At 46.7% G+C, this 126,583-nt stretch overlaps 1 protein-coding gene across 1 annotated transcript; it reads right to left on the bottom strand.

The window, feature by feature from the left end:
* Positions 1 to 7,048: 7,048 nt before the first annotated feature.
* On the bottom strand, positions 7,049 to 121,839 carry LOC118388083 (NMDA receptor synaptonuclear signaling and neuronal migration factor-like). The gene is made up of 22 exons (XM_052524740.1): positions 121,541 to 121,839; positions 98,306 to 98,367; positions 97,268 to 98,062; positions 96,921 to 96,987; positions 93,904 to 93,972; positions 83,023 to 83,075; positions 81,964 to 82,053; positions 69,228 to 69,355; positions 66,724 to 66,807; positions 66,561 to 66,594; positions 65,418 to 65,488; positions 65,061 to 65,140; positions 64,718 to 64,820; positions 33,865 to 33,940; positions 13,571 to 14,103; positions 13,039 to 13,114; positions 12,659 to 13,000; positions 12,469 to 12,582; positions 12,013 to 12,316; positions 11,861 to 11,974; positions 11,709 to 11,784; positions 7,049 to 11,670 (listed from the first exon to the last, which is right to left on the bottom strand). Exons 1-15 carry the CDS (start codon positions 121,609 to 121,611, stop codon positions 14,006 to 14,008), a joined length of 1,881 nt encoding a protein of 626 aa, XP_052380700.1. The 5' UTR covers positions 121,612 to 121,839; the 3' UTR covers positions 7,049 to 11,670; positions 11,709 to 11,784; positions 11,861 to 11,974; positions 12,013 to 12,316; positions 12,469 to 12,582; positions 12,659 to 13,000; positions 13,039 to 13,114; positions 13,571 to 14,005.
* Positions 121,840 to 126,583: the final 4,744 nt, after the last annotated feature.

Below are 126,583 nucleotides of genomic sequence, written 5' to 3'. Positions count from 1 at the left end.
TAAAGTATTCAGATAAAGTAAATAAATTATTCAAGTGGGTCTTAAATGTAAGAGAAACTCTAGTGGTACTCTAGCATTACTGTCGGATGAAAAGACATCCATTACCTGAATATGTTTTGACTAGGGACATCAGAGATGCTGTGAATGTAAAATGTCTAATTCCATACATTATTGATTCCAATCCCCCAAAGTGCTCCACAATGAAGAGAACAATCACTCAGTTAGGCCTTGGTTGAAGAACAAAACAAACGATCAAGTCTTTGAACGTGCCAATCATGAACCAACACACACCAACGTGCACATGCACTCACTCACACACCCTTTAACCTCTATACAGAATACTCTAATTATAACGTGTTGCAACTCGCAGCTTCAGAGAAATGTTCAAAACGTATGTTCTGACAGCGATGGAAAAGTTAACAAACTCTTTCTGGAAATTCACACTGCTCTGATTATCAAAATGATACTGTATGTACTGTCAACTGCTGTCCTCAGCAGACGTCTCACGTGTTGGTTCATGAGCCCAACAAGCTCAAGCTCTAGTTCTTTCACTAACTACCAGACATCCCAGTACCTAGCCCTCCCCCTCCCTCCTGCACATCACATACTGTATCTCTGATATGCTCAGTAGCAGTGTGTGGATAAAATCACTTGGGAAGCCAAGACAGAAAAAAGCCATATTACAACCTATGTGTTGTGATCATTGCGTTGTTTGCTCTATGATCTGTTAGTTCATATGCCTTGACACAGTAATATATAGGCCTGAAGGCCGAGACAATAAGAAGACACAGTAGTAGAATAAATTCAACCACACCTTTGTTTCATCACAAAACCAGAGAGCAACCTTATCCGGTAAAGTCCACAAAGCATATTGCAGCTATTAAACAGTCACATGACCTACAGCATGGCCAATCAAGTTAATGTTTCCCATTTAGAACACTGGAGAGTTACTGCAAGTCGCAAAGAAAACAGGAGCTGCCTCCACTATTCCAGCAGCATTTCAACTTCAACATAATAAAATCACTTCTGTTTAGACTAATACAGTGACAACTAAAATATTCCCAAAACAATTTAGTCTAGTCAATGTGGCTGTGCATGGTAAGATTTCTCTGTTTGTGCATGTGTGTGTGTGTATGCATAAGTAGACTAAAATTCTTGCTCGCTAGCCTAACTCCCTTTCATGGCCAGCTAGTTAACATTAGCCTACTACATCTAGCTACATTTTGAACTTCCATCCTTTCAGGTCAGAGGCACAATGTATGAATATGGTTGGATCAGAATCACCGTTATAATCTTTGGCCAGTATGGAGAATTAAGTAAAAGTCCAAATCCCCATTTCCACCCATGGCTAATTTAGGAAAAAGGGCTCATTTTAGCTAGCTAGCCACCGGAGGACAACAACACAATAAGATGCAACAATTCAACTATCTTTTTCATGTCAATGAAGTTTGGCTTGATGTGATTGGTGCGAAACCAAATCCAAAATTGCTTCCCGTGACACTTTTTTTTGGTGTGGCAGGACCATTCACAGTTGAGCTCAGTCAGGTTAGTGGCTATTATTGTATTTTTTTTTTATCAAGGGAAGCCAAACGCTCGCTGACTTCCCTTGCATTCAGTGCTACGGGCGGCAACAATGTCATACTCTTTTTGACCAGACAGAATCAGACAGATATGCTACACAAACAGACACAGAGGGGCCCTGTGTCGCTCGCTCAGATGCTTTCTCCAGTGAGATACATTCAGCCTCTTGCGAATTGAAAGAAAATTATGAAACACAGAGACAAAATATAAACTATTTTATTATTATTTATTGGTGCATTTTGTTTGGGGGAAGCCTGGCTTCTCTTGGCATCTATGAATACACACCACTGGATATGCTCTGCTACTTGAGTTTGAGCTATAAATAAAGCCCTTGTTTTGGGTTCGAAGAAAATGTTGTCTTTCTACTGAAACAAATTGAAATGGAGTATTTTAGGAAAAGGGCCTTGTAGGTTACTATATCCTGGATCAAAATGTATGCTGTTTTTCTGCATGTGGGGAATTAGGCTAAAGGCCTAACTTGACATCCTACTCAATAACACAGACAGTGTAAGGCAGAAAGGGAGGAGCTGAATAATTGATAGACAAAGCAGAACAAACAGTAGGCAGCCATGGCTCCTCCATCCACAGAGACTGAGACCTTGACTGAACATTTGGTACATTAATTTGAGCTATTGCTCTGCCTTGTGGTTTCAGTAGAAAACCTATTTTTGCAACATCAATATGTGTGTAGTTGCTAAGCACACACACCTGAACACACTCTTGTTTCCTCTGTTCCAAATGGTGATAGATGGCATGTTTAGAGCATTAGGCGATGCTCTTTTTCTGAGTTCAAGCACAGTGAAGCGTCAAGTGGCGTGAGGGAGAGAGAGAGGGAGGCAAACCGGGTTAGTGAGAGAAGGAGATGAAAGAATGAAAGCTCAATTTCCCCTTATCTTCACCATCAATGATGGTCTAATGTGACATAAGTAGGCCTACTTATGAGAATCACAAGTGGCCAAGACTTACCAGAGAAAAATCCCTGATTGTTGCCATTATTGTCTGATTTAGGTTAGTCTTGTTTCATCCTGTGAGACACTTGTACTTAGAATCAACCTGGACATGTGAGAATTGACTAGAATATGTCTGCCTACATGTGCATGTTAACCAGCCACAGCCTGCTGTTTCCACTCAGCGCTGGATGGACCACTGAGGTGACATTGACCTTGACGCACACTAACAAAAGTCATTTGAGAACCATGTTCCAAAATTATTACCAACACATCGACTGTCTAACTCACAGAAATTCTACTTTTGACCACTGCTACACCCCTTTTCGACATGGGTATAAGGCCTTATCCTGTCCTCCTTTTGGAAAATCCAACCATGACTCCATCTGGCTTCTCCCTGCCTACAAACAAAGACTCGAGGGAAGTTCCGGTGTACAACGCTGTACAGACCTGACCAATCAGAAATCACGCTCCAAGACTGTTTTGATCACGTGGACTGTGTTCCAGGTTGCCTCTGGAGATAATGTCATTGAAAACGTCAACTTTGTCCATTATGTGATACCGATAGTATCTTTGAAAAGTGTAACCAAATCAAAAACCGTAGACTGATAGAAGCCTTGTAGGAAAACTGAAAGAGAGAGATGCTGCTTATGAACAGGGCAAGGTGACTGGAGACAATAATTTGGTTAAACAGTACAAATATGACTTACGCAGATCAATCAAGATGTCGAAACACAAGTATAGAGACAAAGTGGAGGAGCAATTCAGCCAGTCAGACAAAAGGCATGTGTGGCAGGGCTCCTAACGATCACGGATTACAAAAAGAAAGCCAGCCACATTACGGTCAACAACGCCACCCTACCAGACGAGCTAAACACCTTTTTCCTCAGGATTCAAGGACAATGACCCTGAGCTGTGGAGGAGAACCCCCGATGACAACCTGGGTCACACACTCACAGTCTCCACTGAGGACGTATGTATCAGATGGTATCTCTAGCCGTGCACTCAAAGCATCCTGTCGGGCTGTATCACCGCCTGGTATGGCAACTGCCCAATGATTTACTGGGTACAAACTACCCGCCCTCCAGGACACCTACAGCACCCGATGTCACAGGAAGGCCAAAAAGATCTTCAAGGACATTAACCACCCAAGACACTGCCTGTTCACCCCGCTATCATTCAGCTGCATCAAAGCTGGGATCGAGAGACTGAAAAACAGTTTCAGAAGTCACAAAATTAGTTCAATAAAGTCCACATGTGTGCAATCCAAGTGTCACATGATCTGTCACATGATCTCAGTACAGTACACCTGTTCTGAAAGGCCCCAGAGTCTGCAACACCACTAAGCAAGGGTCACCACCAAGCAAGCGGCACCATGAAGACCAAGGAGCTCTCCAAACAGGTTAGGGACAACGTTGTGGAGAAATACAGATCAAGGTTGGGTTATAAAAAAATATCAGAAACTTTGAACATCCCACAGAGCACCATTAAATCCATTGTAAAAAAATAGAAAGAATATGGCACCACAACAAACCTGCCAAGAGAGGGCTGCCCACCAAAACTCACGGACCAGGCAAGGAGGGCATTAATCAGAGAGGCAACAAAGAGACCAAAGATAACCCTGAAGGAGCTGCAAAGCTCCACAGCGGAGAGTGTGTATCTGTGAGTATCTGTCCATAGGATCACTTTAAGCCGTGTAGACTCCACAGAGCTGGACTTTACGGAAGAGTGGTCAGAAAAAAGCCATTGCTTCAAGAAAAAAATAAGCAAACACTTTTGGTGATCACCAAAAGGCATGTGGGAGACTCCCCAAACATATGGAAGAAGGTACTCTGGTCAGATGACACTAAAATGTAGCTTTTTGGCCATCAAAGAAAACGCTATGCCTGGCGCTAACTCCACCGCCACTCTTCAGATGGTGATAAATGTAGCTGAACGCACCATTGGGTGCACACTGCCTGCCCTACAGGACACCTACAACACAGGTGTCGCAGGAAGGCCAAGAAGCCATGCCCTGTTCTCCTCGCTTTAATCACTAATCACCTAGTCGTTCCCCCTCCCCCTGCGGCTCCCCCAATGGACTTTTTTGGTTACTACATGATTCCATATGTGTTATTTCATAGTTTTGATGTCTTCACTATTATTCTACATTGTAGAAAATAGTAAAAATAAAGAAAAACCTTGAATGAGTAGGTTTGTCCAAACTCTTGACTGGTGCTGTAAATACTGCTATTTCTATTTGTATTGTTGTTTTTTTATGACAATTTTCATTGTTTTATTTCACTTAGTGCTGCATATTGGAGCTCAAAGCCTGAGAGTTTTACTGTACCCTGCAATCACACCTGCAACCCCGTACATGTGACTTTTAAACACTCTGAATCCGACTCTTAGGACAGGCTGGAAAGCGATGTGTTCTCGACGCTCGCTGGCCAGGGCCATTGAGCCACGGAGAGATTGATCGCCTTGCTACGCCGTTCACTTTAACGAGCTGCTGATCCTCCACCACCTACAGGGAGGACAGGACAGTTTCCCACAGAACGGGACTGGAGCTCAGTTTCTGACATTTACATTTACATTAAAGTCATTTAGCAGACGCTCTTATCCAGAGCGACTTACAAATTGGTGCATTCACCTTATGACATCCAGTGGAACAGCCACTTTACAATAGTGCATCTAAATCTTTTAAGGGGGGTGAGAAGTCTTGAGTCTCCTTTTCATGTCTTTTCAACATTTGAGAGCTAGGTTGAGATTCTCTTCTGAACATTCTCCAGTGATTATTATTCTGTTATGACAAGGGGTTAAAATGGCAATTCGGAGGTGGATGGTGGTGGTGGGAGAATTAGGGTTGGAGCTGTAGTTAGGGTTGTGGTTGTGGCTATACGGTTAGGGTTGGAGCTGTAGTTAAGGTTGTGGTTGAGGCTATACGGTTAGGGTTGGAGCTGTAGTTAGGGTTGTGGTTGAGGCTATACGGTTAGGGTTGGAGCTGTAGTTAGGGTTGTGGTTGAGGCTATATGGTTAGGGTTGGAGCTGTAGTTAGGGTTAGGGTTGAGGCTATACGGTCAGGGTTGGAGCTGTAGTTAGGGTTAGGGTTGAGGCTATATGGTTAGAGTTGGAGCTGTAGTTAGGGTTAGGGTTGAGGCTATACGGTCAGGGTTGGAGCTGTAGTTAGGGTTAGGGTTGAGGCTATACGGTCAGGGTTGGAGCTGTAGTTAGGGTTAGGGTTGAGGCTATATGGTTAGAGTTGGAGCTGTAGTTAGGGTTAGGGTTGAGGCTATACGGTCAGGGTTGGAGCTGTAGTTAGGGTTAGGGTTGAGGCTATATGGTTAGAGTTGGAGCTGTAGTTAGGGTTAGGGTTAGGGTTAGGGTTAGGGTTGGAGCTGTAGTTAGGGTTGTGGTTGAGGCTATACGGTTAGGGTTGGAGCTGTAGTTAGGGTTAGGGTTGAGGCTATACGGTCAGGGTTGGAGCTGTAGTTAGGGTTAGGGTTGAGGCTATACGGTTAGGGTTGGAGCTGTAGTTAGGGTTAGGGTTGAGGCTATACGGTCAGGGTTGGAGCTGTAGTTAGGGTTAGGGTTGAGGCTATACGGTTAGGGTTGGAGCTGTAGTTAGGGTTAGGGTTGAGGCTATACGGTTAGGGTTGGAGCTGTAGTTAGGGTTAGGGTTGAGGCTATACGGTCAGGGTTGGAGCTGTAGTTAGGGTTCTAGCATCTAACGCAATTACGCAAGATTTTAATTCTGGGTTTCTGAGATTACCCCAACACTAACTCCAGATGATAGATGAACAGTGAGTATTGTGTAAAATTAAGGGACTGTAGATTCAAGATCAGATAGCATCTGACTGAATCATTCCATGCAGACCATTTTTTATCATACCCTTATCAGATAAGCCCCAAAAACTTTATCTGACCCCTCCTATACACTCTTTGAAAAAAAAGAAGGTGCTATCTAGTACCTAAAACGCGTGTAGGCTGTTCTCCAGAATTCCAACTTCTCCCCCTAGGCAAGTCTTGGCAAACATTCTTTAGATTAAAATCTGTGTATTTACCCTGTAACAGGCATAAAGGGAGAGCGAGAGAGAGGGATGGGTGTACATAGAATTGCTCACTCAAGGTGGAGGGGTGGAGATTACGGATAAATGTGCCAAAAACCAGGATAACTACTCACTCCATTGGAAGTGATGTAGACAATTACATTGATGGAAGCTACAATCTATCTGCAGTATTAAAGCTGATCTACCCCCCTCAAAAACATAAATAAATACATCTCGCTCGAACACTGCAACAATCCCTATCTGTTAAGCTACTGAAAATATACTCCAGGTTAGAGCTTGTTTTTGTCTGCCGTCTCTCCACCCCTCTTGTTCTATTTTAGTTCAGAAGAGGTCAAACAGAGTGTAAAGACATAACGTCAATGTTAGATAAAGGAGCACACATCCTCAGCCCAACAGATGAAACAATACTGTAAGGCATGATCAGTTTTCTCAGAGAATATCCAACGACAAAGATATTTTGTTGAAGAAATCCTTTACTCCTCAGTCTGAATCAATGCTTATCTCTGTACACTCCCATTGCTTTATAGAGTGCTCAGTCTGCATCGTGCGTGCTCAGTGCGGACTTTCTTTCCAAGTCATCACTCAATGATGTTAAATGGACCTGTTCACTGACCCTGCTAGGGATATGACACAGGGTCACTGGAATTCTTCATTTCTCCAATGGACTCATTAGGAGCGGAGTGTGAGGCAGAGCACATGGCCTTTCAGGGTGAAAGAACCCAGCTGTAGCACTCTGAAACACGGCTCTTCCAGCACAAAGCCGTTAATACTCGCTTTAATGAAATGACAAGACATCAATGAAAAAACGAGGCAAACTCTGGTCTCTATTTCCACAGGTTATTTTACTGGAAAATATGCTTCAAAAACCATTATGCATGCGATTGTGTGCCAATTGTGTACATGGTTTCTCTCAGTAGATTTAATGGATGCCCTTAACACAGCCCACTTTAATCCAAAATGTATTTTCTCCCTCTCAATAACATGATGGTAAAGTACAATGAAATGCTCACAACACTGATTTGCTTTCGAGGTTGGTCATTTCAAATGATAATTATCACCAGTAGAGATATACAGTGTGTATTTTATTGTTATCTATATTGATCTAAAAACACATTGAGAATTAGAGTGCTCCAAAATAAATGATCACATTGTTTCACACTCCCCTCATGTCTTAAATGATTCATAGATTATAATTCAGTGTGGACTACTTGCTATAGAATAAAACAGACATACAAAAGGCAGTGGATTTCTAAATGGCACTAAATATCAATCATGGGGCATTCATTGGTTAAAAATGGATCAACCAAAAATGCATCAACCAATGGTTGTGTGCCAGGTCATCGACTGCACAGTCAAGCATCACATTTCTGTATTATATGATTTGGTTTGATGATATGTGAAATCTGAAATACATGAGTCTTCAATGTAGACAGCCTGGAACACGGGCCACAATCCACCAAGTGGGCGGGCTGTATGCCTCTTCAGTGTGTCATCGATCAATCATCCTCTAACAAAGCCAATCATCTTCCAGCTGAGCCACCAGCCGTCTCTCAGTGGGCAGCCAAGAGAGGAGGAGAGACGTGGCTAAAGAGAAGATCTCCTCGGCGTTGTCCCAAATGCACCCTATTCCCTTTATAGTGCACTACTTTTGAGCAGGGCCTATAGGCAGACGTTAAAAACAGCATCATTCTCTGTCTGAGTTCCTATGAGACATGAACAAGTGTTTTTATTTTTCCTCAGTGCTCCAGAACTCTGACGGGTACAGTACAGTGAGTCGCTGCACATAAAGCCCTGTTAGCAAGAGAGAGTATCAAAAAGAGTGAGAAAGTCCATTTTCGGTCATTTTCAACTTTCTTACTTTCCTCCCATCTCTACCATGTAGCTGCTACAAACCACAGATCATGTCTGTGGATTCTCACTCGGTGCGCTATATACCATACCATACACAGTAACCTGGATAGAGGAAAGAAGCAATTAGTTCAAATAAGTACAGTTGAAGTCGGAAGTTTACATACACTTAGATTGGAGTCATTAAACCTTGTTTATCAACAACTCCACACGTCTTGTTAACAAACTATAGTTTTTGCAAGTCGGTTAGGTCATCTACTTTGTGCCTGACACAAGTAGTTTTTCCAACAATTGTTTACAGACAGATTATTTAACTTATAATTCACTGTATCACAATTCCAGTGGGTCAGAAGTTTACATACACTTAGTTGATTGTGTCTTTAATTTAACCAGCTTGGAAAATTCCAGAAAACGATGTCATGGCTTTAGATGCTTCTGATTGGCTAATTGACATCATTTGAGTCAATTGTTGATGTACCCGTGGATGTATTTCAAGGCCTACCTTCAAACTCAGTGCCTCTTTGCTTGACATCATGGGAAAATCAAAATAAATCAGCCATGAACCTCCACAAGTTTGGTTCATCCTTGGGAGCAATTTCCAAATGCCTGAAGGTACCATGTTCATCTGTAAAAACAATAGTACGCAAGTATAAACACCATGAGACCACGCAGCCGTCATACCGCTCAGGAAGGAGACGTGTTCTGTCTCCTAGAGATGAATGTACTTTGGTGCGAAAAGTGCAAATCAATCCCAGAACAACAGCAAAGGACCTTGTGAAGATGCTGGAGGAAACTGGTACAAAGTATCTATATCCACAGTAAAACAAGTCCTACATTGACATAACCTGAAAGGCCGCTCAGTAAGGAAGAAGCCACTGCTCCAAAACCACCATAAAAAGCCAGACTACGGTTTGCAACTGCACATGGGGACAAAGATCGCACTTTTTATGTCCTCTGGTCTGATTATACAAAAATAGAACTGTTTGGCCATAATGACCATCGTTATGTTTGGAGGAAAAAGGGGGAGGCTTGCAAGCCAAAGAACAACATCCTAACCATGAAGCACGGGGGTGGCAACATCATGTTGTGGGGTTGCTTTGCTGCAGGAGGGACTGGTGCACTTCACAAAATAGGTGGCATCATGAGGGAGGAAAATTATGTGGATATATTGAAGCAACATCTCAAGACATCAGTCAGGCAGTTAAAGTTTGGTAGCAAATGGGTCTTCCAAATGGACAATGACCCCAAGCATACTTCCAAAGTTGTGACAAAATGGCTTAAGGAAAACGAAGTCAAGGTATTGGAGTGGGCCATCACAAAGCCCTGACCTCAATTACATAGAACATTTGTGGGCAGAACTGAAAAAGCGTGTGCGAGCAAGGAGGCCAACAGACCTGACTCAGTTACGCCAGCTCTGTCAGGAGGAATGGGCCAAAATTCACCCAATTTATTGTGGGAAGCTTGTGGAAGGCTACCTGAAATGTTTGACCCAAGTTAAACAATTTAAAGGCCATGCTACCAAATACTAATTGAGTGTATGTGAACTTCTGACCCACTGGGAATGTGATGAAAGAAATACAAGCTGAAATAAAGCATTCTCTCTACTATTATTCTGACATTTCACATTCTTAAAATAAAGTGATAATCCTAATTGACCTAAACAGGGAATTTTTACTAGGATTAAATGTCAGGAATTGTGAAAAACTGAGTTTAAATGTATTTGGCGTATGTAGGTGTATGTAAACTTCCGAATTCAACTGTAGGTAAAACAAATCCTCATTTATTTTTGCTACATTTCTTTTCAATCCGCTCTTATGTTTTCCCTCACACTTTAAAAAAAAGATTTCAAAGGTAACAGTACAGTCATAGAGATTGATGTTCCATAAATGATCAGATATGGTGGACAGAGAGATACACAGTATGGGTGAGTGCATCTTCAGATGGAGCATCCAAGGCTTATATGAACTTTAGAGAAGAGAACGGAAGAGTACATATAGAACTGATTTAAGAGCTCTGGGTCTGTGTCTGGGTCTGTGTCTGGGTCTGTGTCTGGGTCTGTGTCTGGGTCTGTGTCTGTGTCTGGGTCTGTGTCTGGGTCTGTGTCTGGGTCTGTGTCTGGGTCTGTGTCTGGGTCTGTGTCTGTGTCTGGGTCTGTGTCTGGGTCTGTGTCTGGGTCTGTGTCTGTGTCTGTGTCTGGGTCTGGGTCTGGGTCTGGGTCTGGGTCTGGGTCTCCAACAGTTAGAGCTTTCGGAGGTGGGTCAAGGTCCCCATGTCAAAGTATTGTTCAAGTGCCAACACACCACCACATCTATTGCTACATCTGAGTGATGACATTGATATCTACCCCTCAACTCCTCACCCATTAGTTCCCCTCAGAAACAGAACATTTTTTAAGAGCATGACACAGGCCGACAGAACAGCCACACAAAGGAAGACAAATGTGTTTGTGTTGTGTTGTGTTGATTTGGCGCTTACAGAGAATACCTTGGCAGGGAATAATGCTGTGTGTGTAAGCAGGCTGGCTTTGACTAGTGTGGAGTTGTCTTTCTCTTTTCCAACAGTAAGCAGAGCAGCTGTTCCTTTTAGAAGTCCCCTGATCATTTCCTGTTACTGGGCAACACTAATAGGAGCTTTGCTTGAGCTGTTGGCGATGACACCAGACCTGACATCACAAGTCATCTGCTGGAAGTGTGTGTCAGTGACTTCACTCTGTGGTGAGAAATTGAATGGTTCAGCTTGGCTATATCACAGAGGGAAAACGGACACGCACACACACGGCCACGGACGCTGTATATGTGATCACATCATCCCTACACTTTGGGATCTGGAGCTGAATCAGTTGAAATAGATAGAAGATAAATGTCTCTGAGATATACATTCATCCCAAGCAATGGCAATGATGATAACAACATATGATAGAGTAGGGGATCAAACAAACAGAGATTGTTTCATGGCTAAAACCTGAGTTATTGAAAACAGTCCATAAGAAACACCCCAACGATGCACATCAAAAATATCATACTCTCATATATAGAGTATTTGCATGACTAGAGCTAGACTATATTCATGGGATGTATATACATTTATTTATGCTTCTCCCGAGGGAGAGAAAGAGAGAGCACCTCAGACACCTTCCCCGAGGGAGAGAAAGAGAGAGCACCTCAGACACCTTCCCCGAGGGAGAGAAAGAGAGAGCACCTCAGACACCTTCCCCGAGGGAGAGAAAGAGAGAGCACCTCAGACACCTTCCCCGAGGGAGAGAAAGAGAGAGCATGTCAGACACCTTCCCCGAGGGAGAGAAAGAGAGAGCATTTCAGACACCTTCCCCGAGGGAGAGAAAGAGAGAGCAACTCAGACACCTTCCCCGAGGGAGAGAAAGAGAGAGCATGTCAGACACCTTCCCCGAGGGAGGGAAAGAGAGAGCACCTCAGACACCTTCCCCGAGGGAGAGAAAGAGAGAGCATTTCAGACACCTTCCCCGAGGGAGAGAAAGAGAGAGCACCTCAGACACCTTCCCCGAGGGAGAGAAAGAGAGAGCAACTCAGACACCTTCCCTGAGGGAGAGAAAGAGAGAGCACCTCAGACACCTTCCCCGAGGGAGAGAAAGAGAGAGCAACTCAGACACCTTCCCCGAGGGAGAGAAAGAGAGAGCACCTCAGACACCTTCCCCGAGGGAGAGAAAGAGAGAGCAACTCAGACACCTTCCCCGAGGGAGAGAAAGAGAGAGCATTTCAGACACCTTCCCCGAGGGAGAGAAAGAGAGAGCACCTCAGACACCTTCCCCGAGGGAGAGAAAGAGAGAGCATTTCAGACACCTTCCCCGAGGGAGAGAAAGAGAGAGCACCTCAGACACCTTCCCCGAGGGAGAGAAAGAGAGAGCAACTCAGACACCTTCCCCGAGGAAGAGAAAGAGAGAGCATCTCAGACACCTTCCCCGAGGGAGAGAAAGAGAGAGCATCTCAGACACCTTCCCCGAGGGAGAGAAAGAGAGAGCACCTCAGACACATTACCCGAGGGAGAGAAAGAGAGAGCATTTCAGACACCTTCCCCGAGGGAGAGAAAGAGAGAGCAACTCAGACACCTTCCCCGAGGAAGAGAAAGAGAGAGCATCTCAGACACCTTCCCCGAGGGAGAGAAAGAGAGAGCATCTCAGACACCTTCCCTGAGGGAGAGAAAGAGAGAGCACCTCAGACACCTTCCCAGAGGGAGAGAAAGAGAGAGCATATCAGACACCTTCCCTGAGGGAGAGAAAGAGGGAGCAACTCAGACACCTTCCCCGAGGGAGAGAAAGAGAGAGCATTTCAGACACCTTCCCCGAGGGAGAGAAAGAGAGAGCATTTCAGACACCTTCCCCGAGGATGAGAAAGAGAGAGCACCTCAGACACCTTCCCCGAGGAAGAGAAAGAGAGAGCAACTCAGACACCTTCCCCGAGGAAGAGAAAGAGAGAGCATCTCAGACACCTTCCCCGAGGGAGAGAAAGAGAGAGCATCTCAGACACCTTCCCTGAGGGAGAGAAAGAGAGAGCACCTCAGACACCTTCCCCGAGGGAGAGAAAGAGAGAGCATATCAGACACCTTCCCCGAGGGAGAGAAAGAGGGAGCATATCAGACACCTTCCCCGAGGGAGAGAAAGAGGGAGCAACTCAGACACCTTCCCCGAGGGAGAGAAAGAGAGAGCAACTCAGACACCTTCCCCGAGGGAGAGAAAGAGAGAGCATCTCAGACACCTTCCCAGAGGGAGAGAAAGAGAGAGCATCTCAGACACCTTCCCTGAGGGAGAGAAAGAGAGAGCAACTCAGACACCTTCCCCGAGGGAGAGAAAGAGAGAGCATCTCAGACACCTTCCCCGAGGGAGAGAAAGAGAGAGCATCTCAGACACCTTCCCAGAGGGAGAGAAAGAGAGAGCAACTCAGACACCTTCCCCGAGGGAGAGAAAGAGAGAGCATCTCAGACACCTTCCCTGAGGGAGAGAAAGAGAGAGCAACTCAGATACTTTCCCCAAGGGAGAGAAAGAGAGAGCATCTCAGACACCTTCCCTGAGGGAGAGAAAGAGAGAGCAACTCAGACACCTTCCCCGAGGGAGAGAAAGAGAGAGCAACTCAGACATCTTCCCCGAGGGAGAGAAAGAAGGAGCAACTCAGACACCTTCCCCGAGGGATAGAAAGAAGGAGCACAGAAGATGCCTTCATCCCTCTGTCTCTCCATTTATACTCCATCACTCTTTATCTCCAATCTTCAGGTCTCCTTGTCCTTCTAGCATTCCTTTGGCTTGGTTTCTCTCTTTTTAACCCCTGACCTTTGTGGTTGCGTAGGAGGTGAAGAGGAGGGTTGAAATAAATAATGGGTTAGGCACACAGCGCCGTGAAATCTGCTATGTCACCCTTCATCCTCCTCCTCCTCCTCTTCATCCTCTCTATCACTCCTCTCCCTCTTCTCCTCTTCCACCTCTCCCAGCCCTCTCCTGGATGAAAGCAGGTATGATGGGTGTTACAGTTGTGTTGAGCAGTGGTGTTGAGTGGGTCCTCCTGCCCCAGTATAGACTGTATGTATGCTACAGGATTGACTTCACTTGGAGCCCCGTCACAAAAGATCTTCATAATCCAGGAGTTTGGAGTGCTGGCGGGTTTTCCACAGGCGGAAGAGACGGAAGTCAAAGTACATCTCAATAATCTCTTTTCCTAGATAAAAGAAGTAAACATTCAATGATGTGTTTCCCTACAGGGCACCTTATCTAGTTACAAATACAAGGACTGAGCTAGTTTAGATGTTCCCCTCAAGCGAGTCCACCTTAATATACTAGGTTGTGTTGCACCAACATGGATGAACTCTTAAACTGGTTGAAATCCAGGTTTGTCTATTAATCATGTTGCACAAAGCTTAGTTTAAAATGTATCCTCGTTAAATGTAATTATTCTTTAAACCAGAGTATGAAATGGAATCCTGTCGCTCCATTGACCAGGTGTTCATTGTAAAAACTGCCGCTGGAGGAGGTTAAACAAGCCAGTGTATCTGCTGTATTGTTGGTGCGATTAACAGTTATGTTACTTTGGTTTATCATGTTTGTAAAAGTAAACTAGCCAGCTAGCTAATTTGCCAAAAAGCACAGCCTCCCGGGTGGCGCAGCGGTTAAGGGCGCTGTACTGCAGCGTCGGTTGTGCCATCAGAGACTCTTGCTTCCCGCCAAGGCTCTGTTGTAAGCGCAATTAATTCTATAATTTAGTCTGCAGTGAAAACTCACGTTGCTTGCTAGCAATGACCAGTGATGGTCTGTTTACATAGAAATGGAATTAGAGCATCATTGTTTTGGTGAATCCATTATTACATCATCTAACCTTAATATTAAACCAGATTAATTGATCTAAGTGGTGCAACACATCTCTGATTCAATATAATCCTAGATTTATAAAATCTAGATTAGGTCGAATCTAAGATGAATTTAACCATGTTGGTGCAACCCACCCTAAATATACTGTGTGTGTTACACACAGATATTGAATATGATAATAATCTCTTTAACATTTGACTGGTTATTCTCAAAAATAATATAATTTGCAATGGATGGTTCAACTTTCTATCATTGTGTGTTGCCGCTATGGGAGACGTCATTCACTATTCAGGAAGCAGGCTGGTTTCACCCTCTCTCACAGTGAGTCACTGTCTGCCATTAACCTTCCTGACCTTATCTAACTCACAAAAAAAACATCACATAATCACCCAGTGTGTGTAATAGGGGGAGAGAGGGAGACAAGATGGTCTAGTTACAGTGAATGGACCCATAGGAGTGACAGAGGAAGAAATCAAAATGAGAGCAAATTGAGAAAGAGAGATAGCAGAGACAGAGAGCAGGAGCAGTGACAGAGAGCAGTACAGACAGAGAGCAGTAGAGACAGAACAGGAGCAGAGACAGAGAGCAGTAGAGACAGAGACCAGTAGAGACAGAGACCAGTAGAGACAGAGACCAGTAGAGACAGAACAGGAGCAGAGACAGAGAGCAGTAGAGACAGAGAGCAGGAGCAGAGAGGCAGAGCAGTAGAGACAGAGAGCAGTAGAGACAGAGAGCAGGAGCAGAGACAGAGAGCAGTCGAGACAGAGAGCAGTAGAGACGGAGAGCAGGAGCAGAGAGGCAGAGCAGGAGCAGAGACAGAGAGCAGTAGCAGAGATAGAGAGTAGGAGCAGAGACAGAGAGCAGTAGCAGAGACAGAGAGCAGTAGCAGAGACAGAGACCAGTGGAAACAGAGATCAGTAGAGACAGAGATCAGGAGCGTAGACATTTACATTTACATTTAAGTCATTTAGCAGACGCTCTTATCCAGAGCGACTTACAAATTGAGACAGAGAGCAGTAGAGACAGGGCAGGAGCAGAGAGAGAGAGCAGTAGAGACAGAACAGTAGCAGAGACAGAGAGCAGTAGAGACAGAACAGTAGCAGAGACAGAGAGCAGTAGCAGAGACAGAGAGCAGTAGAGACAGAACAGGAGCAGAGACAGAGAACAGAGAGACAGAGCAGGAGCAGAGACAGAGACCAGTAGAGACAGAACAGGAGCAGAGACAGAGAGCAGTAGAGACAGAACAGGAGCAGAGACAGATACCAGTAGAGACAGAGAGCAGTAGAGACAGAGATCAGGAGCAGAGAGACAGGGCAGGAGCAGAGAGAGAGAGAGAGAGAGAGAGCAGTAGCAGAGACAGAGAGCAGTAGAGACAGAACAGGAGCAGAGACAGAGACCAGTAGAGACAGAGAGCAGTAGAGACAGAGAGCAGTAGAGACAGAGAGCAGTAGAGACACAGAGCAGGAGCAGAGACAGAGAGCAGTCGAGACAGAGAGCAGTAGAGACGGAGAGCAGGAGCAGAGAGGCAGAGCAGGAGCAGAGACAGAGAGCAGTAGCAGAGATAGAGAGTAGGAGCAGAGACAGAGAGCAGTAGCAGAGACAGAGAGCAGTAGCAGAGACAGAGACCAGTGGAGACAGAGATCAGTAGAGACAGAGATCAGGAGCAGAGAGACAGGGCAGGGGTAGAGACAGAGAGCAGTAGAGACAGGGCAGGAGCAGAGAGAGAGAGCAGTAGAGACAGAACAGTAGCAGAGACAGAGAGCAGTAGAGACAGAACAGTAGCAGAGACAGAGAGCAGTAGCAGAGACAGAGAGCAGTAGAGACAGAACAGGAGCAGAGACAGAGACCAGTAGAGACAGAGAGCAGTAGAGACAGAGAGCAGTAGAGACACAGAGCAGGAGCAGAGACAGAGAGCAGTCGAGACAGAGAGCAGTAGAGACGGAGAGCAGGAGCAGAGAGGCAGAGCAGTAGAGACAGAGAGCAGTAGAGACAGAACAGGAGCAGAGACAGAGACCAGTAGAGACAGAGAGCAGTAGAGACAGAGAGCAGTCGAGACAGAGAGCAGTAGAGACAGAACAGGAGCAGAGACAGAGAACAGAGAGACAGAGCAGGAGCAGAGACAGAGACCAGTAGAGACAGAACAGGAGCAGAGACAGAGAGCAGTAGAGACAGAACAGGAGCAGAGACAGATACCAGTAGAGACAGAGAGCAGTAGAGACAGAGATCAGGAGCAGAGAGACAGGGCAGGAGCAGAGAGAGAGAGAGAGAGAGAGCAGTAGCAGAGACAGAGCGCAGTAGAGACAGAACAGGAGCAGAGACAGAGACCAGTAGAGACAGAGAGCAGTAGAGACAGAGATCAGGAGCAGAGAGACAGGGCAGGAGCAGAGAGAGAGAGCAGTAGAGACAGAGAGCAGTAGAGACAGAGATTAGGAGCAGAGGGACAGGGCAGGAGTAGAGACAGAGAGCAGTAGTTGAGACAGAGAGCAGGAGCAGAGACAGAGAGCAGTAGCAGAGACAGAGGGCAGTAGAGACAGAGAGCAGTAGCAGAGACAGAGAGCAGTAGCAGAGATAGAGAGTAGGAGCAGATACAGGGAGTAGTAGAGACAGAACAGTAGCAGAGACAGAGAGCAGTAGCAGAGACAGAGAGCAGAGAGACAGAGCAGGAACAGAGACAGACCAGTAGAGACAGAACAGGAGCAGAGACAGAGAGCAGTAGAGACAGAGAGCAGTAGAGTCAGAGAGCAGGAGCAGAGAGGCAGAGCAGTAGAGACAGATAGCAGTAGAGACAGAGAGCAGGAGCAGAGAGGCAGAGCAGTAGAGACAGAGAGCAGTAGAGACAGAGAGCAGTAGAGACAGAGAGCAGTAGCAGAGACAGAGAGCAGTAGAGACAGAACAGTAGCAGAGACAGAGAGCAGTAGAGACAGAACAGTAGCAGAGACAGAGAGCAGTAGCAGAGACAGAGAGCAGTAGAGACAGAACAGTAGCAGAGACAGAGAGCAGTAGTAGAGACAGAGAACAGTAGAGACAGAACAGTAGCAGAGACAGAGAGCAGTAGAGAAAGAACAGTAGCAGAGACAGAGAGCAGTAGTAGAGACAGAGAACAGTAGAGACAGAACAGTAGCAGAGACAGAGAGCAGTAGTAGAGACAGAGAACAGTAGAGACAGAACAGTAGCAGAGACAGAGAGCAGTAGTAGAGACAGAGAGCAGTAGAGACAGAGAGCAGGAGCAGAGACAGAGAGCAGTAGAGACAGAGACCAGTAGAGACAGAGAGCAGTAGAGACAGAGAGCAGTAGAGACAGAACAGGAGCAGAGACAGAGAGCAATAGCAGAGACAGACAGCAGACGAGACAGAGATCAGGAGCAGAGAGAGAGAGAGAGAGAGCAGTAGCAGAGACAGAGAGCAGGAGCAGAGACAGAGAGCAGTAGCAGAGACAGAGAGCAGTAGCAGAGACAGAGACCAGTGGAGACAGAGATCAGTAGAGACAGAGATCAGGAGCAGAGAGACAGGGCAGGAGTAGAGACAGAGAGCAGTAGAGACAGGGCAGGAGCAGAGAGAGAGAGCAGTAGAGACAGAACAGTAGCAGAGACAGAGAGCAGTAGAGACAGAACAGTAGCAGAGACAGAGAGCAGTAGCAGAGACAGAGAGCAGTAGAGACAGAACAGGAGCAGAGACAGAGAACAGAGAGACAGAGCAGGATCAGAGACAGAGACCAGTAGAGACAGAACAGGAGCAGAGACAGAGAGCAGTAGAGACAGAACAGGAGCAGAGACAGAGACCAGTAGAGACAGAGAGCAGTAGAGACAGAGATCAGGAGCAGAGAGACAGGGCAGGAGCAGAGAGAGAGAGAGAGAGAGAGAGAGAGAGAGAGAGAGAGAGAGAGAGAGAGCAGTAGCAGAGACAGAGAGCAGTAGAGACAGAACAGGAGCAGAGACAGAGAACAGATAGACAGAGCAGGAGCAGAGACAGAGACCAGTAGAGACAGAACAGGAGCAGAGACAGAGACCAGTAGAGACAGAGAGCAGTAGAGACAGAGATCAGGAGCAGAGAGACAGGGCAGGAGCAGAGAGAGAGAGCAGTAGAGACAGAGAGCAGTAGAGACAGAGAGCAGTAGAGACAGAGATTAGGAGCAGAGGGACAGGGCAGGAGTAGAGACAGTGAACAGTAGTTGAGACAGAGAGCAGGAGCAGAGACAGAGAGCAGTAGCAGAGACAGAGGGCAGTAGAGACAGAGAGCAGTAGCAGAGACAGAGAGCAGTAGCAGAGATAGAGAGTAGGAGCAGATACAGAGAGTAGTAGAGACAGAACAGTAGCAGAGACAGAGAGCGGTAGCAGAGACAGAGAGCAGAGAGACAGAGCAGGAGCAGAGACAGACCAGTAGAGACAGAACAGGAGCAGAGACAGAGAGCAGTAGAGACAGAGAGCAGTAGAGTCAGAGAGCAGGAGCAGAGAGGCAGAGCAGTAGAGACAAAGAGCAGTAGAGACAGAGAGCAGGAGCAGAGAGGTAGAGCAGTAGAGACAGAGAGCAGTAGAGACAGAGAGCAGTAGAGACAGAGAGCAGTAGAGACAGAGAGCAGGAGCAGAGACAGAGAGCAGTCGAGACAGAGAGCAGTAGAGACGGAGAGCAGGAGCAGAGAGGCAGAGCAGGAGCAGAGACAGAGAGCAGTAGCAGAGATAGAGAGTAGGAGCAGAGACAGAGAGCAGTAGCAGAGACAGAGAGCAGTAGCAGAGACAGAGACCAGTGGAGACAGAGATCAGTAGAGACAGAGATCAGGAGCAGAGAGACAGGGCAGGAGTAGAGACAGAGAGCAGTAGAGACAGGGCAGGAGCAGAGAGAGAGAGCAGTAGAGACAGAACAGTAGCAGAGACAGAGAGCAGTAGAGACAGAACAGTAGCAGAGACAGAGAGCAGTAGCAGAGACAGAGAGCAGTAGAGACAGAACAGGAGCAGAGACAGAGAACAGAGAGACAGAGCAGGATCAGAGACAGAGACCAGTAGAGACAGAACAGGAGCAGAGACAGAGAGCAGTAGAGACAGAACAGGAGCAGAGACAGAGACCAGTAGAGACAGAGAGCAGTAGAGACAGAGATCAGGAGCAGAGAGACAGGGCAGGAGCAGAGAGAGAGAGAGAGAGAGAGAGAGAGAGAGCTTTGGCAATGTTAACACATGTTTCCCATGCCAATAAAGCCCTTGAATTGAATTGAATTGAATTGAATTGAGAGAGAGAGAGAGAGCAGTAGCAGAGACAGAGAGCAGTAGAGACAGAACAGGAGCAGAGACAGAGAACAGATAGACAGAGCAGGAGCAGAGACAGAGACCAGTAGAGACAGAACAGGAGCAGAGACAGAGACCAGTAGAGACAGAGAGCAGTAGAGACAGAGATCAGGAGCAGAGAGACAGGGCAGGAGCAGAGAGAGAGAGAGCAGTAGAGACAGAGAGCAGTAGAGACAGAGATTAGGAGCAGAGGGACAGGGCAGGAGTAGAGACAGTGAGCAGTAGTTGAGACAGAGAGCAGGAGCAGAGACAGAGAGCAGTAGCAGAGACAGAGGGCAGTAGAGACAGAGAGCAGTAGCAGAGACAGAGAGCAGTAGCAGAGATAGAGAGTAGGAGCAGATACAGAGAGTAGTAGAGACAGAACAGTAGCAGAGACAGAGAGCAGTAGCAGAGATAGAGAGTAGGAGCAGATACAGAGAGTAGTAGAGACAGAGCAGGAGCAGAGACAGACCAGTAGAGACAGAACAGGAGCAGAGACAGAGAGCAGTAGAGACAGAGAGCAGGAGCAGAGAGGCAGAGCAGTAGAGACAAAGAGCAGTAGAGACAGAGAGCAGGAGCAGAGAGGTAGAGCAGTAGAGACAGAGAGCAGTAGAGACAGAGAGCAGTAGAGACAGAGAGCAGTAGAGACAGAGAGCAGGAGCAGAGACAGAGAGCAGTCGAGACAGAGAGCAGTAGAGACGGAGAGCAGGAGCAGAGAGGCAGAGCAGGAGCAGAGACAGAGAGCAGTAGCAGAGATAGAGAGTAGGAGCAGAGACAGAGAGCAGTAGAAGAGACAGAGAGCAGTAGAGACAGAACAGTAGCAGAGACTGAGAGCAATAGCAGAGACAGAGAGCAGTAGCAGAGATAGAGAGTAGGAGCAGAGACAGAGAGCAGTAGAAGAGACAGAGAGCAGTTGAGACAGAACAGTAGCAGAGACAGAGAGCAGTAGCAGAGACAGAGAGCAGTAGCAGAGACAGAGAGCAGTAGTAGAGACAGAGAACGGTAGAGACAGAACAGTAGCAGAGACAGAGAGCAGTAGCAGAGACAGAGAACAGTAGAGACAGAACAGTAGCAGAGACAGAGAGCAGTAGCAGAGACAGAGAGCAGTAGAGACAGAACAGGAGCAGAGACAGAGAACAGAGAGACAGAGCAGGAGCAGAGACAGAGACCAGTAGAGACAGAACAGGAGCAGAGACAGAGACCAGTAGAGACAGAGAGCAGTAGAGACAGAGATCAGGAGCAGAGAGACAGGGCAGGAGCAGAGAGAGAGAGCAGTAGAGACAGAGAGCAGTAGAGACAGAGAGCAGTAGAGACAGAGATTAGGAGCAGAGGGACAGGGCAGGAGTAGAGACAGTGAGCAGTAGTTGAGACAGAGAGCAGGAGCAGAGACAGAGAGCAGTAGCAGAGACAGAGGGCAGTAGAGACAGAGAGCAGTAGCAGAGACAGAGAGCAGTAGCAGAGATAGAGAGTAGGAGCAGATACAGAGAGTAGTAGAGACAGAACAGTAGCAGAGACAGAGAGCAGTAGCAGAGACAGAGAGCAGAGAGACAGAGCAGGAGCAGAGACAGACCAGTAGAGACAGAACAGGAGCAGAGACAGAGAGCAGTAGAGACAGAGAGCAGTAGAGTCAGAGAGCAGGAGCAGAGAGGCAGAGCAGTAGAGACAAAGAGCAGTAGAGACAGAGAGCAGGAGCAGAGAGGTAGAGCAGTAGAGACAGAGAGCAGTAGAGACAGAGAGCAGTAGAGACAGAGAGCAGTAGAGACAGAGAGCAGGAGCAGAGACAGAGAGCAGTCGAGACAGAGAGCAGTAGAGACGGAGAGCAGGAGCAGAGAGGCAGAGCAGGAGCAGAGACAGAGAGCAGTAGCAGAGATAGAGAGTAGGAGCAGAGACAGAGAGCAGTAGAAGAGACAGAGAGCAGTAGAGACAGAACAGTAGCAGAGACTGAGAGCAATAGCAGAGACAGAGAGCAGTAGCAGAGATAGAGAGTAGGAGCAGAGGCAGAGAGCAGTAGAAGAGACAGAGAGCAGTAGAGACAGAACAGTAGCAGAAACAGAGAGCAGTCGCAGAGACAGAGAGCAGTAGAGACAGAGAGCAGTAGAGACAAAGAGCAGTAGAGACAGAGAGCAGGAGCAGAGACAGAGAGCAGTAGAGACAGAGAGCAGGAGCAGAGAGACAGAGCAGGAGCAGAGACAGAGAGCAGTAGTAGAGACAGAGAGCAGTAGCAGAGATAGAGAGTAGGAGCAGAGACAGAGAGCAGTAGAAGAGACAGAGAGCAGTTGAGACAGAACAGTAGCAGAGACAGAGAGCAGTAGCAGAGACAGAGAGCAGTAGCAGAGACAGAGAGCAGTAGTAGAGACAGAGAACGGTAGAGACAGAACAGTAGCAGAGACAGAGAGCAGTAGCAGAGACAGAGAACAGTAGAGACAGAACAGTAGCAGAGACAGAGAGCAGTAGCAGAGACAGAGAGCAGTAGAGACAGAACAGTAGCAGAGACAGAGAGCAGTAGAGACAGAGAGCAGGAGCAGAGACAGAGAGCAGTAGAGACAGAGAGCAGGAGCAGAGAGACAGAGCAGGAGCAGAGACAGAGAGCAGTAGTAGAGACAGAGAGCAGTAGCAGAGACAGAGAGTAGGAGCAGAGACAGAGAGCAGTAGAAGAGACAGAGAGCAGTTGAGACAGAACAGTAGCAGAGACAGAGAGCAGTAGCAGAGACAGAGAGCAGTAGCAGAGACAGAGAGCAGTAGTAGAGACAGAGAACGGTAGAGACAGAACAGTAGCAGAGACAGAGAGCAGTAGCAGAGACAGAGAACAGTAGAGACAGAACAGTAGCAGAGACAGAGAGCAGTAGCAGAGACAGAGAGCAGTAGAGACAGAACAGTAGCAGAGACAGAGAGCAGTAGTAGAGACAGAGAACAGTAGCAGAGACAGAGAGCAGTAGAGACAGAACAGTAGCAGAGACAGAGAGCAGTAGTAGAGACAGAGAACAGTAGAGACAGAACAGTAGCAGAGACAGAGAGCAGTAGAGAAAGAACAGTAGCAGAGACAGAGAGCAGTAGTAGAGACAGAGAACAGTAGAGACAGAACAGTAGCAGAGACAGAGAGCAGTAGAGAAAGAACAGTAGCAGAGACAGAGAGCAGTAGTAGAGACAGAGAACAGTAGAGACAGAACAGTAGCAGAGACAGAGAGCAGTAGTAGAGACAGAGAGCAGTAGAGACAGAGAGCAGGAGCAGAGACAGAGAGCAGTAGAGACAGAGACCAGTAGAGACAGAGAGCAGTAGAGACAGAGAGCAGTAGAGACAGAACAGGAGCAGAGACAGAGAGCAATAGCAGAGACAGACAGCAGACGAGACCAGAGATCAGGAGCAGAGAGACAGGGTAGGAGCAGAGAGAGAGAGAGAGAGAGCAGTAGCAGAGACAGAGAGCAGGAGCAGAGACAGAGAGCAGTAGCAGAGACAGAGAGCAGTAGCAGAGAGACAGGGCAGGAGTAGAGACAGAGAGCAGTAGAGACAGGGCAGGAGCAGAGAGAGAGAGCAGTAGAGACAGAACAGTAGCAGAGACAGAGAGCAGTAGCAGAGACAGAGAGCAGTAGAGACAGAACAGGAGCAGAGACAGAGAGCAGTAGAGACAGAACAGGAGCAGAGACAGAGACCAGTAGAGACAGAACAGGAGCAGAGACAGAGACCAGTAGAGACAGAGAGCAGTAGAGACAGAGATCAGGAGCAGAGAGACAGGGCAGGAGCAGAGAGAGAGAGAGAGAGAGAGAGCAGTAGCAGAGACATAGAGCAGTAGAGACAGAACAGGAGCAGAGACAGAGAACAGAGAGACAGAGCAGGAGCAGAGACAGAGACCAGTAGAGACAGAACAGGAGCAGAGACAGAGACCAGTAGAGACAGAGAGCAGTAGAGACAGAGATCAGGAGCAGAGAGACAGGGCAGGAGCAGAGAGAGAGAGCAGTAGAGACAGAGAGCAGTAGAGACAGAGATTAGGAGCAGAGAGACAGGGCAGGAGTAGAGACAGAGAGCAGTAGTTGAGACAGAGAGCAGGAGCAGAGACAGAGAGCAGTAGCAGAGACAGAGGGCAGTAGAGACAGAGAGCAGTAGCAGAGACAGAGAGCAGTAGCAGAGATAGAGAGTAGGAGCAGATACAGAGAGTAGTAGAGACAGAACAGTAGCAGAGACAGAGAGCAGTAGAGACAGAGAGCAGTAGAGACAGAGAGCAGGAGCAGAGACAGAGAGCAGTAGAGACAGAGAGCAGGAGCAGAGAGGCAGAGCAGTAGAGACAGAGAGCAGTAGAGACAGAGAGCAGGAGCAGAGAGGCAGAGCAGTAGAGACAGAGAGCAGTAGAGACAGAGAGCAGTAGAGACAGAGAGCAGTAGAGACAGAGAGCAGTAGAGACAGAAAGCAGGAGCAGAGACAGAGAGCAGTCGAGACAGAGAGCAGTAGAGACGGAGAGCAGGAGCAGAGAGGCAGAGCAGTAGAGATAGAGAGCAGTAGAGACAGAGAGCAGTAGAGACAGAGAGCAGGAGCAGAGACAGAGAGCAGTCGAGACAGAGAGCAGTAGAGAAGGAGAGCAGGAGCAGAGAGGCAGAGCAGTAGAGACAGAGAGCAGTAGAGACAGAGAGCAGTAGAGACAGAGAGCAGTAGAGACAGAGAGCAGGAGCAGAGAGGCAGAGCAGTAGAGACAGAGAGCAGGAGCAGAGAGGTAGAGCAGTAGAGACAGAGAGCAGTAGAGACAGAGAGCAGTAGAGACAGAGAGCAGGAGCAGAGAGGTAGAGCAGTAGAGACAGAGAGCAGGAGCAGAGAGGCAGAGCAGTAGAGACAGAGAGCAGTAGAGACAGACAGCAGTAGAGACAGAGAGCAGTAGAGACAGAGAGCAGGAGCAGAGACAGAGAGCAGTCGAGACAGAGAGCAGTAGAGACGGAGAGCAGGAGCAGAGAGGCAGAGCAGGAGCAGAGACAGAGAGCAGTAGCAGAGACAGAGAGCAGTAGCAGAGATAGAGAGTAGGAGCAGAGACAGAGAGCAGTAGAAGAGACAGAGAGCAGTAGAGACAGAACAGTAGCAGAGACAGAGAGCAGTAGCAGAGACAGAGAGCAGTAGCAGAGATAGAGAGTAGGAGCAGAGACAGAGAGCAGTAGAAGAGACAGAGAGCAGTAGAGACAGAACAGTAGCAGAGACAGAGAGCAGTCGCAGAGACAGAGAGCAGTAGAGACAGAGAGCAGGAGCAGAGACAGAGAGCAGTAGAGACAGAGAGCAGGAGCAGAGAGACAGAGCAGGAGCAGAGACAGAGAGCAGTAGCAGAGACAGAGAGCAGTAGCAGAGATAGAGAGTAGGAGCAGAGACAGAGAGCAGTAGAAGAGACAGAGAGCAGTTGAGACAGAACAGTAGCAGAGACAGAGAGCAGTAGCAGAGACAGAGAGCAGTAGCAGAGACAGAGAGCAGTAGTAGAGTCAGAGAACAGTAGAGACAGAACAGTAGCAGAGACAGAGAGCAGTAGCAGAGACAGAGAGCAGTAGAGACAGAACAGTAGCAGAGACAGAGAGCAGTAGTAGAGACAGAGAACAGTAGAGACAGAACAGTAGCAGAGACAGAGAGCAGTAGTAGAGACAGAGAACAGTAGAGACAGAACAGTAGCAGAGACAGAGAGCAGTAGTAGAGACAGAGAGCAGTAGAGACAGAACAGTAGCAGAGACAGAGAGCAGTAGAGACAGAACAGTAGCAGAGACAGAGAGCAGTAGTAGAGACAGAGAACAGTAGAGACAGAACAGTAGCAGAGACAGAGAACAGTAGACAGAACAGTAGCAGAGACAGAGAGCAGCAGCAGAGACAGAGAGCAGTAGAGACAGAGAGCAGTAGAGACAGAGAGCAGGAGCAGAGAGGCAGAGCAGTAGAGACAGAGAGCAGTAGAGACAGAGAGCAGTAGAGACAGAGAGCAGGAGCAGAGAGGCAGAGCAGTAGAGACAGAGAGCAGTAGCAGAGAGGCAGAGCAGTAGAGACAGACAGCAGTAGAGACAGAGAGCAGGAGCAGAGAGGCAGAGCAGTAGAGACAGAGAGCAGTAGAGACAGAGAGCAGTAGAGACAGAGAGCAGGAGCAGAGACAGAGACAGTAGAGGCAGAGAGAGCAGAGAGACAGAGGCAGAGCAGAGACAGAGACAGTAGAGACAGAGCAGTAAGAGACAGAGATCAGCAGAGACAGAGAGCAGTAGACACATATTATGAGCAGAGACAGAGAGCAGTAGAGACAGAGAGCAGTAGAGACAGAGAGCAGGAGCAAAGACAGAGAGCAGTAGAGACAGAGAGCAGCAGAGACAGAACAGTAGCAGAGACAGAGAGCAGTAGCGGAGACAGAGAGCAGTAGAGACAGAGAGCAGGAGCAGAGACAGAGAGCAGTAGAGACAGAGAGCAGTAGAGACAGAGAGCAGGAGCAGAGAGGCAGAGCAGTAGAGACAGACAGCAGTAGAGACAGAGAGCAGGAGCAGAGAGGCAGAGCAGTAGAGACAGAGAGCAGTAGAGACAGAGAGCAGTAGAGACAGAGAGCAGGAGCAGAGACAGAGAGCAGTAGAGGCAGAGAGCAGGAGCAGAGAGGCAGAGCAGTAGAGACAGAGAGCAGTAGAGACAGAGAGCAGTAGCAGAGACAGAGAGCAGTAGAGACAGAGAGCAGTAGAGACAGAGAGCAGGAGCAGAGACAGAGAGCAGTAGAGACAGAGAGCAGTAGAGACAGAGAGCAGGAGCAAAGACAGAGAGCAGTAGAGACAGAGAGCAGTAGAGACAGAACAGTAGCAGAGACAGAGAGCAGTAGCGGAGACAGAGAGCAGTAGAGACAGAGAGCAGGAGAGACAGAGAGCAGTAGAGACAGAGAGCAGTAGAGACAGAGAGCAGGAGCAGAGACAGAGAGCAGTAGCAGAGACATAGAGCAGTAGCAGAGACAGAGAGCAGTAGCAGAGATAGAGAGCAGTAGCAGAGACAGAGAGCAGTAGAGACAGAACAGTAGCAGAGACAGAGAGCAATAGCAGAGACAGAGAGCAGTAGAGACAGAGAGCAGTAGAGACAGAACAGTAGCAGGGACAGAGAGCAGTAGCAGAGACAGAGACCAGTAGAGACAGAGAGCAGGAGCAGAGACAGAGAGCAGTAGAGACAGAGAGCAGTAGCAGAGACAGAGAGCAGTAGAGACAGAGAGCAGGAGCAGAGACAGAGAGCAGTAGAGACAGAGAGCAGTAGAGACAGAGAGCAGGAGCAGAGAGGCAGAGAGCAGTAGAGACAGAGAGCAGTAGCAGAGACAGAGAGCAGTAGAGACAGAGAGCAGGAGCAGAGACAGAGAGCAGTAGAGACAGAGAGCAGGAGCAGAGGCAGAGACCAGTAGAGACAGAGAGCAGGAGCAGAGACAGAGAGCAGTAGAGACAGAGAGCAGTAGCAGAGACAGAGAGCAGTAGAGACAGAGAGCAGGAGCAGAGACAGAGAGCAGTAGAGACAGAGAGCAGTAGAGACAGAGAGCAGGAGCCGAGACAGAGAGCAGTAGAGACAGGGAGCAGTAGCAGAGACAGAGAGCAGTAGAGACAGAACAGTAGCAGAGACAGAGCAGTAGCAGTAGAGACAGAGAGCAGTAGAGACAGAGAGCAGGAGCAGAGACAGAGAGCAGTAGAGACAGAGCAGTAGAGACAGAGAGCAGGAGCAAAGACAGAGAGCAGTAGAGACAGAGAGCAGTAGAGACAGAACAGTAGCAGAGACAGAGAGCAGTAGCAGTAGAGACAGAGAGCAGTAGAGACAGAGAGCAGGAGCAGAGACAGAGAGCAGTAGAGACAGAGAGCAGTAGAGACAGAGAGCAGGAGCAGAGACAGAGAGCAGTAGAGACAGAGACCAGTAGCAGAGACAGAGAGCAGTAGCAGAGAGAGAGAGAGAGAGAGCAGTAGCAGAGATAGAGAGTAGGATCAGATACAGAGAGCAGTAGAGACAGAACAGTAGCAGAGACAGAGAGCAATTGCAGAGACAGAGAGCAGTAGAGACAGAGAGCAGGAGCAAAGACAGAGAGCAGTAGAGACAGAGAGCAGTAGAGACAGAACAGTAGCAGAGACAGAGAGCAGTAGACAGAGACAGAGACCAGAGAGACAGAGAGCAGCAGCAGAGACAGACAGTAGAGCAGAGGACACATCACATATCGCAGAGACAGAGAGCAGCAGAGATCACATAGCAGAGACATCACAGAGACAGAGAGCAGTAGAGACAGAGAGCAGTAGAGACAGACAGAGAGCAGTAGAGACAGAGACAGAGACAGAGCAGCAGAGACAGAGAGCAGTAGAGACAGAGAGCAGTAGTGACAGAGAGCAGCAGAGACAGAGAGCAGTAGAGACAGAGAGCAGTAGAGACAGAGAGCAGTAGCAGAGACAGAGAGCAGTAGACAGAGAGCAGGACAGAGACAGAGACCAGTAGAGACAGAGAGCAGTAGCAGAGACAGAGAGCAGTAGAGACAGAGAGCAGGAGCAGAGACAGAGACCAGTAGAGACAGAGAGCAATAGAGACAGAGAGCAGGAGCAGAGACAGAGAGCAGTACAGACAGAGCAGGAGCAGAGAAACATAGCAGGAGCAGAGACAGAGAGCAGTAGACAGAGACCAGTAGCAGAGACAGAGACCAGTAGCAGAGACAGAGAGCAGTAGAGACAGAGAGCAGTAGCAGAGACAGAGACCAGTAGCAGAGACAGAGAGCAGTAGCAGACAGAAGCAGTAGAGACAGAGAGCAGGAGCAGAGACAGAGGGCAGTAGAGACAGACATAGCAGAGACAGAGAGCAGATAGAGACAGAGCAGCAGGGACAGAACAGTAGCAAGAGGGACAGAGAGCAGCAGCAGAGAGACAGTTAGAGACCAGAGACAGAGACAGAGAGCAGGAGAGACAGAACAGCAGCAGAGAGCAGTAGAGACAGAACATAGCAGAGACAGAGAGCAATAGAGACAGAGAGCAGTAGAGACAGAGAGCAGTAGAGACAGAGACATGAGCAGAGACAAAGATCAGAGACAGCAGGGAGCAGAGAGACAGAGCAGGAGCAGAGACAGAGAGCAGACAGAGACCAGTAGCAGAGACAGAGACCAGTAGCAGAGACAGAGACCAGTAGCAGAGGCAGAGACAGAGACCAGTAGAAGAGACAGAGACCAGTAGAGACAGAGAGCAGTAGAGACAGAGAGCAGGGAGAGACAGAGAGGAGCAGAGAGAGAGAGCAAAGAGAGAGAGAGCAGTAGGAGAGACAGAGAACAGTAGCAGAGAGAGAGAGGATCAGAGGCAGAGATCCAGTAGCAGAGACAGAGACAGAGAGCACATCACAGAGACAGAGACAGACAGAGCAGTAGGAGACAGAGAGCAGACAGATCAGCAGAGACAAAGATAGAGACATCATTTCAGAGAGACAGAGAGCAGAGCAGAGACAGCAGTAGCAGAGATAGAGAGTAGGACCAGATACAGAGAGCAGTAGAGACAGAACAGTAGCAGAGACAGAGAGCAATAGCAGAGACAGAGAGCAGTAGAGACAGAGAGCAGTAGAGACAGAGCAGTAGAGACAGAGACCAGTAGCAGAGACAGAGACCAGTAGCAGAGACAGAGACCAGTAGCAGAGACAGAGACCAGTAGCAGAGACAGAGACCAGTAGAGACAGAGAGCAGTAGAGACAGAGAGCAGGAGAGACAGAGAGGAGTACAGAGAGAGAGAGCAGTAGGAGAGACAGAGAACAGTAGCAGAGAGAGAGAGCAGGAACAGAGAGAGAGAGAGAGCAGTAGAGACAGAGCAGTAGCAGAGACAGAGACAGTAGAGACACAGTAGCAGAGACAGAGAGCAGTAGAGACAGCAGTAGCAGAGACAGAGAGCAGTAGAGACAGAACAGTAGAGACAGAGAGCAGGAGCAGAGACAGAGAGCAGTAGAGACAGAGCAGTAGAGACAGAGAGCAGGAGCAAAGACAGAGCAGTAGAGACAGAGAGCAGTAGAGACAGAACAGTAGCAGAGACAGCAGTAGCAGTAGAGACAGAGAGCAGTAGAGACAGAGAGCAGGGAGCAGAGACAGAGAGCAGTAGAGACAGAGAGCAGTAGAGACAGAGAGCAGGAGCAGAGACAGAGAGCAGTAGAGACAGAGACCAGTAGCAGAGACAGAGAGCAGTAGCAGAGAGAGAGAGAGAGAGCAGTAGCAGAGATAGAGAGTAGGATCAGATACAGAGAGCAGTAGAGACAGAACAGTAGCAGAGACAGAGAGCAATTGCAGAGACAGAGAGCAGTAGAGACAGAGAGCAGGAGCAAAGACAGAGAGCAGTAGAGACAGAGAGCAGTAGAGACAGAACAGTAGCAGAGACAGAGAGCAGTAGCAGAGACAGAGACCAGTAGAGACAGAGAGCAGGAGCAGAGACAGAGAGCAGTAGAGACAGAGAGCAGTAGCAGAGACAGAGAGCAGTAGAGACAGAGAGCAGGAGCAGAGACAGAGAGCAGTAGAGACAGAGAGCAGTAGCAGAGACAGAGAGCAGTAGAGACAGAGAGCAGTAGCAGAGACAGAGAGCAGTAGAGACAGAGAGCAGTAGCAGAGACAGAGAGCAGGAGCAGAGACAGAGAGCAGTAGAGACAGAGAGCAGTAGCAGAGACAGAGAGCAGTAGAGACAGAGAGCAGTAGCAGAGACAGAGAGCAGTAGAGACAGAGAGCAGTAGCAGAGACAGAGAGCAGTAGAGACAGAGAGCAGGAGCAGAGACAGAGACCAGTAGAGACAGAGAGCAGTAGCAGAGACAGAGAGCAGTAGAGACAGAGAGCAGGAGCAGAGACAGAGACCAGTAGAGACAGAGAGCAATAGAGACAGAGAGCAGGAGCAGAGACAGAGAGCAGTACAGACAGAGCAGGAGCAGAGAAACATAGCAGGAGCAGAGACAGAGAGCAGTAGCGACAGAGACCAGTAGCAGAGACAGAGACCAGTAGCAGAGACAGAGAGCAGTAGAGACAGCGAGCAGTAGCAGAGACAGAGACCAGTAGCAGAGACAGAGAGCAGTAGAGACAGAGAGCAGGAGCAGAGACAGAGGGCAGTAGAGACAGAGAGCAGTAGAGACAGAGAGCAGGAGCAGAGAGGCAGAGGGCAGTAGAGACAGAGAGCAGGAGCAGAGAGGCAGAGAGCAGTAGAGACAGAGAGCAGGAGCAGAGAGGCAGAGCAGGAGCAGAGACAGAGAGCAGTAGCAGAGACAGAGAGCAGTAGCAGAGACAGAGAGCAGTAGCAGAGATAGAGAGTAGGAGCAGAGACAGAGAGCAGTAGAGACAGAACAGTAGCAGAGACAGAGAGCAGTAGAGACAGAACAGTAGCAGAGACAGAGAGCAATAGCAGAGACAGAGAGCAGTAGAGACAGAGAGCAGTAGAGACAGAGAGCAGGAGCAGAGACAAAGATCAGTACAGACAGAGCAGGAGCAGAGAGACAGAGCAGGAGCAGAGACAGAGAGCAGTTGTGACAGAGACCAGTAGCAGAGACAGAGACCAGTAGCAGAGACAGAGACCAGTAGCAGAGGCAGAGACAGAGACCAGTAGAAGAGACAGAGACCAGTAGAGACAGAGAGCAGTAGAGACAGAGAGCAGTAGCAGAGACAGAGAGCAGTAGCAGACAGAGAGAGCAGAGAGAGAGAGCAGTAGAGAGACAGAGAACAGTAGCAGAGAGAGAGCAGTAGAGACAGGAGCCAGTAGCAGAGACAGAGAGCAGTAGCAGAGACAGAGAGCAGTAGAGACAGAGATTGCAGGAGCAGAGACAGAGAGCAGTAGAGACAGAGAGCAGTAGAGACAGAGAGCAGGAGCAGAGAGGCAGAGCAGGAGCAGGGACAGAGAGCAGTAGCAGAGACATAGAGCAGTAGCAGAGACAGAGAGCAGTAGCAGAGACAGAGAGCAGTAGCAGAGACAGAGAGCAGTAGCAGAGATAGAGAGTAGGATCAGATACAGAGAGCAGTAGAGACAGAACAGTAGCAGAGACAGAGAGCAATAGCAGAGACAGAGAGCAGTAGAGACAGAGAGCAGTAGAGACAGAGAGCAGTAGAGACAGAGACCAGTAGCAGAGACAGAGACCAGTAGCAGAGACAGAGACCAGTAGCAGAGACAGAGACCAGTAGCAGAGACAGAGACCAGTAGAGACAGAGAGCAGTAGAGACAGAGAGCAGGAGAGACAGAGAGGAGTAGCAGAGAGAGAGAGCAGTAGGAGAGACAGAGAACAGTAGCAGAGAGAGAGAGCAGGAACAGAGAGAGAGAGAGCAGTAGAGACAGGGAGCAGTAGCAGAGACAGAGAGCAGTAGCAGAGACAGAGAGCAGTAGCAGAGACAGAGAGCAGGAGCAGAGAGAGAGAGCAGTAGGAGAGACAGAGAACAGTAGCAGAGAGAGAGAGCAGGAGCAGAAAGAGAGAATAGGAGCAGAGAGAGAGAGCAGCTGCATAGACAGAGATCAGGAGCAGAGAGAGAGAGCAGTAGGAGAGACAGATAACAGTAGCAGAGAGAGAGCAGGAGCAGAGAGAGAGAATAGGAGCAGAGAGAGAGAGAGAGCAGTTGCATAGACAGAGATCAGGAGCAGAGAGAGAGAGCAGTTGCATAGACAGAGAATAGGAGCAGAGAGAGAGAGCAGGAGCAGAGAGAGCGAGAATAGGAGCAGAGAGATAGAGCAGTTGCATAGACAGAGATCAGGAGCAGAGAGAGAGAGCAGTTGCATAGACAGAGAATAGGAGCAGAGAGAGAGAGCAGGAGCAGAGAGAGATAACAGTTGCAGAGAGAGAGAGAGCAGTTGCATAGACAGAGATCAGGAGCAGAGAGAGAGAGAGCAGTTGCATAAATAGAGAATAGGAGCAGAGAGAGAGAGCAGGAGCAGAGAGAGAGAATAGGATCAGAGAGATAGAGCAGTTGCATAGACAGAGATCAGGAGCAGAGAGAGAGAGCAGTTGCATAGACAGAGAATAGGAGCAGAGAGAGAGAGCAGGAGCAGAGAGAGATAACAGTTGCAGAGAGAGAGAGCAGGAGCAGAGAGAGAGAATAGGAGCAGAGAGATAGAGCAGTTGCATAGACAGAGATCAGGAGCAGAGAGAGAGAGCAGGAGCAGAGAGAGATAACAGTTGCAGAGAGAGAGAGAGCAGTTGCATAGACAGAGAATAGGAGCAGAGACAGAGATCAGGAGCAGAGAGAGAGAGAGCAGTTGCAGAGAGAGAGAGCAGGAGCAGAGAGAGAGAGCAGGAGCAGAGAGAGAGAACAGTTGCAGAGAGAGAGCAGGAGCAGAGAGAGATAACAGTTGCAGAGAGAGAGAGCAGGAGCAGAGAGAGAGAGCAGGAGCAGAGAGAGATAACAGTTGCAGAGAGAGAGAATAGGAGCAGAGAGAGAGAGCAGGAGCAGAGAGAGATAACAGTTGCAGAGAGAGAGAGCAGGAGCAGAGAGAGATAACAGTTGCAGAGAGAGAGAGCAGGAGCAGAGAGAGAGAGCAGGAGCAGAGAGAGATAACAGTTGCAGAGAGAGAGAGCAGGAGCAGAGAGAGATAACAGTTGCAGAGAGAGAGAGCAGTAGAGACAGAGAGAGAGAGCAGGAGCAGAGAGAGATAACAGTTGCAGAGAGAGAGAATAGGAGCAGAAACATGACGAATGGGCAAACAGGGATAAATTAAAAATGTGAGGGACAATGTGAGTGAAAGAAGGAGAAATAATAACACTTTTAATGGAGGGAACAAGTCCGTCAATAAATGCTTACTTAAATTAAGTGTGTGTGTGTGTGTGTGTGTGTGTGTGTGTGTGTGTGTGTGTGTGTGCGTGCGCGTGCGCGGGCGTGTGCGTGTGTGTATGTGTGCGTGCGTGCGTGCGTGCGTGCGTGCGTGCGTGCGTGTGTGTGCGTGTGTGTGTGTGTAGCTGACAGTCCTCACCCTGTGCGGACAGCTCCAGTGGTGACTCAAATTGGATGGAGTAAGGCCTCATCAGGTTCTTTAGCTTCTGGAACAGCTGTTGGCCAACAATAAGAACAGACACCAATTAATCCTCCAGCCTGGCCTCCTGCCGAGGTCCTCCAGCCTGGACCTAGCACCCGCCACAGTGACCCTCCAGCTCCAAGCTTTACGGCTGTGGAAAACTGATGGGTGACAGGGAGGGCGAAAGAGAGAGAGAAAGAGAAAGAGAGAAAGTACGCGTGTGTAGAAGAAAATGTTTCGAAGGCACCCAGTGATTGACAGTCTATGTGTGTTCCTTTTTCTCTACTCTGTGATGACACTGCCTGCTCTGAGGAACACCTCTCCATACTCACCTCTGGAGACTTGCCCTCAAGGACAATCAAAGAATTAGCTCATCTGTAATTGAATGGATCTAGACATGCTGGCTGACAACTCTCATTCCAGGAGCCTTTGCTTGAGGGTTTTATTGAAGCTTTATTTCTCTTCAGGGAGCACAACTGTCTTCATTTAGCATGAAGCCCATCCAAGCTGTTCTTCTGATCTGACAACCTGTGTCCTCAAGTCAAGACACTGCACCAATACAAATGGAATGATAATTTGCTGGGTGTATTGAGTCAAGGCCAATACAAATAGAATGATAATGCGCTGGAGGAATTGAGTCAAGGCCAATACAAATAGAAGGATAATGTGCTGGGGGTATTGAGTCAAGGCCAATACAAATAGAATGATAATGTGCTGGGGGTATTGAGTCAAGGCCAATACAAATAGAATGATAATGTGCTGGGGGTGTTGAGTCAAGACCAATACAAATAGAATGATAATGCGCTGTGGGTATTGAGTCAAGGCCAATACAAATGGAATGATAATGCGCTGGAGGAATTGAGCCAAGGCCAATACAAATGGAATGATAATGTGCTGGGGGTATTGAGTCAAGGCCAATAAAAATAGAATGATAATGCGCTGGGGGAATTGAGCCAAGGCCAATACAAATGGAATGATAATGTGCTGGGGGTATTGAGTCAAGGCCAATACAAATAGAATGATAATGCGCTGGGGGTGTTGAGTCAGGACCAATACAAATAGAATGATAATGCACTGTGGGTATTGAGTCAAGGCCAATACAAATGGAATGATAATGCGCTGGAGGAATTGAGCCAAGGCCAATACAAATGGAATGATAATGTGCTGGGGGTATTGAGTCAAGGCCAATACAAATAGAATGATAATGCGCTGGAGGAATTGAGCCAAGGCCAATACAAATGGAATGATAATGTGCTGGGGGTATTGAGTCAAGGCCAATACAAATAGAATGATAATGCACTGTGGGTATTGAGTCAAGGCCAATACAAATGGAATGATAATGCGCTGGAGGAATTGAGCCAAGGCCAATACAAATGGAATGATAATGTGCTGGGGGTATTGAGTCAAGGCCAATACAAATAGAATGATAATGCGCTGGAGGAATTGAGCCAAGGCCAATACAAATGGAATGATAATGTGCTGGGGGTATTGAGTCAAGGCCAATACAAATAGAATGATAATGCGCTGGGGGTGTTGAGTCAAGACCAATACAAATAGAATGATAATGCGCTGTGGGTATTGAGTCAAGGCCAATACAAATGGAATGATAATGCGCTGGAGGAATTGAGCCAATGCCAATACAAATGGAATGATAATGTGCTGGGGGTATTGAGTCAAGGCCAATACAAATAGAATGATAATGCGCTGGAGGAATTGAGCCAAGGCCAATACAAATGGAATGATAATGTACTGGGTGTATTGAGTCAAAGACAATACAAATAGAATGATAATGTGCTGGGGGTATTGAGTCAAAGCCAATACAAATAGAATGATAATGTGCTGGGGGTATTGAGTCAAGGCCAATACAAATAGAATGATAATGTGCTGGGTGTATAGAGTCAAAGCCAATACAAATAGAATTATAATGTGCTGGGAGTATTGAGTCAAGGCCAATACAAATAGAATGATAATGTGCTGGGGTATTGAGTCAAGGCCAATAAAAATATAATGATAATGCGCTGGAGGAATTGAGCCAAGGCCAATACAAATGGAATGATAATGTGCTGGGGGTATTGAGTCAAGGCCAATACAAATATAATGATAATGCGCTGGAGGAATTGAGCCAAGGCCAATACAAATGGAATGATAATGTGCTGGGGGTATTGAGTCAAGGCCAATACAAATAGAATGATAATGTGCTGGGGGTATTGAGTCAAGGCCAATACAAATAGAATGATAATGTGCTGGGTGTATTGAGTCAAAGACAATACAAATAGAATGATAATGTGCTGGGGGTATTGAGTCAAAGCCAATACAAATAGAATGATAATGTGCTGGGGGTATTGAGTCAAGGCCAATAGAAATAGAATGATAATGTGCTGGGTGTATTGAGTCAAAGCCAATACAAATAGAATGATAATGTGCTGGGGGTATTGAGTCAAAGCCAAAGACAAACAGAATGATAATGCAATGGGGGTATTGAGTCAAGGACAATACAAATAGAATGATAACATGATACGCACTGTTGGGATATTGAGTCAAGGCCAATACAAATGGAATGATAATGTGCTGGGGGTATTGAGTCAAGGCCAATACAAATAGAATGATAATGCGCTGGAGGAATTGAGTCAAGGCCAATACAAATGGAATGATAATGTGCTGGGGGTATTGAGTCAAGGCCAATACAAATAGAATGATAAGTCAAAGCCGCTGGGGGGGTGTTGAGTCAAGACCAATACAAATAGAATGATAATGCGCTGTGGGTATTGAGTCAAGGCCAATACAAATGGAATGATAATGCGCTGGAGGAATTGAGCCAATGCCAATACAAATGGAATGATAATGTGCTGGGGGTATTGAGTCAAGGCCAATACAAATAGAATGATAATGCGCTGGAGGAATTGAGCCAAGGCCAATACAAATGGAATGATAATGCGCTGGGGTATTGAGTCAAAGCCAATACAAATAGAATGATAATGTGCTGGGGTATTGAGTCAAAGCCAATACAAATAGAATGATAATGTGCTGGGGGTATTGAGTCAAGGCCAATACAAATAGAATGATAATGTGCTGGGTGTATTGAGTCAAAGCCAATACAAATAGAATGATAATGTGCTGGGAGTATTGAGTCAAGGCCAATACAAATAGAATGATAATGTGCTGGGGTATTGAGTCAAGGCCAATAAAAATATAATGATAATGCGCTGGAGGAATTGAGCCAAGGCCAATACAAATGGAATGATAATGTCCTGGGGTATTGAGTCAAGGCCAATACAAATATAATGATAATGCGCTGGAGGAATTGAGCCAAGGCCAATACAAATAGAATGATAATGTGCTGGAGGTATTGAGTCAAGGCCAATACAAATAGAATGATAATGTGCTGGGGGTATTGAGTCAAGGCCAATACAAATAGAATGATAATGTGCTGGGTGTATTGAGTCAAAGACAATACAAATAGAATGATAATGTGCTGGGGGTATTGAGTCAAAGCCAATACAAATAGAATGATAATGTGCTGGGGGTATTGAGTCAAGGCCAATAGAAATAGAATGATAATGTGCTGGGTGTATTGAGTCAAAGCCAATACAAATAGAATGATAATGTGCTGGGGGTATTGAGTCAAAGCCAAAGACAAACAGAATGATAATGCAATGGGGGTATTGAGTCAAGGACAATACAATCGAATGATAACATGTTGGGGATATTGAGTCAAGGCCAATACAAATAGAATGATAATGTGCTGGGGGTATTGAACCAAGGACAATACAAATATAATGATAATGCACTGGGGGTATTGAGTCAAGGCCAATACAAATATAATAATAATGCGCTGGGGTATTGAGTCAAGGCCAATACAAATGGAATGATAATTTGCTGGGTGTATTGAGCCAAGGCCAATACAAATGGAATGATAATTTGCTGGGTGTATTGAGTCAAGGCCAATACAAATAGAATGATAATGCGCTGGAGGAATTGAGTCAAGGCCAATACAAATAGAATGATAATGTGCTGGGGGTATTGAGTCAAGGCCAATACAAATAGAATGATAATGCGCTGGAGGAATTGAGCCAAGGCCAATACAAATGGAATGATAATGTGCTGGGGGTATTGAGTCAAGGCCAATACAAATATAATGATAATGTGCTGGGGGTATTGAGTCAAGTCCAATACACATAGAATGATAATGCGCTGGGGTATTGAGTCAAGGCCAATACAAATAGAATGATAATGTGCTGGGGTATTGAGTCAAGGCCAATACAAATATAATGATAATGCGCTGGAGGAATTGAGCCAAGGCCAATACAAATGGAATGATAATGTGCTGGGGGTATTGAGTCAAGGCCAATACAAATAGAATGATAATGTGCTGGGGTATTGAGTCAAGGCCAATACAAATAGAATGATAATGTGCTGGGTGTATTGAGTCAAAGACAATACAAATAGAATGATAATGTGCTGGGGGTATTGAGTCAAAGCCAATACAAATAGAATGATAATGTGCTGGGGGTATTGAGTCAAGGCCAATACAAATAGAATGATAATGTGCTGGGTGTATTGAGTCAAAGCCAATACAAATAGAATGATAATGTGCTGGGAGTATTGAGTCAAGGCCAATACAAATAGAATGATAATGTGCTGGGGTATTGAGTCAAGGCCAATAAAAATATAATGATAATGCGCTGGAGGAATTGAGCCAAGGCCAATACAAATGGAATGATAATGTGCTGGGGGTATTGAGTCAAGGCCAATACAAATAGAATGATAATGCGCTGGAGGAATTGAGCCAAGGCCAATACAAATGGAATGATAATGTGCTGGGGGTATTGAGTCAAGGCCAATACAAATAGAATGATAATGCGCTGTGGGTATTGAGTCAAGGCCAATACAAATGGAATGATAATGCGCTGGAGGAATTGAGCCAAGGCCAATACAAATGGAATGATAATGTGCTGGGGGTATTGAGTCAAGGCCAATACAAATAGAATGATAATGCGCTGGAGGAATTGAGCCAAGGCCAATACAAATGGAATGATAATGCGCTGGGGGTATTGAGTCAAGGCCAATACAAATAGAATGATAATGCGCTGGGGGTGTTGAGTCAAGACCAATACAAATAGAATGATAATGTGCTGGGGTATTGAGTCAAGGCCAATACAAATAGAATGATAATGCGCTGGAGGAATTGAGCCAATGCCAATACAAATGGAATGATAATGTGCTGGGGGTATTGAGTCAAGGCCAATACAAATAGAATGATAATGCGCTGGGGGTATTGAGTCAATGCCAATACAAATGGAATGATAATGTGCTGGGGGTATTGAGTCAAGGCCAATACAAATAGAATGATAATGTGCTGGGGGTATTGAGTCAAAGCCAATACAAATAGAATGATAATGTGCTGGGGTATTGAGTATACAAATAGAATGATAATGTGCTGGGTGTATAGAGTCAAAGCCAATACAAATAGAATTATAATGTGCTGGGGTATTGAGTCAAGGCCAATAAAAATATAATGATAATGCGCTGGAGGAATTGAGCCAAGGCCAATACAAATGGAATGATAATGTGCTGGGGGTATTGAGTCAAGGCCAATACAAATAGAATGATAATGTGCTGGGGGTATTGAGTCAAGGCCAATACAAATAGAATGATAATGTGCTGGGTGTATTGAGTCAAAGACAATACAAATAGAATGATAATGTGCTGGGGGTATTGAGTCAAAGCCAATACAAATAGAATGATAATGTGCTGGGGGTATTGAGTCAAGGCCAATACAAATAGAATGATAATGTGCTGGGTGTATTGAGTCAAAGCCAATACAAATAGAATGATAATGTGCTGGGGGTATTGAGTCAAAGCCAAAGACAAACAGAATGATAATGCGACGGGGGTATTGAGTCAAGGACAATACAATCGAATGATAACATGTTGGGGATATTGAGTCAAGGCCAATACAAATAGAATGATAATGTGCTGGGAGTATTGAGCCAAGGACAATACAAATATAATGATAATGCACTGGGGGTATTGAGTCAAGGCCAATACAAATATAATAATAATGCGCTGGGGTATTGAGTCAAGGCCAATACAAATGGAATGATAATTTGCTGGGTGTATTGAGCCAAGGCCAATACAAATGGAATGATAATTTGCTGGGTGTATTGAGTCAAGGCCAATACAAATAGAATGATAATGCGCTGGAGGAATTGAGTCAAGGCCAATACAAATAGAATGATAATGTGCTGGGGGTATTGAGTCAAGGCCAATACAAATAGAATGATAATGCGCTGGAGGAATTGAGCCAAGGCCAATACAAATGGAATGATAATGTGCTGGGGGTATTGAGTCAAGGCCAATACAAATATAATGATAATGTGCTGGGGGTATTGAGTCAAGTCCAATACACATAGAATGATAATGCGCTGGGGTATTGAGTCAAGGCCAATACAAATAGAATGATAATGTGCTGGGGTATTGAGTCAAGGCCAATACAAATATAATGATAATGCGCTGGAGGAATTGAGCCAAGGCCAATACAAATGGAATGATAATGTGCTGGGGGTATTGAGTCAAGGCCAATACAAATAGAATGATAATGTGCTGGGGGTATTGAGTCAAGGCCAATACAAATAGAATGATAATGTGCTGGGTGTATTGAGTCAAAGACAATACAAATAGAATGATAATGTGCTGGGGGTATTGAGTCAAAGCCAATACAAATAGAATGATAATGTGCTGGGGGTATTGAGTCAAGGCCAATACAAATAGAATGATAATGTGCTGGGTGTATTGAGTCAAAGCCAATACAAATAGAATGATAATGTGCTGGGAGTATTGAGTCAAGGCCAATACAAATAGAATGATAATGTGCTGGGGTATTGAGTCAAGGCCAATAAAAATATAATGATAATGCGCTGGAGGAATTGAGCCAAGGCCAATACAAATGGAATGATAATGTGCTGGGGGTATTGAGTCAAGGCCAATACAAATAGAATGATAATGCGCTGTGGGTATTGAGTCAAGGCCAATACAAATGGAATGATAATGTGCTGGGGGTATTGAGTCAAGGCCAATACAAATAGAATGATAATGCGCTGGAGGAATTGAGCCAAGGCCAATACAAATGGAATGATAATGCGCTGGGGGTATTGAGTCAAGGCCAATACAAATAGAATGATAATGCGCTGGGGGTGTTGAGTCAAGACCAATACAAATAGAATGATAATGCGCTGTGGGTATTGAGTCAAGGCCAATACAAATGGAATGATAATGCGCTGGAGGAATTGAGCCAATGCCAATACAAATGGAATGATAATGTGCTGGGGGTATTGAGTCAAGGCCAATACAAATAGAATGATAATGCGCTGGAGGAATTGAGCCAATGCCAATACAAATGGAATGATAATGTGCTGGGGGTATTGAGTCAAGGCCAATACAAATAGAATGATAATGTGCTGGGGGTATTGAGTCAAAGCCAATACAAATAGAATGATAATGTGCTGGGGGTATTGAGTCAAGGCCAATACAAATAGAATGATAATGTGCTGGGTGTATAGAGTCAAAGCCAATACAAATAGAATTATAATGTGCTGGGAGTATTGAGTCAAGGCCAATACAAATAGAATGATAATGTGCTGGGGTATTGAGTCAAGGCCAATAAAAATATAATGATAATGCGCTGGAGGAATTGAGCCAAGGCCAATACAAATAGAATGATAATGTGCTGGGGGTATTGAGTCAAAGCCAATACAAATAGAATGATAATGTGCTGGGGGTATTGAGTCAAGGCCAATACAAATAGAATGATAATGTGCTGGGTGTATTGAGTCAAAGCCAATACAAATAGAATGATAATGTGCTGGGGGTATTGAGTCAAAGCCAAAGACAAATAGAATGATAATGTGCTGGGAGTATTGAGTCAAGGCCAATACAAATATAATGATAATGTGCTGGGTGTATTGAGTCAAAGCCAATACAAATAGAATGATAATGTGCTGGGGGTATTGAGTCAAAGCCAAAGACAAACAGAATGATAATGCGACGGGGTATTGAGTCAAGGACAATACAATCGAATGATAACATGTTGGGGGTATTGAGTCAAAGCCAAAGACAAACAGAATGATAATGCGACGGGGGTATTGAGTCAAGGACAATACAATCGAATGATAACATGTTGGGGATATTGAGTCAAGGCCAATACAAATATAATAATAATGCGCTGGGGTATTGAGTCAAGGCCAATACAAATGGAATGATAATTTGCTGGGTGTATTGAGCCAAGGCCAATACAAATGGAATGATAATTTGCTGGGTGTATTGAGTCAAGGCCAATACAAATAGAATGATAATGCGCTGGAGGAATTGAGTCAAGGCCAATACAAATAGAATGATAATGTGCTGGGGGTATTGAGCCAAGGCCAATACAAATATAATGATTATGCGCTGGGGTATTGAGCCAAGGCCAATACAAATGGAATGATAATGTGCTGGGGGTATTGAGTCAAGGCCAATACAAAAGAATGATAATGTGCTGGGTGTATTGAGTGATGTCTGGGGGTATTGAGTCAAGGCCAATACCAATTGACAAATACAAATAGAATGATAATGGCTGGGGTATTGAGTCAAGGCCAATACAAATAGAATGATAATGTGCCAATAAAAATGGGGCGTATTGAGTCAAGGCCAATACAAATAGAATGATAATGCGCTGGAGAGCCAAATTGAATGATAATGTGCTGGGGTATTGAGTACAAACACAAATAGAATGATAATGTGCTGGGGTATTGAGTCAAGGCCAATACAAATAGAATGATAATGCGCTGGGGTATTGAGTCAAGGCCAATACAAATGGAATGATAATGTGCTGGGCCAATAAAATAGAATGTATTGAGTCAAGGCCAATACAAATAGAATGATAATGTGCTGGGGGTATTGAGTCAAGGCCAATACAAATAGAATGATAATGTGCTGGGGGTATTGAGTCAAGGCCAAATACAAATAGAATGATAATGCGCTGGGGGTATTGAGTCAAGGCCAATACAAATGGAATGATAATGTGCTGGGGTATTGAGTCAAGGCCAATACAAATAGAATGATAATGTGCTGGGGGTATTGAGTCAAAGCCAATACAAATAGAATGATAATGTGCTGGGGGTATTGAGAAAAAGCCAAAGACAAACAGAATGATAATGCGATGGGGGTATTGAGTCAAGGACAATACAAATATGAATGATAACACAAATATAATGATAATGCACTGGGGGTATTGAGTCAAAGCCAATACAAATATAATGATAATGAATGCTGGGTGTATTGAGTCAAAGCCAATACAAATAGAATGATAATGCGCTGGGGTATTGAGTCAAGGCCAATACAAATAGAATGATAATGTGCTGGGGGTATTGAACCAAGGACAATACAAATATAATGATAATGCACTGGGGGTATTGAGTCAAGGCCAATACAAATATAATAATAATGCGCTGGGGGGTATTGAGTCAAGGCCAATACAAATGGAATGATAATTTGCTGGGTGTATTGAGCCAAGGCCAATACAAATGGAATGATAATTTGCTGGGTGTATTGAGTCAAGGCCAATACAAATAGAATGATAATGCGCTGGAGGAATTGAGTCAAGGCCAATACAAATAGAATGATAATGTGCTGGGGGTATTGAGTCAAGGCCAATACAAATAGAATGATAATGCGCTGTAGGAATTGAGCCAAGGCCAATACAAATGGAATGATAATGTGCTGGGGGTATTGAGTCAAGGCCAATACAAATATAATGATAATGTTCTGGGGGTATTGAGTCAAGGCCAATACAAATAGAATGATAATGCGCTGGGGTATTGAGTCAAGGCCAATACAAATGGAATGATAATTGGCTGGGTGTATTGAGTCAAGGCCAATACAAATAGAATGATAATGCGCTGGAGGAATTGAGTCAAGGCCAATACAAATAGAATGATAATGTGCTGGGGGTATTGAGTCAAGGCCAATACAAATAGAATGATAATGCGCTGGGGGAATTGAGCCAAGGCCAATACAAATGGAATGATAATGTGCTGGGGGTATTGAGTCAAGGCCAATACAAATAGAATGATAATGTGCTGGGGGTATTGAGTCGAAGCCAATACAAATAGAATGATAATGTGCTGGGGGTATTGAGAAAAATGCGCTGGAGGAAAGACAAACAGAATGATAATGTGATGGGGGTATTGAGTCAAGGCCAATACAAATAGAATGATAATGCGCTGGGGGAATGATAACACGTTGGGGGTATTGAGTCAAAGCCAATACAAATAGAATGATAATGTGCTGGTATTGTGTACAAATTGAGTCTGGGGTATTGAGAAAAAGCCAAAGACAAACAGAATGATAATGCGCTGGGGGTATTGAGTCAAAGCGTTGGGGGTATTGAGTCAAAGCCAATACAAATAGAATGATAATGCGCTGGGGGTATTGAGTCAAAGCCAAAGACAAATAGAATGATAATGTGCTGGGAGTATTGAGCCAAGGCCAATACAAATATAATGATTATGCGCTGGGGTACTGAGTCAAGGCCAATACAAATGGAATGATAATGCACTGGGGGTATTGGATCAAGGTCAAGAAGAATAATTCTAAGAGTCAGATCCCCAGATCCAGATTTCTGAGTATAGGAGGAGTACTTATTAAAACTGTAAATGATGACATATCACACAGTCAATATGTGATAAAACTCTACTGCTGAGCAGTAGCCTGCTCGCCTGCTGGCCTGCTCGCCTCCCTACCACTGAGGAAGTACAGTTCCCGCTCAGCCCAGTCAAAACTGTTCGCTGCTCTGGCCCGACAATGGTGGAACAAACTCCCTCACGACGCCAGGACAGCGGAGTCAATCACCACCTTCCGGAGACACCTGAAACCCCACCTCTTCAAGGAATACCTAGGATAGGGTAAGTAAGGGTAAGTAATCCTTCTCACCCCCTTCTCTCCCCCAAAAAAATTTAGATTTAGATGCAAGTGGCTGTTCCACTGGATGCCATAAGGTGTATGCACCAATTTGTAAGTCGCTCTGGATAAGAGCGTCTGCTAAATGACTTAAATGTAAATGTAAATGCAGTAGGAGGAGAGGAGAGGAGGAGTGGAGATGAGGAGAGAAGAGGAGGAGTGGAGAGGAGGAGAGGAGAAGAGGAGGAGTAGAGAGGAGGAGAGGAGAGGAGGAGTGGAGAGGAGGAGTGGAGTGGAGAGGAGGAGTGGAGATGAGGAGAGAAGAGGAGGAGTGGAGAGGAGGAGAGGAGAAGAGGAGGAGTGGAGATGAGGAGTGGAGAGGAGGAGAGGAGGAGTGGAGAGGAGGAGAGGAGGAGTGGAGAGGAGGAGTGGAGAGGAGAGGAGGAGTGGTGGAGAGGAGGAGTGGAGATGAGGAAAGAAGAGGAGGAGTGGAGAGGAGGAGAGGAGGAGTGGAAAGGAGGAGTGGAGAGGAGGAGAGGAGTGGAAATGAGGAGAGAAGAGGAGGAGTGGAAAGGTGGAGTGCAGAGGAGGAGAGGAGGAGTGGAAATGAGGAGAGAAGAGGAGGAGTGGAGAGGAGGAGTAGAGAGGAGGAGTGGAGAGGAGGAGAGGAGGAGTAGAGAGGAGGAGTGGAGAGGAGGAGAGGAGGAGTGGAGAGGAGGAGTGGAGAGGAGTGGACATTTGTCCTGCACTCACCACTCACCACCACTCACCACCACCACCACCACCACTCACCACCACCACTCACCACACCACACCACTCACTCTACATACTCCTCCTATGCACAAATTCATGCTCAAACCTTCAGATAGACACTGATGCATACGGTCTTTACCCCCATCATACATAAGATGTACACGATCACTTTCATAACCTGTGACATCAAATGTCTGTTTCCGTGGTCTCTAGATCCACAGTCAGACAAATAATGAGAGAGGAGACAGCCAAGAGGACGGCAGAGCAGAGCCTGGGGACCAGAGTGTTGTAAGGGTTGTTTATAGTGCTTAAGCAGACAGCTATCTTGGACTCTGCATTTTACTGTACTGTATACTCCCCTTAACAGCTTCACAACAGAGACGCCAGAGAGCCCTAACAACGCCAAGCACTTTAGCAGAGAGTGTGTCGTGTGTCTATGTGTGTGTACATACTCTGTTTATGTGTGTGTGTGTGTGTGTGTGTGTGTGTGTGTGTGTGTGTGTGTGTGTGTGTGTGTGTGTGTGTGTGTGTGTGTGTGTGTGTGTGTGTGTGTGTGTGTGTGTGTGTGTGTGTGTGTGTGTGTGTGTGTGTGTGTGTGTGTGTGTGTTTTAAGTGGAGAATGGTGAAGCAACCTCTCCCCTGTCACAGTCACTTGGTCCATGTGCCTCTCTGCTAAATCCAGAAACATGACTCAGGATGAGATAATGGGCTCTTACCTGTAAGAGGGAGAGAAGTAGAGAGAGAGGAAGGAGATAAGTAGAGAGAGAGGAAGTAGAGAAGTAGAGAGAGATGAGGGAGAGAATTAGAGAGAGAGAGAGAGAGAAGTAGAGAGAGGAGATAAGTTGAGAGAGGAGATAAGTAGAGAGAGGAGAGAAGTAGAGAGAGAGGAGGTAGAGAAGTAGAGAGAGGTGGGAGAGAATTAGAGAGAGAGGAAGGAGAGACGTAGAGAGAGAGGAAGGAGAGAAGTAGATAGAGAGAGGAGGGAGAGAAGTAGAGAGAGGAAGGAGAGAAGTATAGAGAGAGGAGGGAGAGAAGTAGAGAGAGAGGAGGGAGAGAAGTAGAGAGAGATGAGGGAGAGAAGTAGAGAGAGAGGAGGGAGAGAAGTAGAGAGAGGAGAGAAGGAGAGAGAGGGGACGGAGAGAAGTAGAGAGAGAGGAGGGAGAGAAGTAAAGAGAGGAGAGAAGTAGAGAGAGGGGAGGGAGAGAAGTAGAGAGGAGAGAAGTAGAGAGAGGAGAGAAGTAGAGAGAGGAGAGAAGTAGAGAGAGGAGAGAAGTAGAGAGAGAGGAGGTAGAGAAGTAGAGAGAGGTGGGAGAGAATTAGAGAGAGAGGAAGGTGAGAAGGAGAGAGAGGAAGGAGAGAAGTAGAGAGAGAGGAGGGAGAGAAGTAGAGAGAGAGGAGGGAGAGAAGTAGATAGAGGAGGGAGAGAATTAGAGAGAGAGGAAGGAGAGAAGTAGAGAGAGAGGAGGGACAGAAGTAGAGAGAGAGGAAGTAGAGAAGTAGAGAGAGATGAGGGAGAGAATTAGAGAGAGAGAGAGAAGTAGAGAGAGATGAGGGAGAGAATTAGAGAGAGAGAGAGAAGTAGAGAGAGGAGATAAGTTGAGAGAGGAGATAAGTAGAGAGAGGAGAGAAGTAGAGAGAGAGGAGGTAGAGAAGTAGAGAGAGGTGGGAGAGAATTAGAGAGAGAGGAAGGAGAGACGTAGAGAGAGAGGAAGGAGAGAAGTAGATAGAGAGAGAAGGAGAGAAGTTGAGAGAAGGAGATAAGTATAGAGAGAGAGAGAGAAGTAGAGAGAGAGGAGGAGAGAAGTAGAGAGAGATGAGGGAGAGAAGTAGAGAGAGAGGAGGGAGAGAAGAGTAGAGAGAGAGAAAGGAGAGGAAGTAGAGAATAGAGAGAGAAGGAGAGAAGTAGAGAGAGGCAGAAGTAGAGAGAGGGGAGGCAGAGAAGTAGAGAGAGGAGAGAAGTAGAGAGAGGAGAGAAGTAGAGAGAGAAGAGAAGTAGAGAGAGAGAGAGAGACAGAGAGAGTAGAGAGAGAGAGTAGAGAGAGAGAGAGAGAGGAAGTAGAGAGAGAGAAGAGAGAGAGAGTAGAGAGAGAGAGAGAGAGAGAGGTAGAGAGAGAGAGAGAGAGGAGAGAGAGAGAGAGCAAGAGAGAGAGAGAGGAGAGAGAGATAGAGAGAGAGAGAGGGAGAGAAGTAGAGAGAGAGAGAGAGAGAAGTAGAGAGAGAGGAGAGAGAGAGGGAGAGAGAGAGAGAGAGAGTAGAGAGTAGAGAGAGAGAGAGAGAGTAGAGAGAGAGAGAGAAGTAGAGAGAGAGAGATAGAGAGAGAGAAGTAGAGAGAGAGAGGAGAGAAGTGAGAGAGAGAGGAGGAGAGAGAGAGAGAGAGAGAGAGAGAATTAGAGAGAGAGAAGAGAGAGAAGTAGAGAGAGAGAGAGAGAGAGAGAAGAGAGAGAGAGAGAGAGAGAGAGAAGAGAGAGAGGAGAGAGAGAGAAGTAGAGATAGGAGAGAAGGAGAGATTAAACCGAGAGAAGTAGAGAGAGGAGGAGACAAGAGAGGAGAGAAGTTAGAGGGAGGAGAGAAGTAGAGAGAGGAGAGAATTTAGAGAGAGGAGAGATTTACACGAGAGGAGAGAAGTAGAGAGAGGAGAGAATAGAGAGAGGACATAGAGAAGTAGAGAGAGGTGGAGAATTAGAGAAGAGGAAGGTGAGAAGGAGAGAGAGGAAGGAGAGAAGTAGAGAGAGAGGATATTTACATGTTAGAGAGAGAGGAGGGAGAGAAGTAGATAGAGGAGGGAGAGATTTATTTTTAGAGGAAGGAGAGAAGTATTTAGAGGAGGGACAGAAGTAGAGAAGTAGAGAGATTTGAGGGAGAGAGAATTAGAGAGAGAGATTTAGAAGTAGAGAGAGATGAGGGAGAGAATTAGAGAGAGAGAGAGAAGTAGAGAGAGAGAAATTGAGAGAGAAGAGAGAGAGAGAAGAGAAGTAGAGAGAAGTAGAGAGAGAGAGTAAGAGAGAAGAAGAGAGAGAGAGGAAGGAGAGAGTAGAGAGAGAGGAAGGAGAGAAGTAGAGAGAGAGAGAGGAGAGAAGAGAAGAGGAGAGAAGTAAGAGAGAGCTAAGAGAGAGAAGTAGAGAGAGAGGAGGGAGAGAAGTAGAGAGAGGGGAAGAGAAGAGAGAGAGGAGGGAGAAAGTAGAGAGAGAGGAGGGAAGAAGTGAAGAGAGAGAGGAGAGAAGTAGAGAGAGGGGAAGGAGAAAGAGAGAGAGGAGAGAAGTAGAGAGAGAGGAGGGAGAGAAGTAGAGAGAGGAGAAAGTAGAGAGAGGGGATTGAGATAAGTAGAGAGAGAGGAGGGAAAGAAGAGAGAGTAGAGAGAAGTAGGAGGGGAGAGAAGAGAGAGAGGAGAGAAGGAGAGAGGAGTAGAGAGAGAGGAGATACAGAGAGAGGAGATAGAGAGAGAGAGGGAGGTAGAGAATGAGAAATGAGGGAGAGAGAGTAGAGAGAGGGGAAGGAGATTTTAGAGAGAGAGGAGGAGAGAAGTAGAGAGAGAGGAGGGAGAGAAGTAGAGAGAGAGGAAGGAGAGAAGTAGAGAGAGAGGAGAGGAGAAGTAGAGAGAGAGGAGGGAGAGAAGTAGAGAGAGAGAGGAGGGAGAGTTTTAGATAGAGGAGAGAAGGAGAGAGAGGGGACTGAGAGAAGTAGAGAGAGAGGAGGGAAAGAATTAGAGATTTTTAGAAGTAGAGAGAGGGGAGGGAGAGAAGTAGAGAGAGAGAAGTAGAGTAAGGGAGATAAGTTGAGAGAGGAGATAAGCAGAGAGAGGAGATAAGTAGAGAGAGAGGAGGTAGAGAAGTAGAGAGGTGGGGAGAATTAGAGAGAGAGGAAGGAGAGAAGAGAGAGGAAGAGAGAAGCAGAGAGAGGAGAGAAGTAGAGAGAGGGGAGGAGAGAAGTAGAGAGAGGAGAGAAGTAGAGAGAGGAGATAAGTAGAGAGAGGAGAGAAGTAGAGAGAGGAGGGAGAGAAGTAGAGAGAGGAGGAGGAGAAGTAGAGAGAGAGGAGGGAGAGAAGTAGAGAGAGGAAGGAGAGAAGTAGAGAGAGAGGAGGGAGAGAATTAGAGAGAGAGGAAGGAGAGAAATAGAGACAGGAGGGAGAGAAGTGGAGAGAGATGAAGGAGAGAAGTAGAGAGAGGAGGGAGAGAAGTAGAGAGAGAGGAGGGAGAGTAGTAGAGAGAGAGGAGGGAGAGAAGTAGAGAGAGGGGAAGGAGAGAAGTAGAGAGAGGAGTGAGAGAAGTAGAGAGAGAGGAGGGAGAGAAGTAGAGAGAGGAGAGAAGAAGACAGAGAGGAGAGAGAGAAGTAGAGAGAGAGGAGGGAGAGAAGTAGAGAGAGAGGAGGGAGAGAAGTAGAGAGAGGGGAAGGAGAGAAGTAGAGAGGAGGGAGAGAAGTAGAGAGAGAGGAGGGAGAGAAGTAGAGAGAGAGGAAGGAGAGAAGTAGAGAGAGAGGAGGGAGAGAAGTAGAGAGAGAGGAGGGAGAGAAGTAGAGAGAGAGGAGGGAGAGAAGTAGAGAGAGGAGAGAAGGAGAGAGAGGGGACGGAGAGAAGTAGAGAGAGAGGAGGGAAAGAAGTAGAGAGAGGAGAGAAGTAGAGAGACAGAGAGAGAGAGAGAGAGAGGAGAAGTAGAGAGAGGAGAGAAGGAGAGAGATTTAGAGAGAAGTAGAGAGAGAGGAGGGAAAGAAGTAGAGAGAGAGAGAGAAGTGAGAGAGAGGGGAGGGAGAGAAGTAGAGAGAGGAGAGATAGAGAGAGGCAAGATAGAGAGAGAGAGATAATTAAGAGAGAGATAGAGAGAGAGAGGAGAGTAGAGAAGTAGAGAGAGAGGAGGGAGAGAAGTAGAGAGAGGAAGGACAGAGAGAGATTTAGGAGGGAGAGAAGTAGAGATAGAGGAGGGAGAGAAGTAGAGAGAGAGGAAGGAGAGAAGTAGAGAGAGAGGAGGGAGAGAAGTAGAGAGAGAGGAGGGAGAGAAGTAGAGAGAGAGGAGGGAGAGAAGTAGAGAGAGGAGAGAAGGAGAGAGAGGGGACGGAGAGAAGTAGAGAGAGAGGAGGGAAAGAAGTAGAGAGAGGAGAGAAGTAGAGAGAGGGGAGGGAGAGAAGTAGAGAGAGGAGAGAAGTAGAGTAAGGAGATAAGTTGAGAGAGGAGATAAGTAGAGAGAGGAGATAAGTAGAGAGAGAGGAGGTAGAGAAGTAGAGAGAGGTGGGAGAGAATTAGAGAGAGAGGAAGGAGAGAAGTAGAGAGAGAGGAAGGAGAGAAGTAGAGAGAGGAGAGAAGTAGAGAGAGGGGAGGGAGAGAAGTAGAGAGAGGAGAGAAGTAGAGAGAGGAGATAAGTAGAGAGAGGAGAGAAGTAGAGAGATAGGAGGGAGAGAAGTAGAGAGAGGAGGGAGATTTTTAGAGAGAGAGGAGGGAGAAGTAGAGAGAGGAAGGAGAGATATTAGAGAGAGAGGAGGGAGAGAATTAGAGAGAGAGGAAGGAGAGAAATAGAGACAGAGAGGGAGAGAAGTGGAGAGAGATGAAGGAGAGAAGTAGAGAGAGGAGGGAGAGAAGTAGAGAGAGGAGGGGAGAGTAGTAGAGAGAGAGGAGGGAGAGAAGTAGAGAGAGGGGAAGAGAGAAGTAGAGAGAGGAGTGAGAGAAGTAGAGAGAGAGGGAGGGAGAGAAGTAGAGAGAGGAGAGAAGAAGACAGAGAGGAGAGAGAGAAGAGAGAGAGAGGAGGGAGAGAAGTAGAGAGAGAGGGAGGAGAGAATTAGAGAGAGGGAAGGAGAGAATTAGAGATTTTTAGAGGAGGGAGAGAATTTTAGATAGAGGAGGGAGAGAAGCAGAGAGAGAGGAAGGAGAGAAGTAGAGAGAGGAGGGAGAGGAAGTGTGTAGAGAGAGGAGGGAGAGAAGTAGAGAGAGGAGGGAGAGAAGTAGAGAGAGGAGAGAAGGAGAGAGAGGATGGCAGAAGTAGAGAGAGAGGAGGGAAAGAAGTAGAGAGAGGAGAGAAGCAGAGAGAGGGAGGAGATAAGCAGAGAGAGGAGATAAGTAGAGAGAGAGATAAGTAGAGAGAGATAAGTAGAGAGAAGATAAGAGAGAGAGAGGAGGTAGAGAAGTAGAGAGAGGTGGGAGAGAATTACGTAGAGAGATTATTATTTGTTAAGACATGAGAAGGAGATATTTAGAGAGAGGAGAGAAATAGAGAGGGAGGGAGAGAAGTAGAGAGAGGAGAGAAGTAGAGAGAGGAGATAAGTAGAGAGAGGAGAGAAGTAGAGAGAGGAAGGAGAGAAGTAGAGATTATTTAGGAGGGAGAGAATTAGAGATAGGAAGGAGAGAAGTAGAGAGGAGGAGGGAGAGAAGTAATGAGAGGAGAGAAGGAGAGAAGTAGAGAGAGGAGTGAGAGAATGAGAGAGAGAGGAAGGAGAGAAGTAGAGAAAATGGAGGGAGAGAATTAGAGAGAGAGGAAGGAGAGAAGTAGAGAGAGGAGGGAGAGAAGTGGAGAGATATGAAGGAGAGAAGTAGAGAGAGGAGGGGAGAAGAGAGAGAGAGGAGAGAGTAGAGAGAGAGAGAGGAGAGAAGTAGAGAGAGGGGAAGGAGAGAAGTAGAGAGGGAGGAGAGAAGTAGAGAGAGAGGAAGGAGAGAAGTAGAGAAAGGGGAGGGAGAGAATTAGAGAGAGAGGAAGGAGAGAAGTAGAGAGAGAGGAGGGAGAGAAGTAGAGAGAGGAGAGAAGTATAGAGAGGAGGGAGAGAAGTAGAGAGAGAGGAGGGAGAGAAGTAGAGAGAGGAGAGAAGAAGAGAGAGAGGAGGGAGAGAAGTTGAGAGAGGGGAATGAGAGAAGTAGAGAGAGGAAGGAGATAAGTAATAGAGAGAGGAGGGATAGAATTAGAGAGAGGAAGAGAGAAGTAGAAAGGGAGGAAGGAGAGAAGTATAGAGAGAGGTCCATAGAATTAGAGAGAGAGGAAGGAGAGAAGTAGAGAGAGAGGAAGGAGAGACTTAGAGAGAGAGGAGGGAGAGAAGTTTAATAATTAGGATTTAGAAGTAGAGAGAGAGGGAGGGAGAGAATAGAGAGAGAGGAGGGAGAGAAGTAGAGAGAGATTTTAGGATTGAGAAGTAGAGAGAGAAGTAGAGAGAGGAAGGAGAGAATTATTAGAGAAAGGAGGAGAAGTAGACTGTTTAATGAGGAGCAGAAGTAGAGAGAGAGGAGGAGAGAATTAGAGAGTTTAAAGGAGAGAAGTAGAGAGAGAGGAGGATTTATTTAATTAGACTGTTTAAGAGGAAGGAGAGAAGTAGAGCGAGAGGGAGGTAGAGAAGTAGAGAGAGGAGGGAGAGAAGTAGAGATTTAGAGAGAATGAGAGAAGTAGAGAGTGGAGGGAGAGACTGTTTAGAGAGAGAGGAGGGAGAGAAGTAGAAGAGGGGAAGGAGAGAAGGCAGAGAGAGGAAGGAGAGAAGTATACTGTTTAGGAGGAGATAATTAGAGAGAGGAAGAGAGATGTAGAAAGAGAGGAAGGAGAGAAGTATAGAGAGAGGAGGGAGAGAATTAGAGAGAGAGGAAGGAGAGAAGTAGAGAGAGAGGAGGGAGAGAAGTAGAGAGAGGAAGGAGAGAAGTATAGAGAGGGGAGGAGAGAATTAGAGAGAGAGGAAGGAGAGAAGTAGAGAGAGAGGAGGAGAGAAGTAGAGGAGAGAAGTATAGAGAGGAGGGAGAGAAGTAGAGAGAGGAGGGAGAGAAGTAGAGAGAGGAGAGAAGAAGAGAGAGAGAGGAGGGAGAGAAGTAGAGAGAGAGGAGGGAGAGAAGTAGAGAGAGAGGAGGGAGAGAAGTAGAGAGAGGAGATAAGTTGAGAGAGCGGAGGAGAGAAGTAGAGAGAGGAGAGAAGGAGAGAGAGGGGACGGAGAGATGTAGAGAGAAAGAGGGAAGAAGAGAGAGAGGAAGGAGAGAAGTAGAGAGAGAGGAGGGAGAGAAGTAGAGAGAGGGGAAGGAGAGAAGTAGAGAGAGGAGGGAGAGAAGTAGAGAGAGGAGGGAGAGTAGTAGAGAGAGAGGAGGGAGAGAAGTTTAAGAGAGGAAGGAGAGAAGTAGAGAGACGAGTGACAGAAGTAGAGAGAAAGGAGAGAAGTAGAGGTCCAGGGAGAGAAGTTTAATGAGGCAGAGAGAAGTAGAGATACGACTGTTTAAGGAGAGAAGTAGAGGAGGGGAGGGAGGAATTCCAGAGACTGTTTAAGGAGAGAAGCAGAGAGAGGAGGGAGAGAAGTAGAGAGAAGAGAAGTATAGAGAGGAGGAGAGAAGTAGAGAGAGAGGACTGAAGAAGCAGAGAGATAGAGAAGAAGAGAGAGAGGAGGAGAGAAGTAGAGAGAGGGGAAGGAGAGAAGTAGAGAGAGGAAGGAGAGAAGTATAGAGAGAGGAGGGAGAGAATTAGAGAGAGAAGAGGAAGGAGAGAAGTAGAGAGAGGAGGGAGAGAAGTAGAGAGATGAGGGAGAGAAGTAGAGAGAGGAGGAAAGAAGTAGAGAGAGAGGAGGGAGAGAAGTAGAGAGAGAGGAAGGAGAGAAGTAGAGAGAGTGGAGGGAGATAATTTTAGAGAGAGGAGGGAGAGAAGTAGAGAGAGTAGGAGAGAAGAAGTAGAGAGTAGTAAGGAGAGAAGTAGAGAGAGGAGGGAGAGAAGTAGAGAGAGGAGATGAGTGAAGTAGAGAGAGAGGAGGAGAGAAGTAGAGAGAGGAGGGAGAGAAGTAGAGAGAGGAGGGAGAGAAGTTTAAGAGAGGCAGAGACAAGGAGGGTCCATACGACTGAGAGAATGAGGCAGAGAGAAGTAGAGGTCCATACGACTGTTTAGAGAGAGAGGAGGGCAAATAGAGGAGTCCATAGGGAGAGAATAGAGAGAAACTACATATACAGCAGACTTTTAGGAGGAGAGAAGTAGAGAGAGGAAGGAGTTTAAGTAGAGGCAGGAGAGAAGTAGAGAGAGGAGGGAGAGAAGTAGAGATATTTATTTACATGAGAGAGAGGAGAGAAGTATTTTTACAGGGGGAGAAATGTAGAGAGAGAGGAGGGAGAGAAGTAGAGAGAGAGGAGGCAGAGAAGTAGAGAGAGGAGGGAGAGAAGTAGAGAGAGGAGAGAAGTAGAGAGAGAGGGGGAGAAACGTAGAGAGAGAGGAGGGAGAGAAGTAGAGAGAGAGGAGGTAGAGAAGTAGAGAGAGGAGGGAGATAATTAGAGAGAGAGGAAGGAGAGAAGTAGAGAGAGGAGGGAGAGAAGTAGAGAGAGGAAGGAGAGAAGTAGAGAGAGAGGAGGGAGAGAAGTAGAGAGAGAGGAGGGAAAGAAGTAGAGAGAGAGGAGGGAGAGAAGTAGAGGGAGGAGGGAGAGAAGTAGAGAGAGGAAGGAGAGAAGTAGAGAGAGGAATGAGAGAAGTAGAGAGAGAGGAGGGAGAGAAGTCGAGAGAGGAGGGAGAGAATTAGAGAGAGGAAGGAGAGAAGTAGAGAGAGAGGAGGGAGAGAAGTAGAGAGAGGAGGAAGAGAAGTAGAGAGAGGAAGGAGAGAAGTAGAGAGAGGGGAGGGAGAGAAGTAGAGAGAGAGGAGGGAGAGAAGTAGAGAGAGAGGAGGGAGAGAAGTAGAGAGAGGATGGAGAGAAGTAGAGAGATAAGAGAAGTAGAGAGAGGAGAGGAGAGAAGTAGAGAGAGAGAGAGTGAGAGAAGTAGAGATAGAGAAGTACGAGAGAGAGGAGGAAGAGAAGTAGAGAGAGAGGAGGGAGAGAAGTTGGAGAGAGGAGGAGAGAATTAGAGAGAGGAAGGAGAGAAGTAGAGAGAGAGGAGGAGGAGAAGTAGAGAGAGAGAGGAGAGAAGTAGAGAGAGAGGAGAGAGAGAAGTAGAGAGAGAGAGAGAGAGAGAGAGAGGAGAGAGAAGTAGAGAGAGAGGAGGGAGAGAGCAGAGAGAGAGAGGAGAGAAGTAGAGAGAGGAGGAGAGAGAGTAGAGAGAGAGAGGAGAGAAGGAGAGAGAAGAGAGAGAGAAGCAGGAGAGGAGGAGAGAAGTAGAGAGAGAGAGGAGAGAAGTAGAGAGAGAGGAGAGAGAGTAGAGAGAGAGGAGGGAGAGAAGTAGAGAGAGGAGGGAGAGAAGTAGAGAGAGGAAGGAGAGAAGTAGAGAGAGGAATGAGAGAAGTAGAGAGAGAGAGGAGAGAAGTCGAGAGAGGAGAGAGAGAATTAGAGAGAGGAAGAGAGAGAAGTAGAGAGAGAGGAGGGAGAGAAGTAGAGAGAGGAGGAAGAGAAGTAGAGAGAGGAAGGATAGAGAGAGAGAGAGAGGAGGGAGAGAAGTAGAGAGAGAGGAGGGAGAAGAAGAGAGAGAGGAGGGAGAGAAGTAGAGAGAGAGAGGAGAGAGAAGTAGAGAGAGAGGAGGGAGAGAAGTAGAGAGAGAGAGAGAAGTAGGAGAGAGGAGAGAGAGAAGAGAGAGAGAAGAGGGAGAGAAGAGAGAGAGAGAGAAGTAGAGAGAGAGAGGGAGAGAAGAGAGAGAGGAGGGAGAGAGAGTAGAGAGAGAGGAGGGAGAGAAGTAGAGAGAGGAGGGAGAGAAATAGAGAGATAAGAGAAGTAGAGAGAGGAGGGAGAGAAGTAGAGAGAGAGAGAGGGAGAGAAGTAGAGAGAGGAGAGAAGTAGAGAGAGAGGAGGGAGAGAAGTAGAGAGAGAGGAGGGAAAGAAGTAGAGAGAGAGGAGGGAGAGAAGTAGAGAGAGGAGAGAAGGAGAGAGAGGAGGCAGAGAAGTAGAGAGAGAGGAGGGAGAGAAGAGAGAGAGAGGAGGAGAGAAGCAGAGAGAGAGGAGGGAAAGAAGAGAGCAAGAGAGAAGTAGAGAGAGGAGGGAGAGAAGTAGAGAGAGAGGAGGGAGAGAAGTAGAGAGAGGAGGAGAGAAGTAGAGAGAGGAGAGAAGAAGACAGAGAGGAGAGAGAGAAGTAGAGAGAGGAGGAGAGAGAAGTAGAGAGAGGAGGGGAGAGAAGTAGAGAGAGGGGAAGGAGAGAAGTAGAGAGAGAGTGAGGAGAGAAGTAGAGAGAGAGGAGGAGAGAAGCAGAGAGAGAGGAAGGAGAGAAGTAGAGAGAGAGGAGGGAGAGAAGTAGAGAGAGGAGGGAGAGAAGTAGAGAGAGAGGGAGGGAGAGAAGTAGAGAGAGGAGAGAAGGAGAGAGAGGGGACGGAGAGAAGTAGAGAGAGAGGAGGGAAAGAAGTAGAGAGAGGAGAGAAGTAGAGAGAGGGGAGGGAGAGAAGTAGAGAGAGGAGAGAAGTAGAGAGAGGAGATAAGTTGAGAGAGGAGATAAGTAGAGAGAGGAGATAAGTAGAGAGAGAGGAGGTAGAGAAGTAGAGAGAGGTGGGAGAGAATTAGAGAGAGAGGAAGGAGAGAAGCAGAGAGAGAGGAAGGAGAGAAGTAGAGAGAGGAGAGAAATAGAGAGAGGGGAGGGAGAGAAGTAGAGAGAGGAGAGAAGTAGAGAGAGGAGATAAGTAGAGAGAGGAGAGAAGTAGAGAGAGAGGAAGGAGAGAAGTAGAGAGAGAGGAGGGAGAGAATTAGAGAGAGAGGAAGGAGAGAAGTAGAGATAGGAGGGAGAGAAGTGGAGAGATATGAAGGAGAGAAGTAGAGAGAGGAGGGAGAGAAGTAGAGAGAGAGGAGGGAGAGTAGTAGAGAGAGAGGAGGGAGAGAAGTAGAGAGAGGAGGAGAGAAGTAGAGAGAGAGGAAGGAGAGAAGTAGAGAAAGGGGAGGGAGAGAATTAGAGAGAGAGGAAGGAGAGAAGTAGAGAGAGAGGAGGGAGAGAAGTAGAGAGAGGAGAGAAGTATAGAGAGGAGGGAGAGAAGTAGAGAGAGAGGAGGGAGAGAAGTAGAGAGAGGAGAGAAGAAGAGAGAGAGGAGGGAGAGAAGTTGAGAGAGGGGAAGGAGAGAAGTAGAGAGAGGAAGGAGATAAGTAATAGAGAGAGGAGGGATAGAATTAGAGAGAGGAAGAGAGAAGTAGAAAGGGAGGAAGGAGAGAAGTATAGAGAGAGGAGGGAGAGAATTAGAGAGAGAGGAAGGAGAGAAGTAGAGAGAGAGGAAGGAGAGACGTAGAGAGAGAGGAGGGAGAGAAGTAGAGAGAGAGGAGGGAGAGAAGTAGAGAGAGAGGAGGGAGAGAAGTAGAGAGAGGAGGGAGAGAAGTAGAGAGAGAGGAGGGAGAGAAGTAGAGAGAGAAGTAGAGAGAGGAAGGAGAGAAGGAGAGAGAGGAAGGAGAGAAGGTAGAGAGAGAGGAGGGAGAGAAGTAGAGAGAGTGGAGGGAGAGAATTAGAGAGAGGAAGGAGAGAAGTAGAGAGAGAGGAGGGAGATAATTAGAGAGAGAGGAAGGAGAGAAGTAGAGAGAGAGGAGGTAGAGAAGTAGAGAGAGGAGGGAGAGAAGTAGAGAGAGAGGAATGAGAGAAGTAGAGAGAGTGGAGGGAGAGAAGTAGAGAGAGAGGAGGGAGAGAAGTAGAGAGAGGGGAAGGAGAGAAGTAGAGAGAGGAAGGAGAGAAGTATAGAGAGAGGAGGGAGATAATTAGAGAGAGGAAGAGAGATGTAGAAAGAGAGGAAGGAGAGAAGTATAGAGAGGGGAGGGAGAGAATTAGAGAGAGAGGAAGGAGAGAAGTAGAGAGAGAGGAGGGAGAGAAGTAGAGAGAGGAAGGAGAGAAGTATAGAGAGGGGAGGGAGAGAATTAGAGAGAGAGGAAGGAGAGAAGTAGAGAGAGAGGAGGGAGAGAAGTAGAGAGAGGAGAGAAGTATAGAGAGGAGGGAGAGAAGTAGAGAGAGGAGGGAGAGAAGTAGAGAGAGGAGAGAAGAAGAGAGAGAGGAGGGAGAGAAGTAGAGAGAGAGGAGGGAGAGAAGTAGAGAGAAGGAGGGAGAGAAGTAGAGAGAGGAGATAAGTTGAGAGAGCGGAGGGAGAGAAGTAGAGAGAGGAGAGAAGGAGAGAGAGGGGACGGAGAGATGTAGAGAGAAAGAGGGAGAGAAGTAGAGAGAGAGGAAGGAGAGAAGTAGAGAGAGAGGAGGGAGAGAAGTAGAGAGAGGGGAAGGAGAGAAGTAGAGAGAGGAGGGAGAGAAGTAGAGAGAGAGGAGGGAGAGTAGTAGAGAGAGAGGAGGGAGAGAAGTAGAGAGAGGGGAAGGAGAGAAGTAGAGAGACGAGTGACAGAAGTAGAGAGAGAGGAAGGAGAGAAGTAGAGAGAGGAGGGAGAGAAGTAGAGAGAGAGGAGGGAGAGAAGTAGAGAGAGAGGAAGGAGAGAAGTAGAGAGAGGGGAGGGAGAGAATTAGAGAGAGAGGAAGGAGAGAAGTAGAGAGAGAGGAGGGAGAGAAGTAGAGAGAGGAGAGAAGTATAGAGAGGAGGGAGAGAAGTAGAGAGAGAGGAGGGAGAGAAGCAGAGAGAGGAGAGAAGAAGAGAGAGAGGAGGGAGAGAAGTAGAGAGAGGGGAAGGAGAGAAGTAGAGAGAGGAAGGAGAGAAGTATAGAGAGAGGAGGGAGAGAATTAGAGAGAGAGGAAGGAGAGAAGTAGAGAGAGGAGGGAGAGAAGTAGAGAGATGAGGGAGAGAAGTAGAGAGAGGAGAGAAGTAGAGAGAGAGGAGGGAGAGAAGTAGAGAGAGAGGAAGGAGAGAAGTAGAGAGAGAGGAGGGAGATAATTAGAGAGAGAGGAGGGAGAGAAGTAGAGAGAGTAGGGAGAGAAGTAGAGAGCGTAAGGAGAGAAGTAGAGAGAGGAGGGAGAGAAGTAGAGAGAGAGATGAGGGAGAGAAGTAGAGAGAGGAGGGAGAGAAGTAGAGAGAGAGGAGGGAGAGAAGTAGAGAGAGGAGGGAGAGAAGTAGAGAGAGAGGAGGGAGAGAAGTAGAGAGAGGAAGGAGAGAAGTAGAGAGAGAGGAGGGAGAGAAGTAGAGAGAGAGGAGGGAGAGAAGTAGAGAGAGGAGGGAGAGAAGTAGAGAGAGAGGAGGGAGAGAAGTAGAGAGAGGAGAGAGGTAGAGAGAGAGAGGAGGGAGAGAAGTAGAGAGAGAGGAGGGAGAGAAGTAGAGAGAGAGGAGGGAGAGAAGTATTTTTAGAGAGGAGGGAGAGAAGTAGAGAGAGGAGAGAAGTAGAGAGAGAGGGGGAGAAGTACGTAGAGAGAGGAGGAGTAGAGAGAGGAGGGAGAGAGGAAGAGAGAGGGGGAGAAACGTAGAGAGAGAGGAGGGAGAGAAGTAGAGAGAGAGGAGGTAGAGAAGTAGAGAGAGGAGAGAGAGGAGAGGAGAAGGAGAGAAGTAGAGAGGAGGGAGAGAAGTAGAGAGAGGAAGGAGAGAAGTAGAGAGAGAGGAGATACTCAGGGAGAGAAGTAGAGAGAGAGAGGAGGGAGAGAAGTAGAGAGAGAGGAGGGAGAGAAGTAGAGAGAGGAGGGAGAGAAGTAGAGAGAGAGGAAGGAGAGAAGTAGAGAGAGGAGGGGAGAGAAGTAGAGAGAGAGGAGGGAGAGAAGTCGAGAGAGGAGGGAGAGAATTAGAGAGAGGAAGGAGAGAAGTAGAGAGAGAGGAGGGAGAGAAGTAGAGAGAGGAGGAAGAGAAGTAGAGAGAGGAAGGAGAGAAGTAGAGAGAGGGGAGGGAGAGAAGTAGAGAGAGAGGAGGGAGAGAAGTAGAGAGAGAGGAGGGAGAGAAGTAGAGAGAGGATGGAGAGAAGTAGAGAGAGAGGAGGGAGAGAAGTAGAGAGATAAGAGAAGTAGAGAGAGGAGGGAGAGAAGTAGAGAGAGAAGAGTGAGAGAAGTAGAGAGATAAGAGAAGTAGAGAGAGGAGGAAGAGAAGTAGAGAGAGAGGAGGGAGAGAAGTTGAGAGAGGAGGGAGAGAATTAGAGAGAGGAAGGAGAGAAGTAGAGAGAGAGGAGGGGGAGAAGTAGAGAGAGGAGGGAGAGAAGTAGAGAGAGAAGAGGGAGAGAAGTAGAGAGATAAGAGAAGTAGAGAGAGGAGGGAGAGAAGTAGAGAGAGAGGAGGGAGAGAAGTTGAGAGAGGAGGGAGAGAATTAGAGAGAGGAAGGAGAGAAGTAGAGAGAGAGGAGGGAGAGAAGTAGAGAGAGGAGGGAGAGAAGTAGAGAGAGGAAGGAGAGAAGTAGAGAGAGAGGAGGGAGAGAAGTAGAGAGAGAGGGGGGAAAGAAGTAGAGAGAGCGGAGGGAGAGAAGTAGAGGGAGGAGGGAGAGAAGTAGAGAGAGGAAGGAGAGAAGTAGAGAGAGGAATGAGAGAAGTAGAGAGAGAGGAGGGAGAGAAGTCGAGAGAGGAGGGAGAGAATTAGAGAGAGGAAAGAGAGAGAGAGAGAGAAGTAAGAGAGAGAAGAGGAGAGAAGTAGAGAGAGAGAGAGGGGAAGAGAAGTAGAGAGGAAGGAGGAAGGGAGAGAAGTAGAGAGAGAGAGGAGGGAGAGAAGCAGAGAGAGAGGAGGGAGAGAAGTAGAGAGAGAGGAGGGAGAGAAGTAGAGAGAGAGGAAGAGAAGTAGAGAGAGGAGGGAGAGAAGTGGAGAGAGAAGAGGGAGAGAAGTAGAGAGATAAGAGAAGTAGAGAGAGGAGGGAGAGAAGTAGAGAGAGAGGAGGGAGAGAAGTAGAGAGAGAGGAGGGAGAGAAGTAGAGAGAGGAGGGAGAGAAGTAGAGAGATAAGAGAAGTAGAGAGAGGAGGGAGAGAAGTAGAGAGAGAAGAGGGAGAGAAGTAGAGAGAGGAGAGAAGTAGAGAGAGAGGAGGGAGAGAAGTAGAGAGAGAGGAGGGAAAGAAGTAGAGAGAGAGGAGGGAGAGAAGTAGAGAGAGGAGAGAAGGAGAGAGAGAGGAGGCAGAGAAGTAGAGAGAGAGGAGGGAGAGAAGTAGAGAGAGAGGAGGGAGAGAAGTAGAGAGAGAGGAGGGAAAGAAGTAGAGAGCGTAAGGAGAGAAGTAGAGAGAGGAGGGAGAGAAGTAGAGAGAGAGGAGGGAGAGAAGTAGAGAGAGAGGAGGGAGAGAAGTAGAGAGAGGAAGGAGAGAAGTAGAGAGAGAGGAGGGAGAGAAGTAGAGAGAGAGGAGGGAGAGAAGTAGAGAGAGGAGGGAGAAAAGTAGAGAGAGAGGAGGGAGAAATGTAGAGAGAGGAGGGAGAGAAGTAGAGAGAGAGGAGGGAGAGAAGTAGAGAGAGTAGGGAGAGAAGTAGAGAGCGTAAGGAGAGAAGTAGAGAGAGGAGGGAGAGAAGTAGAGAGAGAGGAAGGAGAGAAGTAGAGAGAGAGGAGGGAGAGAAGTAGAGGGAGGAGGGAGAGAAGTAGAGAGAGGAAGGAGAGAAGAAGAGAGAGAGGAGGGAGAGAAGTCGAGAGAGGAGGGAGAGAATTAGAGAGAGGAAGGAGAGAAGTAGAGAGAGAGGAGGGAGAGAAGTAGAGAGAGGAGGGAGAGAAGTAGAGAGAGGAAGGAGAGAAGTAGAGAGAGGAAGGAGAAAAGTAGAGAGAGAGGAGGGAGAGAAGTAGAGAGAGAGGAGGGAGAGAAGTAGAGAGAGGAGGGAGAGAAGTAGAGAGAGAGGAGGGAGAGAAGTAGAGAGAGGAGAGAGGTAGAGAGAGAGAGGAGGGAGAGAAGTAGAGAGAGAGGAGGGAGAGAAGTAGAGAGAGTAGGGAGAGAAGTAGAGAGCGTAAGGAGAGAAGTAGAGAGAGGAGGGAGAGAAGTAGAGAGAGAGGAAGGAGAGAAGTAGAGAGAGAGGAGGGAGAGAAGTAGAGGGAGGAGGGAGAGAAGTAGAGAGAGGAAGGAGAGAAGTAGAGAGAGGAAGGAGAGAAGTAGAGAGAGAGGAGGGAGAGAAGTCGAGAGAGGAGGGAGAGAATTAGAGAGAGGAAGGAGAGAAGTAGAGAGAGAGATGAGGGAGAGAAGTAGAGAGAGGAGGGAGAGAAGTAGAGAGAGGAAGGAGAGAAGTAGAGAGAGAGGAGGGAGAGAAGTAGAGAGAGAGGAGGGAGAGAAGTAGAGAGAGGAGGGAGAGAAGTAGAGAGAGAGGAGGGAGAGAAGTAGAGAGAGGAGAGAGGTAGAGAGAGAGAGGAGGGAGAGAAGTAGAGAGAGAGGAGGGAGAGAAGTAGAGAGAGAGGAGGGAGAGAAGTAGAGAGAGAGGAGGGAGAGAAGTAGAGAGAGGAAGGAGAGAAGTAGAGAGAGGAAGGAGAGAAGTAGAGAGAGAGGATGGAGAGAAGTCGAGAGAGGAGGGAGAGAATTAGAGAGAGGAAGGAGAGAAGTAGAGAGAGAGATGAGGGAGAGAAGTAGAGAGAGGAGGAGAGAAGTAGAGAGAGGAAGGAGAGAAGTAGAGAGAGAGGAGGGAGAGAAGTAGAGAGAGAGGAGGGAGAGAAGTAGAGAGAGGAGGGAGAGAAGTAGAGAGAGAGGAGGGAGAGAAGTAGAGAGAGGAGAGAGGAGAGAGAGAGAGAGGAGGGAGAGAAGTAGAGAGAGAGGAGGGAGAGAAGTAGAGAGAGAGGAGGGAGAGAAGTAGAGAGAGAGGAGGGAGAGAAGTAGAGAGAGGAAGGAGAAAAGTAGAGAGAGAGGAGGGAGAGAAGTAGAGAGAGAGGAGGGAGAGAAGTAGAGAGAGGAGGGAGAGAAGTAGAGAGAGGAGAGAAGTAGAGAGAGAGGGGGAGAAACGTAGAGAGAGAGGAGGGAGAGAAGTAGAGAGAGAGGAGGCAGAGAAGTAGAGAGAGGAGGGAGAGAAGTAGAGAGAGGAGAGAAGTAGAGAGAGAGGGGGAGAAACGTAGAGAGAGAGGAGGGAGAGAAGTAGAGAGAGAGGAGGTAGAGAAGTAGAGAGAGGAGGGAGATAATTAGAGAGAGAGGAAGGAGAGAGGAGGGAGATAATTAGAGAGAGTAGAGGGAGAAGAAGTAGAGAGAGAGGAGGTAGAAAAGTAGAGAGAGAGGAGGAGAGAAGTAGAGAGAGGAGGGAGAAAAGTAGAGAGAGAGGAGGGTGAAAAGTAGAGAGAGGAGGGAGAGAAGTAGAGAGAGAGGAGGGAGAGAAGTAGAGAGAGGAGGGAGAGAAGTAGAGAGTAAGGAGAGAAGTAGAGAGAGAAGTAGAGAGAGAGGAGGAGAGAAGTAGAGAGAGAGGAGGGAGAGAAGTAGAGGGAGGAGGGAGAGAAGTAGAGAGAGGAAGGAGAGAAGTAGAGAGAGGAAGGAGAGAAGTAGAGAGAGAGGAGGGAGAGAAGTCGAGAGAGGAGGGAGAGAAGTAGAGAGAGGAAGGAGAGAAGTAGTGAGAGAGGAGGGAGAGAAGTAGAGAGAGGAAGGAGAAAAGTAGAGAGAGAGGAGGGAGAGAAGTAGAGAGAGAGGAGGGAGAGAAGTAGAGAGAGGAAGGAGAGAAGTAGAGAGAGGGGAGGGAGAGAAGTCGAGAGAGGAAGGAGAGAAGTAGAGAGAGAGGAGGGAGAGAAGTAGAGAGAGGAAGGAGAAAAGTAGAGAGAGAGGAGGGAGAGAAGTAGAGAGAGAGGAGGGAGAGAAGTAGAGAGAGGAAGGAGAGAAGTAGAGAGAGGGAGGGATAGAAGTCGAGAGAGAGGAGGGAGAGAAGTAGAGAGAGAGGAGGGAGAGAAGTAGAGAGAGAGGAGGGAGAGAAGTAGAGAGAGAGGAAGGAGAAAGAAAGACAGCGATTCTCAACTCTCTCCATATATTAGCAAGGCACCATTTTGAGTAACATAAAGTAAGGAGTGTGTATATATGTGTGTGTGTGTGTGTGTGTGTGTGTGTGTGTGTGTGTGTGTGTGTGTGTGTGTGTGTGTGTGTGTGTGTGTGTGTGTGTGTGTGTGTGTGTGTGTGTGTGTGTGTGTGTGTGTGTGTGTGTGTGTGTGTGTGTGTGTGTGTGTGTGTGTGTGTGTGTGTGTGTGTGTGTGTGTGTGTGGTGTGTGTGTCATTAAAATCCAAACGGAAAATATTTACACAAGAAGCATCCTTATATCACACATGACTTGTTAATTGTTTACTCCATGAGTAACTCTGTGTTGTCTGTTCACACTGCTATGCTTTATCTTGGCCAGGTCGCAGTTGCAAATGAGAACTTGTTCTCAACTAGCCTACCTGGTTAAATAAAGGTGAAATATATATATATTTTTTAAAGTCAACTCTGTCATTCAGTAAGTTCACCATTCTGCCATTCTCACTGTGAAACATCACACAGTGTTCAACACAACGCTATTTATGTCATCATTTGATCTGATCAGTCAACACCAATTTTTCTACAGTAATCTGGTATGTGTGTGTTTTAACATGTGAGAGATGTAGTGTACCTTCTCTCCATTGGGGTTTCCTAGGACGTAGCAGCCCATAATGTGGATGAGGTTGGGTTCAGGGTTCACTTTGCTCATAAACCGACTCAGCCTCCTCCAGAACCTGTTGTAGCAGGACGACATGGTTCACAACAATACTGCTACTCTAACAGTACCAACACAGAGACAGGAACTGTGTCCGCATCCCAAATGGTACCCTATTCCCTATGCAGTGCACTACCTTTTGCCAGGGCCCACAGGGCCCATAAGGCTTTGGTCAAAAGTAGTGTCGTGTGCCATTTGGGACACACACAGGTATAAGGACTATGGCTGCTGTATGAAGAGTAAGACTGATGACACTCACTGACTCATGTCCTCCTCTTTCTCCACCTTGGCGAATGTGGCCACTTTATTCTTCAACAGGTACAGATGCCCTGGACCTCCCTAAGAACCCCACAGAGATTTAGCTTTTCAAGTTCCCAGCCAAGATTAAAACCAACACGGCTACTTGGCACTCACATAACATAGCAGGATCCCATTGAGAGAAAAACACAATTATCCCCTCGACCTCCAGAGTTATGTCACTAATTGAGGTGTAATCTGTCTTTCCACTGGGAATGACAGAATTCAGCATAAAACACATTTTCTTTTGTTCTTTCATAATCATTGTCATCTCTCTCTCTTCCCCTTTCTCTCTCTCTCTACTTTCTCCCTGTATCACCTGACAGAAGATGAGCATCCTCCAGATTCTGCTGCCTCTCCTGTAGGCTGTTAGCTTCTTGTCAATCTCCTCTGTGAAGAGAGAGAAACAGAGAGGGGTTAGAGAGAGAGAGAGAGAGAGAGAGAGAGAGAGAGAGAGAGAGAGAGAGAGAGAGAGAGAGAGAGAGAAAGAGAGAAAGAGAGAGAGAGAGGGGTTAGAGAGAGAGAAAGAGAGAGGGGTTAGAGAGAGAGAAACAGAGAGGGGTTAGAGAGAGAAAGAGAGAGAAAAAGAGAGGGGTTAGAGAGAAAGAGAGAGAGAGAGAGAGAGAGAGAGAGAGAGGGGTTAGAGAGAGAGAAACAGAGAGGGGTTAGAGAGAGAAACAGAGAGGGTTAGAGAGAGAGAAACGGAGAGAGGTTAGAGAGAGAGAAACAGAGAGGGGTTAGGGAGAGATAAACAGAAAGGGTTTAGAGAGAGCGAAAGAGAGAGGGGTTAGAGAGAGAGAAACGGAGAGAGGTTAGAGAGAGAGAAACAGATAGGGGTTAGGGAGAGAGAAAGAGAGAGAGGTTAGAGAGAGAGAAAGAGAGAGGGGTTAGAGAGAGAGAAAGAGAGAGAAAAAGAGAGGGGTTAGAGAGGAAGAAAGAGAGAGGGGTTAGAATGAGAGCAACAAGCAGTACAGTAAAAATAGATTTCCTCACACTGAAAGACAGCAATATGGAACACAGCATCATTTTCACTGCATAATGTGTCTCACTCCACAAACATGTCTGCGCCCCAAATGGCACACTACTCCTGAGTGGCCCAGCGGTCTACGGTAATGCATCTCAGTGCTAGAGGCGTCACGACAGACCCTGGTTCGATTCCAGACTATATCACAACCGACCGTGATTGGGAGTCCCATAGGGCGGCGCACAATTGGCCCAGCGTCGTCCTGGGTTAGGTTTTGGCCAGGATAGGTCGTCATTGTAAATAAGAATATGTTCTTAACTGGCTTGCCAAGTTAAATAAAGGTTCAATAAAGTAGAAAGATAAAATAGTGCGCTACTTTTGATCAGGGCCTATAGGACTGGTTAAAAGTAGTGCGCTATATAGGGAATATAGTGCCATTTAGGATGAAGATTTGAACAGAACTAACAAACAAAGTCACATAAAGGGCAGTTTACCCACCGAGGATATCATCAAACGTAGCATGTTCATGGTCCTGGAGACAGAGATTATAAAGTCAATATCCTTTACTGAATATTATACATGATAACTGATTTATCACCTGTGCATACAGACACATAGAGAACAGGGTGACGGTGTGTGTGTGAGAGAGAAAGTCACTCACATAGAGGATGGGGATGATTGAGGGGTCATCCCTGCGGATGATGGTGGGAACGTACTCTGCCTTGGGGACTTTGGAGGAGATCAGCTGAGAGTGAGAGATGGAGAAAGATCTGAGAGACAAGGCAAGAAGGGCATTCTATGCCATCAAAATAAACATAAATTTCAACATACCAATTAGGATTTGGCTAAAAATACTTGAATCAGTCATAGAGCCCATTGCCCTTTATGGTTGTGAGGTCTGGGGTCCGCTCACCAACCAAGACTTCACAAAATGGGACAAACACCAAATTGAGACTCTGCACGCAGAATTCTGCAAAAATATCCTCCGTGTACAACGTAAAACACCAAATAATGCATGCAGAGCAGAATTAGGCCGATACCCACTAATTATCAAAATCCAGAAAAGAGCCATTAAATTCTACAACCACCTAAAAGGAAGCGATTCCCAAACCTTCCATAACAAAGCCATCACAAACAGAGCAAGCTGGTCCTGGGGCTCTGTTCACAAACACAAACACACCCTACAGAGCCCCAGGACAACAGCACAATTAGACCCAACCAAATCATGAGAAAACAAAAAGATAATTACTTAACACATTGGAAAGAATTAACAAAAAAACAGAGCAAACTAGAATGCTTTTTGGCCCTAAACAGAGAGTACACAGTGGCAGAATACCTGACCACTGTGACTGACCCAAAATTAAGGAAAGCTTTGACTATGTACAGACTCAGTGAGCATAGCCTTGCTATTGAGAAAGGCCGCCGTAGGCAGACATGGCTCTCAAGAGAAGACAGGCTATGTGCTCACTGCCCACAAAATGAGGTGGAAACTGAGCTGCACTTCCTAACCTCCTGCCCAATGTATGACCATATTAGAGAGACATATTTCCCCAGATCACACAGATCCACAAAGAATTCGAAAACATATCCAATTTTGAAAAACTCCCATATCTACTGGGTGAAATTCCACAGTGTGCCATCACAGCAGCAAGATTTGTGACCTGTTGCCACGAGAAAAGGGCAACCAGTGAAGAACAAACACCATTGTAAATACAACCCATATTTATGCTTATTTATTTTATCTTGTGTCCTTTAATTATTTGTACATTGTGTATATATATATATATATATATATATAATATGACATTTGTAATGTCTTTACTGTTTTGAAACTGTTGTATGTGTAATGTTTACTGTTAATTTTTGTTGTTTTTCACTTTATATATTCACTTTGTATGTTGTCTACCTCACTTGCTTTGGCAATGTTAACACATGTTTCCCATGCCAATAAAGCCCTTGAATTGATTGATAATTGAAAGAAGAGAGAAGAAGAGAAAGAGGTGTCCCATTCACTCTGCTGTGTTCTGTCTGTCAACCAGTGCCTGTAGGGACCTGAACATTCATTATTCACACTAGTCTGTCTGCGTAGCCAAGATGCATTGTACACTGAGTGTATAAAACATTAGGAACACCTTCCTAATATTAAGTTGCACCCCCTTTTGCCCTCAGAACAGCCTCAATTCATCAGGAATGGACTCTACAAGGTGTCAAAAGCATTCCACAGGGATGCTGGCCCATGTTGACTCCAATGCTTCCCACAGTTGTGTCAAGTTGGCTGGATGTCCTTTGGGTGGTGGACCATTCTTGATACACAAGGGAAACTGTTGAGCGTGAAAAACCCAGCAGCATTGCAGTTCTTGACACACTCAAACCGGTGCGCCTGGCACCTACTACCATACCTTGTTCAAAGGCACATAAATATTTTGTCTTGACCATTCATCCTCTGAATGGCACACATTCACAATCCATGTCTCAATTGTCTCAAGGCTTAAAACTCCTTGAACCTGTCTCCTCCCCTTCATCTCTACTGATTGAAGTGGATTTAACAAGTGACATCAATGATCATAGATTTCACCTTGATTCACCTGGACAGTCTATGTCATGAAAATAGCAGATGTTCCCAATATTTTGTACACTCAGCGTATGTACTGGTATCAAACAGGATTCCACTTTAATTCAGTTAAGGATCAAAAAGTAGCCCATTGATTTATATAAGGTCTTTTGAGTACATTTGAGTACTACTTGGCACTCACATAACATAGCAGGATCCCATTGAGAGAAAAACACAATTATCCCCTCGACCTCCAGAGTTATGTCACTAATTGAGGTGTAATCTGTCTTTCCACTGGGAATGACAGAATTCAGCATAAAACACATTTTCTTTTGTTCTTTCATAATCATTGTCATCTCTCTCTCTTCCCCTTTCTCTCTCTCTCTACTTTCTCCCTGTATCACCTGACAGAAGATGAGCATCCTCCAGATTCTGCTGCCTCTCCTGTAGGCTGTTAGCTTCTTGTCAATCTCCTATTTTCATTCATATCTTAAAGAATCATGACAGCCGTGACATTCCAACACAGTAAACATGCTCACATGCAGCCAGTCCTCTTTGGGTAAACCTGGGAACTCTGGGAAAGTTAGAAGAATTGTTCAACCCTAGTTCCTCACCATAATTTTGGGTGGGATGAAGTCATCTCCCTCACAGGCCAGTCTCTCCATCTCCCTCTCCTCCTCCCAGTCTAGGTCCTCACGCTCCCCCTCATCCAGAGTCCCACAAGAGGCTGGCAGGTCCCCACCTATCCCCCAACAAAGAGAGCAGGCACACCGTTAGAGAGAGAGCAGGGGAGGAAACGGGAGAAAGATTGGATGAGAAGAGGGGGGACATGGAGTAAGAGAGGGGGAGGTAGAGGAGGGGAAGAGATGGACAGAGAGAAAGCAAGCAATGAAATAATAGAGAAAGAATGAGAAAGGCAGATGGAGGGAGAGAGAAAGGCAGATGGAGGGAGAGAGAGAGAGTGGCAGGGAGAGAGAAAGGCAGATGGAGGGAGAGAGAGAGAGTGGCAGGGAGAGAGAAAGGCAGATGGAGGGAGAGAGAAAGGCAGATGGAGGGGAGAGAGAGAGTGGCAGGGAGAGAGAAAGGCAGATGGAGGGAGAGAGAAAGGCAGATGGAGGGAGAGAGAGAGAGTGGCAGGGAGAGAGAAAGGCAGATGGCAGGGAGAGAGAAAGGCAGATGGAGGGAGAGAGAGAGTGGCAGGGAGAGAGAAAGGCAGATGGAGGGAGAGAGAGAGTGGCAGGGAGAGAGAAAGGCAGATGGAGGGAGAGAGAGAGTGGCAGGGAGAGAGAAAGGCAGATGGAGGGAGAGAGAGAGAGTGGCAGGGAGAGAGAAAGGCAGATGGAGGGAGAGAGAGAGTGGCAGGGAGAGAGAAAGGCAGATGGAGGGAGAGAGAGAGAGTGGCAGGGAGAGAGAAAGGCAGATGGAGGGAGAGAGAGAGTGGCAGGGAGAGAGAAAGGCAGATGGAGGAGAGAGAGAGAGTGGCAGGGAGAGAGAAAGGCAGATGGAGGGAGAGAGAGAGTGGCAGGGAGAGAGAAAGGCAGATGGAGGGAGAGAGAGAGAGTGGCAGGGAGAGAGAAAGGCAGATGGAGGGAGAGAGAGAGAGTGGCAGGGAGAGAGAAAGGCAGATGGAGGGAGAGAGAGAGTGGCAGGGAGAGAGAAAGGCAGATGGAGGGAGAGAGAGAGTGGCAGGGAGAGAGAAAGCAGATGGAGGGAGTGAGAGAGAGTGGCAGGGAGAGAGAAAAGTAGATGGAGGGAGAGAGAGAGTGGCAGGGAGAGAGAAAGGCAGATGGAGGGAGAGAGAGAGTGGCAGGGAGAGAGAAAGGCAGATGGAGGGAGAGAGAGAGTGGCAGGGAGAGAGAAAGGCAGATGGAGGGAGAGAGAGAGAGTGGCAGGGAGAGAGAAAGGCAGATGGAGGGAGAGAGAGAGTGGCAGGGAGAGAGAAAGGCAGATGGAGGGAGAGAGAGAGAGTGGCAGGGAGAGAGAAAGCAGATGGAGGGAGTGAGAGAGAGTGGCAGGGAGAGAGAAAGCAGATGGAGGGAGAGAGAGTGGCAGGGAGAGAGAAAGGCAGATGGAGGGAGAGAGAGAGTGGCAGGGAGAGAGAAAGCAGATGGAGGGAGTGAGAGAGAGTGGCAGGGAGAGAGAAAGGCAGATGGAGGGAGAGAGAGAGTGGCAGGGAGAGAGAAAGGCAGATGGAGGGAGAGAGAGAGAGTGGCAGGGAGAGAGAAAGCAGATGGAGGGAGAGAGAGAGTGGCAGGGAGAGAGAAAGCAGATGGAGGGGAGAGAGAGAGTGGCAGGGAGAGAGAAAGCAGATGGAGGGAGAGAGAGAGTGGCAGGGAGAGAGAAAGGCAGATGGAGGGGAGAGAGAGTGGCAGGGAGAGAGAAAGCAGATGGAGGGAGAGAGAGAGAGTGGCAGGGAGAGAGAAAGCAGATGGAGGGAGAGAGAGAGAGTGGCAGGGAGAGAAAGCAGATGGAGGGAGAGAGAGAGAGTGGCAGGGAGAGAGAAAGGCAGATGGAGGGAGAGAGAGAGTGGCAGGGAGAGAGAAAGCAGATGGAGGGAGTGAGAGAGAGTGGCAGGGAGAGAGAAAGCAGATGGAGGGAGAGAGAGAGTGGCAGGGAGAGAGAAAGGCAGATGGCAGGGAGAGAGAAAGCAGATGGAGGGAGTGAGAGAGAGTGGCAGGGAGAGAGAAAGGCAGATGGAGGGAGAGAGAGAGTGGCAGGGAGAGAGAAAGGCAGATGGAGGGAGAGAGAGAGAGTGGCAGGGAGAGAGAAAGCAGATGGAGGGAGAGAGAGAGTGGCAGGGAGAGAGAAAGCAGATGGAGGGAGAGAGAGAGTGGCAGGGAGAGAGAAAGGCAGATGGAGGGAGAGAGAGAGTGGCAGGGAGAGAGAAAGGCAGATGGAGGGAGAGAGAGAGAGTGGCAGGGAGAGAGAAAGCAGATGGAGGGAGAGAGAGAGAGTGGCAGGGAGAGAGAAAGCAGATGGAGGGAGAGAGAGAGTGGCAGGGAGAGAGAAAGGCAGATGGAGGAGAGAGAGAGTGGCAGGGAGAGAGAAAGCAGATGGAGGAGAGAGAGAGAGTGGCAGGGAGAGAGAAAGCAGATGGAGGGAGAGAGAGAGAGTGGCAGGGAGAGAGAAAGCAGATGGAGGGAGAGAGAGAGTGGCAGGGAGAGAGAAAGGCAGATGGAGGGAGAGAGAGAGTGGCAGGGAGAGAGAAAGCAGATGGAGGGAGAGAGAGAGAGTGGCAGGGAGAGAGAAAGCAGATGGAGGGAGAGAGAGAGAGTGGCAGGGAGAGAGAAAGCAGATGGAGGGAGTGAGAGAGAGTGGCAGGGAGAGAGAAAGCAGATGGAGGGAGAGAGAGAGTGGCAGGGAGAGAGAAAGCAGATGGAGGGAGAGAGAGAGTGGCAGGGAGAGAGAAAGGCAGATGGAGGGAGAGAGAGAGTGGCAGGGAGAGAGAAAGCAGATGGAGGGAGAGAGAGAGAGTGGCAGGGAGAGAGAAAGCAGATGGAGGGAGAGAGAGAGAGTGGCAGGGAGAGAGAAAGCAGATGGAGGGAGAGAGAGAGAGTGGCAGGGAGAGAGAAAGGCAGATGGAGGGAGAGAGAGAGTGGCAGGGAGAGAGAAAGCAGATGGAGGGAGTGAGAGAGAGTGGCAGGGAGAGAGAAAGGCAGATGGAGGAGAGAGAGAGAGTGGCAGGGAGAGAGAAAGCAGATGGAGGGAGAGAGAGAGTGGCAGGGAGAGAGAAAGCAGATGGAGGGGAGAGAGAGAGTGGCAGGGAGAGAGAAAGGCAGATGGAGGGAGAGAGAGAGAGTGGCAGGGAGAGAGAAAGCAGATGGAGGGAGTGAGAGAGTGGCAGGGAGAGAGATGGTAGTATAAAGTGACAGTGGGGGACAAAGAAAGACAGAGGTGAAGTGACAGAGGATAACAACCATACAGAGGAATAGGTGGAAGCAGAAAAAAATTAAGGAAAATAGTCAAGTCAAAGAGGAAAGCAGAGGTAAAAAGAGAATGGGAAAGGTGACAGGGTAGATCAACAGCTTGTGCCAATCATTAGGAAAAAAACACTGGGCTGTCAGAGAAGAAAAACGTTTCAAGACACAAATATACCTGGTGCCATTTCAATGTCATAAACAGTAACCTCTATCATCAGACTGTGTGAGACACAGAGGCACAAAGGAGATGGAAAAACAGAAACAAACACACAAACATTGAAAAACATTCAAGAGACTACAGAGAAAAAGACATGCAGACATATAAACATACAGTGCTTATACACACACACTCCCAGACCGACGCTTCACACACTCCCAGACCTGCGCTTCGCTTCACACACTCCCAGGCCGACGCTTCACACACTCCCAGACCTGCGCTTCGCTTCACACACTCCCAGACCGACGCTTCACACACTCCCAGACCTGCGCTTCGCTTCACACACTCCCAGACCGACGCTTCACACACTCCCAGACCGACGCTTCACACACTCCCAGACGTGCGCTTCGCTTCACACACTCCCAGACCGACGCTTCACACACTCCCAGACCTGCGCTTCGCTTCACACACTCCCAGACCGACGCTTCACACACTCCCAGACCGACGCTTCACACACTCCCAGACCTGCGCTTCGCTTCACACACTCCCAGACCGACGCTTCACACACTCCCAGACCTGCGCTTCGCTTCACACACTCCCAGGCCGACGCTTCACACACTCCCAGACCTGCGCTTCGCTTCACACACTCCCAGACCGACGCTTCACACACTCCCAGACCTGCGCTTCGCTTCACACACTCCCAGACCGACGCTTCACACACTCCCAGACCGACGCTTCACACACTCCCAGACCTGCGCTTCGCTTCACACACTCCCAGACCGACGCTTCACACACTCCCAGACCTGCGCTTCGCTTCACACACTCCCAGACCGACGCTTCACACACTCCCAGACCGACGCTTCACACACTCCCAGACCTGCGCTTCGCTTCACACACTCCCAGACCGGCGCTTCACACACTCCCAGACCTGCGCTTCGCTTCACACACTCCCAGGCCGACGCTTCACACACTCCCAGACCGGCGCTTCACACACTCCCAGACCGGCGCTTCACACACTCCCAGACCGACGCTTCACACACTCCCAGACCGGCGCTTCACACACTCCCAGGCCGACGCTTCACACACTCCCAGACCGACGCTTCACACACTCCCAGACCGGCGCTTCACACACTCCCAGACCGACGCTTCACACACTCCCAGACCGACGCTTCACACACTCCCAGACCGACGCTTCACACACTCCCAGACCGGCGCTTCACACACTCCCAGACCGACGCTTCACACACTCCCAGACCGACGCTTCACACACTCCCAGACCGACGCTTCACACACTCCCAGACCTGCGCTTCACACACTCCCAGACCTGCGCTTCACACACTCCCAGGCCGACGCTTCACACACTCCCAGACCTGCGCTTCACACACTCCCAGACCGGCGCTTCACACACTCCCAGACCGGCGCTTCACACACTCCCAGACCTGCGCTTCACACACTCCCAGACCTGCGCTTCACACACTCCCAGACCTGCGCTTCACACACTCCCAGACCTGCGCTTCACACACTCCCAGACCGGCGCTTCACACACTCCCAAACTGGCGCTTCACACACTCCCAGACCTGCGCTTCACACACTCCCAGACCTGCGCTTCACACACTCCCAGACCTGCGCTTCACACACTCCCAGACCGGCGCTTCACACACTCCCAGACCTGCGCTTCACACACTCCCAGACCTGCGCTTCACACACTCCCAAAACTGCGCTTCACACACTCCCAGACCGGCGCTTCACACACTCCCAGACCGGCGCTTCACACACTCCCAGACCTGCGCTTCACACACTCCCAGACCTGCGCTTCACACACTCCCAGACCTGCGCTTCACACACTCCCAGACCTGCGCTTCACACACTCCCAGACCGGCGCTTCACACACTCCCAGACCGGCGCTTCACACACTCCCAGACCGGCGCTTCACACACTCCCAGACCTGCGCTTCACACACTCCCAGACCTGCGCTTCACACACTCCCAGACCTGCGCTTCACACACTCCCAGACCTGCGCTTCACACACTCCCAGACCGGCGCTTCACACACTCCCAGACCGGCGCTTCACACACTCCCAGACCTGCGCTTCACACACTCCCAGACCGGCGCTTCACACACTCCCAGACCTGCGCTTCACACACTCCCAGACCGGCGCTTCACACACTCCCAGACCGGCGCTTCACACACTCCCAGACCTGCGCTTCACACACTCCCAGACCTGCGCTTCACACACTCCCAGACCTGCGCTTCACACACTCCCAGACCTGCGCTTCACACACTCCCAGACCTGCGCTTCACACACTCCCAGACCTGCGCTTCACACACTCCCAGACCTGCGCTTCACACACTCCCAGACCGACGCTTCACACACTACCAGACCATTTGAGACAAATACTCACAGAGAAAGAGAGCAAATACTCACAGAGAAAGAGAGAGAGCATCACAAATTTGGAGACATACCCACGGTCAGAAGGAGACAGACAGACAGGGTCAGAGTCAACAGCAGGGACAGCCGATTTGTGTGTGTGTGTATTTTACCATAAATGTTTCAGCATACTTGTACTTGTGTGTGAGTGTATAAGTGTGTTTGTCTGTGTCTGTGCCTGTATGTGAGTGTGTGTGTGTGTATCAGTGGAGGCTGGTGGGAGGAGCTAAAGGAGGATGGGCTCATTGTCATGGCCAGGGATGCAAACTGCTGAGAGTCCAAAAAGGTGACACTTTTTTTTGTTGCACTGAAACATGCAATAAATCGCTGCTTGGAGGAAATGCAGGTTTAAACTAATTAAACAACAAAGAATATGATCTATATGATAAGTCTGTGTGTAAAATAAAAAGTGGTTGATGTCAACCTAAAAAAAAATAATTAAAGAAAGCAATCCAATGTTAATTGTTGCCTAGACTTTACTACACTCAAATCTTGCAAAACCCACTAATATTACAGTTAGCCATGACAGCATTTATAATAGAACGCCTGTTACCATGACAGCCTTTATAATAGAATGCTTGTTACCATGACAGCAATTATAATAGAACGCTGGTTACCATGACAGCCTTTATAATAGAATGCTTGTTACCATGACAGCAATTATAATAGAACGCTGGTTACCATGACAGCCTTTATAATAGAACGCTTGTTACCATGACAGCCTTTATAATAGAACGCTTGTTACCATGACAGCATTTATAATAGAACGCCTGTTACCATGACAGCCTTTATAATAGAATGCTTGTTACCATGACAGCAATTATAATAGAACGCTTGTTACCATGACAGCCTTTATAATATAATGCTTGTTACCATGACAGCCTTTATAATAGAACGCTTGTTACCATGACAGCCTTTATAATAGAAAGCGTGTTACCATGACAGCCTTTATAACTCCTGGCCAACGTCTCTGGCCCAAAACAAGCTACAGTTAGCCTTGAGCTAAGCCCATCTCCCGACTAGCCGAAGAGGCCCAACGATACCTCTTTTGCCAATTGGCCTGGACCCTTTACTGCCGACACGGAGCGCCGCCGATCCATCACGACTGGTCCGCCGACATAATCGTCCGAGGTGGTTTCAACAGGCTTTTTCGTTGCGACATCGCCAAAGACCCATCTGCTGGCCAAGGCCCGCGAGCTTTCTGAAACGCTGTGTCTCCAGCTCACCCAGCGCACTAGAGCTCCTGTAGCATAATCCTGGGCTACAATTACCCGGGCCCACGACCGGTCTGTCGATGTCACCGCAAGAAGAGGAATAAACAGACTCACCCCATCGCGACGTCCCCCAAAGGTTAGCTCTCTAGCCCTCGCTATCTCCCTACTTGCTATTCGGCCTGCTAACGGCTAGCTTGTCTAGCCCGGGCCTACGAACTGTTAGCTTGTTAGCACAGGCCTGCTAACCATCTGACTCACCTCATCCCAAACACTTCTGAACCCATTTACTTTCTATCTCTCTTTGATTTTTATTTGTTTATACCTTCCGGAAACCTGCCTCACCCACTGTGATACGGATTCGCTATCACTTTTAATTTTGATTTATTTTTATGACACACTCAAGAACCTCCAGACGCTAACCAGCTAACTAGCTACAAGCTATTTAGTCATTGTTAGTTTAAAAAAAAAAAAAAAAAAAAAAAAAAAAAACCTGGATAACACTCGCCAGCCCAGCTTCCCTGCCCATCCACCGCTGCCCCCTGGACACTGATTTCTTGGCTACATAGCTGACGCACGCTGGACTGTCCATTAATCACGGTACCCCATTCTGCTTGTTTGTTTATCTGTCGGCCCAGTTGCCTAGTCAACGCCATTTTACCTGCTGTTTGTTGTGCTAGCTGATTAGCCTCGCCTACTGTTTTTAGCTAGCTTTCCCAATTCAACACCTGTGATTACTGTATGCCTCGCTGTATGTCTCTCCCAAATGTCAATATGCCTTGTATACTGTTGTTCAGGTTAGTTATCATTGTTTTAGTTCACAATGGAGCCCCTAGATCCACTCTGCATACCCCTGTTACCTCCTTTGTCCCACCCCCCACACATGCGGTGACCTCACCCATTACAACCAGCATGTCCAGAGATACAACCTCTCTCATCATCACCCAGTGCCTGGGCTTACCTCCGCTGTACCCGCACCCCACCATACCCCTGTCTGCGCATTATGCCCTGAATATATTCTACCATGCCCAGAAACCTGCTCCTCTTATCCTCTGCCCCCAACGCTCTAGGCGACCAGTTTTGATAGCCTTTAGCCGCACCCTCATACTACTCCTTCTCTGTTCCGCGGGTGATGTGGAGGTAAACCCAGGCCCTGCATGCCCCCAGGTACCCTCATTTGTTGACTTCTGTGATCGAAAAAGCCTTGGTTTTATGCATGTCAACATCAGAAGCCTCCCCCTAAGTTTGTTTTACTCACTGCTTTAGCACACTCTGCTAACCCTGATGTCCTTGCCGTGTCTGAATCCTGGCTCAGGAAGGCCACCAAAAATTCAGAGATTTCCATACCCAACTATAACATCTTCCGTCAAGATAGAACTGCCAAAGGGGGAGGAGTCGCAGTCTACTGCAGAGATAGCCTGCAAAGTAATGTCATACTTTCCAGGTCCATACCCAAACAGTTTGAACTACTAATTTTGAAAATTACTCTCTCCAGAAACAAGTCTATCACTGTTGCCGCCTGCTACCGACCCCGTCAGCTCCCAGCTGCGCCCTGGACACCATTTGTGAATTGATCGCCCCCCATCTAGCTTCAGAGTTTGTTCTGTTAGGTGACCTAAACTGGGATATGCTTAACACCCCGGCAGTCCTACAATCTAAGCTAGATGCCCTCAATCTCACGCAAATCATCAAGGAACCCACCAGGTACAACCCTAACTCTGTAAACAAGGGCACCCTCATAGACGTCATCCTGACCAACTGGCCCTCCAAATATACCTCTGCTGTCTTCAACCAGGATCTCAGCGATCACTGCCTCATCGCCTGTATCCGCCACGGAGCCGCAGTCAAACGACCACCCCTCATCACTGTCAAACGCTCCCTAAAACACTTCTGTGAGCAGGCCTTTCTAATCGACCTGGCCCGTGTATCCTGGAAGGACATTGACCTCATCCCGTCAGTTGAGGATGCCTGGTCATTCTTTAAAAGTAACTTCCTCACCATTTTAGATAAGCATGCTCCGTTCAAAAAATGCAGAACCAAGAACAGATACAGCCCTTGGTTCACTCCAGACCTGACTGCCCTCGACCAGCACAAAAACATCCTGTGGCGGACTGCAATAGCATCGAATAGCCCCGTGATATGCAACTGTTCAGGGAAGTCAGGAACCAATACACGCAGTCAGTCAGGAAAGCTAAGGCCAGCTTCTTCAGGCAGAAGTTTGCATCCTGTAGCTCCAACTCCAAAAAGTTCTGGGACACTGTGAAGTCCATGGAGAACAAGAGCACCTCCTCCCAGCTGCCCACTGCACTGAGGCTAGGAAACACGGTCTCCACCGATAAATCCATGATTATCGAAAACTTCAATAAGCACTTCTCAACGGCTGGCCATGCCTTCCGCCTGGCTACTCCAACCTCGGCCAACAGCTCCGCCCCCGTAGTTCCTCACCCAAGCCTCTCCAGGTTCTCCTTTACCCAAATCCAGATAGCAGATGTTCTGAAAGAGCTGCAAAACCTTGACCCGTACAAATCAGCTGGGCTTGACAATCTGGACCCGCTATTTCTGAAACTATCTGCCGCCATTGTCGCAACCCCTATTACCAGCCTGTTCAACCTCTCTTTCATATCGTCTGAGATCCCCAAGGATTGAAAGCTGCCGCAGTCATCCCCCTCTTCAAAGGGGGAGACACCCTGGACCCAAACTGCTATAGACCTATATCCATCCTGCCCTGCCTATCTAAGGTCTTCGAAAGCCAAGTCAACAAACAGGTCACTGACCATCTCGAATCCCACCGTACCTTCTCCGCTGTGCAATCTGGTTTCCGAGCCGGTCACGGGTGCACCTCAGCCACACTCAAGGTACTAAATGATATCATAACCGCCATCGATAAAAGACAGTACTGTGCAGCCGTCTTCATCGACCTCGCCAAGGCTTTCGACTCTGTCAATCACCAAATTCTTATCGGCAGACTCAACAGCCTCGGTTTTTCGGATGACTGCCTTGCCTGGTTCACCAATTACTTTGCAGACAGAGTTCAGTGTGTCAAATCGGAGGGCATGCTGTCCGGTCCTCTGGCAGTCTCTATGGGGGTGCCACAGGGTTCAATTCTCGGGCCGACTCTTTTCTCTGTATATATCAATGATGCTGCTCTTGCTGCGGGCGATTCCCTGATCCACCTCTACGCAGACGACACCATTCTATATACTTTCGGCCCGTCATTGGACACTGTGCTATCCAACCTCCAAACGAGCTTCAATGCCATACAGCACTCCTTCCGTGGCCTCCAACTGCTCTTAAACGCGAGTAAAACCAAATGCATGCTTTTCAACCGATCGCTGCCTGCACCCGCATGCCCGACTAGCATCACCACCCTGGATGGTTCCAACCTTGAATATGTGGACATCTATAAGTACCTAGGTGTCTGGCTAGACTGCAAACTCTCCATCCAGACTCACATCAAACATCTCCAATCAAAAATCAAATCCAGAGTCGGCTTTCTATTCCGCAACAAAGCCTCCTTCACCCACGCTGCCAAGCTTACCCTAGTAAAACTGACTATCCTACCGATCCTCGACTTCGGCGATGTCATCTACAAAATGGCTTCCAACACTCTACTCAGCAAACTGGATGCAGTCTATCACAGTGCCATCCGTTTTGTCACTAAAGCACCTTATACCACCCACCACTGCGACTTGTATGCTCTAGTCGGCTGGCCCTCACTACATATTCGTCGCCAGACCCACTGGCTCCAGGTCATCTACAAGTCCATGCTAGGTAAAGCTCCGCCTTATCTCAGTTCACTGGTCACGATGGCAACACCCATCCGTAGCACGCGCTCCAGCAGGTGTATCTCACTGATCATCCCTAAAGCCAACACCTCATTTGGCCGCCTTTCGTTCCAGTACTCTGCTGCCTGTGACTGGAACGAATTGCAAAAATCGCTGAAGTTGGAGACTTTTATCTCCCTCACCAACTTCAAACATCAGCTATCCGAGCAGCTAACCGATCGCTGCAGCTGTACATAGTCTATTGGTAAATAGCTCACCCTTTTCACCTACCTCATTCCCATACTGTTTTTATACTGTTTTTATTTATTTACTTTTCTGCTCTTTTGCACACCAATATCTCTACCTGTACATGCCCATCTGATCATTTATCACTCCAGTGTTAATCTGCAAAATTGTATTATTCGCCTACCTCCTCATGCCTTTTGCACACATTGTATATAGACTGCCCATTTTTTTTTTTTTTTCTACTGTGTTATTGACTTGCTAATTGTTTACTCCATGTGTAACTCTGTGTTGTCTGTTCACACTGCTATGCTTTATCTTGGCCAGGTCGCAGTTGCAAATGAGAACTTGTTCTCAACTAGCCTACCTGGTTAAATAAAGGTGAAATAAAAAATAAAAAAAAAATAAATAGAATGCTTGTTACCATGACAGCATTTATAATAGAACGCTTGTTACCATGACAGCGTTTATAATAGAATGCTTGTTACCATGACAGCCTTTATAATAGAACGCTTGTTACCATGACAGCCTTTATAATCGAACACGTGTTACCATGACAGCCTTTATAATAGAACACTTGTTACCATGACAGCCTTCATAATAGAACACTTGTTCAAATGACAGCCTTTATAATAAAACTCTTGTTACCATGACAGCCTTTATAATAAAACTCTTGTTACCATGACAGCCTTTACAATAAAACTATTGTTTCCATGCCAGCCTTTATAATAGAATGCTTGTTACCATGACAGCCTTTATAATAGAACACTTGTTACCATGACAGCCTTTATAATAAAACTATTGTTACCATGACAGCCTTTATAATAGAACACTTGTTAAAATGAGAGCCTTTATAATAAAACTATTGTTACCATGACAGCCTTTATAATAGAACGCTTGTTACCATGACAGCCTTCATAATAGAACGCTTGTTAAAATGACAGCCTTTATAATAGAACACTTGTTACCATGACAGCCTTTATAATAGAACACTTGTTGCCATGGCAGCATTTATAATAGAATGCTTGTGACCACACACATAAATATTGCACATGGGGAAAAAACATCTGTAAGTAGAAATAGAATTAAACAAACAGGCATTCTATTTTTGCTCTATTATAGTGGCCACAAGGCTACATGTGTGCAAAAATAACGTTCAATGAGTTTAAAAAATGACAATCACCCTCACTAACACATACGTGTTACTGTCAAGTTCAACACAACAAAAACAATATCTTTGGGCTACACAGCACATGATTACATTGTACACTTTCTGCCTGTGGACATCTGTTCTACAATGTGCCAGCAGAGCATGATACCCGTTGGCATAATGGATCTCTTTCAGGCAGAGAGTACACCTGGCATACCCCTTTTATCCACTGTGTTGAGAAAGAGAGAAAGACTTTTCAAAAATGTCTCATTAGATCTACATGAATCACATAGGTCACCTATTTTGGATTCAAAACGGCGAATTTTGCCGAAAGGTGACTAGTTTGCATCCCTGAATGGCTGGAATGGAATAAATGGTACAGAGTTAAATGTGGTAAGTGTGTATAGTAATGTTTGTGCCTGTTTGTGTGTGTTTTAGTGAGTGTGTCTATTAATGTGTGTGACTGTATTGACTCACTGTCTCTGGTGGCATGTGAAGAGTCATTCTTGACAGGGGTGGGGTCACTCCAGGAGCGGTTGAAACTCTTCGCTCTACGCTCGGCAAATGCTAGTGAAGGTGGGGAGAGAAAGTCACACACCCATGCACCATACACACACCCTGAACACACACACCCTGAACACACACACCCTGAACACACACACCCTGAACAGACACACCCTGAACACATACACCCTTAACACATACACCCTTAACACATACACCCTGAACACACACACCCTGAACACACACACCCTGAACACACACACCATGAACAGACACACCCTGAACAGACACACCCTGAACACACACACCCTGAACACACACACCCTGAACATACACACCATGAACAGACACACCCTGAACACATACACCCTTAACACACACACCCTGAACACACACACCCTGAACAGACACACCCTGAACACATACACCCTGAACACATACACCCTTAACACACACACCCTGAACAGACACACCCTGAACACATACACCCTGAACACCCAACACACGGTTCATTGTACACACACACAAGCATGTACGCACACGTATGCTCACGCGCACACACACACACACACACACACACACACACACACACACACACACACACACACACACACACACACACACACACACACACACACACACACACACACACACACACACACACACACACACACACACACACACACACACACACACCATCCCTGGGTGGATGAGTTTAGCTAGGTGCAACAAATGCAGCCTCACCAATGAGAGACTGGGGAGATATTTAATTCATTAGCTTAACGATTAGCATATCCAGCATCGATTATGCCTCAACACCAGCAATAACACACACACTGTAGGTTCATCAAACGTGTGCCAACACACACACACTCATCGGTGCACAACGGCATGCCACACACCAATATACATAGAGATAGCGCACATCACACACAGGGCCATGCATAAACACAAAGACAACAAGACACAAAAGCACTGATGGGAGAGGACATGTTGGGAGAAAACACAGCACACAGTAACACTGCGACTCACTCTGTGCCTTCATTCTCCTGCTGCCCACCATTCTAAGATGCTTCCGGAAGTTCCTGTGGGCAGATTGGGCATGAGGAGATGGAGATGGGGAGAGAGGGAGGAGGAGGAGGAGGAGGAGGAGGAGGAGATGGAGATGGGGAGAGAGGGAGGAGGAGGAGGAGGGGGGGGTGGAGGAGATGGAGATGGGGAGAGAGGGAGGAGGAGGAGGAGATGGGGAGAGAGGGAGGAGGAGGAGGGGGAGGAGGAAGAGGAGATGGGGAGAGAGGGAGGAGGAGGAGGAGGAGGAGGAGGAGGAGGAGGAGGATATGGGGGAGAGGGAGGAGGAGGAGGAGGAGGAGGAGGAGGAGGAGATGGATATGGGGAGAGAGGGAGAAGGAGGAGGAGGAGGAGGAGAAGGATATGGGGAGAGAGGGAGAAGGAGGAGGAGGAGGAGGAGGAGATGGATATGGGGAGAGAGGGAGGAGGAGGAGGAGGAGGAGGAGGAGGAGGAGGAGGAGGAGGAGGAGGAGGAGGAGGAGGAGGAGGAGGAAAAGAAGGGAAGAATCATTTAGAGGAGGAAGTGAGTTAATAAGGGAAAGAGAGTGTATGTGCCCCAAATGGCACCCTACATAGTGTACTTCTTTTGACCAGAGCACTGTGGAAAGTAGTGCAGTATATATGTAGGGAATAGGGTGCCATTTGGGACGTAGCCAATAAGATAAAAAGTGTGAGAGAGACGTGCACAACATTTTTTTAAAATAAAGATTTCAGAAATTATTTCATAATTTAGGTCTGTCAGATGAGTGTTTTAAGTAACATTGGACCATTCAACTGCTGCTACATAACGGTATATATGTACCTGCTGCTACATAACTGTATATATGTACCTGTTGCTACATAACCGTATATATGTACCTGTTGCTACATAACGGTATATATGTACCTGCTGCTACATAACCGTATATATGTACCTGTTGCTACATAACCGTATATATATATGTACCTGCTGCTACATAACCGTATATATGTACCTGTTGCTACATAACCGTATATATGTACCTGCTGCTACATAACCGTATATATGTACCTGCTGCTACATAACCGTATATATGTACCTGTTGCTACATAACCGTATATATGTACCTGCTGCTACATAACCGTATATATGTACCTGCTGCTACATAACGGTATATATGTATGTACCTGTTGCTACATAACCGTATATATGTACCTGCTGCTACATAACCGTATATATGTACCTGTTGCTACATAACCGTATATATGTACCTGTTGCTACATAACGGTTAATATGTACCTGCTGCTACATAACTGTATATATGTACCTGCTGCTACATAACCGTATATATGTACCTGTTGCTACATAACGGTATATATGTACCTGTTGCTACATAACGGTTAATATGTACCTGCTGCTACATAACTGTATATATGTACCTGCTGCTACATAACCGTATATATGTACCTGCTGCTACATAACTGTATATATGTACCTGCTGCTACATAACTGTATATATGTACCTGCTGCTACATAACTGTATATATGTACCTGCTGCTACATAACTGTATATATGTACCTGCTGCTACATAACCGTATATATGTACCTGCTGCTACATAACCGTATATATGTACCTGCTGCTACATAACCGTATATATGTACCTGATGCTACATAACCGTATATATGTACCTGATGCTACATAACCGTATATATGTACCTGATGCTACATAACCATATATATGTACAATACAATACATTTAATAAACATAAGAATGAGTGTGAGTTGTTGTTACAACCCGGTTCATGGCAAGTGACAAAGAGCTCTTATAGGACCAGGGCACAAATAATAATATAATAATAATCAATCATTTTGCTCTTTATTTAGCCATCTTACATATGAAACCTTATTTGTTCATCGAAAATTGTGACTAACTCACCAATGGTTAATGAGAAGGGTGTGCTTGAAAGGATGCTCATAACTCTGCAATGTTCGGTTGTATTGGAGAAAGTCTCAGTCTAAAATAATTACCTGTATTTTGAGTTTTCATGCTGGTGAGGGCCGAGAATCCACTCTCACATTAGGTACGTGGTTGCAAAGGGTATCAGTGTCTTAACAGCATGATTTGCCAAGGCAGGATAATCTTGAGCCTCATACAGAAATCTGGAAGTGGCTTCTGATTCAATTAAATTTTCACAGAACCGCTTGTTGAAATTTCGATGAGGCTCTCTTGTTCAGATATCGGTAAGTGTTTGTGTCATGCGCTTCGGGAAAGTACCTGCGTAATTGCACACCCAACTCACTCAGGTGCTTCAAAATATCACATTTGACATTGTCCGTAAGCTTAAATTCATTTCATACAATGATGGAAATACCTGTGTGTTGTCCTTGTTAATGCAGACAGAGAATTGCTCCAACGTCTTAATCATAGCCTCAATTATGTCCCACACATTGAATATAGTTGCAAAGAGTCCCTGTAATCCTAGACTCAGATAATTCAGGCGAGAAAAAACATCACCCAGGCCAATCGTGTTAGAAACTCATCATCATGCAAACGGTCAGACAAGGGAAAATGATGTTCAGTAAAGGAAACTTTAAGCCCATCTCTCAATTCAAAAAAACGTGTCAATCCTTTGCTCCTTGATAACCAGCACACTTCTGTATGTTGTAAAAGTGTTACATGGTTGCTGCCCATATCATTGTATGCGAAGCAGTAATTGTTTCAAACATGTCCTGCCATGTCACTGCTGTATAGTTTTTGTTGGCCTTTCCCTCAGCCTTGTCCCAGCCATATCCGCGGCAGCAGGAAGAATTAAGTCCTCCACAATAGAATGGGGCTTACCTGTCCTAGCCACTTGGTAGCTCACCATATAAGACGCTTCTAGTCCCTTCTTATTAATGGTATCTGTTGCTTTTATACATGTCTTACTACTCGAAAGTCATCTTAATTCTCGCTCAAAAAACTCCTGTGGCTTATTTTTCAAATTGGCATGTTTTGTCTGCGCAAGAGTGAAGGTTTCATCGAGTTGTGAGATAGTACTTTTGCACATATTGTCAGGATTTGGCCAGGGTTGTTCCGGTTTTTGGTCACTAGATGCCCCCATTGTGCCTTTTGACCTTTTGTTTTCCCTTGATCCCCATTATTATTTGCACCTGTGCCTCGTTTCCCCTGATTGTATTTAAACCCTTTGTTTTCCTCAGTTCTGTGCTCTGTGTTTGTATGTTAGCATCCAGCCCTAGTACTCTGTGAACTCTTGTTGTTCCCGGTGGACTCTCTTGTGGAATTCTGTTTTTTTTGTTCTTGTTTGTTTGTTTTTTGAGTATCTTTTGAGGCTTTTTTGTGCTATACCTTCCACCTTGTGGATTTACCTTTTTGTCTTGGAGGATTACCTTTGTTCTTGTGGAATTCCTTTTGAGGTTGTGGAGTTACATGTTTTCCTGAAGAACTTCACTTTTTACTTCATTAAATACACCGTCTCAAGTACTGCTGTGTCTGCCTCATCTTCTGGGTTCTGCCGACTATTCGTGGCTCAGTTGGTTAAGTGACTGTTTCTCACTCCGGAGACCCGGGTTCGTAACCGGGTCCTGACAGAAACACAGAGCCAAAAATGAACCCAGAGGCAGCCAGTTCCCAGGACCTTGTTGCCATGCTGTCCCACCACCAGGAGACTGTCCAACGCCACGAAGCCGCCCTGGTTCAGCAAGAGGCCTTAATGGCTAGACATTCTCATCTTCTGTCGGAGATGCTGACTTCCATAAAGCAGATATCTGACCCTCGTCGTTCCCCACCGACCGGTCTAAGATCGCATATATCATCACCCTGCTGTTGGAAAAAGCCCTGGCCTGGGCTACTGCTGTGTGGGATGCCCATAATTCCTGCTGTGCCAGCTACTCTGCCTTTGCTGAGGAATTCAAACGAGTGTTTCAAGGCCCAAGCAGTGGTCCTGACTCAGCCAAACAGCTCCTGACTCTCCACCAAGGTTGGCGCAGCGTGACGGACTATGCCATCCAGTTCCGCACGGTGGCAGCAGCGAGTGGCTGGAACAACGAGGCGCTCACGGTGTGCTTTCTGAAAGGCCTTTCCGACACTATCCAAGATGAACTGGCCACTCGGGAACCACCGGACAATCTCGAGTCCCTGATCAAGTTGGCCTCACGCGTTGATCAGTGTCTGAGAGAGAGAGAACTCAACCGTAGACCTCTAGCCCCTATCAGTCCCAGCTCCGAGTCCCCACCTTTATCCTCGCTGGCTCCACCGGAACCCATGCAGATTGGACGCATCTCCCAGGCTGAGAGAGACCGCCGGATGAGGAGCGACGCTGTCTATATTGTGGCAAACCGGGCCATTTCCGTTCCACGTGTCCCGGGCTCCAGGGAAACGCTCTGTCCCGTACAGACCGGGGGGAACTGTAACGGGAAACATAACCTCCTCCCATCCGTCCAACTCCCGTCTGCTCATTCCAGTCATCCTTTCCTGGGACAACCACAAGCTTCACCTTCAAGCCTTGGTAGACTCTGGAGCCGCAGGTAACTTCATGGATGGTGTCTGGGCGAAGGAGAATGGCGTTCCCTCTGAACCTCTAAGTGACCCCATGAGGGTTACTACATTGGATGGAAGCCCTTTGGGATCTGGACTTGTCACTCATGTCACTACCTCCTTGCGACTTTCAGTTTCACAACACCAGGAATTGATGAACTTTCATTTGATCTCTCCTGTTCCGAGTTCCCTCTCGTCCTTGGATACCCCTGGCTTTACAGCCATAACCCTCACATCGACTGGTCTGTGGGCACTATCAAGCAGTGGGGTCCTACGTGCCAAGCTACTTGTATTTTCCCGAATTCCCCGAGTTCTACTCCCGAGTCTTTAGAATCCATCGACCTGACCCGAGTTCCCGAGTGTTACCATGACCTCAAACTGGTATTTAGCAAACAGAGGGCCACCATGCTACCACCCCATAGACCTTATGATTGCCCCATCGAACTGTTTCCGGGCATTTGCCCCCCCAGGGGTCGGATCTTTTCCCTATCTCCACCCGAACGAGCTGCTATGGATACCTACATCAAGGACGCTCTGGAAGCAGGCCTTATGCGTCCATCCACCTCCCCGGTGGGAGCAGGGTTTTTCTTTGTGGCCAAGAAAGACGGTGGATTACGTCCTTGCATCGACTACCGGGGACTCAATGCCATAACCGTCCGTAACCGTTACCCGCTACCCCTTATGGCCACAGCCTTCGAGCTGCTCCAGGAAGCAGTTGTTTTCACTAAGCTTGACCTGCGGAACGCATATCATCTTGTGTGGATCAGACCTGGTGACGAGTGGAAGACCGCTTTCAACACGCCTACTGGTCACTATGAATACTTGGTGATGCCCTTCGGCCTGACCAACGCCCCAGCGGTGTTCCAAGCGCTCATAAACGATGTGCTTAGGGATATGCTTAACATATTTGTGTTCGTTTACTTGGATGACATCCTCATCTTTTCGAGCTCTCTTCAAGAACACACAAAGCATGTCAGACAAGTACTCAAACGCCTCCTAGACAGCCATCTGTACGTTAAGCCGGAAAAATGTGAATTCCATTCATCCCGAGTACAATTCCTGGGATTTGTAGTGGAACCCGGTCGAGTCCAAATGGACCCCAGGAAGGTAGAGGCGGTAGCGGATTGGCCCACCCCCAAATCCGTTAAGGAAGTTCACCGTTTCCTGGGCTTCACTAACTTTTACCGCAAGTTCATCAAGAACTTCAGCTTGGTGGCAGCCCCTCTCTCAGCTTTAACCAAGGGTGGCAATGCAAGGTTTTTGTGGGGAAGAGAAGCTGAGACGGCCTTCCAAGGACTCAAGCAGCGCGTCCTCTCTGCTCCCATCCTGATACTACCGACTACGGATGAACCGTTTGTGGTGGAGGTAGACGCCTCAGAGGTTGGTGTTGGAGCTGTCCTGTCTCAGAGGGGTGAAGACAAGAAGCTTCATCCGTGCGCTTTCTTCTCACACCGGCTTACCCCGGCTGAGAGGAACTACGATGTGGGGGATCGTGAACTCCTAGCGGTTAAGATGGCATTGAAGGAATGGAGACACTAGCTCGAGGGGGCTTCTCACCCGTTTCAAGTGCTTACGGACCACAAAAATCTGGAGTATATCCAGCAGGCGAAGCGGTTGAACTCTAGACAAGCTAGATGGTCTCTTTTCTTCAATCGATTCCAGTTTATCCTCACCTATCGGCCCGGGTCGAAGAATCTCAAACCGGATGCCCTGTCTCGAGTCTACGCTCCTGCCACTCGAGATGACACGGACATGCCTGTCCTTCCTGCTGCTAAGATCGTGGCTCCGATCTCGTGGCAATTTGAGGATACCGTGAGACGAGCTCAAGCTATTGAACCGGACCCGAAAGGAGGTCCTGCAAATCGGTTGTTTGTCCCCAATGCAGTGAGGACTCAGGTCCTTCTGTGGGGGCACTCCTCTCGCCTCACCTGTCACCCGGGCGTAGGTCGCACCTTGGAGTTCATCCAGCGTAAGTTCTGGTGGCCTACCATAAGAGAAGACGTTGCCACTTTCGTCAATGCCTGCCCCGTGTGCTGCCAGGGCAAATCTTCTCACCTCCGCCCGCAAGGACTCCTTCACCCTTTACCTGTTCCCCACAGACCCTGGTCCCATATCTCGTTGGACTTTATTACTGGCCTTCCTCCATCCCATGGCAATACTACTATCCTAGTCATAATCGACAGGTTTTCTAAGGCGGCCAGGTTCGTCCCTCTGACTAAGTTACCTTCTGCCAAGGAAACGGCTGAGTTGGTAATTAATCATGTGTTCGAGTCTTCGGCATTCCTCAAGATATGGTTTCTGACAGAGGTCCCCAGTTCGCCTTTAGGTTTTGGAAGGCCTTCTTCCAACTCATGGGGGCTTCTGCCAGTCTATCTTCAGGGTACCATCCAGAGTCCAACGGCCAAACAGAGGATGAATCAAGAGCTGGAAACCACCCTCCGATGTATGACTCGTAACAACCCGTCCACATGGTCGTCCTTCATTGTTTGGGCCGAATACGCGCACAACACCTTGCGCTCCTCCTCCACTGGTATGTCCCCGCACGAGTGTCAGTTTGGCTATGCCCCTCCATTGTTCCCGGACCAGGAGGCAGAAGTCAGAGTGCCTTCAGCCTTGAAGTTCGTCAGACGCTGTCGGCTTATGTGGAGGAAGACCCGTCTTAATCTTATGCGTTCCTCACAGAGGTACCAACAACAAGCCAACAGACGTCGCTGTCCCGGGCCTACCCTGCGCCCCGGGCCAGAGAGTCTGGCTCTCCACAAGAGACTTACCACTACGGGTGGAGTCTCGCAAGCTGTCCCAAAAATACATTGGTCCCTTTAAGGTTGCCAGGAGAGTTAACCCAGTTTCTTATCGCCTACACTTACCCAGATCCCTTAAGATTAATCCCACGTTTCACATTTCCTTATTAAAACCTGTTGTTTTTTCTCCCCTTGTCCCGGCAGACAGACCTCCCCCTCCGCCTCGTGTCATTGGAGGCCAGCCGGCTTATACCGTCCATCGGATACTGGATTCCCGCCGGGTGCAGCGGTCCTGGCAGTATCTGGTGGACTGGGAAGGCTACGGTCCCGAGGAGCGCTCCTGGGTTCCTGCCAAAGACATACTGGACCCTGATCTCATTCGTCAGTTCAGGGCCCTCCACCCTGAGAGAGCTGGTAGGAACGTCAGGAGCCGTTCCTAGGGGGGGGATTCTGTCAGGATTTGGCCAGGGTTGTTCCGGTTTTTGGTCACTAGTTGCCCCCATTGTGCCTTTTGACCTTTTGTTTTCCCTTGATCCCCATTATTATTTGCACATGTGCCTCGTTTCCCCTGATTGTATTTAAACCCTTTGTTTTCCTCAGTTCTGTGCTCTGTGTTTGTATGTTAGCACCCAGCCCTAGTACTCTGTGAACTCTTGTTGTTCCCGGTGGACTCTCTTGTGGAATTCTGTTTTTTTTTTGTTCTTGTTTGTTTGTTTTTTGAGTATCTTTTGAGGCTTTTTTGTGCTATACCTTCCACCTTGTGGATTTACCTTTTTGTCTTGTTCTTGTGGAATTCCTTTTGAGGTTGTGGAGTTACATGTTTTCCTGAAGAACTTCACTTTTTCCTTCATTAAATACACCGTCTCAAGTACTGCTGTGTCTGCCTCATCTTCTGAGTTCTGCCGACTATTCGTGGCTCAGTTGGTTAAGTGACTGTTTCTCACTCTGGAGACCTGGGTTCGTAACCGGGTCCTGACACATATAACAAACTGTGGCTGAGGAAAGGCACTACTCCCAATATAAGTGAACCCAAAATCAATGTAGTTCTCATCATATTTGAGGCATTTCGATGGTCCAACGTCCCTGTCTGTTGTTCGGTGCTTTCCCTGGGTAAGGGGGCTCTTTGGCTGTATCAGATTCACTACTATCAGTGTCCATGCTAGCTGGGCAAACAACAAATGTAGAATTACTGATGCTGGCATTGGATGTGTTTGTAGAGGCAGAACAATGTGTGTTGTGTGCAGGTGTAGTACCCCTCTGGTATGTGTCTCTATGGAGGCGGGCCTCACTAAATGGACTGTTTGAAAATGTGAAGAAAAAGAAAAATGTTTGTAAAAAAAAAAAAAAGGACATTAATCACATTTTTATTTGGCGTACCCCCGACGCGTACCCCAGTTTGGGGAATAGCTGGCCTAGATCAAAGAGAAAAATACAGAAGCCTTCTTCATGGACCAGCTTAAAGTGTTTACGCCTCTTCATAGCTTTGAGTGACATTTCACTAACAACCAATATCATTGTGTGCTCTGTCTGTTTTCCCCTCTTAACTGCCAGCCTGTCGTTCCTTATTCATGCCATTCATTCTATATAATAGCTCATTTCTAATATGTAAACATTTCCTCTCCTCCCTTCATCTCTTCAGAATGCCTTGTGATTGTTCACCAGGACAACAACATGTCTAATGAAGACAGGGTCAAACATAGCTACCGCGTATGGGTGGAGAATTGTGAGACATGAGGATGACATATGAGAGAGAGAGAGAGATAGAGAGAGGGATCAGACTAGTTTTATATTGTGATTAAAACAGTGCTTTTTCAAACATTCCCTAACCCCTAAACCCTAAAAAAGAGCAAGCCTCATCACTATCGTTGCGTGACGGATGGTGTGAGTGTGAGCTGATAGAATGGAGAACAGAGACCAGCTCTCCTCTTTTTCTCTGCATGCCCACAGAAGAGACATGCAGCAGGTCGTCGGCTAATGAGAGGATGAAAGAGAAGGAGAAAACACCCCTCCGCCCACTCAGCCAGCTGGGGATGAGTCACCGGCTCTCCTCCCTCTGTCCTCTCTCTACCTCTGTCCTCTCTCTACCTCTGTCCTCTCTCTACCTCTGTCCTCTCTCTACCTCTGTCCTCTTTCTACCTCTGTCCTCTCTCTACCTCTCTCCTCTCTCTATCTCTGTCCTCTCTCTACCTCTGTCCTCTCTCTACCTCTGTCCTCTCTCTACCTCTCTCCACCTCTGTCCTCTCTCTACCTCTGTCCTCTCTCTACCTCTGTCCTCTCTCTACCTCTGTCCTCTCTCTACCTCTGTCCTCTCTCTACCTCTGTCCTCTCTCTACCTCTGTCCTCTCTCTACCTCTGTCCTCTCTCTACCTCTGTCCTCTCTCTACCTCTGTCCTCTCTCTACCTCTGTCCTCTCTCTACCTCTGTCCTCTCTCTACCTCTCTCCACCTCTGTCCTCTCTCTACCTCTGTCCTCTCTCTACCTCTGTCCTCTCTCTACCTCTGTCCTCTCTCTACCTCTGTCCTCTCCCTTCATCTATCTCTCTATGCTGCTCACGCGCTGAGGGCCGATCGGATGCTGCTCCGGCGCTATCTATCCTTTTCTCCCTCATTCTCTCTCCCTCTGTGTATATACTGATTGGGAGTATTGTGTGCTGAAGGCTGCTCCAATGCACCCTGGTCCTCCCTCTCTTTTCCCACCTCTCCACTCTCCTCTTCCCACCTCACGTTCCCTCAATCTCCCTATCTCGTATCCTCCCTCTCTTCCCCGTCTCCTCTCTGCTCCTACTCCCTCTCTCTCTACCTCTCCTCCTCTCCATCTCTCTCTCTTTCTCTCCACCTCTTCATGTCAAGACAGAGGGGATGGGGTTGTGTTGCTCCTCCATTAATTAGCTTCGTGCCACAGTGACTTTTTACTGCAGCAGCCTGGCATTGTGGGAAAACATCTGTCCGTTCATCTGACTGCCCATCTGACGGACTCTGCCAGGGTAATGGGTTCACTCCCAAAGTCACCTGTCCAGTTAGCCTGATTTGCATCTCTAACTATGCCTCATATACAGTAGCCAAGCTCATCGTGAGTTTTTAGCTACGTTAGCGCTGAGCTAGCCAGGTTCCATACTAGTGTACAACCTCACCAGAGGAGGTTGGTGTGAGGAGCTATAGGAGGATGGGCTCATTGTAATGGCTGGAATGGAATAAATGAGAGATATGTTTCATTGTCACATACACTGGATAGGTGGAGTGAAATGTGTTCAACGCCCCTGGAGCAAATTAGGGTTAAGCTTTTACTGCAGTGGGCTAAATCGGGGTCACACAGAGTGTTTCTAGGTAGTCCTAAACAAATCTACTTTGAAATAAATATATACACCATTACATACATGGTTGTGAGCTTAAGAAAAATAAAGGATACCATGGCAGATATAGAGTTTAAATGTATTGCATAGAGTCTGCATCACTTTTTTCTCTCACTTATAGTAATAACGTCATGGTGCCTCATGCTATTTTCTACCCCTCCTGGGAGTCTACATCTATTCTATTGATAATGGCTGGGGAGAGTCAGCAAGTACTGGAGCACAGCAGCACACCCTGACCAGCCAGGAACACAGTAGGTACCTCTGGATGACTTCAGCCGAATCCAGCTCCCTTTCTCTCCTCTTTCTCTGCACAAATCCCCGGAAAGCCCTGCCGGGACGTGGCACAGAATGAAAGGATGAGAGGGAGAATGCTGGCTTAGCACGGGGTGAGAGATGTAGCGCAAGAGGAAGAGGAGGGGAAGCGGGGGGTATTGGCAGGGTTTAGCCACAGTACTCTGGGGCATGTAGCTGTAACGGCTAGGTTTGCATCATGAGGATTTGGGATGCTGGCTCTTTGTTTGAGTTAGTTAAGGAGGTTAGCGTCAGAAGTTAGGGCCAGCTGGGGTTTCGCTGAAGAGCTGATCATGTGGGTTAGTTGGCGGTATCAAGCAGCCAGAGGTGAGGGAGAACAGTGCAGCAGCCAGATCAGTCTGCATCTTGCGCCTGGGTTTGGGTTATTAGCTGTCTGTCTGTGCCAGTCGTCCCAGGGTCTTCTTGCAGTGTGGATTAGAGCTAAGTTTAGCTGCAGTGACAGGGCTCAGGATGGCTCAGCGCACAGAGGCCCTTTTCCATGGCTTGGTTTTGGGGTTGGCTAAAGGCTCAGTTGCAGTCAGTTGCAGTGGATTAGTGAAGGTTTCAGTCAGTGGCATGGGTTTGGTTTGCATAGGGGTTCAGCTAACTACAACGGCTATGTCTGGGTTGTAGTGGGTTAGGACATGATTTCACTGTTGGTAGAGCACTCAGCCCAGGGAAACACTCAGCCCAGGGAAGGGTTACAGGTCATGGGGTTAAAGGTCATGGGGTTAAGGGGGTTTAGGAGCGGGAGGGAAGCTAGATTCAACAGGTCAAAGATACTCACGATATCCTGCAGTGGGTCAGAGAAAGAAGTGCATGAAAGAGAAAGAGAGAGAAAGACATTAACATCCTATAGGTCATGACTATTACAATGTGTGTGAGTATTAAAGGAGAGAGGAAGCATTATGAGAGAGAGAGAGAGAGAGAGAGAGAGAGAGAGAGAGAGAGAGAGAGAGAGAGAGAGAGAGAGAGAGAGAGAGAATATTTTAGCTTTTTTCTGGATGTTGAGTCCCAGTGACATCCCATCTAGCACATAATGTTCTGAGAACCATATGTTTCTTAGATCTTGGTGAGAGCGTAGTTGTCCTATGGTTATTTTGCATACAACCTTCCCACAACATTCTGGGAAACATGCAGGATAATTGCTTGACTTTGGAAAATTCTCAGCATATTTAAGGATCTTTTAGATTTTTTAGGTATTTCATTACTTTAACAGGACATTTCCTAAAAGCTCAAACATGGTTACATGTTTGAACTTGGTTAATGTGTTGGTTTGAAATTGGGAATGTTTTCAAATAGTTCAGAGAATGTTAAGAAATTACATTCTTCTTTTGGAAATTCAGTACTTCAGCATGACGTTTCATACAGCTTTCCTCGGGGTTCTATTTAAAACCAGTTAAATGTAACTGAATGTAATCTAAAATGTAATCTACATAATCCCCAAAAGTAATTAGTTATCATGAGAAGCCCATAAACAATAAGTAGTAATGCTTCATACGCCAAGAAAAGTTAAAATCTCACCTTTCTGGGTTTATTTTGGAATACATTGCTGAGATGTAGTCCCTTTTGAGGATACAAACTCAAGTACACAGTACAAATATGATTAAAATATGAAATATTTGATGATGTATTTCCTATCCAACATAACTGTATAAGGCTTCAAATTACTTATATGCTTTCTAAATATAGTATAATCAAATTAGAAAACAACTAACTATAAGATTTCACTTTCCTTATAACTGTAAAATACATATTTGTATGTTTAGTGTTATCGAAAATGTATATATTTTCTAAAGGTCTCTCTTGATCAAAACGTCTGCCCCTATTACTGTGGACGGCTCACAGAGCTCTAGTGTGTTAGGAACTTGCCTTTCGTCTCATATTAATCTTGTCCCTCTATGCCAAACAGAGAGTGTTTTTTGATTACAATCAGCGTAACGTTTGTCTGTAGGTTTCCTCATGGTTTTATTTAATGTCATGGTCTCAGAACGTTAAGAACACGTTCCATAAAGAAACACAAGAAAGCATTATGGGTAATGTTAAAATAACACAACTCTCTCTATCCTCTATCTTGTTAAGTGTGTTCAGGTGTGTTGGCCGTGCCCACTAATTGTCCACACCTGCTCTTAATGAGGGCTTGTTTCCTTTGAAATGGGGTCTGTTTGAATAGACTAAAATAAACAGCTTTTTATGATGCCTTACTAGCTCCATCCTGGTGGACTAATTCCAAGGGTAAAGAACAGAAGATCATAGGTTTCAAACTCACTGATACTGTGTCACAATAAAACATTTAAAAAATGTGTTTGCAATTTCCGTGGGTCCTATCTGTGCTTGGAGTTTAAAACAATTAATCCAAAATAAGCTAACATGTTCTCAGAACATTAATAAAACCTCCCAGGAAAACTGTCAGGGAACCATAGTGAAACCCTCTAACACATCCCTCTAACATTTTCCACTCCCAGATCAGGTGAAATGTTCACTTCCGTTCTCAGAAGGTTTAAAAAACGTTCAGTTTTACCAGTCAGGAAACGTAGTTCCCAGAGCCAATGGGAAATGAAAAATGTACGTTCCCACAACTTCCAAGGAACCAAATGTGCTAGCTGGGATGTCAGTGTGTTCCCAGAGAGACAGGTGTTCAGTTGTTAGCAGGGCTAGCACCTGCACAAGCATCTGTCCCTAAGGTCACACTGATTCACTGTAACTAGCTTACTGTAGACAACTGTGGCTTGTTGTGGGAGATATTATGTATGTGAATGTGTGTGGGTGTGCACTAGTCTATGGACATATATGTGTGTGTCTAACTGTTTGGTCCTCTATGTGGTATGTTTGTTTGATAATATTATATGTTGTGTGTGTGTGTGTGTGTGTGTGTGTGTGTGTGTGTGTGTGTGTGTGTGTGTGTGTGTGTGTGTGTGTGTGTGTGTGTGTGTGTGTGTGTGTGTGTGTTGCTTCTGTGTATGTGTGTGAGGTCTGGGTACTCACGCCTGCATGGTAGTAGAAGCAGTCTGAAAGCTGAACATATTTTCTTTTGGGTACCAGTTGTTGTCCTCTGTGGCGAGAGAGATAATGAATGGAAGTTACAGTAGCAGCCAGCCACATAGTGTGTATGTTTTTAAAAGCTTTATAGCAACGATAGGAAACCTCAAAGGGCACAGCACCAGTCCACTCCACAGAGGGAGAGAGGGAGACACACAGGGAGAGAGAGCAGAGGAGAGACGAAGAGTCAGAAATACAGACCACGCCACAATCCAACTAACATCGACCCCCCCTTCACCACACAACCCCCTTTGGATTTCAGCGCCTCTCCCTCTCTGTCTCCCCCGGCTCACCTCTCTCCAGCCCAGTCATCCGGTCCACACTCCACATCCTCTCAAGGAGTCTGTGTTGCTTGCCTGCCTCGCGGGAGCTCTCTAGATCCAGGGAGCCCTGGCTACGGGATGGAGCCCCGCTAGAGTCCAAGGCCATGTTGAGGCTGCAGTCCTCCCGCGAGCCCCCCTTTCCCCCCTCACCCCAGCTGCGGATGTTGTGGGCGCTGACTGAGCTTGACAGGGGCTGCTGGGACAGGTGGTGGTGGCTGCCATGGTGACCATGGTGGGCAGCACCCCCGCCGGTAACAGCCAGGGTGTGGTGATTGCTGCTGCTGCCGCCGGCAACAGGGTTGCCGTGACGATGGCTTCCATCGTCGCGATGAGTATTGCCACGGTGTCCATGGCGAAGGTGGTGCTGGGTGGGGGAGGAGGTGGAGGAGGGGGAGGTGGAGGGCTGGACCAGGGTCGACGCCCCCTTCAGCACTTCCAGCTCCAGGCTCTCCTTGCTTCCCCGGTTGCTACCCAGCATACTGTGATCTCCGGTGATGGTGTAGACACGGGCAGGCTGCAGGGCACACTCCACACACTTCTGCTGGTCCTCTTCGGCTGAGAAGCTGCGCTCCAGAGACAGGCGGGTCTTGGTGGTGGTGATGGAGGGGGGTGGGGGCTGGAGGTGGCCCAGCGGAGATTTCACCAGGCTGGACTCAGGGGGGGCTGGAGAACCCCTGTGGGGGTATGGGTGGTTGTTGTTGTGGTGACGGACACCACCAGGGGAGTCAGAGTCTGGGCCCACAAACGTGTCAGACAGGAGATGGGCTGCAAGGTGAAGCAGAAGAAGAGAGAGAGATGGAGGAGTTACAGAATAAGACAAATAGAAATAGAGAGCAGATAGGACAGAGAATAGGAGAGTGGAACATTGTCCTCCATCAGTGATTTACATATCAATTTGAGGATAAAGTAAATATGCTGTTCCAAAAGAAAAGAGAGAAAAGCACATGAGGAAAATGAACAGAAAAATGGAGGGAGAACAAACGGTGGCAGTTAGGGAGGGATGCTGACCTGATCCGTTTTGGTTCTCAGGGTGTGTGTGGGACAGGTACTCTCCAAATGCTCGCGCTGCTCTGTAGAGACACACACATGACACACGCTGATGTCAACACATGAGTGACAGGGAGAGAGAAAGATAAGAAGATTGTTGTTTTTGTTTACTTAATCGCCTGCTTTATAGGTGTGTGCCACCCACAGATTACAATGTAGCTGTTTATCTCTCAACTCCAGGCAGGCTCAGAGAGAGAGAGAGAGAGAGAGAGAGAGAGAGAGAGTGGTTGAAAAACAAGTTTTAATGACTCCAACCTAAGTATATGTAAACTTCCGACTTCAACTGTATATATATATATATATTGGAGTCATTAAAACTAGTTTTTCAACCACTCCCACTGGATATTAATTTCTATGTGTGGATTTGCAAGTCCGTCTTTTCATGGTTGTCAATATGAATAACGTGTGGTTGTTCTTGTGTGAGTGGCTTTGCGTACATATGTGTTTTATATTCTCAGAGAAGAAAGCTGGCGAGGGCCTTATCCCCGAGTTGAGGGGGCCGACAGGAAGTGATGTTGTTTTATAGGATCGTTCCTGGCTCATCTCCCTGTCGGAAGCAGGTCTAGAGATTCAGCCCTGATTCAGCCCTGTTACACACAAATATATATATACAGTTGAAGTCGGAAGTTTACATACACTTAGGTTGGAGTCATTAAAACTCAATTTTCAACCACTCCACAAATTTCTTGTTCACAAACTATAGTTTTAGCAAGTTGGTTAGGACATCTACTTTGTGCATGACACAAGACATTTTTCCAACAACTGTTTACAAACAGATTATTTCACTTGCAATTCACTGTATCACAAGTTTACATACACTAAGTTGACTGTGCCTTTAAACAGCTTGGAAAATTCCTGAAAATTATGTCATGGCTTTAGAAGATTCTGATAGGCTAATTGACATTGGAGTCAATTGGAGGTGTACCTGTGGATGTATTTCAAGGTCTACCTTCAAACTCAGTGCCTCTTTGCATGACATCATGGGAAAATCAAAATAAATCAGCCAAGACCTTGTAGAGTCTGATTCATCCTTGGGAGCCGTCATACCGCTCAGGAAAGAGACGTGTTCTGTCTCCTAGAGATGAACGTACTTTGGTGCGAAAAGTGCAAATCAATCGCAGAACAGGACCTTGTGAAAATGCTGGAAGAAACAGGTACAAAAGTATCTATATCCACAGTAAAACAAGTCCTATTGACATAACCTGAAAGGCCGCTCAGTAAGGAAGAAGAACCTGCTCCAAAACCGCCATAAAAAAGACAGACTACGGTTTGCAACTGCACATGGGGACAAAGATTGTACTTTTAGGAGAAATGTCCTCTGGTTTGACGAAACAAAAATAGAATTGTTTGGCCATAATGACCATTGCTATGTTTGGAGGAAAAGGGGGAGGCTTGCAAACCGAAGAACACCATCCCAACCGTGAAGCATGGGGGTGGCAGCATCATGTTGTGGGGGTGCTTTGCTGTAGGAGGCAGCATCACGAGGGAGGACAATTATGCAGATATATTGAACATATCAAGACATCAGTCAGGAAGTTAAAGCTTGGTTGCAAATGGGTCTTCCAAATGGATAATGACACCAAGTATACTTCCAAAGTTGTGGCAACATCGCTTAAGGACAACAAAGTCAAGGTATTGGAGTGGCCATCACAAAGCCCTGACCTCAATCCTATAGAACATTTGTGGGCAGAACTGAAAAAGCGTGTGCGAGAAAGGAGGCCTTACAAACCTGACTCAGTTACAACAGCTCTGTCAGGAGAAATGGGCCGAAATTCACCCAACTGATTGTGGGAAGCTTGTGGAAGGCTACCTGGAACGTTTGAACCAAGGTAAACAATTTAAAGGCAATGCTACCAAGTACTAATTGAGTGTATGTAAACTTCTGACCTACTGGGAATGTGATGAAAGAAATAAAAGCTGAAATAAATCATTCTCTCTACTATTAATCTGAAATTTCACATTCTTAAAATAAAGTGGTGATTCTAACTGACCTAAGAAAGGGAATTTTTACTTGGATTAAATGTCAGGAATTGGGAAAAACTGAGTTTAAATGTATTTGGCTAAGGTGTATGTAAACTTCCGACTTCAACTGTATATATACCTTGTATATATATATAGGGGGTTACTATATATATATATATATATATAGGGGGTTGCCATGATAGGGGGTTGCCATGATATATCAGATAAATACACATTCGACATTACAATAAAATTTGCTTTAAAACTGCCACATTTTCTTTGAACCCTGTCGTGACGTTGTATTAGTTAATGTGACGACTGACGACTGTTGTTCATCGAATGATTCAAAGTTTCTAATTGCGTGATTAACTGAATCAAGCAAATATTAACTCATTAACCTGGGGCACCATGGGAAAACTAGTTTTTATTGAGTTTCTATTTCCCAAATTAACTCAAAGAATATCAGAATATCGATTTACAACAGCCGCTAATTAACCAGTTTCCTCTACAATCTCGTTCTGAACGTCGTATAGTCCGTGAATCTGCACGGACCCGGGTCTCACCAATGAGTTCGGACCCGGGTCTCACCAATGAGTTCGTACCACTCTAATCTTAGTTGAATATTTATTTACGAGAAAGCTAAAATGATGATAAAAGATACACATAGACAAAACACAGTCTAGGCTATTGATTAGAACTTAGTATAACGGGCCAACACACTGTGGCGCGTGTTACCCACAATGAGGATTTCAAAGTGAGAGAGAAAAAAGAAAGTACACAAGAAAAATATACATTTGGGTGAATTTGTCAGCTATGCTATTCTAACCCTAGCCATCTCCCAAACTGCCACTCTTATGGGGCAGAATATAATGATGTAATTACTTGGGGAGGACCTCCGAGGATTCTCTGCATGGACTGTTCAGGCTGCTCGATGACGCACTTCCCCGGCACACCTTTCTGGTCATCCTCACGATGTCAGCGTCCTTTTGGCTTAGGAGTCGGTTCCCTCACCCTTGCTCTGGAAGGGGTCTTCTGAGGACAGACAGCTCTGTAGCTCAGAGCTCACAGCATAGGGATGAAACCGTTTAGATACCACGATTCGCTGGGATTGGATGCTAAGGGGGTCCAGCTTGAATTCACCCACTTAGACACAGCTACTCATCCGTAGCTTGGGTAGAAAAAGATTTCTTTGTCTTCAAACTTGTGTTGCGTTCCGGGTTCGTTGACTATTTAGACCTTGAGTGCAGCTTGGGTCACGTAAGTCTTCTCTGTAAATTCTTTACTCACAGGTTTTATACCCTTGGGTCAGAAGTGGGCGTAACCGCCTTTAGGGCAGTTCTCTGGGCGTACCAAGTTAATGAGGGCAAGGTCTAGATTTTACTCAGATCCAATTTTAGACGACTAACTTCACATTTCATCTTCCCCAAAACATTCTCTTTGATTTGGATATTTTCCATACAACGTACAATGTACAGTATAAACATCAAACATATACGGGGAAACTCTTCACATTACAATGTTTTCGTAATAACGTCATCTATTAACCTTTAAGAACAAAACAAAAATGACATACATTTTCATATTCCATCTATCGTCTTGACCACCATTGTGGCTGACGGAAACCATTAATGTTCTGAGGCTGGTTCTCCATAGTAACAGGACAAAGGCATTGGTCTGTGGCCTGAGATTTACCAGGGGCGTGAGGGGTCATAAAACCCCCACATCTTCAGACCCCTAGATCTCTCCTCCTCTGTTGGGGTTGAGAGATAATCTGTAGGGTTGTGGTCTCCTGTAACCTGACCTGATCAGGACAGTCATGACAACCCTATAACATTATATGTATAATTCGAGATAATAAACCTTAAATGTGCAAAATTCTCTCCACCAACAAGAGAGGTGTGAACAGTTTGTGTCATGAACAGTGCCTGTGCCCATAGAAATAGACGTTGCGCATGCGCCTAGGGATGGTCCCGGATGTTCCCCAATGCTGGAAGGGGGTCCCCGAGTGGCTCAGTTGCTATAGCATGGTGTAACGGTATTCATCATCTGAAGAAGAGGAATCATCGGACCAAAGCGCACCTTGGTAAGTGTTCATGCTTGTTTTATTAAAACTGAACACTATAACAAAATAACAAAGGGAATAACCGAAACAGTCCTGAAAGGTGCAAAACACTAAACAGAAATGAACTACCAACAAAACCCTGTGGTAAAAATCTACCTAAATATGGTTCCCAATCAGAGACAACAATAGACAGCTGTCCGGGCCAAAACAAAGAAATACAAAAACATAGAAAAAGGAACATAGAATTCCCACCCAAATCACACCCTGACCAAACCAAAATAGAGACATAAAAAGCTCTAAGGTCAGGGCGTGACAGTCCCCCCTGAACCTATAGGGGAGGGTCTGGGTGGGCATTTCTCCGCGGTGGTGGCTCTGGTGAGGGACATAGACCCCGCCCACCTCTGGCTTGGCCCACTTAGGTGGCACCTCTAATAATAATAATAATACCTCTAGAGCGGGGACCCTCGCCGCCGACCCCAGACTGGGGACCCTCGTAGCGGGCCCCGGACTGGGCACCCTCGTAGAGAGCCCCGGACTGGAGGGCGTCGCTGGAAGATCCGGACTGAAGGGCGCCTCTGGAAGCTCCGGACTGAAGGGCGCCTCTGGAAGCTCCGGACTGAAGGGCGCCTCTGGAAGCTCCGGACTGAAGGGCGCCTCTGGAAGCTCCGGACTGAAGGGCGCCTCTGGAAGCTCCGGACTGAAGGGCGCCTCTGGAAGCTCCGGACTGAAGGGCGCCTCTGGAAGCTCCGGACTGAAGGGCGCCTCTGGAAGCTCCGGACTGAAGGGCGCCTCTGAAAGCTCCGGACTGAAGGGCGCCTCTGGAAGCTCCGGACTGAAGGGCGCCTCAGGAAGCTCCGGACTGAAGGGCGCCTCTGGAAGCTCCGGACTGAAAGGCGCCTCTGGAAGCTCCGGACTGAAGGGCGCCTCTGGAAGCTCCGGACTGAAGGGCGCCTCTGGAAGCTCCGGACTGAAGGGCGCCTCTGGAAGCTCCGGACTGAAGGGCGCCTCTGGAAGCTCCGGACTGAAGGGCGCCTCTGGAAGCTCCGGACTGAAGGGCGCCTCTGGAAGCTCCGGACTGAAGGGCGCCTCTGGAAGCTCCGGACTGAAGGGCGCCTCTGGAAGCTCCGGACTGAAGGGCGCCTCTGGAAGCTCCGGACTGAAGGGCGCCTCTGGAAGCTCCAGACTGAAGGGCGCCTCTGGAAGCTCCGGACTGAAGGGCGCCTCTGGAAGCTCCGGACTGAAGGGCGCCTCTGGAAGCTCCGGACTGAAGGGCGCCTCTGGAAGCTCCGGACTGAAGGGCGCCTCTGGAAGCTCCGGACTGAAGGGCGCCTCTGGAAGCTCCGGACTGAAGGGCGCCTCTGGAAGCTCCGGACTGAAGGGCGCCTCTGGGAGCTCCCGGACTGAAGGGCGCCTCTGGGAGCTCCGGACTGAAGGGCGCCTCTGGAAGATCCGGACTGAAGGGCGCCTCTGGAAGCTCCGGACTGAAGGGCGCCTCTGGAAGCTCCGGACTGAAGGGCGCCTCTGGAAGCTCCGGACTGAAGGGCGCCTCTGGAAGCTCCGGACTGAAGGGCGCCTCTGGAAGCTCCGGACTGAAGGGCGCCTCTGGAAGCTCCGGACTGAAGGGCGCCTCTGGAAGCTCCGGACTGAAGGGCGCCTCTGGAAGCTCCGGACTGAAGGGCGCCTCTGGAGGCTCCAGACTGGAGGGCGACTCTGGAGGGAGGAGACGGGAGACAGTTTGGTGCGTGGGGCTGCCACAGGGCCCACCAGGCTGGGGAGACCTACAGGAGGCCTGGTGCTTGGAGGAGGCACCGGATGAACCAGGCTGTGGGGGAGCACTGGAGCTCTGGTGCGCAGCCTTGGCACCACTCCTCCAGGCTGGATGACCACTTTAGCCCGGCCCCTCCAGAGTGCAGGCACAAGTCGAACCGGGCTGTGGGTGAGCACTGGAGATCTGGTGCTTAACACTCGCACCTCTCCTGTCTCCAGGGTCCCTGTCTGTCCAATATCTCCTCCCAAGTCCAGGAGTCCTGAACCCTCTGCTCCTCTTTACCACGCTGCTTGGTCCGTTTGTGGTGGGTAGTTCTGTAACAGTATTCGTCGTCTGAAGAAGAGGAATCATCGGATCAAATCGCAGCGTGGTAAGTGTTCATGCTTGTTTTATTAAAACAGAACACTATAACAAAATAACACAGAATGCCCACCCAAATCACACCCTGACCAAACCGAAATAGAGACATAACAAGCTCTAAGGTCACGCCCTGGCCATAGAGAGGCTTTTTATTCTCTATTTTCGTTAGGCCAGGGTGTGACTAGGGTGGGCATTCTATGTTCTTTTTTCTATGTTTTTGTATTTCTTTGTTTTTGGCCGGGTATGCTTCTCAATCAGACAGCTGTCTGTCGTTGTCTCTGATTGAGAACCATATTTAGGTAGCCTTTTCCCACCTGTGGTTTGTGGGTAGTTGTTTTCTGTGTCTGTGTTTCACCATACAGAACTGTTTCGATTTTCATTGTTTCACTTTGGTTATTTTGTATTCAGTGTTCAGTTATATTTGATTAAAATGGACACTTACCATGCTGCGTTTTGGTCCGATCTTTCATACTCATCAGATGAAGAAGATCATTACACATGGTGCTTGCAATGCCAGGTTTGTAGATTCGATTCCCACAGGGAACCAGTATGGAGGGAAAAAATTATGAAATGTATGCATTTACTGTAAGTAGCTCTGGATAAGAACATTTGCTAAATTAATACAAATTCAAAAGTTTGGCAACCCCTGTACTAACACATCGCTTATTAGCTGCTACACATTAACTCAGCACCAGGATTTAAAACTATAGTTTAATACTTACAGAGGGACCTATTAGCAGAAAAAGTATTTTATTATCAATAGGTAAATAAATAACTTTGGTTTACAGAACAATTTTGTTTTGCAGTTTCACAGCTAATTTCCTTCAATTGTAATTGCCATGGGGGGTGGTGAGAAGTGTTGGCAGTTTAAAGCTACATGATTTATGGCATGTTAATATGATTTCTGAGTGAGAGTGACTAACAAAATCCATGGGGGTACCCCGGAGGTCAGGGCACGTCCGGACAGATTACAGTAGATAGCTGATAGTAGATAGTAGATAGCTTTGTGTGGAATTGTTTATTGTAAGTGCTTGTGCACATGTTGACTGACTGGTGATCGACGGGTTTTGTACCCATGTCTTGTTATTCTTTATGCCGTTGGTTTTTGCAGTTAAACTGCTCCGGCTACTACCTAGTTTTGCTCTCCTGCGTCTGACTTCCCTGCCACCGGTTACGCACCCCTTACACATGGACTAATCTGTGACTGTCCGTGAGTGACATATAAAAATAGGAAAACTGATGATGCACAACCAAGTTTCGAAATTGCACCTTGTGTATTCTACTATTCTAACGCTCATCAGTAAGTTGAGACCACGACTGAGTCCTGTATATAAATATACAGTACATGTCAAATGAATTACCGAAGTCATATGCAGCTACAGGCCTGCTATATGTGCAGCTACACACAACCTCTAGACGCAGTCACGATAGACAATGTCCAATCTTGATCTCCATCTCACATTCAAAGCTCCGCTAACACGTAACACTGCCAGAATTCAGAAGACTAAATAAAGTAGTGCTCACCAGAATACTGTCATACATTCATAGAATGGATGCATTAGTAATCTAGCTAACACCTGTAAAGTTGTCTGTTTCATTTAGGGACCTGGGGGAAAACGCAATAGCTCCAAAACAGTGGTAAAATGTCCACGTCATCAGTTTAACAGGCTTTAAGCAAATGAAAAGCTGAGAAAACGACAAAACACGTTTCTGATAAGACTTCAGTTCCACTTCGGTGCATGTTTTATTAGGGTCAAATACTGTCTGCATAACACTGTCAAAGATAACAAATTACAAGCTCATTCACATTTTCTCAAGAGATGCTGAAAGAAAGAAATCCTATTTCTCCACTCCACACTGTTCCCAAGACAACATGAAAATGTGTTGAATAATTGCACTGCAAGTAATGCAGGAGTTCATATGATATTACACTACATGTGAGAGGATATAGGCCTACGGTCAGTGTCCAGATTTCACTTACTATTCCATTTGACCCATATAGCCTGCTTAAATGATACATATTCTGTTTATTCATGGATACAGGGATACTCATGAGTGGGATATCAAAGGTGCATGTAAACAGCTTATCCCGAATAAGATCTTAGGCGGGATATGAGCTACTATCCGGAATACTGTCTACATGGAAAACGTGGTCATTGTTTCATGACGTTATGGTAACAAAAGCGGGCACACAATTGGCTACTGGTCAGATTCGGGGGCAATTGATCAACTGCGCTATCCATGGTGCTGAATCTCTGCCTAGGTCTGTTTGTTTAGTGGAGAATTTGATGTTCCCTGTGACTATCACCACAAAAAGCGGGTTATCATGAAGGAAAAACTGTCATAACCTTCCCAAATTCCAACTATAGCCAGGTGCAAGGGGAGAGAAAAGCCACCTGACATCTTCCTAAGGTAGGCTAAAACTAATTTCATTTTCACTAGACCTCATCATAGTTGACCAGTCGGCCAACAGCCTAGGCTACATTAAAACTAGGCTACATCAACAAAATAGCGTGGTAACTTTGAGTTGATTAAATTTAAACAAATACATAAAGAAAACATTAGATTCATGTGTAGCCTATATTTCTACAATTACAATGCTATAATCATGTCAGATTTTTCTGCTGGTATTATATGCTTTTATATGCTGAAACCAGTATTCCGGAATACCGGGAGATCTCCTACAGAACATTCCCTAGGACTGCCTTGAAACCTTAAGTATGAGAGACAGAGAGAAAAGCTTCCTCTCTTCTCATCCCTTTCTCTCCCCCTTAGTATTTCCTCAGTCAAAGGGATCCACTTCAGAGCCCCTCTGTGGTACTGTAGATGTCATACTGCTTTAAGCTCTTCCACACAACAGTCACAGTCTGGTTCTCTGGGTTTGTGGGTGTCACCAGTAAAGGAGTGGCTCAACCCTGCAAGCATGTGTCAATGTGATTCCGTCACTGCACTTTCCTCCTTCCTCTCTGGCTAAACAGTAGCATCCCCCCTGGAATGCTGTTTGTGTGTCTGTGTCTATGTTTGTGGATGCGTGTGTGTATGTGCCCATTCACATGCGCTTGTGTGTTAGCGAGTGCACTTCGTCATGGTGTGATTAGTCAGGCCTGCTGGGAGCTGTGTGAATAAAACTAGTCTGATGTTATGGGTAATTACTCCTTCCCTTCTGAAGCTTCTGAATACTTTTTCATTTTTCCCTTTTTTATTATTCAGCAGCTCGGAGCTTTGATTAAAATCAACAACAGGATGCACACAGTGGTCTGGGAGATACACATCATCCATAAAACATGAGACAAAAACAGAGGAGACAGAGAGCAAACTGCCTCCCCATCGCCATCTCTCTCTCTCTCTCTCTCTCTCGCTCTCTCGCTCTCTCGCTCTCTCTCTCTCTCTCTCGCCATCTCTCTCTCTCTCTCTCTCTCTCTCTCTCTCTCTCTCTCTCTCTCTCTCTCTCTCTCTCTCTCTCTCTCTCTCTCTCTCTCTCGCCATCTCTCTCTCGCTCTCTCTCTCGCCATCTCTCGCTCTCTCTCGCTCTCTCTCGCCATCTCTCGCTCTCTCTCTCTCGCCATCTCTCTCACCATCTCTCTCTCTCTATCTCACTCTCTCTCTCCCTCCATCTATCTCACTCTCTCTCTCGCCATCTCTCTCTCTCGCCATCTCTCTCTCTCTCTCACCATCTCTCTCTCATGCTCTCTCTCTCTCTCTCTCACCATCTCTCTCTCTCTATCTCACTCTCTCTCTCACTCTCTCTCTCCCTCCATCTCTCTCACTCTCTCTCTCGCCATCTCTCTCTCTCGCCATCTCTCTCTCTCTCTCACCATCTCTCTCTCATGCTCTCTCTCACCATCTCTCTCTCTCTCTCTCTCTCTCTCTCTCTCTCTCTCTCTCTCTCTCTCTCTCTCTCTCTCTCTCTCTCTCTCTCTCTCTCTCTCTCTCGCCATCTCTCTCTCTCTCTCTCTCGCTCTCTCTCTCTCGCCATCTCTCTCTCTCCATCTCTCTCTTTCTTTCTCTCTCCCTCTCTTTTGCTCTCTCTCTCTCTCCCTCTCTCTCTCTCTCTCTCTCTCTCTCTCGCCATCTCTCTCTCTCTCTCTCTCTCTCTCTCTCGCTCTCTCTCTCTCTCCCGCCATCTCTCTCTCGCTCTCTCTCTCTCTCTCTCTCGCCCTCTCTCTCTCTCGCCATCTCTCTCTCTCGCTCTCTCTCTCTCGCTCTCTCTCTCGCCATCTCTCTCTCTATCTGTTATTTACCAAGTAGACTAAAATAAAAAAGTAATCATAAAAGTAACACAATAGGAATAACAATAACGAGGCTATATACAGGGGGCACCGGTACAGAGTCAGTGTACAGGGTAGTTGAGGTAACTTGTACATGTAGGTGGGGGACAAGTGACTATGCATTAATAATAAACAGAGAGTAGCAGCAGTGTACAAAAGGGAGGGGGGGTCAATGTAAATTGTCCTGTGGCGATTTTATGAATTGTTGGCTTGGGGGGTAGAAGCTGTTTAGGAGCCTGGCGCTCCGGTACCGCTTGTCGTGCGGTAGCAGAGAAAACAGTCTATAACTTGGGTCTCTGACAATTGTATGGGCTTTCCTCTGACACTAGGTCCTGTTGTGCACGATCAGCTCCTTTTTCTTGCTCACATTGAGGGAGAGGTTGTTGTCCTGGCACCACACTACCAGTTCTTTGACCTCCTCCCTATATGCCGTCTCATCGTTGTCGGTGATCAGGCCTACCACTGTTGTGTCGTCAGCAAACTTAATGATGGTGTTGGAGTCGTGTTTGGCCACGCAGTCGTGGGTGAACAGGGAATACAGGAGGGGACTAAGTACACACCACTGAGGGGCCCCAGTGTTGAGTATCAGCGTGGCAGACGTGTTGTTGCCTACCCTCACCACCTGGTGGTGGCCCGTCAGGAAGTCCAGGGTCCAGTTGCAGAGGGAGGTGTTTTGTCCCAGAGTCCTTAGCTTAATGATGAGCTTCGAGGGCACTATGGTGTTGAACGCTGAGCTGTAGTCAATGAACAGCATTCTCACATAGGTGTTCCTTTTGTTCAAGTGGGAAAGGGCAGTGTGGAGTGCGATTGAGATTGCGTCATCTGTGTAGCTGTTGGGGCGGTATGTGAATTGGAGTGGGTCTAGGGTGTCCGGGAGGATGCTGCTGATGTGAGCCATGACCAGCCTTTCAAAGCACTTCATGGCTACCGACGTGAGTGCTACGGGGCGGTAATCATTTAGGCAAGTAACCTTCGCTTCCTTGGGCACAGGGACTATGGTGGTCTGCTTTAAACATGTATGTATTACAGACTCAGTCAGGGAGAGGTTGAAAATGTCAGTGAAGACACTTGACAGTTGGTCTGCGCATGCTTTGAGGACACGTCCTTGTAATCCATCTGGCCCAGCGGCTTTATGAATGTTGACTTGTTTAAAGGTTTTGTTCACATCGGCTACCGACAGCGTTATCACATAGTCATCCAGAACAACTGGTGCTCTCGTGCATGCTTCAGTGTTGCTTGCCTAGAAGCTAGCATAAAAGGCATTTAGCTCGTCTGGTAGCATCTCGTCACTGGGTCACTCAGAAAAAACGAATCATGACTCTGGAGTCAGTTTCCACCTAATTTTGCTCTCTTGAGAGCCTTCTGCCTTCTGCAGCCTTTCTCAATAGCAAGGATATGCTCACTGTGTATGTACATAGTCAATGATTTCCTTAATTTTGGGTCAGTCACAGTGGTCACAGGTATTCTGCCTCTGTGTACTCTGTTTAGGGCCAAATAGCAATCTAGTTTGCTCTGTTTTTTTGTAAATTCTTTCCAATGTGTCAAGTAATTATCTTTTTGTTTTTTCATGATTTGGTTGGGTCTAATTGTGTTGCTTTCCTGGCCTCTGTGGGGTCTGTTTGTGTTTGTGGTTTAGGTCTTATCTGTCGGAAAGATATCAGTTTGTCTCTGTGAATGGTTTGTCCTCTGACAAATCAACTGTACATTTCGGTGTTCCTCAAGGTTCTGTTTTAGGACCACTATTGTTTTCACTATATATTTTACCTCTTGGGGATGTTATTCGAAAACATAATGTAAACTTTCACTGCTATGCGGATGACACACAGCTGTACATTTCAATGAAACATGGTGAAGCCCCAAAATTGCCCTCGCTAGAAGCATGTGTTTCAGACATAAGGAAGTGGATGGCTGCAAACTTTCTACTATTAAACTCGGACAAAACAGAGATGCTTGTTCTAGGTCCCAAGAAACAAAGAGATCTTCTGTTGAATCTGACAATTAATCTTAATGGTTGTACAGTCGTCTCAAATAAAACTGTGAAGGACCTCGGCGTTACTCTGGACCCTGATCTCTCTTTTGAAGAACATATCAAGACCATTTCGAGGACAGCTTTTTTCCATCTACGTAACATTGCAAAAATCAGAAACTTTCTGTCCAAAAATGATGCAGAAAAATTAATCCATGCTTTTGTCACTTCTAGGTTAGACTACTGCAATGCTCTATTTTCCGGCTACCCGGATAAAGCACTAAATAAACTTCAGTTAGTGCTAAATACGGCTGCTAGAATCCTGACTAGAACCAAAAATTTGATCATATTACTCCAGTGCTAGCCTCTCTACACTGGCTTCCTGTCAAAGCAAGGGCTGATTTCAAGGTTTTACTGCTAACCTACAAAGCATTACATGGGCTTGCTCCTACCTACCTCTCTGATTTGGTCCTGCCGTACATACCTACACGTACGCTACGGTCACAAGACGCAGGCCTCCTAATTGTCCCTAGAATTTCTAAGCAAACAGCTGGAGGCAGGGCTTTCTCCTATAGAGCTCCATTTTTATGGAACGGTCTGCCTACCCATGTCAGAGACGCAAACTCGGTCTCAACCTTTAAGTCTTTACTGAAGACTCATCTCTTCAGTGGGTCATATGATTGAGTGTAGTCTGGCCCAGGAGTGGGAAGGTGAACGGAAAGGCTCTGGAGCAACGAACCGCCCTTGCTGTCTCTGCCTGGCCGGTTCCCCTCTTTCCACTGGGATTCTCTGCCTCTAACCCTGTTACGGGGCTGAGTCACTGGCTTGCTGGGGCTCTCTCGTGCCGTCCCTGGGGGTGCGTCACCTGGGTGGGTTGATTCACTGTTGTGGTCGGCCTGTCTGGGTTGCCCCCCTTGGGTTGTACCGTGGCGGAGATCTTTGTGGGCTATACTCGGCCTTGTCTCAGGATGGTGAGTTGGTGGTTGAAGATATCCCTCTAGTGGTGTGGGGGCTGTGCTTTGGCAAAGTGGGTGGGGTTATATCCTTCCTGTTTGGCCCTGTCCGGGGTGTCCTCGGATGGGGCCACAGTGTCTCCTGACCCCTCCTGTCTCAGCCTCCAGTATTTATGCTGCAGTAGTTTATGTGTCGGGGGCTAGGGTCAGTTTGTTATATCTGGAGTACTTCTCCTGTCCTATTCGGTGTCCTGTGTGAATCTAAGTGTGCGTTCTCTAATTCTCTCCTTCTCTCTTTCTTTCTCTCTCTCGGAGGACCTGAGCCCTAGGACCATGCCCCAGGACTACCTGACATGATGACTCCTTGCTGTCCCCAGTCCACCTGGCCATGCTGCTGCTCCAGTTTCAACTGGCCTGGGCCCTAGGACCATGTCCCAGGACTACCTGACATGAGGACTCCTTGCTGTCCCCAGTCCACCTGGCCATGCTCCTGCTCCAGTTTCAACTGTTCTGCCTTACTATTATTCAACCATGCTGGGTCATTTATGAACATTTGAACATCTTGGCCACGTTCTGTTATAATCTCCACCCGGCACAGCCAAAGAGGACTGGCCACCCCACATATGCTCTCTCTAATTCTCTCTTTCTTTCTCTCTCTCTCGGAGGACCTGAGCCCTAGGACAGTGCCCCAGGACTACCTGACATGATGGCTCCTTGCTGTCCCCATTCCACCTGACTGCTGCTGCTCCAGTTTCAACTGTTCTGCCTTATTATTATTCGACCATGCTGGTCATTTATGAACATTTGAACATTTTGGTCATGTTCTGTTATAATCTCTACCCGGCACAGCCAGAAGAGGACTGGCCACCCCACATAGCCCGGTTCCTCTCTAGGTTTCTTCCTAGGTTTTGGCCTTTCTAGGGAGTTTTTCCTAGCCACCGTGCTTTTACACCTGCATTGTTTGCTGTTTGGGGTTTTAGGCTGGGTTTCTGTACAGCACTTTGAGATATCAGCTGATGTACGAAGGGCTATATAAATAAATTTGATTTGATTTGATTTGATTTGTGAACAGAGCCCCAGGACCCGCTTGCTTAGGGAGCTCTTCTCCATGTTCATTTCTCTGTAGGTGATGGCTTTGTTATGGAAGGTTTGGGAATCGCTTCCTTTTAGGTAGTTGTAGCATTTAACGTCTCTTTTCTGGATTTAGTGGGTATCGGCCTAATTCTGCTCTTCATGCATTATTTGGTGTTTTAAGTTGTACACAGAGGATATTCTTTTGCAGAATTCTGCAAACAGAGTCTACATTTGGTGTTTGTCACATTTTGTGAATTCTTGGTTGGTGAGACGGTCCCCAGACTTCACAACCAAAAAGGGCAATGGGTTCTATAACTTATTCAAGTATTTTATTGCCAGATCCTAATTGGTATGTTGAATCAGATCATTCACTGCTCTCTCTCTCTGGATATAGCACATCTGGGAAATACTTAAATGTATATAGTTATGAGAGAGAGAGAGAGAGAGAGAGAGAGAGAGAGAGAGAGAGAGAGAGAGAGAGAGAGAGAGAGAGAGAGAGAGAGAGAGAGGATTTGGGGTAGGAAGGAGGGGAGGAAGATTACAACTGAGAGGAAGAGAAGAAAGGGGCATATTAAAGATGCAAGAGAGGGAAAGAAGAGGAGGGAGAGCAGGATGTGGAAAGAAAACCAGAGGGACAGCAGAGATAGAGAAAATGGAGGTGAAAAGTGGCTATGCCTGTAGCCCAAGACACTGAGGCTCTAGCTACACTAAGGCCATGGTGAGAATGCTACTATAGTATAGAGTTTGAACTCTGTAAGTATAGAGGTATTATCATGGGATTAAGAGGATGAAAGAAAGCATGATACTGCATTCAGATGTGCAGAGGCACATGCAACACACTCATGTCAAAACTACACAGGAGAGTCTCATTGTGCAAGAGAACACGTTCGAGACAAATCCACAGTATATAGTATTTTCTGAGTCTGTATAGGTCAATAATAGGATCTGTTTCTGTTGGCTCTTGCTCTGTCGCAGATAGCCAATAGGGGGCACCGTTTTACTTCTGACCATGAGGCACTAATTGGGCCAATATAGAGTTATACACACCACTTCATCACACTGTAGATACCAATGTTGGCTGAGTTTACACAGGCAGCCCAGTTCTGATCTTTTTTCCACTAATTGGTCTTTTGATCAATCAGATCAGCTCTTTTTTGTGTAAACACAGACTAAATGCATTAGAAGTTCCTTTTCCTCTATCAATTCACAATCTCTACCCTTTCATTTCTCTTTGTGTCTTAATGCAGTGAAACAACATACTTCAATATCATTTAGAGGACAAACAACTAATGCCTGAAGACGACCATCAGTTGACTGGCAGGATTTCCAGTAGTCTACCTGCAGACCAATACCTGCAGACCAATTCCCCAGCCTTTCCGCTCTCATCGATAAACAATAGGCTGGCCAGCAAGATCTCTAAATGTTGGCTAATCAAATCTTCTCACCGTTTCACTAATTTAATTGGTTTTCTCTAACCAGCAGCATAACTCCCTGAGTTCAAATCCACGTGAGTGGTTTGGCTCTCTAATTGCAGGCTCTTGTAGGGGTGTTTTATAGGGCATAGGGGCCCAGCACTTGATCAGAGCACTGATGAAAATGTCACCTCGTCAGAGAGTAGGTGCCACACCAGCCTCCTAAACGCTGAGTGATGCAGCGAATTCTCACTTGCCCGCGATGCAGCTCATCAAACACACACACACACACACATAAGCACACGCACACACAACCACGCACATAAGCAGCACCCAACATGACAGCAGTGTCACAGGCCTTATTGCCATGTGTCAGAGTTACTTCGAAATTGGTATCATCTCACCCAATTACCGTAATTACAGCAAACACGGTAATAGCCTCTAATAAAGAGGGAGGAAGAGAGGGAATGAGAGGGAGGGAAATGCTCGCTGGCTCATTTTACACTTGAGTATACTTAGTTTAGGATAGTTCAGCTCAGAAAAAGCAACAGATTAAAGGGTAGTAAAGGAATAAATAAGAGAGGGAGAAAACTATTATGTGAGGGAGCACATAGTTTGAGCCCGTGGTCTATCCGCTACACTGCATCACCACAGACAATGCCCTGGCCATAGAAATACAATGACTCATTCTACTGGCACTCCTTTCAACCTGCCTGCCATTTCTTTGAAAGAAACCCAACATATTTTGTTTGAATGTGAGAAGTGTGAGACCCACATCCTTCAGAGCTCTAGTAGTCCAATGCCCTTCAACTGATCAGTCGAATGACGCTCCTTAAGGATACACAGATCAAGGATTTGGGGAATTCCCTGATGACAGATTTTCAAACATTATCCAAAAGGCTGCAGGCCAGGGTGAGCTAGCTATTGCTCTAGCCACAGCAGTTTGAACGTTTCAGCAGTTTGTGTGATGTGTAATGCTATCAGGTATACACACCTTGGCAAAAGGCATGTGTGTTTCTGCATCTTCTCTGCGTCAATCTAACACGCTGCCTGCACTGTCCAATCAACATTTAGAGTGGCTGTGGGATGGGATTAACTGTCCGACCCCACCCACCTCTATACGATAAGCACTGTGTGCTGTAAAAAGGTGAAGCATCACTCTTCACCAGACGGTATATTCTAACAAGAGTGTTTAAAAGTACCGGTAAACAGTAATGACTGATGACTCAGAGACCGGACACACACCGGCTGTCTGCACACCCGCCGGCTGAGGTGTGTGTGACCTCCAGTCATTTGCTATGTCACCTGGCGGAGCTATTCAGTGAGCCCCTCCCTCCACAGAGGGACACTGTGTTTCCTGATGCTAACACTGGGAACGGAAGAGTCGGACAGAGGCCTCGCCACTGTGGATGAGCACAGCTGGCATCCATCACACAGACACCAGCCTACAGGAGCACAGAGGAGCCACGGAGCTCAGCCATATGTCCCACTAACACAGGACACACACTTTCACCTGAGACTGTCTGTTTCACTGCTTCAGGCTCACAGCCTCAGAGTTGAGCGTGGTTGAAGTGGGCTAAAGGAAGATGGAAGGAAGACAAAGCATTGCACTGAATCAATAGACGGGATGCAAGGGGAAGGTCAAATGAAGTGCATTGAAGTAGGTAGCTAAGATGAAGAGGGAACATGGTACAGTGTGTGTTGTGATCCGGCAGGGACAAAGGTTTTTTTCTGGAACACAGAGGGAGAGAAGAGAGAAGGCAAAGGGCAAAGCTCAGTGGGATAGAGCAGGAGAAGAGGCACTGCAGAAAGAAAGCTTTGATATGAGGAGGAGCTTGCAGAGCTGCAGAGTCCTGCCTGCCCTTCAGACAGTGGAGAGGAAAGTAGGACGGGGTGCATCGAATAGGAGGGTAGGACTCTGTGTACCAGCAGGTCTGTGTGTGTGTGTGTGTGTGGAGGAAATAATTATTGTTTTGTGTGTGTGTATGCATGTGCGTGCATGCGCGTATGTCTGTTTGTGTGCGTGAATGTGTGTGTGTGTGTGCGTATGTGTGTGTGTACGTGCATGCATTTGTGTGAAAAGCAAGACCACCTTTGGAGCTCCTGTGTGTTGAGCCCACAGACCCTGGCACCCTTTTAATAGCGTTCTCTAGTCACAATGTCGCGCAGCAAAGGCCTGGCTGTGCCAAGAATATAGGCCAGCTCCTACTGTATAACACAGACATGAAAGTATGGTTTTGTGTATGAGAGAGACATACTGGTGACTCTGGGTTTTCCTTCCCTGTGGCGGTCCTCATGAGAGCCAGTTTCATCATAGCGCTTGATGATTTTTGTGATGGCACTTGTAAGAAACTTTAAAAGTTCTAGACATTTCTGGATTGACTGACCTTCATGTCTTACAGTAATGATGGACTGTCATTTCTCTTTGCTTATTTGAGCTGTTCTTGCCATAATATGGACATGGTCTTTTACCAAATAGGGCTATCTTCTGTATACCACCCCTACCTTGTCACAACACAACTGTCTCTTCACAGTCCCCAAGTCCAGAACACACTATGGGAGGCACATAGTACTACATAGAAACATGACTACATGGAACTCTATTCCACATCAAGTAACGGACGCAAGCAGTACAATTACATTTAAAAACAGATTTAAAAAACACCTTATGGAACAGCCGGGACTCTGAAGCAACACAAACATTGGCACACACACACACACACACACACACACACACACACACACAATAACATACGCACTATAAATACACATGGAGTTAGCACTGTAGATATGTGGTAGTCATGGAGTAGGGGCCTGAGGGCAGACAGTGTGTTGTGAAATCTGTGAATGAATTGTAATGTTTTAAAATGGTATAAACTGCCTTAATTTTGCTGGACCCCAGGAAGAGTAGCTGCTGGGGGATCCATAACAAATACAAATACATCTGACTGGCTCAAACGCATTAAGAAGGAAAGAAATTCCACAAATTTACTTTCAACAAGGCACATCTGTTAATTGAAATGCATTCCAAGTGACTACCTCTTGAAGCTGGTTGAGAGAATGCCTATCTCAAGGCCACCAGACTGTTAAACAGCCATCACTAACATTGAGTGGCTGCTGCCAACATACTGACTGTCACGACTTCTGCCGAAGTCGTTGCCTCTCCTTGTTCGGGCGGTGCTCGGCGTTCGACGTCACCGGTCTTCTAGCCATCATTGATCCTTTTTTCATTTTCCATTGGTTTTGTCTTGTCTTCCCACACACCTGTTTTCAATCCCATTCATTACCTGTTGTGTATTTAACCCTCTGTTTCCCCTCATGTCTTTGTCAGAGATTGTTTATTGTCAGTGTAGTGTTGTTGTATAGGTGCGCGACGGGTCTTCGTACCCATATTTTGTTTATGTTCTTTTCCTGTTTAGTGTTATGGAGCATGTTACTAGGACATTGTTAAAAGACTCCGACATTGTTACACTCCGTTTGACTCTCCTGCGCCTGACTTCCCTGCCACCTATACACATATGCCTGACACTGACTCAAATCTCTAGCCACTTAATAATTAAACATTGGATGTAATAAATGTATCACTAGTCACTTTAAACAATGTCACTTTATATAATGTTTACATACCCTACATTACTCATCTCATATGTATATACTGTACTCTATACCATCTACTGCATCTTGCCTATGCCGTTCGGCCATCGCTCATCTATATATTTATATGAACATATTCTTATTAATTCCTTTACACTTGTGTGTATTAGGTAGTTGTTGTGAAATTGTTAGATTACTTGTTAGATATTACTGCATGGCAGGGAACTAGAAACACAGGCATTTCGTTACACTCGCATTAACATCTGCTAACCATTTGTATGTGACCAATACAATTGAATTTGATTTGAGAATGCCAAGACTGTTCAAAGCTGTCATCAAGGCAAAGGGTGGCTACTTTGAAGGATCTCAAATATAAAATATATTTTGATTTGTTTAATACTTTTTTGGTTAGTACATATGTGTTATTTCATAGTTTTAATATCTTCAGTATTATTCTACAATGTAGAAAACAGTAAAAATAAAGAAAAACCCTTGAATGAGTAAGTGTGTACAAACTTTCGACTGATACTGTATGTGTGTATGTGCGCACACACAAGTGAGTGTGTATGTGCGAGAGATTAGGTTAGTAATGTGCGTGACCATGGATTGATGAGTTCATACAGTATGCAGGTGAATGAGGGATGAATATTCTATGTGTTAGATGTGAGATTACAGCAATGAAGGTGAAGGATGGAGCTTACTGATGAGTGTACTGATGATTGTACTGATGATTGTACTGATGAGTGTACTGATGATTGTACTGATGAGTGCACTGATGAGTGTACTGATGAGTGTACTGGTGAGTGTACTGATGATTGTACTGATGAGTGCACTGATGAGTGTACTGATGATTGTACTGATGAGTGCACTGATGAGTGTACTGATGAGTGTACTGATGAGTGCACTGATGATTGTACTGATGATTGTACTGATGCGTGTACTGATGAGTGCACTGATGAGTGTACTGATGAGTGTACTGATGATTGTACTGATGCGTGTACTGATGAGTGTACTGATGAGTGTACTGATGATTGTACTGATGAGTGCACTGATGAGTGTACTGATGATTGTACTGATGATTGTACTGATGAGTGTGCTGATGATTGTACTGATGAGTGTACTGATGAGTGTACTGATGAGTGCACTGATGAGTGTACTGATGAGTGTACTGATGAGTGTACTGATGAGTGTACTGATGAGTGTACTGATGAGTGTACTGATGAGTGTACTGATGAGTGTACTGATTATTGTACCGATGAGTGTACCGATGAGTGTACTGATGATTGTACTGATGATTGTACTGATGAGTGTACCAATGATTGTACTGATGAGTGTACTGATGATTGTACTGATGAGTGTACCTATGAGTGTACTGATGAGTGTACTGATGAGTGTACTGATGAATATACTGATGAGTGTACTGATGAGTGTGCTGATGATTGTACTGATGAGTGTACTGATGAGTGTACTGATGATTGTACTGATGAGTGTACTGATGAGTGCACTGATGATTGTACTGATGAGTGTACTGATGAGTGTACTGATGATTGTACTGAAGATTGTACTGCTGATTGTACTGATGAGTGTACTGATGATTGTACTGATGAGTGTACTGATGAGTGTACTGATGATTGTACTGATGAGTGTACTGATGAGTGTACTGATGATTGTACGGATGAGTGTACTGATGAGTGTGCTGATGATTGTACTGATGAGTGTACTGATGAGTGTACTGATGATTGTACTGATGAGTGTACTGATGAGTGTACTGATGATTGTACTGATGAGTGTACTGATGAGTGTACTGATGAGTGTACTGATGATTGTACTGATGAGTGTACTCAGCCTGGAGAGGGACCAGTTGTCTCTGGTGTGTATGACTGTTTATTCTAACATAACATTCATACTCCAGTCAAGTGTATGACATGAGAGATCATGTCAATGTGTCAGACAGGAGATTGGTGTGTGTGTGTGTGTCATGTGATATTGTTACGTGCTCTAGGTCCCCTCTCTCTCGTCACAGCCCTTTGTGTGTGTGCACCGAGAATACTGCAGCACAGAGTTGTGCGCACACACACGCGGCATTGAATAAAGAGAGGGCTCACACAAACAAACACACATATCCATACACACGCGTACGGACGCACACATACACACAGAATTATGTAACCATGCCAATGCCATCCCACATCTGTCTGTGGAGTAAACCCAGCATCTGCAAGGTCATTCAGCGACCTCCGTTAAGAGAAGACTACTGTGTGAAAACTCATGTATGACCAATCAGATACTGCATATTGATCTCTGTGAACTTCTCACCTAAATATTGTCCACCTGCTCTAAGGTTCATTTAATCTCACCAAGGACAGCAGCAGCCATGACGGTACAAGGGAGTCATCACATGGATTACACTATTGGCCAAATCGAGTCCAGACCTATCCATCTCTTGGGAATCCATAAACAGACGACATGCATTGAGAAAACTGTGGGTTCTTCAGCTCAATAGACCCAGACAATGAACACAGGAGACCTGCGCATAGCCAATTTAAGAACAAACGTTATTGCGGTGCTGTTTGACATTATAGCCTGGGTGAGGGGGTGTCAGAAATCTCCCAGATTAACGACCACACGGTTTATAGCCTTGGAGACCTGCCAAATGGAGGAATTTGCTTCCTTTGCTGAATAACTCAACGGTGGTGTCTATAGGCATTCTGTTGCCCTCGTCCGACCGGTGCAATAACTAACTGTGATGGCTGATCACCGAAGTTGCCCGAGTCAATTGCGGCTGCTTGATAAATTGATAGCGCAATCATTTGCCCACAGGATGCAACACCAATGCATCCAAGAACGGTAGCGCTCTCTAACTTTTCTATAATTTCAGCCAGTACTTTTGAAAGTGGTGCTCACGAGCCAAAACAGGTCCCCATTTGTTCTGTTCTACGTCATCCAATTGTGTACTACGTCAACCATTTCGTGAGATATGTTATGAATTCGTATCATAGCATTTTGCAATTTGTGTGATATGTTACAAATCCAATTTGTGCAATATGTTAAAATATTGTTTCTCTATAAAGATATCGGTAAATGGTAAGTGTCCTTCATATCTTATCCATCCAGTTGGAGCCTATATTTGTAGAAACGTCACCAGTGCAGTGGGACACATAGGCTACAGTAACATAAATGGGTTAGGCGATGTTGCCATCTTTTGCATATCATGTTTGAATTTGGCAGCCTTGAATTTGGCTGCCTTCAAGAGGTTATGCTATAGTGGTAATGTAACTTTTGTCTGTAAACAAGATCCAGACAGAGCATTTAAATTGTACTGCACCATACAGCTCTCCAGGATCAGTGAAATGTTCGCCGTCATGATGTACACTTGGAGACTTGCTTGCGTCAATGATAAGAACAAAGACAACTTTGGGCATCAAAAGCGGTAAATTGTGTGATTCTTCCACGCTATTTGTGCAACCAAGTCATGTCGAGCAAGCTGCAGACGCAGCGACGGGTTGATGTTGCTCCACGGTGGTTATAAGCTGAAGCCTACCTGTCCTGCACGGACGATATTACGTGGAAGAATTCTGGAGGACCCACCATGAATAGATTGAGGCGTTTATAAACGCGCAATTACACATATTCGTTGGTTATCCAAAATGGCACTATTATGTCACACTATGTTCAGTAACTTGGTAGCATAGCAGATCTATGCTACAGTAGGACGGCAATACTGATAGGCTAGTCCGTTGGTGGGTGGTCGATCGGGAAAGAGGGCAGGACACTCACCTAACTTTTGCTGCCACGGAAGATATCGCATCGTTTCTTAAATTCTTCCTTTTAGACACGACAGTTCCCATGCTGGCATGGAAACGACGCAGGCAGGAAACAGCTCATTCCAGAAAAACCAAGGATGGAGAAATTCGGTGAGAAAACACTATAACGTTAAAGGAAATCCAGGCAAGACAGGCATTCCACTACGGCAGGAATCTTTGTGTTTTCAGGTCTGCAGAGCGCTCTCTCAGAAAGAAAACAATAGATGTGAGGTAACCCAGAATACACAGACAAGCACCAACAGTGCTCTCTCTTTCTCCCTCACCCTCTTTCTCTCTCTCTTCATTACTCAAAACGGAGAAAATGGGATGGGAGGGGGTTGGACTCCTGCTAGTCATCATCAGGTGTGTATGTGTGTGTGTGTGTGTGTGTGTGTGTATCCAAGAAGGGGCAGGGGTTGTAGCAGTAGACAGGAAACTGAGCAGAGCCATATAAGGAGTTGTCATCCCCCCACAACACATTCCTTAGGAATAAGCATGTATGTACACACATATCAGTGTGTGCAAGTGCATTGTCCCGAGAGGACTGCATTTTACTTGGTACATTTTAGTGAAATTCTAAGGTGTCTAAAGTCAAGATATAAGGTCTGCACACATCATGTAAGAATATGTTTTTGTGCTTAGTTGAGTGGTTTTCTAGCTAGCATAAAGTGAGAGATTGACATGACACACAAATTGTTAACCCACAGGGAAGGATACACTGGGGAATTGTGGTTGTCTAAACACACACTCCACTGGTAGACACAGCAAACATAGCCACCAGACAAAGCAGCAAGTAACGGGCTATCAGCCTTCTAAAACGAATCAATCAATCCACAAATCAACCTGCCTGCAAAACACATGAAGACACTGGACGTCCTTGGGAGTTGATTGAATCTTTTTCAGTCATTGTTACACACACGCGCACACATGCATTCACACACACTCACACTGAGACAAAAGGGATATAAATAAATCAATCAATTGATCAAAGCACCTCAGATCAGTGTGCTCTGAGGGCAGTTGGGCAGTAAATAATGTGAGGCAGCTGTGAGGAGCCTGGCCGGCAGCATGTGGACCGACTGCAGATGAAGGCGGGAACAGAGGGATGAAAGAAGAGAGGACAGTGTGGCTCCACACACTAAAGAGAGGAGAGGAGCAGCAGATGAGGGAGGAAATAGGAGAGATGAATGAAGGTGAAAGACAGTCTAAAGTCAGGGGTGTGGCTCTGACTAGTGCAGGCAGAAAATAGATTGTGTGTGTGCGTGTGTGTGTGTGTGTGTGTGTGTGTGTGTGTGTGTGTGTGTGTGTGTGTGTGTGTGTGTGTGTGTGTGTGTGTGTGTGTGTGTGTGTGTGTGTGTGTGTGTGTGTGTGTGTGTGTGTGTGTGTGTGTGTGTGTGTGTGTGTGTGTAGAAAAGACAGAACAAATGGAGGAAAGAAAAGCTTTCACTAAAAGCTGACATGTATGTGTCTGCCAGAGATATATGTATATCCTTTGGCCCCAAAACCACTCAGTGTTTAACTGAAGCAATTGCTGATCAATATTGGAGTCTGTGGAGCAGTTCTACCAGTCTAGTGCATGGCTGGAGTGTCGCTCTCACTTTACTCTGCCCCATTGAGTACTTTGAAATGACATCCATCCTTCCTCCTTCAACCAAGGTGATCTCAGATCTAACATGATCAGAAATTATGGGGAAAATCTTGCTCTCAACCATACATCGTAATTAGATTTGGGAGAGCTGAGATGATCTCATTGCCAGTAAGAAATTATATGTCGCTCTCCGTGGTCCTGAAAAGAAAGAGCAGATGCATTTCTTGACTTGATCAGATTCTGTGAGACTGGAAGAAAGAAAGTATAAGACAATTTCCCAACAAAGGTCTAACTGACTTGGAGAAAGAATGTATGTCGCTCTCTGTGGTCCCGAAACATCAGTTCAGATGTACCACCAGGATGAAATGTGTTTTTTTCTCCGTGGGCCTGAAACATCAGTTCAGATGTGCCACTAGGAGAACATGTGTCGCTCTTTCCATGGTCCTGAAACATCAAAATCCAAATGTAATACTAGGAGAAAAGTTGTCGCTCTCCGTGTGGCTGAAACAATACATACACTTCTGATAGTTACTCTACTGTAAGTGCATGTTGATAGCTACTCTACTTTAAGTGCATGTTGATAGCTACTCTATTGTAAGTGCATGTTGATAGCTACTCTACTGTCAGTGCATGCCTGCCACACGGTGTTCAGGCAGACAGTGGCATGAGAGTCCCACAGGACTGAAAATCTCCTGGCAGTTTTAATAGTTTAGGAGCACCAGAGCGCCACCGCTCTATTTCACTCAGAGGAGCTGCTCATGCACATTAAGGTCATTGTCTTTTAGTTGCTAATAAAGCGATCCTCTAAAGAGTATTGTGTCCATATTAGGGCAGTCTCTGAAGAGTATGGTTTAAATATTAGGACTGTCTCTGAAGAGTATGGTTTACATATTAGGACAGTCTCTGAAGAGTATGGTTTACATATTAGGACAGTCTCTGAAGAGTATGGTTTACATATTAGGACAGTCTCTGAAGAGTATGGATTACATATTAGGACAGTCTGAAGAGTATGGTTTACATATTAAGACAGTCTGAAGAGTATGGTTTACATATTAGGACAGTCTCTGAAGAGTATGGATTACATATTAGGACAGTCTGAAGAGTATGGTTTACATATTAGGACAGTCTCTGAAGAGTATGTGCTCATATTAGGACAGTTTGAAGAGTATGGTTTAAATATTAGGACAGTCTCTGAAGAGTATGGTTTAAATATTAGGACAGTCTCTGAAGAGTATGGATTACATATTAGGACAGTCTCTGAAGAGTATGGTTTACATATTAGGACAGTTTGAAGAGTATGGTTTAAATATTAGGACAGTCTCTGAAGATTATGGTTTACATATTAGGACAGTCTCTGAAGAGTATGGTTTACATATTAGGGCAGTCTGAAGAGCATGGTTTACATATTAGGACAGTCTCTGAAGAGTATGGTTTACATTTTAGGACAGTCTTTGAAGAGTATGGTTTACATATTAGGGCAGTCTGAAGAGTATGGTTTACATATTAGGACAGTCTCTGAAGAGTATGGTTTACATATTAGGACAGTCTCTGAAGAGTATGGATTACATATTAGGACAGTCTCTGAAGAGTATGGATTACATATTAGGACAGTCTCTGAAGAGTATGGATTACATATTAGGACAGTCTCTGAAGAGTATGTGCTCATATTAGGACAGTTTGAAGAGTATGGTTTACATATTAGGACAGTCTCTGAAGAGTATGTGCTCATATTAGGACAGTTTGAAGAGTATGGTTTAAATATTAGGACAGTCTCTGAAGAGTATGGTTTAAATATTAGGACAGTCTCTGAAGAGTATGGATTACATATTAGGACAGTCTCTGAAGAGTATGGATTACATATTAGGACAGTCTCTGAAGAGTATGTGCTCATATTAGGACAGTCTCTGAAGAGTATGGATTACATATTAGGACAGTCTCTGAAGAGTACATCCTCATATTAGGACAGTCTCTGAAGAGTACATCCTCATATTAGGACAGTCTCTGAAGAGTACGTGCTCATATTAGGACAGTCTCTGAAGAGTACGTGCTCATATTAGGACAGTATCAGCAGGAGTTGTAAAATAGGGTCTTTTTGAAATGAAGGTAATAAAGAGGTGGATGGAATTAGAAAAGACTGAGAAAAAGACTCAAAGGACAGACTGTGGTGTAAAGACACATGTGCCAGAGAGTGTGACATTAATTATGAACTGCCATGCTTACCAGCATAAGTTAGAGTTCAAATCTCTGAGGTCCTGTGTGAGTGTTGGAGAGAAACAGGATATACTGTATGTCTACATTATTGATGCCTTGTCTGGTTTTGTTTATTGTTCAATACCTCTGTTCTGCTATTGTTCCTTATATAGAAATATCACAAAGAAATAAATAAAGGATGCAAATGAAGTTAAATGGTTCTTCACCAACATGAAGAGAACTATGGATGTATTTCTCTCAGAGGGCAGAGGTCACCTGACAGGAGAAAGAGAGAGGGGATGGCCAGAGGAGATAGATGGCAGCAGGTAAAATTACAGGAAAGCAGGGATGAGATAAAAACCAAGTGTGCCCAAGGAGGAAAGATTTTCTCAGACATGATGGATAGTGCAATCAGCGGGCAGGAAGTGAGAAAGTGATTTTGTGTGTGTGTACACAGTGCAATTCGGAAAGGATTCAGACCCCAGGACTTTTTACACATTTTGTTATGTTGCGGCCTTATTCTGAAATTGATTCAATCATTTTTTCTTCATCAATTTACACACAATACCCCATAATGACAAAGCAACAAACAAAAAAAACATACACATTTTTCAAATGTAAAACAAATACACAACACAATATCACATTTACATAAGTATTCAGACCCTTTACTCAGTACTTTGTTGAAGCACCTTTGACAGTGATTACAGCCTCGAGTCTTCTTGGGTATGATGCTACAAGCTTGGCACACCTGTATTTGGGGAGTTTCTCCCATTATTCTCTGCAGATCCTCTCACGCTCTGTCAGGTTGGATGGGGAGCGTTGCTGCACAGCTATTTTCAGGTCTCTCCAGAGATGTTCGATCTGGTTCATGTCTGGGCTCTCACTGGGGCACCCAAGGACAGAGACTTGTCCCGAAGCCACTCCTGGGTTGTCTTGTCTGTGTGATTAGGGTCATTGTTGGAAGGTAAACCTTTGCCTCAGTGTGAGGTCCTGAGTAATCTAGAGCAGGTTTTCATAAAGGATCGCTGACTATCCTGACTAGTCTCCCAGTCCCTGCCGCTGAAAAACATCCCCACAGCATGATGCTGCCACCACCATGCTTCACCGTAGAGATGGTGCCAGGTTTCCTCCAGAAGTGATGCTTGGTATTCAGGCCAAAGAGTTCAATCTTGGTTTCATCAGACCAGAGAATCTTATTTCTCATGGTCTGAGTGTCTTTTTGACAAACTCCAAGCG

The sequence above is a fragment of the Oncorhynchus keta genome, chromosome 9, assembly GCF_023373465.1.
Source record: "Oncorhynchus keta strain PuntledgeMale-10-30-2019 chromosome 9, Oket_V2, whole genome shotgun sequence".
NCBI lineage: Eukaryota > Metazoa > Chordata > Actinopteri > Salmoniformes > Salmonidae > Oncorhynchus > Oncorhynchus keta.
Note: the sequence above shows the minus strand (reverse complement) of the source record. Positions and strands in the feature narration are given on the sequence as shown.

What these genes read in the sequence shown, in the direction of transcription:
- LOC118388083 (XM_052524740.1), bottom strand. Translation starts at nt 121,611, where the DNA reads ATGGGAACTGTCGTGTCTAAAAGGAAGAATTTAAGAAACGATGCGATA. An exon ending in TGAGAACCAAAACGGATCAG is followed by an intron (nt 98,063 to 98,305) that starts GTCAGCATCCCT and finishes TTCACCTTGCAG; the next exon opens with CCCATCTCCTGTCTGACACG. An exon ending in TTCACATGCCACCAGAGACA is followed by an intron (nt 69,356 to 81,963) that starts GTGAGTCAATAC and finishes GTTGGGGGATAG; the next exon opens with GTGGGGACCTGCCAGCCTCT.